Source organism: Rutilus rutilus, assembly GCF_951802725.1.
Source record: "Rutilus rutilus genome assembly, chromosome: 15".
Lineage (NCBI taxonomy): Eukaryota > Metazoa > Chordata > Actinopteri > Cypriniformes > Leuciscidae > Rutilus > Rutilus rutilus.
The window spans coordinates 36,278,902-36,423,080 of record NC_140220.1 but is presented as its reverse complement, the minus strand read 5'-3'; the positions used below and the strand labels follow the sequence as shown (position 1 = coordinate 36,423,080).

The following is a 144,179-nucleotide window of genomic DNA, read 5'->3' as shown; positions in this document are numbered from 1 at the left end:
CTCTACTGTGCATCATTAATCTTGTTAACGCTGCCTGTACAAGCCTGGTTCATTCAGTCATTCATTGCTAAGTCCTGTATGTGTCACAACTGCTTTTCTGAGCGCTCCTTTGAGTATCTGTTCCATGTTTTTGACCCTGTTGCCTGTTTTGCAGTTTTCTCCTGTTCGGCTATCTCTTAGATTAACCCTGTTTGCCTGAGTTCCTGCCCTGTTATCAGTTTGGACCTTTTGCCTGTTATGGATTACTCTTTAATAAACTACTGCGTCTGGATTCTCAGCCTTTGCATCTCAGAGCAGTTCATAACACTTCAGCACAAGTTTGATACTGTAAATGCGGTTTGATGTTGCAGTTGCACAATCACTAAACAGCAAAGTACAGTCTGATTTAGATGATTGTTTGCTCCGTTATGTTGCTGGTTTGAATGGCATTTGAGTAAACATTTGTTCGGTGACGTTCAAAAGAGACTTGCTTATGGTAAAAATGTTGCATTATGAAAATATGCAGCTTGAATTCATTCAGTCATGTTTGATAATCAGTAAACCTGCCATGAAAACACTTCACTTGAATGAATTATTATTATTATTATTATTAAGTATTTAATTTTAGGTTTTAGAAAACTGAATAGAGGCAATAGAAAATACAAATACTTTTCCATACTGTTTTCTCTTTTTTTCCAAGACTGCAAGATCCGAGGGAGAATGTGCAGTGACGAGGCTCCTGGACGGCTTGGAGAAGCACTGCTCCTTCTGTGAAGCTTTTGCATCCTTTTTTAAAGCTTGAAGCTGGTTACCGTTCACTGCCATTATATGGCCAAGCATGAGCAGGATGTTTCTTTTTAACGTTTCCTTTCTGAAAAAGAGCCCAGACAGCAAGATAGTGCCGACCCAGATGTGGGAAAGGTCATACGGCTTTACAACTTCTTTCTTTGGGTTACTGGTCATGAGTTCACAGCGAGAGCGCTGGACACAACATAATGTGTCATGTAAATGACTTGCATCTAAAACAAAACAACAAATGTGATTAAGATTAAGTCTGATTATTAAAGTTATTTTCTTATTCAAGAATACTCTGACATACTTACATGTCTATGCATTTTAAATACACAAAATACAATTTCTCAAAGTACTTGATACAAATTCCATCTGATTATTTTCTGTCCAGCAACATTTCTAAATACTCAAAAGTAATTATGTATTTTAAATACATTAAATGATTGCCCATCTCTGCAATACAGCATGCCATTGGATTGCTCATTGCTTTTATGAAACAAGACATAAAAATAAGTTCAAATTATTAAGTCAAACTGCAAAATATTTAATAAGAGTCCTGAAGGTTTGATTTTAACTTGTTTTACCTATATATTATATTAGAGCTTTCTATAGTTACAAGGTAAAATTTGCAACTGCTTTGTTAAAAAAAAAAACAAGACAAGGGAGAAACAAGACACAATGGCTCAGCATTGCAGTTTAACAGACAGGGAGTGAGTGTACCAGGCTTTTATAGAAAGAGCAAACGAGAAACATCTGTGACAATCAGTGATAATGAAACCGGCAGAGGATGATGGGAAATGAAGGCCAATACTGAGTGGCAATCGTCTGGGGTGGAGTGCCCTCTAGTGGTAATTTATAAAATATTTAAAATATTAAAAAAGGCCTCTTGAAAGCTGCAGGGTGTACTTCCCCATGACAGAATACTCACCCCTAATTCTCTTTGTTTTATTAAATTAAAAAAATAACTTATTATTTATACATTTCCTCTGTAGTGGAATAGCGATTACAGTGAGACACTTGCAGAATGTTCACAGCATCTTAATACATTGAATGCAATTCGAAATAACCGTATGGAAGTTTGTTTCCGCTATGAAATAACACATAAAAATGTAATTGCGAGTTATTTCACAATTTTGACTATTGTGATAAAAAAATGTGCAAATACAAACTAGGCCGAATTGTGAGATATAAACTTGAAACTGCAAGAAAAAAAGTCTGAATTGCAAGATAAAAAGCCTCAATTGCCTTTTATTTTATTTACATTTTTTATTTTATATGTGTCTTCCACACAGCAGAGCACATCTTTGGGAAAACAGCTATGAAATAGCTATAAAACAGCCCTGTTTGTTTGTGGAGCTCTGCTTCTCAGTGTCCGTCTCCGTCAGAAAGCCCCAGCGTCTGAGCAGCTCCCCCCGCTGGCCTGGAGGAGTCGTGAAATACTCTATCTGCTGATCGGAGTACCTCTCCTCCGTGGGCACAATGTCTCTGTAGCTCCCGTCCTGCCAGCGGAAGTTAAACCTCTCCAGCAAGTCGATCCGGTCCTCCTGTGAGCGCACACAGTCTGGAGGATCTTTCTGCTGGAGATCCGCTCCCACTCGCACATCCTTGAAGACCAGCAGGGCTCGTATAGCAAACCAGCCACCCAGCTTGGGGTGTATGCAGACTCCAAACATCTTCTGTGTAGTATAAGGAGAAAGACTCTCAGGAACAGCAGACAATATCTTTACATTCCACATTAGCATAGACGAGACGGGCCACTGAAAGATCTTGTGGCAGGTACAGCTGTTCAACACAAATAAGCTTGCATGATAATTGTTAGGGTTAGGGGGTGACTATAGTCACATATAGACAATGTGCAACACAATGACATACACAAACTGTGATACAGTGTGCACAGATTCTAGATAGATTCAGGAAGACATGGAGATTCTCAGTGCACACTTGTAGTTAGCGTGTTTGAATATTTTTATCATAGTTATTAACTGATCTAATTAGGGCCCAAGCCCTGAAAGGGTGAAGGCCCTATTGATTTCCTTAGGTACATTATTATTGTTATTATTTTACCTTTTGGGTCCCTTAACATGCTCAAAAACTCTTGAAACTTTGCACACACATAGGAATCGTTGGCCATCAGGGCCGGACACAACTTGTCGTGGGGGGGCTCCGCAGCGGACCATTTTATAAGGTTGTATTTGAGGGGCTCTGTAACCCCTTTCAACTACAGTAACCAAACTTCATACACTTATAGATCTCATCAAGCCGGACAACTCTCGCACTCGTACGCATAAGTCATACGCCACTTCAACAGGAAGTTGGCTATTATCGGTTTTTGGAATACTATCTGGAATTTGATATACTTCTCCAAGGGCATTCATCCGATCGCAACAAAACTCAGTATACATAGATGTCGCCTTGGCTACTGCAGTTCATTAGAACGAAACCGTAGCCAAGGCGACATCTATGTATATATCTATACCCGCCCGCGCCGTCAGATCATTTGGACGTGTGCTGTTTTCAAGAGATAACAACGATATAAATACTGTTCGTTTTCTCACACAAACCACTCGTTTCGTGTCTTAGGCCATCAATGTGTACTTATGATGGGGAATTGTTTAATTTGGACGTGGGGAATTGTTTTAATTTGGACTCTGTGCTTGTGTTTTGAGACAGTGACCATCGACATGCATTAAATGACTGACAGACAAGAACGGTTTGACCTAAAAATATCAAAATTGAAACTACTGCGGAAACAAAGACACCTACATCTTGGATGCCCTTGAGGTAAGCTAAAACATATCAAAAATTAATTTCAAAGTGAACTGTCCCTTTAAGGATGCTAAATTGCGAGCGGATTTTTGATATCTCAAAAGGATTGGCAGTGGCGTTGAAACAAATTTAGGACAAAAATTTAACTGCGTGTTTGTTGTAAGAGGCCGATCACATGGATGTGACTATTGTGAGTCAAAGTTATAGCGCCACCAACTGGCAACAGGAAATCTGTTACATTCACAATTCTTTAAAATTGCCCTCTTATTTTTACCCGATTTGCTTCAGTCTTTGTCAGGATAATGTCAAGACACCGCAGATGTACACCTGTGAAAGGATTCTTGATGTCTTGAATATTGTTGTCATGGCAATGCGTCAGACTTTAATATTCTTTTTGGATGCTTTTGAGAGTCTTAGCATGCTTTTAATTTCATGAAACTTGGAGTTGTAATATGTAGTTTTTTTCATAAGCCTGTCACAGCCCTAATAATTTCGTTTTCTGATGAATCAAAGTTAAATATTTCAATCGACTGATATCATAAAGCGTGATAAACATGATGAAAGTGTCTGGCTGACCTGATCAGCCCACGGTGGACTGTGGATGTCTGATTTCTGGTAGTAATACGCTGCTCCTGATATGTGTGCGGCGGTCTGTGCGAGAAACTTGGGTCTTCTGCTGGGCAGCATCTCATAATCATAACTGACATCCACAGCCTGATCGGGAAAACACTGAGAGAGAGAGAAGAATAGAAGAATGAGGCATTTATATAGCGCTTTCATATGTACTAGTGTACACCCAAAGCGCTTTACAATCATATCAATCAATCAGAGAGAGAGAGAGAGAGAGAGAGAGAGAGAGAGAGATTAAAACATGGTCGGATAATGGAAACAGGACTCAATCTTTTAGATGCTACAGACCCCAAAATATGATCATCCTCATGTGAGGGACCCCCACCCTAAAATGTATATATATATTTTCATGTATAAAGACCCAATTAATACTGTGTAAAATGTAAATAATAAATGTGGAAAATATTTAGTTTCTATTACATTACTGCATTTTTCTACTAATTGTAGTACAGTTAAATGTTTAGCAATCAAATATATTAATTCTTTATTTAAATCAAATTTAATTTACTTATTTTAATCTTTTTTATTTTAATCAATGCATTTATTCATTTAGTTACTTAGTTGAATTACTGCTTTCCTTTTTATTATTTATAGTTTATTATATTTATTTAAATCAAAATGTATTTAATCAAATGCATTAATTTATTATTTATTCAAATCAATTTTATTTATTTTAATCAACTAATTATTGATTTACAATAACACTTTACAATAAATCTACATGAACTAAGAATTAACAATACTTCTACAGCATTTATTAATCTTAGTTAATGTTAATTTCAATGCTGTTTGCTAATACATTATTAAAATCAAGTTATATTTGTTAACATTAGGTAATCCACTCTGAACTAACAATGAACGACTGTATTTTTATTAACTAACATTAACAAATATTAATAAATACAGTAACATATGTATTGTTCATTGTTAGTTAATACATTAACTAATGTTAACAAATTAACCTTATTGTAAAGTTCAATTCAATTCAATTCACATTTATTTGTATAGCGCTTTTCACAATACACATCGTTTCAAAGCAGCTTTACAGGAAATTCCACATTACAATTTAGAGTGATCTGTTATCAGAGGTGACTGTCTAAGTTATGCATTTCAGAAATGTACATATACAAATCACAGGTAGCTAAAAATGTATTCATTTAAACAATGTAATAATTTAAGGCAGAAACAATAAGCTCGTTGAGGTAATGAATACTTGTTTGTTAACAAATTATTATGACAGAGCATTGGTGCATGCTGATTCAGAGTGCTACCTGATTTACTTAAAAGTTAATTTATCTCTTTGATTTATTTTTCATTTTAATCAAATTTAATAATTTAATTTAGTTGAATCTTTTATTTATTTATACATTCTTTTACACTGTTTTTATCTAAGTTATTCCACCCTGTGGGTCCCCGGACCCCAGTTAGAAAACTCCTGCTCTAGATAAAAACAGAAAAAAAATCTAACCACAAAAGGAGTCAAGTTATGATGTGATTGTGAACCAGGAGAAAAATCTGATGCAGTGTAAATCATCTTTGTTGTCCTGCCCTGAATCATACCAGTGAGACACAGGCTGAGATGGTGTGTGCGCTGCACTGATCTATGGGGTCCCTGAGGCCCTCACAGCGCCGGCTCTGTAAGAAGGGCAGGAACGAGCGCTCAAACATGGCCGGAGTGCTCAGGACCACCACAGCCAGAGTGTCTGCTGGGTAAGGGAGGTGATGGCCATGAGATAGCACTGCATTGTACCAGCCAACCTGCCAGAAAACACAAATATTAGCCTATGAGTAACCAGTGAAAGCTCAGCTCAATACTTTTAGTGGTCACATTCAGAGCTGTATACATAAGTGACGTCTAAACATGTTTATTCCCCACTTATGTGTACGTGCACAGGTGGTTCTGACTGCTTATGAGCAGAACTAGTTTCACGTGGATAGACGTAACATTATAATACATGCACCACTATGATATACAGACGCCGAATACTTTCATTATCGAGCCTGTTTGTTTTTATTATGTTCGTGGAGCCGGACAAATTACCTTAAAAGGATAAATTTCAAAACCCTGTGCTTTTAAAGACTCGCGGAAAGTCCCTATAAGATCCTCTACGACGCGCTCACTGGAGATCGCCATTTCTCTTCTTCTCATAATATTACGGTGTTTTATGGCGTGCATTTGCGCCGCATAGTGGACAGGAGTCTGAAGCGTCAATTTCTGAGGAACCATATGTGTTTTACAGAAGGGGGTTTTAGGCCACATGAGAGCGCTAAGAGGTCCTGGGAAAAGTTTTAAAATAAAATAAAATAAATAAACAATTAAGATTAAAATAAATTAAAAATGAATTTGATATAAGTGAATAAAATAAATAAATAAATAACAATATTAGACAAAAAAAAATCAATATTAATAAATGAATAAAATACATTTAAATAAATAATTAAAAATAGATCAGTACAGACACAGTACAGAACTACATAAACTTTTTTTTCCCCAAATAATATTTGACACATCTCAGAATAAATTTAGTCTTTTTCCATTTAAATATTATAGCTGCCTTTTAAATTTTAGAATGGGGGTCCCTCGCATGAGAAATATCATATATGGGGTCCGTGGCATGTAAGAGACCCCTGTTTTACTGTACTGAAGATGCAGATTTTGTCTGTGGGGAATTGATTGGATGGTTGTGGTTTGCTATTGGTGGATCTCGTGTGATTGACAGGTTCCCCCGCCCTCATCATCAAAGAAGAGATGTTGCTGCAGGAGGGAGAGGAAGTTATTCTGATTCAAGATTTTGAGGCATATGAATTTTAAAAAAATAATGATGTGCACAGAAATCATTTAGAATGCAGTCAATGCACACTGCAATATTCAATAAAACAAACAAACAAACAGGTAAAACAAGAATGTTTTTAGGAAGCAGTTCAAGTCTCTTCTACTTCTCCACTTCTCCAGAATTCCATATTTTCTTTATTACACATCATGTTATTCCTAATTTTTTTCCATTTCTTCCATCATGTAATTTCTCTCTTTTTCATAATCCGCACTGTTAATTTACTTTCTCGAAAAGACAAATATCACTCAGAATGCATTTTTTTCTACGGTATATTGTTGTTTTAATGGGGAAAACAGCATGTTACTGTCAAAATTTGGTAGTTTTTTTTTACAGTAAGGGTTGTCGTGTTAGTGCACCTGTCGGTCATATCTTTTTTTCTTTTTTTCTTTTTTTTCTTGCAGAACTTTATATCTACATACAAGATCAGTGAAAGATACCATGGTTGTATCTTTAACAATGAAAAATCATAATGACAAAAAAAAAAAAAAAAAAACAGAAAACATAAATATCATGGGTTTGCATAAATCATAGTAAAAGCACAATGACAAGGTTAAATATTTTTGAATAATTCATCATAGGCTAATGCATCAAAAATGATTTTTTTTTTTTTATTTATAAGCCTGAGGGATGAAACAAGAGTTAAATTCAACAAGAAAAAGAAAAACATAAAGCAGATTTAAGGCACTTTTGCTTGTGGATGAAAAATTGTGCATATAAAATAAATCAATTAACAGTATATTCAAGAGATAACGATTTTGAGTTTTCATAATAAAAATATTTTCTTTAAGAATAAAACTGTGGGTCACATAAGAACGGTTAAAAATATAAGAACTTAAATCAACCCAAAATTTATTGATAACAATCACAAAATACATGGGCTGCTGCTTCTTCAACAAGACCACAAATTGAGCAAGTTTCATCAAGATATTTACAGATAGATTAATTAAACCTGTCGTTAATAGATTTTAAGTTGTTGCACTTCTTATTGCGTCATAGCATAGGTCATATGATAACGCCAATATTAGGGTGACCAAATGTCCTGTTTTCCTAGGACATGTTCTGTTTTCACGTCCTGTCCTGGCCGTCCTGTCTGTTTTTTATAAAGTGATGAAAATGTCCTGGTTTTCATTATTTTTCATTGGGCCATTAAGAGTGTACTTTAAATACATGCTTGCCTTTGCACACAAAACATATGAAACCGGCTTCGGCTTCGCCCCCTCTTGTTATAATCAGCGCGTTCCTCAATCCGCAGTGGCAAGCAGAGAGAGCACGTCAGAATACAGAGGCCTATGTGTGTGTGTGTGTGTGTGTGTGTGTGTGTGTGTGTTCATCTCAGCCTCATTAGTCTGTCACTGCTCGTCAATGTCAGAATATTTTAAATGACCAATCAAATCAAAGTAGGCGGACTTTACGTTCACAGAATTTTAGCAGCGTGACTCCGCTTCAGTTTACGGTCAAGTGCGAGATAAGATGTAAGTAGCTAACAGCGTAAAAAAAAAAAACAGCCCAAATGTAAATTCACAGATGATTTACAGAGAAAATTCCTGTGTTTTCGTTTCGGTCGGGATCCATGTAAAGCAGAATAGGCTACTGTTGACCTGCAAAGCTGGCAACGTGTAAGTGTCAAATAAAGGTGCTAGCGACCTAGAAGCCCACATAAAGAAAGTATAGGCTACAAGAGAACATCAGGAGAATTGAAATTGTTTTCTTACTGAAATAGTGTAGTAGATTTTTTATTTTAGTAGTAGATTTTTAACCTGCTATGGCCATGAAAAGAAGTGTCATGTAAAAGGTGTTAAAAGCTAAACTTTTTTTTTAATAGTATTCTATTGTTGCGGGCCAAACATTGAATGGAAAAGATGTATTACTTGTATTAAAGTACAATAACATAGTTGCAAGGTTGTGAATGCATTTGTTAAGTATTTTTTGATGCATTCACCCCCCAACCACGCCCCCACCCCTTAACCACGCCTCTCCAAACCACGCCCTGGCCCATCAACCACGCCCCCGTCCTCTTTTCTGAAAACTAAAATATGGTCACCCTAACTGACCCTTTAACTAGCGCTCGTAAGTATTGGAAATAAAGTAGTCAATTAGTTTGAGGTTTCGGACGCAGCCCGCTAGGTCTAGTGTGCCATTTGTGACAGGGCCCAGGTGTCGATTGCAACTTGCAAGTGACGTCACTTGCAGAGGAAGCGCAGGTAACTGAGCGTGCAAGTCTCATAGGCAAGTCTGAGCGTGCAAGTCCAAGGGTGCAGCAGCCAGACCCTTCTCGAGAGATCAACAGCCCTCACTAGTGCTGGTAACAGCTCCTGCTGAAGCAGTATGGTAAGAGAGGTTCGCGCTTATTTCTGTATTTCTCACACTTCTATATTTCTTTTTTATTTCGTATCCACCTTATTCCTGCGCCCCATGACGCTTTGCGCGAATTATGGGTGTAACTTCCGTTAAGCTCAGCTGTAAACAATCAGTGAAAGGCACGCTCTATGAACGCAATACGTTAAAAAAGTGTCACAATGCATCACATTAATCTACTCACCCTTCAACCATAGAACATTAAAAGGAAATTTAAAAGTGTAAAAGCATCAAGGTATTTCAACAGACCAAAATAACCCCAAAAGCGCGAGTCTTTCCACAGCAATAACGGACGGGTTAAATATCACTAGTAATAATATACCTGTATTATGTAGCTTATGTTGCCTTAATAAAAAATGTTCATTAACTTCAGCATTACGTGATACTATTTCAAAGTGATTTCCGTCATTTTGACAGATTATAAATTGCATTTACCTGTGAACAAACCTGGAAAGACACTAGAGAAAGAATAACGAGAGATTCTTCGTGCATTCAGTGAATTATTCATGGAATATATCGTAAATTAAATTCGGAAGAACAGACCACAAATGTGCAGAATATGTTGTCATTTTTCTTACTTTTACAGCGGATTGCAAAGGGAAAAAAGAAAATAATCATGAGGAAAAGAAAGCAGCGACTGAAAAGAGCTCGTGCCATAGATATTCATGTTATAACATGTCAAGTTAAAATTCCAAGGCTATAACGTTATTCTCATGATGTCTGAAATTAAATCATGAAGGAAAATTGACGGATCAGCTTTATTTGTAGGGCAACCTTATGATTTGAAATGATTCGTTTCAGCCTTTTTTGAATGGAAGTTCCCCAACCTGGAAGTGCCACCCATCCACTTCAGGGTTTTTATGTAAACCGGGTCACGTGAGCTCTGACTGACGCGCAGACTGTCTTAAATCGAAAGCAATAGTTAAAACTTTATGGACGAGAAGACTCCATTTCGGAGACTCTACTTTTACAAATGCCACACTTTACGGTCAGCTATTTGTTTCTCATTTTATGTCATATTATGTATCCATATTATTGTCAGATGATGTCGTTAGATACCTTTTCTCATTTGTTGACTACGGTAGTTATTTGTATGGCATTAATTGTCAGCACAAAATGATCATGATCGTGTCAGGCGAGTGTTAGCATACAATACAGGAAAAATATCAAAAGACAGATTATATTTATAATTTACATTTTTCGAACTCCTGACATAAGCTTCGTTTTGGCCTGGTTTTGTTCCTCAAGTAGACACCAGATATACTTTTTTATATTTTTTACTGGTGGGTTCAGGACACTATTAATTTCTGTAAGTGAGGATAGCAAAATTAAGTAAACTGTGACATATTATATCCAATAATTTTTCATACAGTGACTACCAGTAAAATTTTCTAAATTTGGGACCCAAAATTATTCAGACACTTTGACCTGACCATGTTTTACTGAAGTGTTGTTTTTTCAATTGCTAATGCGACTTTTTTACACCACACACTGAACAAAATAAAGCATTGCTTGGTAATTGGTTATTCTAAACTGGTATTATGTAATTGTGTAGTTAAATTTAACAGCTGACAGATATTCAACCTTATTCATCTGTGAGACAGTCTAACAGAAGGATGGACAAAACCAGTGAAATATCAACTGATTTGATAATGCTGAATTCTTGTCATATTTTATTACCATTTTCTAAACTATAGCAAATAAACTGTGATAATGTGAGAAATGTTGACGGTGTCTGAATGTATTTTTTGTTTGACTGTATGTCCACTGTCTTGCAGGTCGGGTGGGTCAAGTATTAAAAAATTACATTCCAATTAATGTGGTTGGGTCACAGGCGGATGAGATAAATCATTCATGGGTTGATTTTAATAAAGACGGAACTCATTTCATGGTAAAAGGCAACAACATGCGCCACTCTATTAACTTCATTTTCAACAACAGCATCTCTTCAGGGAAAACCAATTAAAGAAAACATATGTCTCGAGCACCTCCTAGTGTTCACAAAACACAAAGGAAAAAACTACATGAGATATTGCTTCATAACTTAACAGCCTTAACTAAAAATATACACAAGCTTGTGTTGCATTGACAGAAACAGTGACAATTTAAGTTTAAAGAGAGTAAAGCCTGTGTTTAGGCTATTAAGAAAATGTAGTTTTGTCAAAGAAGAACTTTTCTTTAAATATATGTTCATTTAAAAGCAGCCTACTTCAGTGTAATATGATACTAATCATCACACTTAACACTGAGAATTAGAATAATTGTAATGAGATGATCGGGTGCGCATATGTAAATCAGAGAAAATCGTAGGTTTAGGTGGGTGGCAGCCTGGCAGGTGGATGTTCTTTTTTTTTGCGGATTTGTGTGACGTTACAGCTGATCCACGCATCTCTAATCCACATTTCTAGCTTTTCCAGTTGCCCTTTTTGAATGCTGAACACAGACTACTGCCACCTGTTGGTGTGGGAGAGTTCTGTCCTCTCATGCAGGCGCAGAACATACATGCTAGTTAGTCGTCGACTGTCTGTGTAGTCTCCAAGCGACACGAGGTGACGCCACAGTTGAAAAAAAGCTTTTTGTTTTCTGCAAATTTTTTTTTAGAGATTTGTATACCGCCCTCATGAGAAACAATCAATGGTGAAACATCCATCTTGCAAATGATGAACCCAACAAATGTTTGTTTTACAATGGAAATGTGGACAAGCACAAGCTACTGCAGTCTGAACTCACATTAAACTATCCTTTCTTTTCATCCTTCTCCCTTAGAGTTTCACAAGCAAAGCAATAGGACCCATGTCTGCCTGACCATCACATACACTGTTTGCCTTAATCAGATGAACTTTTCGCATGGTGGTTGAAGTGAAAAGGTAATTATGTATAATTTATTATTATTTTGCAATTGTCTTTTGTGCATTTTTAAAGATAGATATTAGGGATGCATCGAAGGGGTCACACTGTTAGAAGTGCAGGACTGAATGTAATTCATTTAACAAATGATATAATGCATCATAACTGCTTATGCTGGGTACACACCAAAAGATAATCGGGCTGATTTTGGGCTGATTTTGGGCCGATTTCCCCCTTCCGACAATCCTAGCTATGTCCCGATTATCTTGATGGTTCTACAGATTATCTTATCAGATTTTCTCTTGGTGTGAGGTGTGTTGAGAATGTCCGAACCTGATTGGAAGAACGTCGGAGCCGCCACGATCGCAAATCGTAAATATTCAACATGTGATGAATGATTTAAGCTTATATACACGCCCAGTGGCGTAACTTTGCTAAATCAGATATATGTACAATAACAGAAAGAAAAACCGTTATATCTTTTGCGGCCAGGGCGCCACCATTGTGCAGTATTCTAACATGTGACGTCACTGGGTTGGTTGGCTTCAATGGTCCAGTGGTAGAATTTTCGCCAACCGTGTCAGAGGTTCTGGGTTCTAATCCGTAATCGTATATATTTTTTTCTCGTATATATTTTTTTTCCTCATCAAAACCGATTATGTTCATCAGTGGTTGTATATCAAGCAGGGACACGTTTGTGTGCATTATGTTTTGTGATTTCACCAAAACGAATAGAGAGTCTCCGCAACGGTTTGAAGCGCGCGTCCGAGTGAAGACAGTGCGGCGTGTGCGCGAGCCACACAAGAAAACACAGTATCCGCTAGGGGTGCAACGGATCAAAAAACTCACGGATCGGATAATTTTTCGGATCAGCAAAAAAAAAAAAAAAAAAAAAGACAAGACATATAAACATAAGTTTTGTCTTTTTGTTTATTAACACTTTTAAACTATTAAAGAATAAAAGTATTAAATTAAAATCAACTTAAAGTGCACAAGACATAATATCTTCTTTTTAACATAATTAATGAAAATTCATAATTAATGAAAAACAACTTAAAGTGCAACATAAAAAGGCATATCTCCTTCCTTTAAACATGGACCAATGACCATTAATAAAAAACTTTTTCGCTGAAGTGGGTGCGCGACGGGATGTCCTATGTCGTATCGTGGCTCAAGCACTTTCAGCATGTGTTTTAAACAACCGAATATGGCCTCATGTCTGCACCTATAATTTTTTTTTATTGCATCACAATAAGTGTATTGTGATTGTCAAACCATTTTAGTAACTAAACTGAATTTTATTAGGTTTAGTGACAACAAGTTACAATGTTTACATGGTACAATTTCTGGTAAGCTACGCTTTTTTATTATTTCAATTCAATTATTGTGATTTGATTTAATATTGACTCATTTGGATAAATATTAGGTAGGCTACGCCAAGACAGGCATTCATTTTTCTCAAGAAAAAAACATCTCACCTAATGCTGTAAACATACAGAGAGCCCTATCAGCTGGCAGTAGCCTATTATTTAAGGTTAAAAATAACTCAAATTAAACAGAATGCGTTTTTTATTATAATAACAACAACTTTATTTAATGATATAAGTAAAAAATATAATAAATATGTAATATAGTACACATATTTAGCAAAATACTCTCTATAGCTCTTTTTTTCTAGCCAACTAACGTGCTATAGCCCATATTATGGTCATCAAATGTCTTTCCTGAGGTAAATTTTATGTGACATAATTGTTCTCCAGCTGTTTTATTGACCCCTTTGTTTGATTGATTCGTCGATATTATGTGTGAGGAATATACATTTAGGTAAGTTGTAGCCTACTGTATCTTTCAACATTGTTCAATCGTGTGTATTTACTATTAGCTAGAGATGATCGGTTCACATGCCGCTAGGGATCTGTTGCGTCACATTTACAAGCGCCAAAATGGTATTAATGTTTGAATTTCGTAATAAAAGTGACCGAATCTGAGAGCTGAGAATTTTTTATAGCAAATTTTTTTTATATTATTTACCTGCTCTGTCTAGTCTGTCGGTCTCCGTCCTCTTTGCTCCGCGATTTTTTTTTTTTGTGCGTGAGAAAATGGATGTGTGTGTGAGCATGTGAAAAGTGTCATTCCTCCGCTCGCCATGACTACGCTGTGTGTGGACTGAACATGCGCACAACATTTTTTTTTCATAAATCAATCCGCGGATCACGTGCGTGCCGAACCGAAGATATTAGGCTTGTTTGAGATGAGCAAAATCTGCGCAGAATCGATCACCGGTGATCACCGCGAGATGCATGCCGGTTAAAAATGTGTCCGAGTGCGGTCCGCCTTGCTCTGATGTCATGCTGACGTATGTCAAAAATCTCTCACGAGCGCAAGGCGCACGTGTCGGATTCTGCAGTCGGGCGCAGTTGCTCTCCACCGACTGCGCTGATCAAAAGCATGATGGGAAACGACTTACTGACGACACAGCTTAATGCTCATTGGTTTAAACAACTGTGATGTATTGTTGTCTTTTAAAATGTTTGATTTTAAAACTCTAATATCATGTTTTATGTGTATAGCCTATGTTATGTGTGAATATTCCAAAACTATCTGACAGTGCGATCTCTTTGGGTTATGCAATTCAATTTTTTATAAAAAAACACATGTAAAATGTAAAAACACATATGTCTGTATTAAAGAAAAAAATATTGATAAACATGTATTTGGAATGGAATTAAATAACAAGTACTTTGGGTGTCTTGTTCATTTTATTTATTTTTCATATAGAAGCAACGTAAAGAACTTAAATTCCATCCAGTTTATTGGCAACACTGTGCACGAGCGTGAATCCCGTGAATCCCGCGATATCCATCTTTGATCTCACAGGTGTCAGATCCACTGCGTGAAGAGAGAACTGTCCGGCTTGCCTGCTCTTTTTTCACTCCTCCTCTCACTGCAGCCGCCTACTCTCGACTACATTTCAGGCGAGGCAAGGCGCATCTCAAACAAGCCTATTATTGATCCGAACGGATCACGGATCAATGATGATCCGTTGCACCACTAGTATCCGCGCCACTGATCGCAGCAGCAACGAGCACTTTGATCACTTGATTAAAAAAACACATTTCAGCGCTAGATCGACTCTTATTTAAAAAACGAACGAAATGAAGTCTCTGCCAGTTAACTGGAGATGTTTTATTTATTTGTAGAATTAATACGTTCGTGCCGCGAGATGTTTTAAAAAGTGGTGGGGACAATATCGACCCTGGCAAATTACGCCTATGTAACTTATACGCCTGATAAATATGTCAACTATAGCAGATCAGTGCTTCGGTAGTGAATTTAAATAGGCCTATGCCTTGTACTCATGTCAGTCAACCCCGAAGGTCATCTGTCTGTTATGCGACTCGCATGCTCGCATGTAGACTATCACAACGTTAAAGGGATACTCCACTTTTTTCGGAAATATGCTCATTTTACAACTCCCCAATAATAATCAAGGAACTGTGTGGCCGTACCATGGGTGCAGCAGGCGTAGTGATATGACGCAGCGCCTGCCGCCTGATAATAGGCTACCGAGCTGGGGACTATTATCAGGTGCTGTGTCATATCATTACACCTGCTGTACCCATGGTACGGCCGCACAGTTCCTTGATTATTACGCCGGAATGAGAGTATAGTTCCTAGCCATATAGGCTTAGAAAATCGCAACTTTTCATTTTCCGTCGATCTTAGTACACGGTTTAACAACAGAAGAGTCAAGTTTTAAATAGGAAAAATATTGAAACTCGTTGGTCATTTTGAAAGAAATGCTACTGGACTCATCAGAATCAATGATCTATGCTAAGCTATGCTAAAAGTGGTACTGCCAGACCCGGAGTTCGGCTGAATGGATTCTAAAACGGTAAAACTCAACTGTTTAACTCTGGGGGAGTTGTAAAATGAGCATATTTCCGAAAAAAGTGGAGTATCCCTTTAAGTCAGTGCGCGCACGGAGAGCGGTGTTGCGTGATAGCATCACTGGACTGACACGTGATATGCCGACATAATATTTTTCTTTTGTAGCTATTTTTCGTAGCTACTGTACATAAATGTCCTCAGGAAACTATTCAAATTATTAATATTATTAAAATTATTTTTTTTTATTGTTTTTATTAATCTGATTGGGCCACTCGCACACCCAGGCCCACCCATAAATCCTCGCCTGGTGTGGGGGGAACCCCGAGGACAAACGCGCGCATGCTCTGGAGGCTATCACGTGAAACAAAACAATATCCAATCAGAAAGTGAGATGATGGAAGACGGAAGCATAACAAACGCAGTCATGGCGCTGCACAAAGTGAAATTGATCTGGACAGCAGAGATGGAGGATCAGCTTGTTGATTTGTGGCAACAGCACAAACGTTTATACAACGTGTCGTGTAAAACCTTTCCAAACACTATCATCGCAATTTCTTCCTGCATATCATCTGCCATGCTTATTCTGAAGTCTCGCGAGATTTTGCGAGATTTCCTGTGTTCACAGTCGAGACTCTGGTTGAAAACTTTTACAGTCTATGGTTGAAAATCTGTTCATGTGTGGTGTCTTTGTCACATCATGGCACACCACACACTATAGACCTTATGTAGCCCCGCCCCTTTTTAGCGCTGCGCTCGTTTTCTTTTGACTTCCGGTCTGTATTTTCACAGCGATCTTGTGTATTTATGAATGAACGGCTCGTTTTAAAATCTTCCCGGTCTACTGACAATTGTTGAGACATCTGCTTTAAACATTACAATCCTCATGATAACTTTCGTTAACTTTACATTAAGTAAATCCACTTGAAAAGCTAATTACTCCTGGACAGCAATGCCATAGAGATATACAGATCGACCGCAAAAACAGAAGTTAAAAGACAATATTCTAAAGATGGCGGCGCCCTCGTTTCTCTGGCACATAAGGTCTATAGGAGCAAACAGTTAAATCTAGGATTTTTGTCCTCATGTTTGTGGTCTATCACATTTTGAAAATCTTATAAGATGTAAAAAATCTTTTGGTGTGTACCCAGCATAAGCTAAAATCTAGAAGTTGAAAATTCAACTGTTAAAGCATAAAATACTGTACCACGAATCAGTGAATTTGAGTTTAATTGGGTATATTATCAGTAATAAATTAATTGTTCAAAAACATGTTATCATTCAAAAAAATGATCAACTATTTATATCAATGTGATTCAGAAATGAAGGCCATAATACTAATGTTGTCCACTAGAGGGAGCCAGAGGATAGCAAATCCTTTAAGATCTCAGTTTAAAGACTGTGAAAATTGTTCAATAAGTTGACTTGTCGTAAAAAAAAAATGCATATACCAAATTCATAATAGTTTCATAAAGTTTATTAAAGCCCAATAGCCCCACTGAAGCTAAGCAGGGTTGAGGGTTGGGAGACCTCGTGGGAAAACCAGGTTTGTAATTGAGGTTTAAGTTTACGCTAATACGGGTTGATTCGAAACCCTGCAGACAGTCGGTCAGAACTGTGAAATGACATCAAATGTGGTAAATTCACTCTGCAGACTCCAAATCTCTTTGAAAGAGTTTACTGATGATAATTTCAAATTGAACAGGTGTGGTTCTGGAACAAAATACAGAAATAAACTTAAATGAGTGTGTAGGAGCTAAATCTAATACTTCAAGCTACTGAGTTGTTTGGTCCAGGAGTAATTAGGTTGACTCACTTTCTTGCGTTTTGATGTTACATTGTTTACTTCCTCCTTAAGAAAAGAGAAGTCCATTCTTCCGTTGCATCACCATACACTTTTATTGACTCCACAACACCACTGTGCATAATGTCCAATTTTGCTTTTTCCTTGTATTAGAGAGAAGTTGACATTCGTTCACCGCTTTCGCTATTGCGGTCAAAACCTTTTTGCCTCAACACACCTCTCTACAACATAAGGAAGGCTACCTATATACAATCACATCCGCCTGTCTAGCTGCTAGACGCTAGCTGCCTCTGCAAAGTCACTGCGGCAAAAATAAACCAGTCGCATTTCAAAGTCATTGTCATATACACTCACCTAAAGGATTATTAGGAACACCATACTAATACTGTGTTTGACCCCCTTTCGCCTTCAGAACTGCCTTAATTCTACGTGGCATTGATTCAACAAGGTGCTGAAAGCATTCTTTAGAAATGTTGGCCCATATTGATAGGATAGCATCTTGCAGTTGATGGAGATTTGTGGGATGCACATCCAGGGCACGAAGCTCCCGTTCCACCACATCCCAAAGATGCTCTATTGGGTTGAGATCTGGTGACTGTGCGGGCCATTTTAGTACAGTGAACTCATTGTCATGTTCAAGAAACCAATTTGAAATGATTCGAGCTTTGTGACATGGTGCATTATCCTGCTGGAAGTAGCCATCAGAGGATGGGTACATGGTGGTCATAAAGGGATGGACATGGTCAGAAACAATGCTCAGGTAGGCTGTGGCATTTAAACGATGCCCAATTGGCACTAAGGGGCCTAAAGTGTGCCAAGAAAACATCCCCCACACCATTACACCATCACCACCAGCCTGCACAGTGGTAACAAGGCATGATGGATCCATGTTCTCATTCTGTTTACGCCAAATTCTGACTCTACCATCTGAATGTCTCAACAGAAATCGAGACTCATCAGACCAGGCAACATTTTTCCAGTCTTCAACTGTCCAATTTTGGTGAGCTCATGCAAATTGTAGCCTCTTTTTCCTATTTGTAGTGGAGATGAGTGGTACCCGGTGGGGTCTTCTGCTGTTGTAGCCCATCTGCCTCAAGGTTGTGTGTGTTGTGGCTTCACAAATGCTTTGCTGCATACCTCGGTTGTAACGAGTGGTTATTTAAGTCAAAGTTGCTCTTCTATCAGCTTGAATCAGTCGGCCCATTCTCCTCTGACCTCTAGCATCAACAAGGCATTTTCGCCCACAGGACTGCCGCATACTGGATGTTTTTCCCTTTTCACACCATTCTTTGTAAACCCTAGAAATGGTTGTGCGTGAAAATCCCAGTAATTGAGCAGATTGTGAAATACTCAGACCGGCCCGTCTGGCACCAACAACCATGCCACACTCAAAATTGCTTAAATCACCTTTCTTTCCCATTCTGACATTCAGTTTGGAGTTCAGGAGATTGTCTTGACCAGGACCACACCCCTAAATGCATTTAAGCAACTGCCATGTGATTGGTTGATTAGATAATTGCATTAATGAGAAATTGAACAGGTGTTCCTAATAATCCTTTAGGTGAGTGTATATTGTCATGTTTTTTGTATTTCGATATACAGGCTAGGTGTCAGTTGGTCATTATGGAGAAAAGGGAGAACGTTGCATCTGAAGTGATGCAGGAGACTCAGAGATCTTCATCTTCAGAACCCAGCTGTGTGTCTCTGAAGAGTAACGAGTCATTGCATCATCCTCCTGACCTCAGTGATGAACCAGTTACCTCTGACCCCAGGTGAGAATCTATCCAGTATTAGAGACAACAGACTGACTCATACAAAATTAAATGGCAGGCAGAACTGAAGGAAGAAATATTTCTGTATGTCTAATATCTCCAGGAGGAGGAAGAAACTGAGATCTTCATCTTCAGAACCCAGCTGTGTGTCTCTGAAGAGTAACGAATCATTGCATCATCCGCCTGACCTCAGTGATGAACCAGTGACCTCTGACCCCAGGTGAGAATCTATCCAGAATTAGAGACAACAGACTGACTCACACAAAATTAAATGGCAGGCAGAACTGATGGAAGAAATATTTCTGTATGTCTAAGTATCTCCAGGAGGAGGAAGAAACTGAGAACATCATCTTCAGAACCCAGCTGTGTGTCTCTGAAGAGTAACGAATCATTGCATCATCCGCCTGACCTCAGTGATGAACCAGTGACCTCTGACCCCAGGTGAGAATCTATCCAGAATTAGAGACAACAGACTGACTCACACAAAATTAAATGGCAGGCAGAACTGATGGAAGAAATATTTCTGTATGTCTAAGTATCTCCAGGAGGAGGAAGAAACTGAGAACATCATCTTCAGAACCCAGCTGTGTGTCTCTGAAGAGTAACGAATCATTGCATCATCCTCCTGACCTCAGTGATGGACCAGTGACCTCTGACCCCATGTGAGTATGATTTAACTGATCTAGTGAAACTAATACACAACAATTCATGTGAGACACACAACCTACCACAACACACTGAATGCACACTGAGGCCCTGTTTACACCTGGTATTAAAATGCTGATCACAAGTGGCTGACGCTTAATACAGGTGTAAACAGGGGTCTAAAACCTTTTGAGCTTGTCTACTTTCGACCACTTCCAGAGGTAGTCGAAAACACATTTGACCGGATTGCATTCATGGTAGACGCTCATGTGGTCGAATCCGTTCGAACAGCAACTAAACACCACCTGCCTTCCGCCTATTGACTAAATACACAATCATTGTGAAACTTGTTGGGAAGCGCACTGGTCAGACTGGATTTAAACTAAGAAATATTGCCCCTTAGTAAAAATGTTAATTTCTGTCACTGCTTTGAACTGACCACTGCATAGAATATGAAAAATATGAATATCTTCGTGAGTCTGCTGTCAACAACAGGCCTAAACCAGCCATGGTACCAGTACAAAAATACAATCAGTAAAATATCATCTAATTATTATCAACAAAACTTTGAAAACATGGAGATATATCTTTGTCAATATTGCGCACCCCTAATGTACGGTATCAATTTTGATTTCTTCAGGTCTTAAATTTGACTTTAAAAAGTGTGCAGCAATCCTGTACAGAAGACACCCACTAAAATGTCATTCAGTGTAACAATATTCATGAATCAGAAAATCTTATTAGGCATATTTAAAACAAGATTTATTTGGTGACATATTAAAAATCTATAGTTAAGGATTACAGTGCAGCCCCAAATAATAATTAATTGTAATGTTTAAATCTTTATACTTTGCTAATATCCTTCAAACCACTAGGTTTTGCCAATTTGTCAGCAAGAAGTTTTTGTAAGGAAGTGAAAATCATTTAAAATATAATAAAATTTAGTATGATCACATATTCTTTTATATATTAAAAAAATTACAGGTCAGAATAAGTATAATGTTTCATTATTGCATAAGTAATCTGTTACGCTGAATGACCATGGTTTGTTACTCAATGACCATGGTTTGTTACCTTGAATGACATTTTGACAAAAAGGGAGGTAATATTGCTTATAATTGCAATGTTTTTACTATTAGTCTGTATCATTAATTTTTTTATTTTTCGCTTGTATTTTGGTGTGTATAATAATTCTGCATGGATCTGCATAGTAGCTATATGCAGTCCTTTGGCATCTCCCTGTGGTCTTGTTTGGTATGGCAGGTGTGGCCGCATTGATTTGGAGAGGAGGGGGGCCTTGGAGTAAGAAAGGTTGAGAACCATATGTTAAATACTTTATTTTATCATATTTTTTCCATGTTTCTTTTTTGCTCATCATTGTGAACAGAGAGGATCAGACTGGAGACAAGGATTCTGAATTCAGGATTCAAACAACTGATGATTTCCTACAGAGAGTCAAAGATCAACACAAAACCAGCATGAAGAACAAGTATGAGGGATTATTTGAAGGAATTAAACTTCAAGAGAATCAAACCCTGCTGAACAAGATCTACACACAGCTCTACATCATAGAGGGAGAGAGTGAAGGAGTGAATAACGAACATGAGGTTTCTCAGATGGACAAAACAGCCAGAACTAAACACTCACAAGACATTACAATCTCCTGCAATGACATCTTTAAAGCCTCACCTGAACCAAGATGTGAGAAGAAAGACCAAATCAAGACTGTTCTTACTAAAGGCATTGCTGGAATCGGAAAAACTGTCTCTGTGCAGAAGTTCATTCTGGACTGGGCAGAGGGAAAAGCCAATCAGGATGTAGATTTCATTTTTGTGCTTCCATTTCGAGAGCTGAACTTGATCCGAGATCGTCAGTACAGTCTTCACAGACTTCTGCTGGACTTTCATCCTGAACTTCAAGATCTGGACTCAAAGATTTATGAGGAGTGTAACGTTGTGCTCATCTTTGACGGTCTGGATGAAAGCAGAATGACACTGATGTTTTCAGATGCTCAGAAAGTTTCTGATGTGACTGAGACTTCATCAGTGGGTGTGTTGATGTCAAAGCTCATGAAAGGAGAGCTGCTTCCCTCTGCTCTCATCTGGATCACCTCCAGACCAGCAGCAGCCAGTCAGATCCCCTCCAAATACATCAACCGTCTTACAGAGATTCAGGGATTCAATGAGCCTCAGAAGGAGGAATATTTCAGGAAGAGAATCAGTGATGAGCATCAAGCCAGCAGAATCATCTCACACATCAGAAGAGCAAGAAGTCTCAACATCATGTGCCACATACCTGTCTTCTGCTGGATCTCATCCACTGTGCTTCAGAAGCTCCTGGAAGAAGATCTGAGTGCAGAAATCCCTCAAACTCTGACTGAAATGTACATCCACTTCCTGCTGATTCAGATCAACATGAAGAATCAGAAGTACGAAGAGAGAGGTCCAGAGCAACTCCTGCAATCCAACAGAGAAGTGATGGTGAAACTTGGTGAAGTGGCTTTCAAACAGCTGATGAAGGGCAATGTGATGTTCTATGAGGAGGACCTGAGAGAGAGTGGTATAGACGTCACTGATGCCTCAGTTTATTCTGGGTTTTGCACTGAGATCTTTAAGGAAGAATCTGTGATTCATCAGAGAAAAGTCTACAGCTTCATTCATCTGAGCGTTCAGGAGTTTCTCGCTGCTTTCTATGTCTTTCACTACCATCTTTGTACTACAATGGAAGCACTACATTTTTTTGCAATGCATAATATGTTTGAAGCAGCAATAGATAAAGCCCTTGAAAGTGAGAATGGACAGCTGGATCTGTTCCTGCGGTTCCTGCTGGGCGTCTCACTGGAGTCCAATCAGAGACTCTTACAGGATCTACTGACACACACAGAGAACAGCTCAGAAACCATCAGAGAAACCACACATTACATTAAAGAGAAAATCAAAGATGGACATGGACTCTACACTGGTCAATCCATCAATCTGTTCCTCTGTCTGCTGGAAGTAAAAGATCAGACTCTGTCCAGAGAAATTCAGGAGTTTGTGAAATCAGACAAACACTCAGAGAGACTCTCTGCTGCTCACTGCTCAACAATCTCCTACATGCTTCAGATGTCAGAGGAGGTGCTGGATGAACTGGATGTTCAGAAATACAACACAACAGATGAGGGTAGAAGAAGACTGATACCAGCTGTGATCAACTGCAGAAAAGCTCTGTGAGTGTTTTGTTCTTGTTTGCTTGTTTAAGAGATTTAATGTTTTTACATAAATTGGCAATCAGATGCAATTCTTTTTTTTAAGGTATTGAGACATTTAATATTACAATTGTTCATTAGGTTAACCAGCGGTAACCCACCTTTTTTAAATACAATCTACCCATTTCACGCAGTAAATAAATAACTGTATCTTAACTCTTTCTCTGCTAGCGTTTTCTTGAAAAGTTCAGCAACAGCATTCAAAACATTCATGGCCCCCAGAATATTTTGTTGTATGAATATGTAAACAGTCAGTCAGTAAATTAAAAGAAAGAACAGAGCCTCTGCTTTTAAATAAATAAACATTTTATTCTAACTTCATTTATTTTTTTAACAACACTTGAATGTGGGTAAGTATAATAAAAAACATAATTTCGAACAAAAAGCTGGGAAAATCACATTTTTGTCAAAGACTATGTCCCGATCGGATTCAGAATGATGATCAAAACATAGATTGAGTCCAGCAACACCCCCAAAGCTTGCACAGTTGTGTCATTTTGACATTTCTTTCTGTAGATATTTATGTAGATATTCTTCACTTGTAGTTGTATCTGGAGATGCTTTACTCTTTCAGAAGATGCACTACAGCCCACCCTTCTGTACAATAGTGAAAACATGAAAAGCTGGAAAAACTCAATTGCGGTTAAAGAGTTTATTAAAAATTATCTAAAAATCTAAAACTGTTACAACAGTTTGTGATACAAGAAACTTTTACTAGAAACATTAATGGATCTTATTAAAAATAAATTGTCTCAGTTACGCATATAACCATGGTTCCCTGAGAAGGGGAACGAGACGCTGCGTCCCCTAGAGGGTACTAGTGTTGTCACGATACCAAAATTGTGACTTCGATACGATACCAGACCAAAATACCTCGATACCGATACTGAATCGATACCACGGCAAAAAAACTAAAACAGTAAAAGTAATTGAAAAATATGACAGAACTTACAAATCATTGTTTTTTTTTTTTTTTTTTTTCAATATTAATTTTGATTGGTTTTATAACAACAACAACATAAAAAAAAAAACAACATACACACCAACCCACCCACACAGAAAAAGGGCCAGAGTACATTAAGAATGACATAAGTGCCTAAAATAATTACAAAGGAAAAAGATCAAACACATACAAAAAGGGGATAGAATCAGCATTAAAATCACAGTATTATAAATGTGTCAAAGTCCATTACATGCTACTGTTAATAAGCTGATGGAGGAAGGGACTCCAGATCTTAGAAAACTTATTAAGAGACTTTGCTTCATTAAACCTCATTTTTTAAGATGAATGACCGAGGCCATTTCAGCAAGCCATCTCTGAAAACATGGGGGAACAGTGGATTTCCACTCCCTCAATATAATTCTCTTAGCCACCATCATGCCCAGCATTAATGCCAATTGCACGTAATAAGGAAAAGATGAAACTGTGCCAGAGTAGCAAAAGATGGCCAATTCTACTTCGGGCAAAACAGCCAGGTTATATGCCGCAGAGTACCAAGAAAATATATCCTGCCAATACCTATGGAGTTTTGGGCAGAACCAAAAAGAATGAGATAAAGTTCCCTCTGCGCCCTGACATCGATCACAAACTGGAGACACTTCTGGGTAGATCTTGTGGAGTTTAACTTTAGAATAATGCAGTCTATGTACAATTTTGAAATGAATTAACTGAAGTATTGCATTAATAGAACAGCTGTGTATTCTTTGTAGGATTTCAGACCAGAGGTTGTCAGATATGTTGATTCCAGCATCCTTTTCCCAAGCTACCTTGAGATAATCAGAAGAAATGTTTAATTGTGAAGAGAAGAGAGAAACAAATTGTGAAACCATATGCCTAGAATCAGGTGCTTGTCGCACTAGGTTAAAGAAGCGGTGTTCTTCCTGCTGAATCCTGTAATCACAAAATGCTTGCTGAGCATAATGCCGAATCTGCAAGTATCGATAGAAATGAGAGTGAGAAAGACTATATCTACCAAGTAGGTGTTCAAAAGAGGCAAAGCGACCATCTGTGTATAGATCATTAAATGTAGAGAGACCCTTGTTATTCCACAACTGAAAGATTCTATCGCTCAGACCGGGTGTAAAATTATGATTCTTACAAAAAGAAGAATGAACGGAAGGCCGTGTGATACCAAGAAATTTCTTAATTTGTTTTAATATTCTTAATGAGCTATGTACTACAAATTTTTTAGTAATGCTATTTAAAGGAGTATTTAAATTGGAAAGTAATAAAGCAGGAAGAGAGCTCTTGATTACAGAATGAGATTCCATATGAATCTAGGTAGGAAAATCATCAGTCTCAATATGACATTGTGAATCTTTACTCCAATACATCAAGGCTCTTACATTTGCTGCCCAATAATAATGTTGAAAGACTGGCATTGCCAGCCCCCCCATCTCTTTAGATTTTTCCAAGTGTGCCTTTGAGATACGATGAGTCTTAAAACTCCAAATGAAAGGGAAAATAATAGAGTCTAGATTTTTAAAAAACGATTTAGTAAGATAAATGGGTAGATTCTGAAACAAATATAGAAACCTTGGAAGGACCATCATCTTTATAGCGTTAACACAACCTATTAATGATAAAGGCAAAAGCCTCCATTTTTCAATGTTGGATTTAAGGCTCTTTATTGCAGCGATAAAATTAAGTTTAAATATATCTTTGGGATCTAGGGGAATAACCAATTCTAAATAAGTGAAATGATCACGAACAATTTTAAAAGGGAGGGACTCAAAAAAATTTGTTGAAAAATTATTTCCAAGGGGAACACAAACGAAATGGGACAGATTTTCTAAATAGGATAGCAACACCCCTGGCCTTTGAAGAAAATGAAGACTGATAGACTTGTGAGATCCAGTTAGATCTAAGGCGTCTCTGCTCTGTTGGTCTGATATGAGTCTCTTGCAAAAAAATAATATCGGCAGAGAGGGACTTAAGATGTGCAAATACTTTGCCTCTTTAAATCTGGTGTCCCATACCTCTAACATTCCATGATACAAAAGTGACGTTGGTCCCCCCAAAAGCACTATATGCATCAACCTTCGTCATCGAACTTGAATATCACCAATAAAAGCCTTTTGCACTTAAGCCTTTGCTCCTAACACTTTCGATTTGGCCCATTGTCGCTTAAGTTATTCACTTAATTGCCCAACCGAAACAGCTGTACTCACTCAAGCGGTGAAAGCATTATCTGTATATCTGTGTAATTTGCGCGCTGTCGCGGAAGCGTCAGCGGAAGCGTTCAGCTCTCGTGTTCAGCCTCCTCGTGTGAAGACCGACTCGGGTAAAGACCATCGACTCTACCAGCGCGACTCCACCGAGCAAGGACACCAGAAAGGCACTTAAGTATCTCCTTTTCCCTTTCCACTTCTTATCTTATCTTTCTCCCTAATCAGCATGTGTTTTCAACACATTCCTGTTATCTCTCGACAACGCCCTTTCATCACGCACACAAGGCAGCGCGATACTGCTAATCTGCGTCCCATTCTCTCATTCTCTCATCCTCACACACTCCTCTCTTTCTTTCCGTGGGTCTATGGAATTGTCAGTCAGCAGTCAACAAAGCTGACTTCATTCCAGCCTTTGCATCTCATTCTACTCTCAGTATCCTGGGCCTGACTGAGACCTGGATTCAACCAGAAGACTCAGCAACCCCCGCTGCTCTCTCTAGCAATTTCTCCTTTTCTCACTCCCCTCGCCAGTCTGGGAGGGGTGGCGGGACAGGGCTTCTCGTCTCCAACAATTGGAAATACTCAATGCTCTCTTCTCTATGCAACAACAACTCATTTGAATATCATGCTATCACACTTACAACTCCCAGTAAGATCCACATTGTAGTCATTTATCGCCCCCCAGGTCAGCTGGGTAACTTCGTAGAGGAGCTGGATGTGCTGCTGTCCTCTTTCCCTGAGGACGGCACCCCACTTCTAGTCTTCGGTGACTTCAACATTCATCTCGAAAAACCACATGCAACAGACTTCACCTCTCTCCTAGCCTCCTTCGATCTCAAACGACACATCACCACAGGTACTCACAAATCAGGCAACCAACTGGACCTGGTTTACACACGCAACTGCACCACAGACAACATTTTGGTGAGACCTCTCCATGTTTCAGATCATTTCCTCATTACTTTCAGTCTACAACTCGCTACCGCGGCACCACCAACCCCACCACCAGTCACCATCAGGCGAAACCTGCGCTCACTTTCCCCCTCCCATCTTTCCTCTGCCGTGTCATCTTCTCTTCCCCCACCCTCACAATTCTCATCTCTGAATGTGAATACTGCAACAGATACCTTATGCTCCACTCTAACCTCTTCTCTAGACAATATCTGCCCTCTCTCCTCCAGGCCAGCACGCGCTACTCCTTCTAACCCCTGGTTATCTGAGGTTCTTCGTGAACACCGGACCGAACTCAGGGCAGCAGAGAGGAAATGGCGCAAATCAAAAGACTCATCTGACCTGAGTATGTATAAATCTCTCCTCTCGTCCTTTTCTGTTGATGTTCATGCTGCAAAATCTTCCTACTTCCACAACAAGATCAACAGCTCCCCCAACACACGATTACTCTTCAAGACATTCAACTCTCTCCTCTGTCCACCTCCACCACCACCCACCTCCTCTTTAACTGCCGACGATTTTGCGAACTTCTTCACCAACAAAACAACAACTATCAGCAGTCAATTCTCAGCTCCACACACACAGGAACCCAGACTGACCCCTTCCACAGCCAATAACCCTCTGTCCTCCTTTTCTCCGCTAACCGAGGAAGAAGTATCTACACTTCTCCTCTCCAGTCATCCTACCACCTGCCCTCTAGACCCCATCCCCTCACACCTTCTACAAGCCATCTCTCCCACACTTCTACCAGCACTCACACACATCATCAACTCATCCTTCCATACTGGCACCTTCCCTACAGCATTCAAGCAGGCTCGGGTTACTCCACTGCTTAAAAAACCAACACTAAACACATCATTTGTAGAGAATTACAGACCTATCTCTCTCCTACCATTCATTGCGAAAACACTTGAAAGAGCTGTTTTCAACCAAGTAACATCCTTCTTGTCTCTAAACAACCAGCTGGATGTCAACCAATCTGGCTTCAAGAAAGGTCATTCAACTGAGACTGCATTACTGTCGGTCACAGAAGCCCTACGGATTACAAAAGCTGCTTCCAAATCTTCACTCCTCATTCTTCTGGATCTGTCTGCTGCCTTCGACACTGTAAACCATCAGATCCTTATGTCCAGCCTCTCATCACTGGGCATCACAGGAACTTCACTCGACTGGTTTGAGTCCTATCTCACAGGTAGGTCCTTCAAGGTCGCATGGAGAGGCGAGGTATCCAGAGCACATCAACTGACCACAGGGGTTCCCCAGGGTTCCGTTCTTGGTCCCCTCCTCTTCTCCATCTACACTACATCACTGGGACACATTATACAGGCACACGGTTTTTCCTACCACTGCTATGCTGATGACACACAGCTCTTCCTCTCATTTCAACCAGATGATCCCACAGTAGCTGCACGGGTCTCAAGCTGTCTGGCAGACATCTCCACATGGATGAAGGAACATCACCTGCAGCTCAACCTGGCAAAGACTGAGCTTCTCGTCCTCCCTGCCAATCCATCTCTACAGCACGACTTCACCATCCAGCTTGATTCATCATCGATGCCCCCATCAAGGTCGGTCAGAAATCTGGGAGTAACGGTTGATGACCAGCTGACCTTCACAGATCACATTTCAAAGACAGCTCGATCATGCAGGTTTGCGCTTCACAACATCAGGAAGATCAGGCCTTTCCTAACTGAGCATGCAACACAACTCCTCGTCCAGGCCCTGGTCATTTCTAGGCTTGACTACTGCAATGCTCTTCTGGCCGGACTTCCAGCATGTGCAACCAAACCTCTACAGATGATCCAGAATGCTGCAGCTCGTCTTGTCTTCAACGAGCCCAAGAGGGCCCACGTCACTCCTCTGTTCATCTCTCTGCACTGGCTACCTATCACTGCTCGCATCAAGTTCAAGGCATTGACGCTTGCTTACAGATCTATCACAGGCTCAGCTCCCTCCTACTTTCACTCACTCCTACGAGCCTACATCCCTACCAGACACCTACGATCGATCAACGAGCGACGTCTCGTGGTTCCATCACAGAAAGCCACAAAATCACTCTCCAGAACATTCTCATTCACAGTTCCATGCTGGTGGAACACTCTCCCCACCCTCATCCGGAATGCAGAATCCCTGACAACATTCAAAAAACAGCTGAAAACCCATCTCTTCCGTGAGCACTTACCTTCATAAAAAAAACAATAAAAAAAACAACCTTTCCCTTTAAAACCTCACTTATCGTGCTTATGCTACTCTGAATAATGCCTGAACCTCGTATTTTGAGCACTTCTTGCGTTGTTGTTGTTTTTTGCCTCTTCATGATGACTCGCTTATTTTTAGTCCTAATTTGTAAGTCGCTTTGGATAAAAGCGTCTGCTAAATGACTAAATGTAAATGTAAATGTAAAAGAACAAAGAAGGCAGTAAACACTGTACTATAATTAGCCCAGAACAGCCCATTGTAACTTACCCCCCACCTATAACCGTTTCCCCAACTGAAACAGTGAAACTCACCCATTACCAGGAAGGTAGCAGAGCAAAGGGAGAGAAACAACAACAAAAAACTTACTCGGTAAGCTGTAGAAAAAGTATCACTCGTTCTCCCCTGCCGCTGACAGAATACCAAACATAGACAAAAGTGCCGTCAAAAACAGAAAGAATTGAGGAAGAGCTTAAATGAACAATTTAACAATCCGCCCTAATCAAGCCCAATGCACCAGCACAATAAAACAAAATCAGTAAAGAAAAGTCATTTGTTAAATAGAGAGTCTGCATATTTTCGTGCTTCTTCTGGTGAATCGAAAATCGATATGGAGTCTTTGTACTTAACTCGCAACTTTGCAGGAAAGCGAAGAGAACAGGACACCCCAGCTTCCTTCAAAGCTTTCAGCACCGATCCGAATGCGCGACGTTTGGAGGCCACCTCTGCCGTATAGTCCGGGAAGATATGCACCTGTTTCCCCATGTAATGCAGCGGTGCGTTGTCACGCCTCAGCCGGAGAATCAGGTCCGTGTCGCGGTCATGATGCAGCTTCGCAATAATCGGACGCGGCCTCTCGTCTTCTGTAGGCTTAGGTTGCAGCGATCTATGGGCGCGATCCACTTTGACAGGTTTCGGGAACTTGTCTTGGCCGAACAGAGTAGAGATTAACCCAGAAACAAACTCCGTAGGATGACCTTGCTCCGCTCCTTCTTTTACTCCCACAAATTTCAAGTTTAGGCGACGAGAGCGGCCCTCCAGATCATTTACTTTAGCACGAAGAAATCTGATGTCCGAACGCAGTTCGTCACAGATTTTCTCCACTTCGTCCAGACGTGAATTACAGCCGGTCATGGCTAATTCCAAATCTTCAACTTTTTTCTTAACACCCGACTGTTCGGACTGTAGATTGGCCAGCACGGCATCCAACGCGTCAAGACGAGTATTGATAGACAACGTTGTGTCCTCAATGAGCCGTTTTAAATCGTTGCCTTGCGTCTCAATGGCTGCAAGTATAGTGTTGGCAGTGGCTGAGGAGAGGGAATCGCTCATGGCGTCGCCATCCTTACTCTGTTGCGAGGCCTTCGAAAGCTTCTTGGAAGTCATTACTACGTTAACTGTAGCAAGAATTTAACTTTGGACACACTGCTGCAATCGGCAACAATTAAAATAAAAGCTGTAACATAAAACTTTGGGCGAACTGGTATAATGACGGATATATTAAACAAAAACAGGAGTCAACTTGAGGAGACTTAAAAAGAACGTCTACTCCATTCGCCGCGTGCTAGCGCCCCCCAAATCATTGTTTTATAAATTAATTTAAAAAAGCTAAAAACTCACATGACCAGCATGTTCTTGCCCTGCTTTATGACCATTCCCTCCCCTTTATTAAAAATAATAATAATAATAATAATTACATGTCAGTGTGAACGTCCTTACCGAGATGTTTGCAACAATCACATTATTATCAATCATGCTAATATTTGCAAACCTTTCACAACTCTGAACAGGCTGGGATGACCAAAATCTTATTTCATGATACGAGTCATTTAATATTATTTAAATGTAATTTTATAATTATAATATAGATATTTAATTTAATTATATCTTTGTTATTAAAACAAGCAAAAAAGCTAATTACAAACAATATGACAAATACTATAAGAGACAAATAAAATAAACAGTGCTTAATTTCTTTTTTGAAAGCTAAATAGACCTTCTGTAGCTGAAAAAAAAATAAGGTCTTCACTCTATAAATTAACTATAGACTGATTCTTAATAAATAGATTAAATTTATTCAGTCAAGCATTGGGTGACTGTCTATTTTATTTTGTTGTTGGATTAACATTAATCACACAGAATATTACGCTGCCGGTCCGGCCCTTTAAGACCTGCACGTATCCAATACATTGGAACATATACAATTTATTTTTACAAACGGTTTACGTTCACTAAAGACATACCCGACTGTGTTTACGTGAATACTCGCCAAGACGTGCATTTTTACATATCATTTTGACTATTCAAACCTAATAATCCGCGAAAGAGAACTGAAGTCGCGACCGCATGCTGTCTGAACGGCGTGTGCGCACGCTTCAGGTCTGAGCCCGGCAGCGCGAGCACGTCCCGCGCTTTATTTTCTCATGCATGCAAGTTTCTTTGTCAAGTGCTGCGTGTATATATTTTACTGTTCTGCTTCCGTCGTAAGTGAATATACACATCCTGACTCCTGCTGTCACACAGCTACGCAAATTAAGAAATACTGCTCTTATTATTTAGAGTAGGCTGTCACTCTTAAAGTACCGGTACTAATAAAAGTTAATATCGTATCGTTTTTAATAGCAGGGTATCGCGATACCTTTCTAGTACCGGTATATCGTACAACACTAGAGGGTACTATGGGGAATACCTCCAGCGTGACCGGTATCTGAAGCATGAGTCTAAACATGACAATGAACTTGACATTGGTAGGTGGCAGCCTATGACGTCACAACCTTGAGTATCATGGGCACCTGTGAAATAAGTCATCCACTTCTTGTCTGAAGGAGATGTGTACTTGAATACCAGAAGCATGGTAAATTGATTCAGCGTCTCATTCCCCTTCTCAGGGAACCATGGTTACATACGTAACCTGAGACGTTCCCTTTCAAAAGGGAACTCATGCTTCGGAGCAGAACGGAATACCCATGCTGCCACGCTAAAGGGATGGACGAGAGGAGGCCTAACAATGCTTGCAGAAGCCAAGGAGGCTTACAGAGAGGCTAACAACTTAGCAAACTGCCTGGCCAAGCTCTAGGAGAGGAGGCCTCAGCATGACAACTCCCTAAACCGAGAGGAGACCTCACAACACCCCATGGTGCCCTCAGGATAAAGGGCATAAAGGGTAGAGCTCCAGGGAAGCAAAGGCCTAAATGTACAATTCTCTTAGAAAAGAGAAGGCCTTGTAACACTTTATCAAAAGAGCAGCCGAGGAGGCTTAAGAGAGCCTAACAACTCAGCATTGTTACCCTGTCAAGCTCCCATCAAGGAGGCACATAGTGCACCTAACAACTTGATACTGCCCCAGGCTGAGGAAGATTCTTATAACGAGTAGAAGCCTAACAACAAGGCCTATGCCGCTAGAACCTAACTACCTGACAGCGCTATCAGAGCAGAGCTCTGAGGTAGTGAAAACCTGAGCAAAAACACCACTCATAGTGAGAAAGCATAACATGCTCCATAGAAATCAGTAACTAAGGAGGCTCACTGAAAGCCTACTACTTAGTAAACTACTAAGTTGTCTTTCGTCAGACAACGCATTCACAACCAGCTTCCTTCTGAAAGCAGTGGCCAAGAAGGCTTGTAAAGAGCCTAAACTCAGCACTACTGCCTGCCAAGCTCTGGGGATGGATGCCTGAATATGGTGACTCTCTAAAGTGAAAGGAGGCCTATTGACGCCCTAAGCTCAAAACAGCTTACCAAATAGCCTCACAAAGCCTAACTCGGACCTGCTATTCAGGCTGAGCTCTAGGGAGTGGAGGGCTGAAAAGAGTGACTCTCTATAACGAGAGGAGGCCTAACAACGCTCCACTACTGTAAAGGCAGTTGCCAAGGAGGCTCACAGAGAGCCCAACAACCTAGCGTATTGCCTAGCTGAGCTCTGAGGACACATTGTTTTGTGACTCTCTCAAGCGAGAGACGGATTAACAACGTCCTATGCTCTGGACAGCTTAACAAGGAGGCTTACAGAAAGCCAAAGACACAATCCTGCTATCCAGGCGGAGCTCTGTTATTCACAGGAGCGGGGCAGTTATGTCTAGACAAAAGTTTTTCATAAAGTCTGTCTTATGCCCCCAAACCAGATCTAATCTGTCAGTGGTGCAGGCATAACTTTCCATAGCCCCTTTCACACAGCGCTTTGAACCCGGGAAATTGCCGGCAAATTGCCAGAACGCCTTCTGTGTGAACGCAAACATGACCCGGGATTGATGCCGGGATCGATGCCGGGTTGGGGACCTAGTAACATTGCCGTGTTAAGTTCCGGAATGCGCGCTGTGTGAACAAAAGCCGTAACAATGCCGTGTCGTAGTGATGACGCTGAAGCCGGGATCATTCGCCAGCTGTGAAACGGTACGTAATGCGCAAGTTTATGATCGAATCAGAGAAAAAAAATGCACAAGCATGGTTTCTCGAGAGAGAAATCACAGCTCATAAGCAAACTGAAGACGCTGCTGAGACATTACATGTCACGTCGATGTCACGTGTCTTTACAGGATTTTTACGGGTTGTGTGTGAACGCACTCTCTGATTCCGGCAAATCACTGGCAGTGTGAATGAACCAAAATCAAATGAACCCGGGTCAAATCCCGGGTCACTTTATCCGTGTATTTTCCGGACTCTCTGTGTGAAAGGGGCTCATAACTCCTAATTGTTATAATAATAACAATTACTAAACTCTTCTGTCACTTAATTCATCAGGACTAGAAACATACATAATTAATAATAGTATTTATTTAAACCAACAAGTGGAGCCAAAAAAAGAAACTTCCTGTTTAAATTCGTCCCTGCTCTGCCTACAATGCCCACTCGCAATCTCGCCTCGCCATAATTGCGGCTGCAGGACACGAACCATGGAATGCAGGCGCTCAACTCTCATCTCTCAGGAGAGTCAAGCCCAGTGGAACAATTACTGTGACCGCATTGCAAAAAAAGTGTGCATTTAACTCTCTTGAGAGTCGAGTGCACTAGTATCACTCAGAAGAATCATATGAGAACATACAGTACATGAATGCATTACTATGAATGCCTTATACTCCCCTGAGAGCTTAAATAATTCTGAAATGTTATATTCAGTGGCACCTCTGTTTCTTTTGCCGTTTAATAGTTTGAACAAATTTAATTACATTTAGGATTTTATTTAATAGACAGCTGTATATTACACTCACAAGAAACTTGTATTTGGCTTTCATTCAGATTGTCTAGCTGTAATCTCACTGGTCAGTGTTGTGAGAGTTTGTCATCAGCTCTTCAATCCTCACCATGTGTCCTGAGAGAGCTTGATCTGAGTAACAATGACCTACGTGATGCAGGAGTGAAGATGCTCTCTGATGGACTGAAGAGTCCAAACTGTCAGCTGCAGATACTGAGGTGTGTAACAGTAACATTTTCCATGTCTATTTTTCAATAGTCCTGATACTCTGGATGCTGGTCCTACCTGTTGCTCAAACAACAGAGCATGGTGCTAGAAAAGTAAAAGTTAAGGTTTCCGTTCCCAGGGAATGCATGAACTGATCAATTGTGTAACTTCAATGAAATGCCAGTAACTTTCGACTAGTGTCTTAAAAAGCATAAATGTAAATGTGTAGCTTTGTTGTAAAAGTTGATCATATTTTGATGTAAATTTCATTAAAACAATAATTCTCAAAACAATAAGAAAAGTTGTGTAATTTACTCACCCTCATGTTGTTCTAGACCTGTATGACTTATTTTCTTCTGTGATACTCAAAAGAAGGAATTATGTCCAAGAGGCTTTTTAAAGGTGCAGTATATGATTTTCACCAACTAGATGTCACATGAGAGGACCTGCACAATGTGACCACACCTCTGCTCTCCCTTCGTATTACGCTAAAATTGTGGTTTTCAACTCTCCAAATTTTGTATGTCACATTTTTTATGTCTCCCTTATTTAAGATGATTCTGATTATCAGCTTGTTAGGAAAGAGCTGCATGAACTAAACTGTGTCAGATAAGAGAGACATACAAAATGTGGAGAGCGGTGGGTCCCCAGGACCAGGATTGAAAACCACTGTGCTATAAAAAAGTATAAAGTATAAAAAAGTATAAAACCATGGCCAAGATGTTTTAATTCCAAAAGTATAGTATATTATAGTTTTTGTGACTTCACTCTCTTCTCATTACTTCACTATATCTTTACATAGCAAAATTGTTTGCAGATTGTATGTGTGTGTGTGTGTGTATGTATGTATATATATATATATATATATATATATATATGTGTGTACAAATCATGTATAGCACCTTTAAATATATAAAATATGCAAATGTACAGTGGCTGTTAAGCTACAAAAATGAAAAACATTAATGATATGTCAAACCTACTCTCTCTGTAGGTTATCTGGCTGTATGGTGACCGAGAAAGGCTGTGGTTTTGTGTCTTCAGCTCTGAGTTCAAACCCTTCACACCTGAGAGAGCTGGATCTGAGCTACAATCACCCAGGAGATTCAGGAGCCAAGCTGCTCTCGGACAAACTGAAGGATCCAAACTGCTCACTGCAGATACTCAAGTAGGGTTTTTTTACTCTTATATCTATCTGCTTGTGATCTTTGTTTAAAATTTTCTTATCTGTTTTAGTGCTCCTGCTGTTTTTGTCGATAGCCAAGTTAACATGGTCACTTTTTGTTTCAATCATTTTGAAATCATTTTGATTGATGAATCCAAACATGATGTTTACATGAACGCTTAATAAAGTGATTGGGTTGATGTGCACGTTGATATGTCATATCAACATCGGATGAAATCGGATGAAATCGGATTTAATCTTTTGACATGCCCACACTGCACGAATATACAGATTCCCGCTGTGGTTGTTTAACAAACCCATTTTTTTTTTTTGTTATTTAAAGAGCGCGTTAGTAATGTGCACCTATAGGCGGGTCCACAACGCCCATACATTCTGGTTATTAAACACACAGGGAAGCACAGCAGCACACAAACATGCCAAATATTAAAATTAAAAGGATCACAATGTAAAAGATTATTATAGTGTACATAAAGATATGGTGGGACCCGGCTTGTCCCGTAAATGGTCTGCTTGCGCACTTTAACCTCACACACAAGCAGTTCCGTTTGTGCTCTGGAGACGCGTTCGGTCTTTCCACTATCAAATTCCATCATGTAAATAGCGAATCTGCCATGGCGCGAGCACAACTGGCATTTAAAGGGAATGGGAGATGACTCTGATTAGTTTAATGCATGTAAATCCAAAAACACACCCATTACTTATTAAGAGAATAGGGACAACCCTTTTAGACCATGCGCCTGGCGCGCAGACCATTTTTTCCATCATTAAACTAGCAAAAGTGGATTAGGACACACCCTAAGTGAACTTGCGCTCTGCGCTTTAGACCATATGCTTAGATCGTTAAAATAGGGCCCCTAATGTTGAATACCACAAAAAACGAATTCTCCTTTCTTTAAAAATGCAAAAATCTGGGTTGCAGTGAAGCACTTAGAATAGTTTTGAAATGGGGACATTTACATTCAAATTTGTGCTCAACCGATATAGGTTTTTTGTAGGGCTGTCAACTTGGTCGGTCGACGCCGTCTTGGTCGACTGACATTCTCATTGGTCGACCAGTTAAGAAATTTTCATTGATTTACTCCTTGATATTTATTCCTTTATAAGCAGTTATATATTACTGTATTCTAAATATAATTAGCCTATGTTTTATCCCCAACTTTAAATGCTTTAATTTAGGCTATTTTGTAACAGCGCCACAGTTTAGCGCACCACGTAGAACACTCGTAGGCTGCACTGCTGCTTCGCGCTCCGTAAGGAATATAGTAATCTCTATGTGTCTGTCTGTCCGTTTGCATTTTGATTATTTCGAGAACCGTTCATCCAATCGACTTCACAAGGGAGTGCAGTGTCGCATTTGGTGCAATATAGACAGACACGCGAGACGCGACACGTTCAGAATTAATAGTAAACTACAGAACACCGCGAGTGGGAAGCGGCGCACCTCACGCGAGCACGGCTTATATTCTCCGAGAACGTACACTGCACTAGTGATATAAAATGCACACAGTCTGTTAACTTAAGCAATACTTTTAAGGTAGTCTAATATTTTTCTGACTAACAAATTACTGACACAGTAAAGGGTAGATTTAAATAAAGAAAAACGAAATTTAAATAAAGAAAAACAAAATTTAAATAAAGAAAAACGAAATGAAGTTAGCCTAAATTAAAAACGAGATTAATTTATATTTATAATAACGGGTAAAAAGTCTAATACATTTTGTTTCTATTATTCTATTTTCCACAATGTCAATACAAGCAATACAAGCTCAGACATGCACTTCGGTCCACACAAACTCCGCTGTTCTGCGCTCTAGCCAGAGAACACTCCCGTTGCTGGAACACTCAGTCGGTTCTATTTCTAGCATGCACGTGTTTTCCGCGTGGCTCGAGCTGCGCCTGAGACGCGTGTCTCATGCAGGCAGTGTGCAAACTCCAACCTGTTAACATGGGAGCCGAAATAAAAACAGACACGCCACAGCAGCTGAGACTCCCACGCCAGCAGCCAGTGTGTCGCCGGCCTTATTCAAGCGCAAATGAGAACCGTTTCGCGGGGAACCGTGTCAAAAAAAAAAAAAAAAAAAAAAAATATATATATATATATATATATATATATATATAAATATATATAAACGTTTATTCGTTGTTGTTTTATAAATGCTCTATGACAATTGTTTAATAAATGTTCAATCAAAATGCAAAACATTGCGTTTTTTTTTGTCGACTAATCGTTGAGCAGGACAGGACTTTGGTCGACTAAGCATTTCTTTGGTTGACTACAGCCCTAGTTTTTTGATGGCTGATGCCAATATCTTAGAAAACAGGATGATGATAGAAAGCCAATATAAATGAACTCACATTATTTAATTAAAAGACATATGTATACCAATTTCTGCAATACAATTTATATTAGTTTAACATTATACTAAAATAATTTGACAATAAATAATTTGAAAATGGTTTAATTTGAAAAAATTCATTGAAATTGATCAAAAAAATCTGTAAATTAAACAGAAATTATATTCTAGATACCTAAATTTTTGATTTTGTAATCCTTGTTTATTTCACAAATAAAGAAATTATTCAAAAATAGTGCTGTCAACGTCAACACATTAATGCATGCAATTAATTTAAAATTCTTAATGTGTTTAAATAATTGAAAGCAATTAACGCAAATAAATTACTGAAGTACGTGAAATTGCATTATTAATGTAATTTACGTCACGCAGTTAGATAATCTTGGGAGTCAGGAGTTTTCTCACTGAGCATCTACAATTGCACAAGAACCTGTAACCCTGGTAGGTGTAAATTTCCATTCTTATCATTTAACCCGTTTTCGCTTCTATGTTTGCGGTCATATCATTTTAACTGTGATCCAATGATTCAGTAAGTGTATTCATTCAAACAATCAACCCAAAACAGTGGTAATGTAAAGAAAACCAGGCTGATTACATCAGAGATGGCAGAGAAAACAGTGACTCATGGAGAAGTTTTCAGTGAATTATTCAGTCCAGTGTGTGTTTCGCTGTCATATTCTTTGATTGTTTCTGAGGAGCGTGATTTTGGTGATTCGTACAGTAAGCATGCGTGAGTCCGTTATATTGATGCATAAACAAACCGTGTATCTATGCTGTCGATGCACTGATCGCATATTGTATTCATGCACTGACACATTTCACTACATTCACATTGTTTTCACACATATTCATAACTTGTTATGTGTATGTTGCTGTGTTTAGTAATTCTGAATGGATCAGTGTACTGTAGTAGGCCTATAATACAGTCAGGTCAAGGCGGTTGTTTAAGAGTTTATTTATTTATTTATTTTGGCATGTTCATGTTGTCTAAAATGTCAGCAAGCTCTTTGCTGTTGCACTTTACACATACCATACACTACATTCTGAAAAGTTTTTTTTTCTGTATTGTTTTTGTTTAATGGATGCTTGCAAAAGTTGATGTATTATATGGACTACTTTTATCATTTGGTTATGTTGTGTCATTTTTGAGTCTCCAAGTGCCCTTTTTTTGGAAAGACACCTAAATTTAACAAAGCTTGCAGAAAATAGCTGTATTTTCAGGTTTTAAGTTCCCTTTCGAAACGGTCTGTCACACTGAAGAGATGGTAAGACAAAGTAAGGTGATGGGCTCAGACCCATGCTTACTTTCATATCCAAATAGCCCCTCATCACCAACGGTTCTTGAGATTCGCATTTGAGGAGGTGGATTACCACCCTAAAGTCCTCCCATTTGGGCTGTCTCTGGCTCCACGCTAGAGACCTGCAACTCCCGCAGGACTACCGCAGGACCTGCGGGACTTTAGGCAACAGAGTGCAGCACAGGACAGCACATTTGATGGCCGAGTGTGGGTGCGGGCAGTATGGAACTCGTGTGTGGGTGGGTTGCGGGACTACTGCAAAATAGAAATATCTAAAAATAAAACATCTGAAAACAAATAAATTGTTTTTCATCTATTGCTCAAAAACAACAAGAACAACTAAAACAAAATATAAACGATTTACAGGTACAAGCATAGGCAGAGTTTCTATTTATTAGGGGTGTAATGGTTCACAAAAGTCACGGTTCGGTTCGATACGATACACTGGTGTCACGGTTCGGTACGTTTTCAGTACAGCAAAAAGGAAGAAATGCCAGAGAAATTTCCTTGATTTACATTTTTTTTATTAAAATTAACATCATAAAGTATGATCATTTTTTACTTTGAGCAATGATGGAGCTATACTTGACTCTTCTTAGGAGCATATAAAACAAAAACAGCTCCTTATAAAAAAATTTAATGTAATATTGTAGTAGTAATAAACAAATATTTATTTTATTTCAGATTTACATATGAGGGCAGCAATTTTATTCATAATGTCGAAATAAAACCGACGTAACGTTACTTGAAAACACAATGTTTCTAATTGGTTTCCACGTCAGTGCTGTTTGAGCCGTTAATAACGGAGAAATGTGAATGCTTCTCACTAGATCTCGCAGCGATGTTGTTACTTCAGTGGCGCATTCAAATGCTTTCTTTACTGGATCTCTTAGCACTGTGTAGTAACAGTGTCACTTGATCAAGATCGGCTTGCACTGCATTGGTCCAAACTGATAAACGGTCCGTGAAGCACAAAATAACGAGTAGCGCAGTTTCGTTTTGCTTTCATTAGGTTTGTCATTTGATGTTGGGCAATGTTGTGGTCGCGCCAGCATCTCTTACATTATGAGCGCACTTACCGCGCGCCTACATTTGAAATAATGAAATTTTGGTCGGCAGGAAAAATGGTCCAACGAACCGTTCGGTTTGTAATGCATGCCGCACCGAAAGCCTAACCGAAAACGGTTCAGTACGAATACGTGTATCATTACATCCCTACTATTTATAACATGTTTTTGCAGCGTTGTGCAATGTACCCAGTCACAGACATATGTGTTGATTTCTTGAACAGAATGGCCAATCAGATACATTTAAAGGTCCCGTTCTTCGTGATCCCATGTTTCAAACTTTAGTTAGTGTGTAATGTTGTTGTTAGAGTATAATTAATATCTGTAAAATTATAAAGCTCAAAGTTCAATGCCAAGCGAGATATTTTATTTAACAGAAGTCGCCTACATCGAATGGCCCGTTTGGACTACATCCCTCTACTTCCTTCTTTAATGACGTCAGTAGAACAGTTTTTTGACTAGCCTCCGCCCACAGGAATGCTCCCTCAACTCTACCGAAATTCGTTTATGTACTTGCGCACTTCTTACACCTTACTGTGTTTACTCAGCTCTTACGGTGATTTTCTGAAGTAAAACTGACGCTTCATCTTTTGTGTGATGTACAATAAACTTTTTTAAACTCATCAGTAACTTATATGATCATCATTCGGACCTGGTCCGAAACAGCAGACTTGTAGGCTATTAATAAATAATGGATACATACAAGCAGATGACAAATACGTAATAATAACCGTAATTAAACTACTAAACTATACCTGTTCATCTCTATACAGCACTCTGACTCTGTAGGCATTATTGTCCGACTCGAAATGAACACCGTTACTGAGAGTTTCTGATATTATCATCATTCCGTGAGGTGAAATTGTCCTGAGAGACTGAGCGCGAGCTCATGAAGCTCCGCCCCCTGTGTCGTGCAGCAGCAGCTCATTTGCATTTAAAGGGCACACACTAAAACAGCGTGTTTTTCTGAGCCCCAAAAAATGACAATTTAAACATACTGTAAAAAATGATCTGTTGGGTATTTTGAGCTGAAACTTCACATACACACTCTGGGGACATCAGAGACTTTTTTACATCTTGTGAAAAGGGGCATAATACGGGACCTTTAAGATGGAATACACTCACCGCTCAAAACGTATTTTGAAATATGCTTAAAAAAGTTCCTGCACAAGATAAAGTGTTCAAATGAATCCCAAAGTTAACATTTTATATGTTTATGAACTTTTACTTAACTAAAGCTTCAATACATGCCAAAGTATTAGCAATATGATCTTAATTGGCCCTGTAATTGATAATTATGAGTTGTTACAGTTGCATTTGCAAAGAGGTGAGCAGTCTAGAGTTGCTTTGCCACATTTGCAGGTGGAACAATCCCTCTTACAGCAACATGTGATAAGTTCTCTGCAGGCTGTGGGGACTTCTGGAAGTGTCATCCAAACTGGTCCCAATACATGAAAGTTGGACTCGTCTTCAGCATGTAATTTCTTCAAGTGATAAAGGTATCTTCATCTTTGGGGCCAGCAATCAGCCTAAAAGCTTCCCGCTGTAGACTGTGAAGTGACAGTAGAAATTGTGAACTTTGCCAGAGCGAAAAGGGGCTGGTGAAATGTAGTGACTGGGATTTGTCCAGGATTAAGAAATTCAATATCTTGTCTAAGAACATTCATGCCATGTTTAATCATGGCTGGAGTGGCAGATTTCTTTTAAAACAGAGGAAGGAGTGCACATTTTGCTGGGGGGTCTTCCACCAATGGTTGCATAGAAGCATGATACGTGAAACATGCTGATTCCAGTACCATGAAAGGAGCCTACAGAAGTGATTGAACTTGGGTCATAGTCAAGGTTATCAAGGGCACGAACTGTGAAGAGCCCTTTCCGGAGACAAGCTGGAACCACAACACCATCAACTTCAAAGCGTTCACATGTAGCTTTAGCAAGCCAGTCTTCAGTTTGAATAACTCTGTAATATGAAATGTTAATACCTATTTGGTTTGCATAAAGCACCATCACCTCAAGAATTATATTTGAAACAAGACTTCTGAGTAATATTGAAGATATTACTATTAATTATATTATTATTATTTTACAGTATTATTTTACACTAGTTCCAGGAAGGTGAAATGATATCACAATTTTCAGTATGCTTTTAACACATTTGTTGTGGTCTATCAAGCTCAAATACAGAATTCAATCATTTTTCCTCAAACCGTGGTACTGCTGTTTCTATTTTACACAACAGTGAAACTGTTTCATTCGACATTAGTTATCAGTCCATTGAACATTATTTGTTTGTGTGTACATTTCTGTCTCCGTTCAGTTTGGACCATGGAGGACATTTCAGGAACGTTCTAGGACTGCAAAAATGTAAGTCCTTTAACACATTCAAACACATCTATGCATTTGTAATGGTTACAAAGATGTTCTAACCTCTCGTCTTGTGTTCAGATGCCTGTGATCTCACACTGGATCCAAACACAGCACATGCTCGTCTCACTATCTTTGAAGGAAACAAAAAAACAACATGTGTAAAAGAGGAGCATCCATATCCTGATCATCCAGAGAGATTTGATCACCATGAGCAGGTCTTGTGTGAAGAGAGTCTGACTGGACGCTGTTATTGGGAGGCTGAATGGAGTGGCTGGAGTCATGTAGCAGTGTCATATAAAGGAATCAACAAGAAAGAAGGGAGTGACAGTCGGTTTGGACTCAATGAAAAGTCCTGGAATCTTTACTGTTGTGACACGATTTATTGTGCCTGGCACAATAATAATAACACAAACATTCCTCCCTCTTCACCCCTGTCTAATAGAGTAGGAGTGTATGTGGATGTGTTGGCCGGCACTCTCTCCTTCTACAGCGTCTCTGACGCACACACACTAACACATTTACACACATTCAACACCACATTCACTGAACCCCTCTATGCTGGATTTGGGCTTTATAATAATTCCTCAGTGTCTCTGTGTCAAATTTAACATAATCTTTGTAAGAAGCAACAGAAAAATTACAAACTGTTGTGTAACAGTCACTGGCTGTCACATGGTTTATTTGTTCTTATTGTCAGTGCTATGTTCATCCCATCCATTAGGGGACACCAGTAACACCTATTCCTTATGGATAAAAGAGTAAGTAGAAGAGAAAGAGGTAGCTTCAGTTTGAGTAACCACATGCTGTTCTCACTAATAATCCTGGCTTGAGAAACGTTTTGTTTGCTGCTCAGCAAGGATTTTTGTATTACGCGTGACTTACATTGCCCTTCAGTGCTGGTTGGGAGTTAGCTTGGGTGCAACTGCCCAAGGATTGTATTCAAAGACTTAACCAGAAGGACAAATACTTCCTTTCATCAATTCCTACCATTTGCAGATAAGACTGTTCATTCTAAAGACTGCTTATTTTATCAACCCCATTATTCGTCAACATCTTTATGGGACATTTCACACTCATACCATTACTTTTTGTGTGATTTATTTAATGTTTGAGTTTGTTTATTTGGTGTTTATGGTTAACTGTTTATGTAAAAATTCAATATATGCTGAGAAAAGATTTTTCATTCTTGTCTTTTGTTGATTCATGTATACCCTGAACACAGTATCCGGTAGGGTAGAGTGGTTGATTCCCCCTCATTCTTCTGTAGCAGGCCTGGTTTGAAATAGCTGGGACAGTTATAGTTGAATATTCCAGAAGAAAATTAATTTCTATGAGATTGCTTTTTACTAATAGGCTCAGGCGACTAAGTGGAGATTCATTTTAGTATCAACAAAAGTGTCTCAAATGTTTCTCCTAAAATTCCTTAGGAGAAATTTAAATACACACAAATGAGACATGAGAAAGTTCTGAGAGAAAAGAGTTGAAACTGAGAATGTAGTGTGAGAGAATCATAGGATATCTCTCTTGTCTAGCAGATATCTCTCTTGTCTAGCAGTCATTTCTTTTTAGACTATTATAGGAACATTTTATTGCTCAGAGGATGATCTTTCCTTCTTTTCAGCTTAATTGATTTTTTCACCTTCATAGACAGGACAGTAGGTGGAGAGAAAGGAAACAATGGGATATGCAAGAGGGGAACAGGAGCAGGAAAGGATCTTCAGCTGGGACTCAAACTTACTCTTGCACGGTCTTTTATCTCTAACCATATGGCGCACTGTGTCAAGTACATGCAGGGGCGGATCAAAGTCTGCACATGCCCCTAGGCTCAGGGATTTCTAGAGACCAGGGAGAACAAAAATAATTTTGCTGTATGTAAATAAATTATAAATTACTATAATTAATTAATAAATGATACACCATTTATCATCTGTAATACCATGGTGTAACCACTGTATAGCGCTATATTTAAATATCTGAACATATTGTTGGGAACACTGGTTTCAGACATAATTTACTTGTTTTTTAATTACTTTTAATTAATTTACTAAGTTTTGCATTTGCATATATTTAGACATTATTAAAGACTACTTTTTGTCAAATTTGAGATTGTTTGTATTTATAATTTGTTAAAGGGCATATTGCAGGTTAGAGTACCTAATGAGTCAATGTATAGAAAAATAATGTAGGAACTAAATTCCAGAGGTTGGAGTAAGTCACACATATACAAGTCACAAGTAAGTCTCAAGTCTTAACCTTCAAGTCTCAAGCAAGTCCAAGTCAATTTTGTGAAAAGCAAGTCAAGTCAAGTCACTGCTTTATGTCAAGCAAGTCAAGTCAAGTCGCAGCTTGGGTCACAAGTCACTGGCAAGTCATACAAACGTTTGATGATTTCACTGAATTTATATATTAAAATAAGTTAAAACTACATAAGCTGTGGACTATGGGTTTATTTGCAACTTTTTTTTTTAAATATGCATTTCCACATACAGCTCAGTGGTTACTACAATAAAAATATATTTTTTTTAAAATAAATAAAATTTCAAACTACATAGCCTAAAATGTAAATGTAACTGAAATTAGGCCAACATTAAAGCATGAAAAATAAATATGCCTCAAACATTGCAGAAGACCATTAAAATGTATTAAACAATTCACAATTTAAGTATAATGGTTCCTATACCACCAAATGGCATTCTTCAAACTGGCATCCCCTTTATGGAACATGATCACATCCCAACAAGTTAGATCTTTCCTTTTTAACAAAAGAATAACAAGAAAAAACAGTAATAATTGAATTGACACAAAACTTACACCTGTCAATCAGATGGACACAAAACTTACACCTGTCAATCAGGTGGATTGACTATTGTACATTATTAATCTGTGTGAGTGAGTGATTTATTAATATTTGTGAATGAATGTGTGTGCATGTGTATGTGTGAAAAGTGTATTGTTTGCATGTCCATGGTTGTGTTTGACTGTGTGTGTGTGTGTGAGAGAGAGAGAGAGAGAGAGAGAGGTGATTTGATTGAGTGTGATTGATTCATTAATATTTGTGAATGAATGCGTGTGCGTGTGTATGAGTAAAGAGTGTATTGTTTGTTTACATGTGTGCATGGTTGTGCTTGCAAGTTTGAATTTTTGTTTTGTTTATTTGTGTATGCATGGTTCGGTTAGAAAGTCTATGTTTTTTTTCTTTGTGTGTAGGTGTCTTTTTACAATCTTTTATGTGCATCCCCAAAAACTATCCAATTATTAGTCACTGTACACATGCTATTATGCTATTAAAAGGACAACTCCGGCGCAAAATGAACATGGGAACCGAGTCGACCGTTCTCTGGGATTTGTTTTCATGATAATTGAATGTAAAGAGTTTTATCTCTAAAAACTGTTTAGCTTATAACGCTAGTATATGGGGCATAGAGTAAGTAAAAAGAAATCGCTAGTTAATACTACTAACGTAATCGTAATCGGCACGTGATCGGTGATGACGTTGAAGGGTGCGATTGGTCAATAACAGAGAAGCCTTTTGAACAGCCGCCCCCGAATTCAATGCTTGAATTCGCACATCTTACAAAAGAGTTTGCCCTATAGTAAGTTACTCCTAATCAATAAGGGCTGGAAGTTTGATAAGACGAGATACTGATCGAGTGTACAGTTTTTTCTTAACCTCTACAGTGGCTGACCTCACCCTTGAGTCTACTCCTGGAAACACTTCTGTGATTTTTCCCACTGGCCATAATGCCCGAGGAAGTTGAGGGTCAACAATCATCACCACTTCGTCTACTTGCAGATTCTCTTTATTTAACCTCCATTTCTGGCGAGCTTGGAGACTAGGCAAATAATATTTGATGAAATGTCTCCAAAAATGATCAGCCAGCAGTTGGCTGTGTCTCCAGCGGCGACGGCTCAGCACATCTGATTCCTGATAAACTACCTGTGGCAAGGAGGCATCTCTGTGTCCGATGAGAAAGCAGTTGGGAGTTATTGGGTCAATGCCAGATACATCTGAGGATGTGTAGCCAAGAGGTTTTGAATTCAGGATGCCTTCAATTTCAGTTAAGACTGTTCTCAAGACCTCTTCCGTCACAGTTTGTGTCCCGATGGTAACTTGGAGAGCTGATTTAATCGAACGGATCTCCCTCTCCCAACATCCACCAAAGTGAGGTGCTCCTGGTGGATTGAACACAAATTTGATTTGTTGGGGAGCAAGGTGACGTTGAAGCTCACTGTGCAAGGCAGCAAAGGATTCTTTCAGCTCTCGTTCTCCGCCCTTGAAGTTAGTGCCTTGGTCACTTAACAATTCATATGGTTTTCCCCGTCGAGAGATGAATCTTCTCAGGGCCATCAGGAATGAGTCTGAATCTATACTGGCTAAGTGATCTATGTACACTGCCCTGGTTGTCAGGCTCTTGAATAATATGCCCCATCTCTTCTCATTCCGACGTCCAATCTTGATTGTGTAGGGTCCAAAGCAGTCCATGCCAGTTGAGAAGAAGGCAGGTTTAAAGAGCTGTTGTCTTGCAAGTGGCAAGTCAGCCATACGGGGGACTTCTGGTTGTCCCTTCCATCTTCGACACTCTACACAGTGTCGTTGGTGGCGCCGAACTGCTTCACGTCCTCGCAATACCCAGTAGGTCCTCCTTATCTCTGCGAACACTCATTCTGGCCCAGGGTGGTGCAGTCTTTCATCATAATCTTTGATAATGAGTCTGGTCACAGGATGTTGAGGGGCAAGGAGGATAGGATGAATTAAATCTAGATCTGTCTCACTGCGACGTCTCAAGCGCCCACCCACACGAATGAGTCCAGTGGTATGGTCAAACTCAGGAGAAAGAGAAGCAAGCCTACTCGTACCTGATACCGGTTTCCCTGACTTCAATTGGGCCATCTCAGCAGTGAAAGAGTCTGTCTGAGTTTGACGCAGCACTAATAGCTCTACCTCTCTCCGTGTATCAGCGCATGATAATTTTGCCACCCCGTAAAGCTGCTGACTGCATGCTTCAATGAACTCAGTTAGCGTGTCATATTGCTGTGGATTTGGCATGGGTATCACTGTAGTTGATCCACAGAAAGCAGACTGCCTTAGCTCGTTACTTTGCTCATCAGTTGACAAGGAGGGTTGCTTGGGCCAATTTGCTTGTGGCAGTTTAAGAAAGGAAGGCCCTTGATTCCACTGGCTTCCTTCCACAAGGTCCCAGAGGTGTTTGCCTCGTGTTATGTTGTCCGCAGGATTGTCTTCTGATCGTATGTGCTGCCATGTTGCAGCTGCTGTGAGTTCTTGTATCTCCGCCACCCGTGTCCCCACAAACACTTTGTAACGACAAGAGCTCGACAACAGCCAGGTAAGCACAGTAATGGAATCTGACCAGAGTGTTAAGGAACAGATGGGGATAGTGAGTTCGGTGACAAGGACCTTGGAGAGCTGAGCACCACTGAGAGCTGCACATAACTCTAGGCGTGGGATGGATTGCTGCTTTCGGGGTGCAACACGTGACCTAGCTGCTAGGAATACAATCTCAACTTGGCCTTCTTGGTTCTCAGTACGCAAATAGGCTACAGCCCCATAAGCCTTCTCCGATGCATCACAGAACACGTGTATTTCACGCCTGCTAGAAGGGAGGTCCATTTTTGTGCTGGAATAGCACCTCGGCAGCGAAATCTTCTCCAGATCACTCAACTCTTCCTCCCACAATCTCCATAACCTGAGGAGATCCTCTGGCAGCTGCGGGTCGTCGCAGTCACGCTTTTTATCCCATAAGCGTTGCACCAGTATTTTCGCTCTAGTGGTGTATGGGATAATATATCCAAGAGGATCATATTGGCTAGCTAGAACACGATAGATGCTGCGCATAGTTACTTTAGAGCAGTTCACAATCCGATGTTTGTAGTGCAAGGCGTCAGACTGGCACTGCCAGTGAAGGCCAAGTGTGGATTCAGGGGTACCTTGCTGTCCCTGACAAAGCCAGAGCTCACAGCTGTTAGATCTCGATTCGGGTGGCAGGTGAGCGATCACAGATGGACAATTGCTGGCCCACTGCCGCAATTCAAAGCCTCCTTCAGCTAGTAGGGAACAGAGCTGATCGACAAGTTCTTTGGCAGCATCTTTGTTAGTGAGACTGTACAGGCAATTGTCAACATAAAATGACTTCTCGATAACTTCCCTCACCTGGTCACCTGGTTGACTGTGGTCTAGCACATGTTTCTGCAGGGCAAACGTGGCACAACAGGGCTACATGTAGTGCCGAAAGGAAGCACCTGCCACTGGTAAACATCTGGTGCTTGCTCTAATGCCATGTCTCTCCACAGAAACCGAAGTAATGATTTGTCTTCAGGGAGCAGCCTCACCTGATGAAACATCCCTCGGATGTCGCTGCTTATGGCTGTGGAGTGTTCCCGGAAGCGAAGTAACACCGCTAACAGAGTAGGGCTTAAAGTGGGACCTGGAAGCAGCAGCTCGTTCAAATTCTGGCCCTTGTACTGAAATGAGCAGTTGTAAACAACACGGTTTTTACCATTATGTTGGATCATGTGGTGGGGAATGTACCATGATTCTTGTGTGCCATCTACTTCACATGGTCGCAGTTTCTCTACATAGCCAGCATTCTTAAGCCTTTCAACCTCGCTTTTGTAAGCCTGGGCTTGTTCAGGGTACTTTATTAGCTTTCGCTCAATGTTTCTTAGCTGCGGCAGTACAGCTTCTTTAGGCATGTTCAAAGTTGGCATGTTTTGGACTCGAAGGAGCGGCGTAGCATACCGCATGACCCCATCCACATTAACTCTCACTGTTCTCTCTTGAAGGTGTTTGATGGCCTCCTGATCAAGCTTTGATCGCATCACTAATTTCTCACTCTGATAAGGGATTACATCCATCTACCATAGATTTTCTACTTGAGCAAACAACTCAGAATTGGGTGAGATAGCAGTAAAGAGGCACTGATGAGAGTTGAGCCCGCGTTTGACTTCGTGTGTAGGGCCTTGAAGTGTCCAGCCTAACTGAGTTCTAACGGCAACGGGTCCACCTGGCGGGCCTAGTAGGACAGGCTCAATGGGGGTGACTAGATGTGGGCAGTCTGAGCCAATTAACAGTACAGGCTGTACTCTGTCTATTTGCTGCAGCGGCAATCCCGCTAAATGTCGGTACCTCTTTTGAAGAGCTGCAACAGGGTAAGTTTGCTCAGCAAGACCAGGCCTTTCGGCTGTAAAGGCACCTTGAATAGGGAATTTTTTGTGTCGATTAGTGACTGGAGACACAGTAAATGAGACTGCCGCCCCATGAAGAACCTGTTGGTCTTGTCTCACTGTTTGTAGTATAAGGTCCTCAGGCTGTCCCTTAAGATCTAACTGCTGTGCTGCTGTATGGAGCAGTATGGTCCTCTCAGACCCATCGTCTAACACAGCATACGCCTCAATTGATTTGTCACCATTGGTGATAACCACTTTGCTCACCTTGAGGAGAACCTTGCTGTAGATGGGCCGATCTACATACAAGATGTCGTTGGTGGTGTTAACCAAGCAGGAGCTCTCTTTTGTGTCTTTCTCCATTGTATCCTCCACAGACCATTCATTTACATCATGCAGTATGAACAGATGCTTCCTGTTGCATGTCTTACAGGGGGTTTTCAGGTTGCATTTGGAGGCATGATGTCTACGTCCGCAGCACCAGCATCGATTGTTCTTACGAATCCAGCTTTCCTTTTGTTCCTTGGATAGCTCTTTGAAATTGGCACATCCATTCAGAAAGTGATTGACACTGTCACAGTAGGGGCAATATGCTTGTAATCTTCCTTTAAATCTGGAAAATTTAGATGTTCCCTCTGAGGCAGGTGCCCGAGTTTCACTCTTACTCATAGGTTTCTCTGTGCCCAGCAGTATAGAGGTTCTCTATACTTACTGCTATACCTCTCTTTTCTTACTGCTGAATTCTGGTGGGAGACTAGTCATCCTGGAGCCCTCATCTTGTACTTGGAGCTCATACTCTAACCAGTTAGAGAAATCAATGAGAGTAGGTATGGTTACTCGCAATGGGTGTATGTATCTCTTGAAGCTTGTCCTCAGCTCATGAGGGAGTTTGCATTGAAGTCTTGACACATGCGACCCACAGTCTAATTCAACAGTCCCCTCAGGCCCCAGTTGTTCTAACATGCTCACCAGTGAACGCACACAGAGTGCAAAAAGCTTAAAAGCCTTCACGTCTCCAGTTCTGATGTTTGGGCCGTCCATGACTTGAGCGATGTTCTGCAGAACCAGCTTGTGAGGCTGCCCGTACATCTTGATAAGGGCTTGCAAAGTATCTGTATATGGGTGTGCTGAGTTGCCATAAGAATCCGCCACTAGCAGCGCTTCCTCTAACTGCAAATGATCGGTGAGGATCTGATATTTGAACCGTTCGGTGGCGTCAACAGGGAGGAGGTTTTCTAATGCCATGCGCAACCTTGAAAACTCTCTGGGATCTGATGTTGTCAAAGTGGGTATCGAAGGCTTGGGTCCCCTGTAGGTTTTCTCTTGGAAACATGGTGCTGCAGTTGGTTGTATATGTTCAGATCGCTGTGTAGGATATGACTCCCTGACACCCATGTGAGGATGGTAGTTGTCTCTAGAAGTCTTTTCATCATAGTGGATGGGTTCAGCATACTGATATGGATGAGCATATGAATGCTTACCGAGACTATGAGTAGGCGTACGGTAGATTGACGTTGCTTGAGGCTGGTTAACTTGTACAGGTGAAAGAGTGCAGTCTATCATCTGCTCAGTTATCTGTCTGATCTGTGCAGAAGGATATTCATGGGAATCTCTGACGTGCGTGGTGAGTACTGGCTGGCTGTGGCTTGTTTCTGGCACATGGAAACGGGGAGCTGGCGATGGGGGCACAGTTTTGCATGAGGTGGTCATGTTTGTGGCTAGCTGCTGGATCTCACGTTTCATGATGACATTCTCCGCTTTCAGTCCCTGTAATGCAGATAAAATCTCTGGCAGGTGTTGAACGCAGCTACGAAGCTCATCATTCTCTCTTTGCATCTCCTTCAATGTAGTGTCTGTTCTGCAGCTCTTCATTCTCTCTGTGTGAGTCTCCCATTGTATCTTGCCATTCATCTTGTATCACCAGGTCACTGAAGTGTGAATGTTGACTTATTGGGGTGGAGACACGAGACTCGCGTTCTGCAGACAGTGACGCAAGTTCAGCATCATCTTCCTCTTCATTGGAATATGCAGGTTGCAGAGATCTTCTCTCAGGTCCAGGTCTTTGTACTTGAAAGTCTGCCAAGTATGCAGGTGGCTTTAGGTGTTGTCTGGGACGGACAACAGGAGGCTCTGGACGTAATGTCATTCTTCTGCAGTAATTCGAATCCGGCTCGAAGGACCATTTGTAATTGAGCTTTAAGTTTATGCTAATTCGGGTTATTTCGAACCCCTGCAGACAGTCGGTCAGAACTGTGTAATGACATCAAATGTAGTGAATTCACTCTGCAGACTCCAAATCTCTTTGAAAGTGTTTACTGATGATAATTTCAATTTAACAGGTGTGGTTCTGGAACAGAAATACAGAAATAAACTTAAATGAGTGACTTAAATAAATTTACTTTAACATTCGTAAGTGATATGATTATAAGGCAATGATCTTTACCGGTATGAATAACAATAACTTTGAGCCCTTAATAAAAGTAATAGGAAAACAAATAGAAGAGACATTCTGTATACGTCCGCTAGATGGCGCCCTTAGCGCATTTATGGTGACTGAACACATTTAAATCAATGATTACATGTACTGATAAATCACAAAATAATCCAACACATTATCATCTCTTACTGTAAATTGCGTGTATTACTTGCAGTAGCTATTATGGATACTGAGAAAGGGATAACAGAACGGCAGTATTACTTAGATAACAGATTCCCATGGCGCAATGGCGCTAGATACATCTGAATCGCGGCATGAACGATCGGCATATTCTGAGGAAAAAACGGACAAAATACACTTACTTTCTATTCACGCACACTATATTACATCAGTAATATTCAGATGCTGCCAACAAACGTGCGATAAAGTGGAGTCGTCTTGGAACAGCATGCGTTCATTGCATCTGCTCGGTGCACCTGCTTTTCCTCCTTGGCACGTGATCGGTGATGACGTTGAAGGGTGCGATTGGTCAATAACAGAGAAGCCTTTTGAACACTTCTTACCCATAATCACTGCGCTTTTACCACTAATTTCTCCCGCCACATGACTACAGTAATTATCTCAACCCAAGGGGTGTTTGTTTGTTAAAAAGCACGCAAAACCTTTGCTGTTATTTCTTTAGTTGTAGCTGGATTTAATCATCCCTGGAGTTTTAAGTTGAATTTGTTAGTGTTGCATTATCATTTACACGGCTGCCCGCCGAAGTAGTTACGTTCGCTAGCCAGCCAAATGACAGCTGTCCCGACCCCGGCACAGTAGGAATGTGGCACTTCCACAACAAAAATCAGTTTAAACTCATGTATTTGTCCATGTGTTGTGAGGACAATTAACAACGTGTTGTTGCAGTGGTTAAAGTTTTATTCAAAGTGCAAAGTAAATGTCAGAAGTGTAACTAAGGAAAATTACCGCAATCGGGGATGGACTAGAATAAAAAAGTGGACCGGGAGTCTTTCCAGAGGATTTGACTGCTCAGTGCGACTCAATGTCAATGACCGTTCATACCTGATATAATTAACTTGTAATTAACATAATTATCCTGTAACACTTTGGTGCCATACTTTTGTAAGACTTTGCCATTTTAGAAGACACTGAAATCATCATAATTGTTACTTTAGTTATTTGTGACATTGAGCAGTCAAATCCTCTGGAAAGACTATGATGAACTGTACTGTATGGGATCATGTACAAAATATGACAATATTTAAAGCTCAATAGCTTTTGAAGACAATGACTTACAGTCATACAACACACTGTACACTGTTCACCCAGGTCTCATGTATGATGCACACCTTTTAGATCTTTGATATTTATGACAATAAACGGCTAAATCATATGCAAAAATTGTTATGTATTTCACTACTGTATGGGATCATGTATAAAATATGACAATATTTAAAACTCAATAGCTTTTGAAGACAATGACTTACAGTCATACAACACACTGTACACTGTTCACCCAGGTCTCATGTATGATGCACACCTTTTAGATTTTTGATATTTATGACAATAAACGGCTAAATCATATGCAAATATCACTATGTATTTCACTACTGTATGGGATCATATACAAAATATGACAATATTTAAAGCTCAATAGCTTTTGAAGACAATGACTTACAGTCATACAACACACTGTACACTGTTCACCCAGGTCTCATGTATGATGCACACCTTTTAGATTTTTTGATATTTATGACAATAAACGGCTAAATCATATGCAAATATTGTTAAATACATAGTGATATTTGCATATGATTTAGAAGTTTATTGTCATAAATATCAAAAATCTAAAAGGTGTGCATCATACATGAGACCTGGGTGAACAGTGTACAGTTGGTTTTATGACTGTAAGTCATTGTCTTCAAAAGCTATTGAAGTTAGAAACGTTTATACCGATGTCGCATGTAATTTTGAGACGGTCCCTAAATATGCGAATATCGAACGTCCAACGTCAAACCAACTTCATGCCAGTCACACACTGTACACAGTGTACAGTACACTGCCCCTATCCCTAAACCTACCCATCACAGGAAACATTCTGCATTTTTACATTTTTAAAAAAACACTGCTTAGTATGTTTGTAAAGCCATTTGAAAAATGAGGACCCCCAAAATGTCCTCATAAATCACGTATTTTCCCGAGTGTCCTCATTTGCAGGTGTGTTATCATAAAAATGTCCTCAGTTGTCATGAAAACAAGTACACACACACACACACACACACACACACACACACACACACACACACTAATTAGGCTACTGTAGCTATGTAGCCTACATTTAAGGGTGTGGAGGGAACAAAGAGACTGAAATGGAGATAACTGAACCCAAACGTAGTAGTTTAATGAAAAGTAATAGAAACATAAGAACCAAAGGTGCAAAACAAAGCACGGCAAAATAAGCATATTAATGCAGACAGGATTTACAGATGTGGAAACTACCGTAGATGAACAGTAGGCTAAAGAAAAAGACCGCCGCGTCTTGGTGCAGTGACGTCATGCGCGTGCACGCAAGGAGGAGTCGATTTTTGGCACAACTCCGGTAGAGTCCTTCACTGTGAGATGTTTCTTTTTTTATATACAAGCTTCGAAACCTCGGTGCCGAACGTCTAATCATTTATCAAAAAGGTATGTGTATACAATACTTGCATGTTTTTTTTATGCCTACTCGTTTCTTCTAAGGCGCCTCACGAAACCAGTTTTAGTAAACAATCTGGAAGAAGGGCACAAGTAAAACCGAAAGTAAAAACAGCAATTTAATCGACAAGTTGGCTGAAATAGAGATGAGTTTTTCCTCAATAAATTCTTATTAAAAAGTCAAGTTAACTGTTATCAAATGTTTCCACAGTTAAAGGGTTACTTTTTTAGTTAATAATTTGTAAGACTGGGGCTTTATTAGTGCTGTTCATTGATTCAATTTTGACATTTGGGTATTTACTAAATACCCAAATCGTCCGTATTTAAGGAGTCAATGAAGCGTCCCGTATGAAAGCCATACGGAACGCAGTTTTGTCCCGTAATTTCAGGCGTACGCATTAAATTGAGAATTAACCATTTATTTGAGACACATCTTTGTTTGATTTGCAAACATAGACGTTCGAGGACGGCTTTAAGACCCAGCACCTCCAACGGCTGTCGCTCCCGCTTCACAGCCAGCGGGATTCGGCTAAATACAAATCCATTTTTTCACTGTCCGCGTTTTGATTCCGGCTAATCAATTTGGGCAACTACAAACAACGTGATTATTGTTCATGAGTCCACATGAGAGCAACGCAAGAAAACATGCAATCTACCTGAGGGAGGACGTTACCAAAATTCTTTCACTATTGTAGGCTAACTTAGTAAGATTTTAAATAGAAAAATACATTTTACATTAAAGTAGCCTAATTTGTACCGTAGGCTACTTGGTTGGACCTCGTTATTGAAACACAAAATACAATAAAATCTCAAGCACCAAAAGCAGCTCATACTAATCATCTAAGTTCTCTTTACCTGGAAAGTATGCACTTTTCATTTATTCATACATGGTTGCAAAAATATTATGGGCTATTTCAAAAATGTTAGTGCCATTGTTTAGGCTAAATGCTTTGTGTGTGTGTGTGTGTGTGTAATATCAAAGACGTTCAGTTATTGTGCTTTTAAAATTTATGCCATCTATGTATCTTCCTGACTAAAAAAAGAAAAAGAATATATATATATATATATATATATATATATATATATATATATATATGGTTTCTTAATTTTTAAGGCCAAATATGGTTAATTTTAAGTCCCAATAAATAGAGATGTTAATGTGGTCAATATCAATCAATCAGCTTTATTCAAGACACAGAAGTCCATAGAGACACAGATATGTATAAATATAAAACAATACAAAACATTTAAGAATGATGCAGATGAGGCATCATTAAAACATATACAGGCTTCGGGTCCAATGTTTCCAAAAGCAAAATGTGTACCTTGTGTCACTCTTAGAAACATCAGCTATGGACACAATGATCATATTTTTAGACCCTGTCAGTCTGCACATGAATCTATGCATAAAATTTCTTAAAACAGCGTTAAAAGTGGGCACATTGTTAGACAAACGTTTCACTGGCACTAGGAATTTTAAACGTACAGTATGGAATTTTTCGCCGCTAGGGGTCGCTAACCTCTTTACAATAACAAAGGCGTAGTTTGATGATACAACATTTGCTAAGAATTATGGTTCTTGTTGTCAAGCCGACCGATCTAATAATGTTTATGGATGACTGAATACATCGATGTTTTTATCATGACTGTGATATGAAGCAGGTCGGGATTGCTAAGAGACAGCTATCAGCTCCACACGCGACGCGAGTCCCGCGGATATAAAAGGAATATGGACATTTCATTCTACCGAACTACACGCAAGTGCAGAATTACAACTCACAGGTCAGTTTATTAGACAAATTAAACTTGTGAGGTAACGCAGCGCTGTTTCACTTGGTCTAACATTACACTATCACACTAAACTGCATTTGAATGTGTTGAAATTAATGTGTTAGTTTGTCTGTATGAGACTAGCAGTAAGCTAGATCAACACACAGATCATATTCTAACATTTTATCATTGTTGAACTATATTCCATTGATTAGTTTTATGTAAATGTGCTCACCTGTTTAATAAAGTAGGCTACATGTAGGAGCGGTCGAAGTCTCGGACGTGGAGCTCTCGTTTATATACTGTCTATGGGAGCTCTCGGCATCTCGAAAACACCGCTCTGATATTGATTCTCCTTTTAGTTCTCCTTTTTTATCCAAAGTCTGCTTGCCATGGTGCATAATGTTTGAACGAAACAACAACAGCGTGCAGATAGACATTGCGACCTACACAGTGGTCCACGTCTGTCGCCTTGGTTACTATCAGAGGGCTCTGGTTGCTATGGCAGTACGAGCGGAAACCAGGGACAATGCGGATATGACGCCATTGACGGCGGCAAAACGGAAATAAAGAAACGGGACGTGTCTTCGAATTAAATTACAAATTTCTCCTGGTTTGAAAGTTGTTGGAAACAGTCGGGATAATGTAAGTAGACAACTAAAAAAAATACAGAACATAGATATAGTGATTTTTGCTATTTTTAAAGCAAAAAAGTTACATATTGTGCCTTTAAGCACAATTCTCAGTGCATCATTATAAGCCACTTGAAGTTTTTTCATTTTCGACTCACTAAAATTACACCACAGGTGGGCAGTATACAGTGGAGTGCAATAGGTTTTGAAGAGTGAGATTTTAACATGAGGAGTGCACATGTGGAATTTGCGTGCCAGCATGTTTGCCTGCCCATACATATATATATATATATATATATATATATATATATATATATATATATATATATATGTGTGTGTGTGTGTGTGTGTGTGTGTGTGTGTGTGTCTGTTTAGGCCTATCGTTTTGAATGTTTGAGTTTATTAAGAATGAGAATATAGAAGGATATTAAGATATCTTTATTACTTTTAGAGTTACAGGCACACAAACATTGGAAAAATACTATTTATGGCACTTAGTAATGTTCAATTGTGTTGATAGAAAAACAAAAACAAGATACAGTTCTAGTTTCAACATTATTTGTTCTTCAGATGTGCGACCATTGAAAATGTGTACTAATTTACTCATGGAGCCACATTAACATCACTATTTATTGGGACTTAAAATGAACCATATTTGGCCTTAAAAATTAAGAAACCAAAAGAAAAGTTTGTTTAGAATTAGAATCTAAAAGGATATTAAGACATTTTTAATATGAGTTGCACGCATGCAAACATGCAAAAAAGATGGCCAAACTCAACTGATTTAGCTAATCTCTGTGTAAAAGTAAAATAATGATGCAGTTCTAAGGTCATTTCAACCCCCCTGTAATCTGACTCCAAATCTCAGGTGAAAATTGTCATTTTGATCCATTTTACAAAACTGTAAATTACTCAGTAAATATACATCCATCACATGTAGCCTAATATTTTGGCTTTATTCTTCATTTACGTTAGTCTTTCTTCAGAATATTTTTTCAACAAAATAAAAAATTTGAGCCTGGAAAGTTTTTTTTTAAATTTGGTTGATTTTTCCACGAAATTACCCAAAGGTGTTTGTCTGAGAAGCTTTTATACATCTTTTGTACACATATTTAACTGCAGATGCTAAAATTATATACACTGTGTGGTACAGTACAAATATTTTGAGTGTCCCTTATTCTGTCCCTTATTTTCCTATAAAGAACCACGATTGTCCCTTATTTTCCTTTCCATAAGTTGGCAACCCTAGTATAAAAGTGTTTTAATTCTACAATATATGGTGTAAAAACGAAAAGGTTGAACGATGGCTACTGCAGTTGAATTTTCCTATTGGATGTTGTGGTGCCGTGTGACGTGCTTTTTTATTGCACAGAACTGTTTTAATTTCTCATGTTTTATAATACATTTTTGTACTTTGTTTAATGATTTCAGATTTGTAATTTGTACTGTTAAGTTGTAAAATGTATATATTTGAGTACAGGAAACTTAAAAAAAACAAGGCAATCAGTTGCCACAAAATATTTAAGTAACATTACTACTACAATTTAAGTTACATAAATTATATAATTTAATTTAATAACACTTAAAGTTCTTTAAATTAAGTTTAGATAAATTAAAAGTGTTGATATATATTTGAGGGATATTTTAATTAAGTGAAATAATTAAAGTTGTCAGTACTCAAAACTTTGAGTTGCATTAAAGTAAAGATGAGCAATACACTAAATATATATTTTGATTTAAATTAATGTTTATTTATAATTTACAGGTACTCAAAGTAAGTAGCTATATGCTTACTGATGATATTTAAGTTTGCAAACTTACAAAAATAGCGGCAATCAGTTTCCTCAATTTTTTTGAGTTAGTAGAACTTATCCGGGTTTACAGTGCAGGTACGAGCTCACCACGCCCTTGGCATTGGCTCAGCCCCTGGTATAAAAACATCTTGTTCCGTCAAAACCACTGTAGCGAGTCAGGAGTTGGAATTGCGAGTATTTAAAACGATCAGGATAGCTTATATTAGCATTTTGTATTTGCATCTTGTATAGTTCTCCAAACAGCTCGCGCTGAAAAGTGACCCAGTGCCAAACGCTGCTCCTCCTGCATGGACTCCACCACTGCAGTGCGTCTTGATGTGAGTGAGCATATATTTTTTATCACAATTTTCCTTCCTATTAGGCTAAAGTTAACCTTCTGGGGTCAACAAACGCGCCGGCGTGTTTTGCTGGATTTTTCCTCATAGCAGCAAAATAGACTTAAAATACTCCGTCATTTATGGTCATACAGACTTAAGAAATATGACAAGATAAACTGTAAAATGCCAACTTTTTTATGTGTCCACTTACAATCTAAACAAAACATTGTGCTTTTGTAAAATAAAGAAAATAAACAGGGTATGCTTTCTGCCTCTCCGTCTCCGTGAACGTTTTTTCTGGAGCACGTCTCTAAACTTAAACAAAACTCAGCGAATACAAGTCACACATTTTTATAAACATTTAAGTCTCTGCTATTAAATTATCAAATTCAAAACTAGGGGTGGGCGATATAGCCTCAAAATTATATCACGATATTTCAAGAATATTTGCGATAATGATATTTATGACGATATAGAAAAAAAATGTAGACAAATTTTTTTTTATTACATTTATCTCACCTAAATGTTTGTTCACTCATTGTGTTTTTACAATTGGGTAATTTTGTTTTTAAGAGTTTACACAACACAAGGAAGCTTGATTTCAATCTTTGAATTAAATTGAAAAAAGTAGCAAAAAATATATACAAAATAATAAAGATACAAATAAAGAGAGAAGTTTTTGGGTAGGTCTAACACTAGTATTCAGAAATGCTACAGAAACTGTCACACGCGTTTTATGCTTATTTCAGACATAACCGACTGTTTATGAATATACTAACCATGACCGGAATTTTGCGTGTTTTTTCCCCGTTAAAGCGATATAATCCGCGAAAAATAACTTTTGTTACTCGCGAGCTGTTTGTGAGACGGCTTTACTGTATGTATGCACGCAGAGTAAACAGAGCGCGCGAGAGTACTTAATAGTTTAAAATCGCAAATGTTTAAACTAATAAGACTTAAAAAGAAGTGAAAATGATAAACTTTAGTTACGACGCAAGTGACAAAAGACAATTCCGTCATGTCCTAACTGCTAAACACGAGTGTGGTATCGACGCTTGACTTGTGCAACCCATTTTGAGAGCGAGAGAGAGAAGACGCGGCACTGCTGAACACTCATGCGGTTGGTAAAATTGCGTCTTGGAGAAAGTTTTTAAATTATTGATTTGATCGTCATTGGAGGCTGACTTGCTGCTCTCACGCTCAGACAGGTGTTGTTGTTGTGCGTGCTAGGGAACGTAATGTGCCATACGTCATTGCGTCGCTATATCAGTGATATCGCGATATGACACTTTTTTATCATGTAAAAATGTATACCGGTATTATCGTGGACGGTATGATATGGCACACCCCTATTCAAAATAGGCGTGGGTTGCCTCCGCTGACGTCCATTAATACCTGACAATGGACACCTCGAAGGGCATTAACCCGCTTATACCATTGTCACTTGCCAAATAACATATTTTTAAAACATTAGTTAATATTTTAATTAGTTTTACAATTGAAATCTAAAGTTTTTAAAAACAATACCTTGGTTTCGGGGATATTTATAGTCCGCTCAGCTCGTAGAACCCTTCAGTTTTGTTTTGATACAATAAATTGTAAACAGATACTTTGACTGCCTGTTGCTATGGTTACTCACAGCTGATGTAGCCACCGCATTTATTTATTAATTTTGAACGGTAAACAGTCAGTTTCACCAGAACTCCTTTACTAGGTGTCCTCTATCACTTTTTAATGGACACCCTGCAGCCAATCAGAATCGAGTATTCACCCAGACCATGGTATAAGTGTGAAATAAGATACTAGTAACACTTTCGTGGATATTCCGTACCATAACAAGCAAATGTCTCAACTGAAAAAAACGCAACGCTGGCAAAACGCTCTCAAGCACCAATAGCTAGGCTAAAATAGCTAGGCTAAAAACGCTTTGGTAGACACACGGCCTAAGATCACTATTAGGGCTGTGCGATATAGCTAAATTTCATATCGTTCGGTATCAATAATTATTGACATTTTAAGTCAAATTTTTTTTTTAGACAAGTAGAAAAGTTTGAATTTAAGTGTTAAAGGAACACTCCACCTCTGGAAAGATGAATGTGTATTTAAAAATAGCAATTTTTGGCTTATGTGGATTAAAGACAACAACTCCCAGAATGCACTTGCTTCGCTGCCCTACAAGGCCACTCCCAAGCCACGCCTACCGGTAAGAGAGCGCAGTTGAAAACAACAAGGCTAGGCTACGAGTGAGTCTCCGTGATGAGTTTGCCCAGGATTTCGAGATCGCCCAAATGTCCGGGATTCGGCTTTTGCGTTCTACAGTCGCCATTCATCATGTTTACTGTGGCGAGCAGGACGAGGCTGAGGGACGCGGGAGAACGGCGCGAGGCCAGTGGCGGGATTACTGATGAGCGCCTGTGAGACGCACCGGTCTTGCATCTCACGGAGGTGCAGGAATTTTCTTAGCAATGTTAAAACGCACATCAACCGATCACTTGTTTAGCAAACACTAAATGTAAACACTACATTCAGATTCACCAATCGGAATGAATTCAGTTAGATTGAAACAAAAGGTGAACATGTAAACAATGAATGGCGACTGCAGAAAGCAAACGCCGAATCCCGGACATTTTGGACGATCTCAACGGCCGGACATGTCCGGGAAAAAGTGTATTGTAACCCCTACTACTCCGCTTTCTTCGTCCATGTTTTCTGCAGGTTTCTGCCGGTGAAATCAAACGCACTGGCACTGATCTGTGATAGGTCTGTTAGCGCATTAGGTCCAACCCCCTCTTAAAAACTTCCTCCTACAATGAAAGAAATCCCCCCCTCTTACACTTCCTCCTACAATGACGCAAAATTACGATTTTTGCGCCATTGTAGGTGGAAGTGTAAAGAGGTAAATACAGATTTCTCTCGTCTCAGGGGAAAATGAGAAAATGTTGCACGACCATTCAATAGTATGACTGGGTTTCTAACATTGCAAAGCTTAATGCAAATGGGTGGAGTGTTCCTTTAAAGAAACTCTTGAACTTAAAATGTTACAAAATGTGTGCAATGTAAAAGTGTAAACGTAGAACAATCAAGGCAAACTTTGAGGTAGATCAGCATCTGTAGGAGTGTAACGGTTCACAAAATTCACGGTTCGGTTTGATACGACACAGTGGTGTCACGGTTCGGTAAATTTTTGGTGCAGCAAAAAGAAAGAAATGCCAGAGAAATTTCCTTTATTTAAAAAAAACCCCCTAAAACTAAAACTAAAAGATCAAATATCTTTAAATAAGTGCGAGTTTTCCTACATCTTGAAACTTTTAGTTTTGTAAATGGCGGTAATCTTTGAAGGATGTACAAATAATGTGTTTGTCATCACATTAAAAATAACATTTAAATATGATAATATTTGAGTTTCGAAGTGCTGGAAAAAGATGTGTGAAGTACTTGAGAGGATTTTACTATTCCTGCCAAACTTCCATGGTTACAGTTAGTGTTACTACATTAAATCCATGGCGAATGTTGCTGATTTGTGGACTTAAAGCCTATAACTAGTTCATTCATGGCACAATGTTTCTCCTGGTTTCCACGTCAGCGCTGTTTGATCCCTTAATAACAGAGAAATTTGAATGCTTCTCACTAGATCTCGCAGCGATGTTATTACTTCATTACTTGCTGTGTACTGTATCTTAACTTGAGAAGCCAGAACGCCTTTTACATTGAATAGAAAATATTATGAAACACTTAAATTACGTAAAAACGTATAGAAAATTTGGTTGATTTACAATGCTAATAACCATGGAAATGCGTCATAACAGTCTGTAAATATCTCTTAACAACACAAGAATGCCTTATTTATGTATAATATATATATGAATGCCTTTATTAAGACGTCCTGTTAATAAAGTATCTGGTAAGAATACTTTCAAATGAAACACATTAGAGTTAAACCCCTGTTAATTCTCAATAAAAACTAAGTAGTAATAAATGAAGCTGGTAATGCTGTTTATTGAGTTGTTTAAAGGTGGGGTATGTGATTTTCTTTTTTGTCCATTTTTTCAAAATCCCTTGAAATCCTATTCCTAACCCACTTACAGCCACTGAGTTAGAAGCACTGAAATGAAAATTAAGCAATTTAATCATCTGTGGAACGGGCAGGACTCGAAAAACTCCAGCCAATCATTTCCAAGACCACCTAGAATCATTGGACAGTAAGTGCGTCAATCAAACGGTTGTACCATGCCCCCCTCCCCCATCCCCCTCGCTCGCACACACACATGGGTGGAGTCAGAGCCAGCGTTGGAGGAAAGAAGGTAGGACCATTTGAGTTGTGTATTTTCGAAATCTGCCGAAATCTTTTTGCAGATCACATACCCCACCTTTAATCCTCCTCTGCTGAGATCTTAAGAGATTTAATGTCTTCTCATTGTTTTCTCTTCAGTTGATTTCATCTTAGACTGTGGCTGGAAGTCATTTGTATTTCTTGTGTTTCTGCTCATCTCTTTTTCAGTTCTCTTCTTTCCTTCAGTGATTCTACTTGTTAAGGCTGAAATGACTCTATATTTAATATATACAGATTTTGTGGCTCAGATAAGGTTCAGTTCTGGTTTATTTCTTTGCTTTTGGCTGACATCTGGCATTGCTATGGCCTGCTTGTGGCCCAGATCTGGTAAACAGGAGTGGGCCGTCATTCCTCGCTGCATGTGGGCCAGATCATCTTTCCACGTGTGCCAGATGTGTGCCGGATCTGGGACGTCAAAATGTTGCTATGTGGGATATTATGGCTGTAGCTAAATACACAGAAGATTGATTTATTAAATGTTGTCTTTTGTTGGACAAGAGGTTCATAAATGTTGCTTTTTTAAATGCACGTTATAAGCAACTCAAACTTGCAGTGCTTTCAGATGGAGCAGCATTTACTACTGATGATCACAGAGCCGTACATCACTGACAAGCTGCACATAAAAAATAATCGTAGCCTTAACGATTTTGTAATCGCAGTAAGCCAAATCGGTTTAAGCGCGATTTCATGTTAATTGCGAATATTCATGCAGTCCTACTTCACAGGTACGCAAATCAATTAATGCCAACAAGTTTGTGTGAGAGTTAAATGGTAAATGATAAATGGACTGCATTTATATAGCGCTTTCACAGACCTATGGCCACCAAAGCGCTTTACATATAGCCTCACATTTACCCATTCACTCACTCATTCATACACCGACGTTGTTTTAGATATCTTAGTATGAAAACTAGGGATGGGCATTTTGCAAAAATATTGTATTTGAATTTTTGGGCTAATAAAAAATGTATATTTGAATATTAATTTATTTAAATTAAGTTTTTTTTTTTTTTTCACCATTTTACATTTACATTCATTTAGCAGACGCTTTTATCCAGTGCGACTTACAAATGAGAACAATAGAAGCAGTTAAACTAACAGTAGGACAACAATATGTAAGTGCTATGACCCTTCTCAGTTTAATCTAGCGCAGTACATTTATTTATTTTTTTATTTATTTTTTTAATAAATAGAAAAGAAAAAAGTGTTAGTATTACTGGATCAAGTGCTGCCGAAAAAGATGTGTCTTCAGCCGTTTCTTGAGGGTGGCTATGGACTCAGCAGCTCTGGTTGAGTTAGATCATTCCTCCAGCAGGGAACAGTCCAGGTAAAGGTCCGAGAAAGAGATTTTGTGCCTCTTTGAGATGGCGACAACCACATGACGACGTTCACTTGCAGAGCGCAAGTTTCTGGATGGCACGTAGGTCTGAAGTAATGAGTTTAGGTAAAAGGGAGCAGAGCCAGTGGTTGTTCTGTAGGCAAAAGTCAGTGACTTGAATTTGATGTGAGCGGCAACTGGTAACCAGTGCAATTTTGTGAGGAGAGGAGTGACGTGTGCTCTCTTCAGCTCGTTAAAAACCACTCTAGCTGCAACATTTTGGATCAGTTGCAGAGGTTTGACAGAGCAAGCTGGAAGACCAGCTATGAGAGCATTACAATAGTCCAGTCTGGATAGAACAAGTGCTTGCGGAGTTGTGTAGCATGCTCTGATAGGAAGGGCCTGATCCTCCTAATGTTGTATAAGGCACATCTGTAGGACCGGGCAGTTCTAGCAATGTGGTCTGTGAAGTTCAATTGATCATCAATTACAATTTCTGAACAAATTCAAATACATTTCTGAACAAGCTTAAGATTAGGCAATATATACAACAAGCTTACACTATATCTTAAGGTTTTCTTTTAGTTGAACATTTTTAACAATATGTGTAAACAAAAAAATATAAAGAACAAAAGCATTTAAGCTCAAGCTGCGCGAACAGAAAAAAACACTAATTAAGTATATTGTGCCAATTATCGTAAAGAACGTTCATATACACTCGAGTCCGCATATGGTTATCGTGTTTATATAGTTTAATGTTCATGTTGAGTAAAACAATAGTATCCACATGCTCAAGTGAGAAAACGCAGCAGACGCTGCAGAGACACAAATTTTGGCGCTTTTCCACTACACAGTACCAGCTCGCCTCGGCTCGGCTCGGCTCGACTCGACTCGGCTCTGTTTGGTTTTCCACTGTGTAAAAGTTGTACCTGTACCTGCTTCCAGGTACTTTTTTTCGTACCACCTCCGGCGAGGTTCTAAGCGGGCTGAGGCGAGCTGAGGCGATACTAAAATGTGACGTGAAAACACGGCAGACTGCTGATTGGTCAGAGAGAATCGTCACTATTCACTGCGTCATCATTGCACGCGCCAGACGGTGTATCCTGAATAAAAAACAGCAAAAACAAAAACAAAAACATCCAAAAACAGCATACACTCGATTTCCTCCTTTGCCCTGTGTGTGTGTGTGGGTAGCGGGTGTGTCTCGCGCGTCTCGCGTAAAAGATTAAGTCACGCCAGTTTCCTGCGGCGTCGCTATGACGTCCAGGTACTATTGTGGAGGTACTATCTGCAATGGAAAACGGAGCGAAAAGCGAGCCGAGCCGAGCTGAGTCGAGGCGAGTCGAGCTGGTACTGGTAATGGAAAAGCGCCAAAAGATAATGGTGTGCTAAGCAAAGCTTCTAACAGCACTTTGTGTTTTCTGTTCTTCAACCGGTCTCCCTTGACAAAACATAAGGGAAGCATGACTTGAAATAATTTTGCTATCTTACAAGGTAGCATCTCGTATCACTCGGGGTACAGCTGCGCTTACCTGTCATGAATGCAGTGATGGACAGCTGTCTTTCCTTATTCGACTAGTGTTTGGATTTTATGTGATTTCTCATTGTGGTGGTGATATTATGATAACTCAGTTTCATTCATTAATTTGATTAAAAGTAATTCCATTTTTTATGATCATTTAGTAAGATCATTTTCATCTAGGTAATTCCAAACTTTGCGTGGCAGACCACGACATTATGTGATCAAATACAATCAACTTGTTTACATGCTCCACAGCACCACACAGTGCATTTAACTATAACTGCAAGTTAGTGCTTCGGATTTATCATGGATTCACTGCATTTACGACCAGCATAGCAATGTAGTAAAATTCGAATAGTTTTATTTTTCGAATAATAATTACAGATCGAATATTCAAAAATTTGAATATTCGTGTACAACCTTAATGAAAACCATTGAGTCTGTGAGAGATCTGTATTTTGTGCATCTGAGGTCTGTATATATATTTAAACACACACACACACACACACACACAGTCTAAAAGATGGAAAACAATTTTTTTGCATAACTTGCTAAATGAAACACAGTTATGAATTTTCATTCCATTTAGCAGGCTTTAATCAACCCCTTCTCATTGAACAGGCAGTAAAGTATCTAAAATGAGTCTCAATGAGGGGAGAGAAGAGAAAGATGTCAAGAGAGCAGAATCTCCAGAACCAATCTTGATGTCTAAGAAGAATGACAACTCTGCACAAATTATCCCTCCGACCATCAGCGATAGACCAGCGAGGTTTGACCCAAGGTGAGACACTATCCAGTACTGGAGATGTGAAACTAAATGATCATATAGAGAAAGAGAGAAAGAAATCATATATGTATTAATAAATAATGGTAATTAGTAATTAAAGAATTAGCAATACTATTAATTAAAACAAATGTATTTGTCAGCCCTCAGGACTACTGAAGTGAACTACAGTATAAAAAAAAAATGAGAATGTTTAAAAATTTTCAAGAGATGTTGATCAGTTAAATCTCTTTCCTTAGGGTTGGGGAATGTAAATGTAAAAATTTATTTTTAAAGTTCCCCTGTAGTCAATCATTTTATCCCTTAAAACTCACCTTTGATCACCAAAATGACACACTCTTTGTCCTTAAGCCTTAAAATAGCTTGAATGTAACTACACCCTTGCCTTGTTTAATGTACTCGGTTCTTTGAATATGCATATTAGCCCTGCCTCCACTCACACCAGCTCAGAGATCCACTCGTTGATGATCACATGTTGACGTGATTGGTTATAAGGTAGTTTGTGACGTCAGAAACACCAGCGATTTCAAACCGTGTTTTTTTAGACGTCTTTGGTTCACTGCAGTTTTAAGGAGAAAATACTCAGCAATGGTGTTGACATGAATTTGCACATGGTTTGTCTAAAAGCATATTAAAAACATCACATTGTCATAAATAACATTTAAAGCTTGAATTTCATCACGTGGACTTTAAAATAAAAGATTTGATTATCTTTATTGATTAGAGTTACTGCTCTAATCAATAAAGTAAATCTAACTCAGAGATCAGACTCTGTGTGAGTTCAGTGATTCAGGTCAAAAAATGATTATGTTAAAAACATAACCAACACCACCAGATCACATCTTCTCTTTGTTCATCTGGCAGTTATAACTCAGTTACAACAGCCAAACTAAATCTAAAGTTAAAAATGTAAGGGTCAAGAGCCCAACTAAAGCAAACCGGATTACCATAATGGTGACTTAAAATTTGTGATTTTCTCCTTCAGTGATTCTGCTTGTTAACATTAGGTGTCTTCAATAATGCTCAATCATCACTCAATTAATCACTTAATTATCTCATTAACTTTAACACTACTTCGGTACTTATAACACTCTGAGAGTGTGGATTATATAAACACTGAGCGGTGTTAATTTAACACTGGGGATTTTGCTGTGCAGTTTGCAGTAAAAGCTCCATCTCTGTTAGCATTGTGAGTTTGAGCCGCTTATACTGTGCATTTGAAAAACCAACACGCGCCAAACATCTTCCCAAACTTCTAATAAGAAGCGTCTATAAACCTGTTGTCCAACAAAAGAGAACTTTTAATTATGTTTTTACTCCAAACGCACTTCATAACGTCAATCGAGTGTTAAATAACTTTCTTAAATAACTTCCTTTTATCATTTAACACAGCTATCACAGAATAAGGCAGAAATTAATTATTATTTTATAATATTCTATACAGTGATAAACGCTATATTGATTATAAATTGCATTATAAATATGTTATTATGAAAATACCCAAGATGTTACATCTAGGTTACTAAAGTAACCCCCGTTCCCTGAAGGAGGGAACGGAGATGTTATGTCTGACTGATGTCATGGGGTCTTACCTGGGAGCCCAATCACCTCCAAGTGGTAACAAAATGAGCCAATGAACATTGGTCAGTGAGATTTGAATGTAGTCTCACACCTACCCGGACAAACGGGTATAAATAGGACCAGCATGGAGGGAGGTAACGTGTGGAGGTTACACATAAGGACTGATCGTGCTTCAAATGGAAGATCTCAGCAGTAGGTCCTACCTAGCCAGGGAGAAGCTACTACCGGCGCAGAGACAGGGCAGAGTAGAACTGCCTAGGGAAAGACATAGGTTTACCGTCAGGGTAACCGTATCATGGACAACACACATATGGTATTACCGAGGGGGAATCACATCATATGGGAATCTAGCCCAGTTCAAGGGCTGACTGGCCGGGCATACACACAAGTACTGGGCCCGGCGTCAGGTGCCTCTGTCGCGTCTTACTGACTAAGGATGCTGGAGGAACTTGATTCAAGGTTGAAACCGGTTCCACTCTGAGATTATAGAATCTTTGTGTTAGGTGTCACCCAGTCCGCAGCTCTGCAGATGTCTGCACAGTGCACAGAGAGGCACAGTGCGTCGATGCCCAGGAGGAACTCCGAGGCGATTGCATCCAGTGGGCCAACCTCTGTTTGGAGACAGTCTTTCCCTTTTGCTGACCTTCAAAGCAGACAAATACCTGCTTTGAGCTTCTGAAGCTCTGTGTGCCGTCCACTTAAATGTGAAGTGCTTGAATGGGACACAGCAACATGAGGGCTGGGTCTGCCTCCTCAGGGGGGTAGCGCTTGAGAGTTCTCCACCTGATCCCGAAAGGGAGTGGTGGGAAATTTGGGCACGTATCCGAACTCAAGGCGATCCGGATCGCTTACTGAAAATTCCTGCAGGTCCCCCACCCTCTTGAATGAAGCGAGCACAGTGAGATGAACTGTCTTCAGAGACAGGATTTTAAGTAAACCTAAAAAAAGTATGGTATTTACTTGAAAATGTAGTACCCAACAATATGCAGATATATAAAACCATAATAAATAAAAACTTGATAATTTAAAGCTGTGTACAACTATTTTCCTTGGAACAAATAAATTAATTATACAAACTCATAGCTGTTGGTGAATAATTATTTTATTTACAATTGTTATGATGAAAATGCACATTGGATGCACATCCAGGGCACAAAGCTCCCGTTCCGCCACATCCCAAAGATGCTCTATTGGGTTGAGATCTGGTGACTGCGGGGGCCATTTTAATACAGTGAACTCATTGTCATGTTCAAGAAACCAATTTGAAATGATTCGAGCTTTGTGACATGGTGCATTATCCTGCTGGAAGTAGCCATCAGAGGATGGGTACATGGTGGTCATAAAGGGATGGACATGGTCAGAAACAATGCTCAGGTAGGCCGTGGCATTTAAACGATGTCCAATTGGCACTAAGGGGCCTAAAGTGTGCCAAGAAAACATCCCCCACACCATTACACCACCACCACCAGCCTGCACAGTGGTAACAAGGCATGATGGATCCATGTTCTCATTCTGTTTACGCCAAATTCTGACTCTACCATCTGAATGTCTCAACAGAAATCGAGACTCATCAGACCAGGCAACATTTTTCCAGTCTTCAACTGTCCAATTTTGGTGAGCTCGTGCAAATTGTAGCCTCTTTTTCCTATTTGTAGTGGAGATGAGTGGTACCCGGTGGGGTCTTTTGCTGTTGTAACCCATCCGCCTCAAGGTTGTGCGTGTTATGGCTTCACAAATGCTTTGCTACATACCTTGGTTGTAACGAGTGGTTATTTCAGTCAAAGTTGCTCTTCTATCAGCTTGAATCAGTCGGCCCATTCTCCTCTGACCTCTAGCATCAACAAGGCATTTTCGCCCACAGGACTGCCGCATACTGGATGTTTTTCCCTTTTCACACCATTCTTTGTAAACCCTAGAAATGGTTGTGCGTGAAAATCCCAGTAATTGAGCAGATTGTGAAATACTCAGACCGGCCCGTCTGGCACCAACAACCATGCCATGCTCAAAATTGCTTAAATCACCTTTCTTTCCCATTCTGACATTCAGTTTGGAGTTCAGGAGATTGTCTTGACCAGGACCACACACCTAAATGCATTGAAGCAACTGCCATGTGATTGGTTGATTAGATAATTGCATTAATGAGAAATTGAACAGGTGTTCCTAATAATCCTTTAGGTGAGTGTAAATATTGCACATTTCTGCCCAACCCATGGTAAATTACTACAGTAGCCTACATAATTTATGGACATTTTTTAGAAGGGTGGTGATTAGGGGGATTTAAAATCTTTTAATTTCGTTCATGCCACAATGTTTCTCCTGCTTTCCTCATCAGTCTTGTTGGGAGTGTTGAGGCTGTTTCATCCGATTTAATACTAGTTAAACCATCGAGTGATTTGTGGTTTGTAACAGAGAGGTGTCTGTTGAATTGAAATGCTTCCCACTGGTTGTTGCAACGCTGTTTAATATTAGAGTCCGGGACCGGGAGTAAACTCAACTCCGTGCTGGGCCGTGTTGAAACAATTAATGAAACAACTGAAAACAGCGCTATTTGTTGTTACTATCCTGACCGAGAAACCGCTTCAGATGATTCAGTGACGGAGCAGTCCGAATGAATCGATTAGTTTTAGACCGTTATGCAAGTGCGTTTAAAAAGAATCGAACCAAATGATTAATTCATGAATGATTGGTATCGCTGGTTCAGTCGACATAAATTCGGTACGCATAAAATAACTGCTGAAATTTTCGCACGTAAAACGTTTCTCAGGTCAATCGGAGCGAGTATCAAACTAAATTAGCCGCACCGCCAGGAAAAGAGGAGGAGGGAGGTTGGTACCGTCGGGCCGGATGGAGATGATTGGCGGGCTGCCAGTTGAATAGCCCTGCTTTAGGGGGTTGAAGGGAGCTCTCTGTAGACCCGAATGGGCCACAGAGAGGTCTCAGGAGAGGTTGAGGCATGGCCTGGGATGGTTTAACCTCCTGGCGCTTCTCAGGATCCTGATGACCAGGTCATGCTTTCCCAGTGACCTGCCATCAACTGCATCATGATGCCTTCAAGTGGAGGAGGCCAGCCTTTGCTCCAAACCCTCTTGAAGGAAGGAAAGCACAGAATTTCTGGGGGTGTTCCCATCAGGAAGAACAGCACTCAGTGAACAGACTCCACTTCAAAGCATAGGCACACCTCATAGAGGGGGCTTTAACTGAAGTAATAGTGTCATCACACCAATGAAAGTAGTTTTAGTGAAACCGCTGTCTACCGCCTGTATTCAGGCAGGTCAGCACAGATTGTGCAAACTCATTGGTGAGATGTGCTGTCATACTGACCGATTCCAACTTTCCAACGAAAAAGAGATGCTGTGCACAAGGGAGACCACTTTTCCTAGTTGACCTGAAGCCCCAACTGGCCGAGTTGCCTGAGCACCAGGTCCATGTGTTCACATAACTGATCCTGAGACTGGGCCAGAATGAGCCAGTCGTCGTGATAGTTGAGGATGCGAATTCCCACCTCCCTGAAGGGAAGCCTCTGGGAAGCCTCTGTGACCTTGGTAAAGACACAAGGAGAGAGGGACAGCCCAAAGGGTAGGACCTTGTACTGATATGCTTGACCCTCAAACGCAAAGTGGAGAAACAGTCTGTGTCGATGAAGAATCAAGACATGGAAGTACGCGTCCTTCAGGTCGATCGCTGCTAGCCAATACTGGGAGTCAATGCATGTGAGAATGCATTTCTGCATGAGCATCTTGAACGGGGAGTCTGTGAAAGGGCCCTATTCAAGACATGCAGATCCAAGATTGGCCTCCCGCCTTCCCCTGTCAACTGTTATAGTGCAGACACGATGTGGTGATGCAAAGCCATTTGTGCATTTTGAGAGGAAAAGAGAGAGCAGGCGGTGATTCACTCATGCTGTTTTGAAATTACGTCTCACAGAAAGTTTTCAAATTACTTTGTAAGTTATTTAATAAAGAAAATAATGAATTGTACCTCACTTTCAGCTATATAATTATTATACCTGCATCAGTGCCACTGCATGCATGCCGTATCTCTCACTGAAGAAAGTCAAATTGAGAGATTACCGATCCAATCATTAGAAGCGATTACCGGCTGATAGCGATCGGTAGCCGATCAATCGGAGCAAGCCTACCAAGGACCTCAAGCCAAATATACTATTTATTTCCTATACAATTCAAATAATTTTTTTTTTTTTTTACATAAAAAAACCTAGCTGTTTTAACAGGGGTGTGTAGACTTTTCATATCTGTGAAGAGGAACAGATTGTGTTGTCTAAATGTTAGGTGATGTCTGTGCTTTGTCTCTGCAGTTGTGGGAAGGATTATCTAAACCACAGTCAGTCCAGATGTGGAGTCTGTGAGCAGGGACTACGAGATCCGGTCTCTATCAACTGTGGACACAGTTTCTGCAGACAGTGCATCAGGTTCAACTGGGATCAGTGTAGACCATCAGAAAACTTTGACTGTCCTCAGTGCAGAAAGAGATCTAAAACACATCCTGTTCTACAAACACACAAATTCATGGGAAGATCCAGTTCTGTTGGTTTTGGTCACTGTTACACACAAACAGCCTTGAAGGAGGAAAATAGAGTCCTGCAGAAACCAGTGGATGAAGAACTACAGAGGGTCAAAGACAGACACAAAACCAGCATGAAGAACAAGTATGAGAGATTATTTGAGGGAATAAAACTCCAAGAGAATCAAACCATCCTGAAAAGGATCTACACACAGCTCTATGTCATAGAGGGTGAGAGTGAAATAATGAATGAAGAACATGAGGTTTTACAGATGGAGAAAACAGCCAGAACACAACACTCACAAGACACTCCAATCTCCTGCAATGACATCTTTAAAGCCTCACCTGAACTAGTATGTAAGGAGAAAGACCAAATCAAAACTGTTCTTACTAAAGGCATCGCTGGAATCGGAAAAACCATCTCTGTGTTGAAGTTCATTCTGGACTGGGCAGAGGAAAAAGCCAATCAGGATGTAGATTTCATTTTTGTGCTTCCATTTCGAGAGCTAAACTTGATCCGAGATGGTCAGTACAGTCTTCACAGACTTCTGCTGGACTTTCATCCTGAACTTCAAGATCTGGACCCAAAGATTTATGAGGAGTGTAAAGTTGTGTTCATCTTTGACGGTCTGGATGAAAGCAGAATGACACTGATGTTTTCAGATGCTCAGAAAGTTTCTGATGTGACTGACACTTCATCAATGGGTGTGTTGATGTCAAAGCTCATGAAAGGAGAGCTGCTTCCCTCTGCTCTCATCTGGATCACCTCCAGACCAGCAGCAGCCAGTCAGATCCCCTCCAAATACATCAACCGTCTTACAGAGATTCAGGGATTCAATGAGCCTCAGAAGGAGGAATATTTCAGGAAGAGAATCAGTGATGAGCATCAAGCCAGCAGAATCATCTCACACATCAGAAGAGCAAGAAGTCTCAACATCATGTGCCACATACCCATATTCTGCTGTATCTCATCCACTGTGCTTCAAAAGCTCCTGAAAGAAGATTTGAGTGCAGAAATCCCTCAAACTCTGACTGAAATGTACATCCACTTCCTGCTGATTCAGATCAACATGAGGAAACAGAAGTATAAAGAGAGAGGTCCAGAGCAACTCCTGCAATCCAACAGAGAAGTGATTGTGAAACTTGCTGAAGTGGCTTTCAAACAGCTGATGAAGGGCAATGTGATGTTCTATGAGGAGGACCTGAAAGAAAGTGGCATAGACGTCACTGACGCCTCAGTGTATTCTGGGTTTTGCACTATGATCTTTAAGGAGGAAACTGTGTTTCATCAGAGGAAAGTCTACAGCTTCATTCATCTGAGCATTCAGGAGTTTCTCGCTGCTTTCTATGCTTTTCACTACCATCTTTGCACTGCAATGGAAGCAATACATTTTCTTGCAATGCATAATATGGTAAAAGCAGCAGTAAATGAAGCTCTACAAAGCAAAAATGGACAGCTGGATTTGTTCCTGCGGTTCCTTCTGGGCATCTCACTGGAGTCCAATCAGAGACTTTTACAGGATCTACTGACACACACAGAGAACAGCTCAGAAAGCATCAGGAGAATCACACAGTACATTAAAGAGAAGATCAAAGATGGACATGGACTCTCCACTGAAAAATCTATCAATCTGTTCCTCTGTCTGCTGGAAGTGAAAGATCAGACTCTGTCCAGGGAGATTCAGGAGTTTTTGAAATCAGACAAACACTCAGAGAGACTCTCTGCTGCTCACTGCTCAACAATCACCTACATGCTTCAGATGTCAGAGGAGGTGCTGGATGAGCTGAACTTCAAGAAATACAACACATCAGAAGAGGGTAGAAGAAGACTGATACCAGCTGTGATCAACTTCAGAAAAGCCCTGTGAGTGTTTTATTCTTGTACTTATTGAAGAGACTTCATGTTTTTACATAACTTGGCAATCAAATGCAGGTCTCTTTTAAAGGTATTGAGACATTTAATATTATAATTGTTCATTAGGTTGACCAGAAATGTTGAATTTGATAATTGGTATCTTGAACTTGAGCAAACAGTTCAAGCCTCAAAGATCTAAAAACAGACGCAGTCCCCTATTTTATTTATTTTTTGTGACAGCAGATGTGCCTACTCTTTTCACGGTAGTGGAAACTACACCGTTAAAACAGGGAGGGTAGCGCATTCCTTTTTACTGTCTTTAGGACCCACAGAGAGATACCCGGCAGTAGCTTTCACGCTGTCAAAGTCTCTTTAAAGGGGTACCAATTCCTGCAGAAACTTCAGCACTGAAACAATCTAGCAGTGGACTGGGTCTGCATGATGTGTAGCACACCACCTTTCAAAGACGTGCCACTTAAGGGCGTACATTCTTCTGGTGGAAAGGGTCCTAGCACTCAGAATGGTGTCAATCACATCCGCTGGAAGTCCAGCATCTCTCTGCCGGTCCCCGTCAGGGGCCAGAGATGAAGATTCCATAGTTCAAGCCAGGGATGGAATATCGTCCTCTGTGCCTGAGACAGAAGGTCTCTCCTGTAGTGGCAAACAATTTTACATCACTGAATAAGAGACAAACAGGTATCAATTGTCTTTAAAAATTATTTATTCCCTTGCAAGGAAAGGTCAGCAGTCATACAGTCATTACAAAGTGCCTGCAGAGTGTGACAACGAGTGGGGGGGTATCCTTCATTCTTTATAGTTGTTCCTCCCCCAAGGTTGTTTTCCCGAAGCTACATCAAGATACATCTTAGCCATAACTAACACATTGTTTAGATTTGTCTTTCTTATTTAATCATATTACACCCTTGAATGGAGACTCTCTGTCTCGGTCATACATTCAGTCATATTAACTTTTGTCCAGTCATATACAAGGACATACACATACATATATTCATAAGGGTATGTATCAACACTACATTCATCTGATTATCATCATATTTCTAAGATTCTATGAAATAAGAAAATGCAAACATATAGAACATATAAAATTTCTTCCACACTCCTTTTCAGTATCGGCCACGGCAAGCTGTTGAGGAGAGATATTATTTCTGAGGACCAGACTCTAGTCGGCCAATGAGGCCCTATGGGGTAAATGAGGTCCTCAGGAATCTGAGGTGAAATCCTTGTGGGGAATGAATTCCTCTCGCTAAATTCCCAATTGCACAATTCCTTGTGAGATGATGTGATTTGCCTGCTGAATTTCGCCATTTAATTAGCTCCTGAGAAACACGATAGCTGCTGATAATACTGAAGGAACTTATATATGTATACAGTGATAGGCGTCGTATTCTTATTGGTAGACGTGGATCAGCTGAGAGTTAGCTGATACGAGCTTGACTAACGTGACCTGCCAGAATTGACGCTATGCTTAATATATATACCTCTCAGGTAGGTCCTTCGTGGTGTCGTGGAGGGGTTAGATGACATGACATCACTAGGATCTGTGATTCAGAAACATGGCTTTTCCTATCACTGCTACGCTGATGACACACAACTCTACCTCTCATTCCAGCCTGATGATCCAACGGTTGCTGCTCACATCTCAGCCTGCCTGACAGACATTTCTGTCTTGATGAAGGACCACCACCTTTCATCTAAACCTTGCGAAGACAGAGTTGCTTGTGGTCCCGGCCAACCCAACACTACACCACAACTTCTTCATTCAGCTAGGTTCCTCATCCATGACTCCATCAAGGTCAGCTAGGAACCTTGGAGTTGTGATTCATGATCAATTGAACTTTACAGACCACATTGCTAGAACCTCCCCGTCCTGCAGATTTTCCTTATACAACATTAGGAGGATCAGGCCCTATCAGAGCATGCTACACAACTCATTGTCCAAGCACTTGTTCTATCCAGACTGGACTATTGTAATGCTCTCCTGGCAGGTCTTCCAGCTTGCACTGTCAAACTTCTGCAACTGATCCAAAATGCTGCAGCTAGAGTGGTCTTTAAAGAGCTGAAAAGAGCCCACATCACTCCTCTCCTCACAAAATTGCACTGGTAGCCAGTTGCCGCTCGCATTAAATTCATGTCACTAACTTTTGCCTACAACCACTGGCTCTGCTCCCTTTTACCTAAACTCATCACTTCAGACTTACATGCCATCCAGAAACTTGCACTCTGCAAGTGAACGCCATCTTGTGGTACCATCTCAAAGAGGCACAAAATCTTTCTTTGACGTTTTTCTGGTCTGTTCCATGTGGGTGGAATGACCTGCCCAACCAGAACTGCTGAGTCCTTGACCATTTTCAAGAAACGGCTGAAGACGCATCTTTTTCGGCAACACTTGATCCATTAATGCTAACACTTTATCTTCTTTTCTACATCTATCCATCCATCCATCCATCTTCTACCGCTTATCCGGGGCCGGGTCGCGGGGGCAGCAGTCTAAGCAGGGATGCCCAGACTTCCCTCTCCCTAGACACTTCCTCCAGCTCTTCCGGGGGGACACCGAGGCGTTCCCAGGCCAGCCGGGAGACATAGTCTCTCCAGCGTGTCCTAGGTCTTCCCCGGGGTCTCCTCCCGGTGGGACATGCCCGGAACACCTTCCTGGGAAGGCGTCCAGGAGGCATCCGGAAAAGATGCCCGAGCCACCTCAACTGACCCCTCTCGATGTGGAGGAGCAGCGGCTCTACTCTGAGCTCCTCCCGAGTGACCGAGCTTCTCACCCTATCTCTAAGGGATCGCCCAGCCACCCTGCGGAGAAAGCTCATTTCGGCCACTTGTATCCGGGATCTTGTCCTTTCGGTCATGACCCACAGCTCATGACCATAGGTGAGAGTAGGAACGTAGATTGACTGGTAAATCGAGAGCTTCGCCTTGCGGCTCAGCTCCTTCTTCACCACGACAGACCGGTACAGGGACCGCATTACTGCAGAAGCTGCACCGATCCGCCTGTCAATCTCCCGTTCCATCCTTCCCTCACTCGTGAACAAGACCCCAAGATACTTAAACTCCTCCACTTGAGGCAGGAGCTCTCCACCAACCTGAAGCGGGCAAACCACCCTTTTCCGACTGAGAACCATGGCCTCGGATTTGGAGGTGCTGATTTTCATCCCAGCCGCTTCACACTCGGCTGCAAACCGTCTCAGTGCATGCTGGAGGTCCTGGCTTGATGAGGCCAACACGACAACATCATCCGCAAAGAGCAAAGATGAAATCGTGTGGTCCCCAAACCTGACCCCCTCCGGCCCCTGGCTGCGCCTAGAAATTCTGTCCATAAAAATTATGAACAGAACCGGCGACAAAGGGCAGCCCTGCCGGAGTCCAACACGCACCGGGAACAAGTCTGACTTACTGCTGGCAATACGAACCAAGCTCCTGCTCCGGTCGTACAGGGACCGGATAGCCCTTAGCAAAGGGCCCCGGACCCCATACTCCCGGAGCACCCTCCACAGGCCGCCGCGAGGGACACAGTCGAATGCCTTCTCCAAATCCACAAAGCACATGTGGATTGGTTGGGCAAACTCCCATGAGCCCTCCAGCACCCTGTAGAGGGTATAGAGCTGGTCCAGTGTTCCACGACCGGGACGAAAACCACACTGTTCCTCCTGAATCCGAGGTTCTACTATCGGCCGGATTCTCCTCTCCAGTACCCTGGCATAGACTTTCCCAGGGAGGCTGAGAAGTGTGATCCCCCTATAGTTGGAGCACACCCTCCGATCCCCCTTCTTGAAAAGAGGGACCACCACCCCGGTCTGCCAGTCCAAAGGTACTGTCCCCGACCGCCACGCGATGCTGCAGAGGCGTGTCAGCCAAGACAGCCCCACAACATCCAGAGACTTGAGGTACTCAGGGCGGATCTCATCCACCCCCGGTGCCTTGCCACCGAGGAGTTTCTTCAGCTTCTCTACCTCGGTGACTTCAGCTTGAGTGATGGACGAGTCCGCCTCCGAGCCCTCAGCCTCTGCTTCCTCAATAGAAGACGTGACGGCGGGATTGAGGAGATCCTCGAAGTATTCCTTCCACCGTCCGGTGATATCCCCAGTCGAGGTCAACAGCTGCCCACCTCCACTGTAAACAGCGTTGGTAGGGCACTGCTTCCCCCTCCTGAGGCGCCGGACGGTTTGCCAGAATCTCTTCGAGGCCGACCGATAGTCCTTCTCCATGGCCTCACCGAACTCCTCCCAGGCCCGAGTTTTTGCCTCCACAACCACCCGGGCTGCAGTCCGCTTGGCCCGTCGGTACCCATCAGCTGCCTCAGGAGTCCCACAAGCCAGCCAGGCCCGATAGGACTCCTTCTTCAGCTTGACGGCATCCCTTACTTCCAGTGTCCACCACCGGGTTCGGGGATTGCCGCCTCGACAGGCACCGGAGACCTTACGGCCACAGCTCCGAGTGGCCGCGTTGACAATGGAGGTGGAGTCAAAATGACGTCATCAACGCGACGCGCGTGCTGGTAAAACACTGCTTGGATCATCCAGCAAAACCTAACAAATACTATGATTTTTTGGTGCATTTGACCAGCGGTTTGCCTCTGCTGTGTGCCTAAAGGTGTTTGCAACCCTACGACATTATATTAGACGAAGACTCTTGTAACAAGTTTGTATATTCGGCCTGGCACGGCTTGACTTCCTACGTTCGGCGTGACTCGGAGAGTCACTCGGAGAGACGCCAAAACATCTCAGGATGCCTCGGGGTAAAAGTGGAGCTCCTTCTGCGGGGGAAATGCAACAACCTGCGCAAATTGCTGCCATTGAGGACACAGTAAGCAAACAGATTGATGCACTTTTCCAGGATTATGGCTTTATTCGTAAAATTAGTCAATTATTGGTTGATTCCTTGATTGAACCTATTAAACAAGCCATTACTGCCTCTATCGCCGAATCTGTAAAAGACTCACTGAAATTTGAATTGCAAGACACGGTTGACAAAGTAATCGATCTACAAAACAAATACAATGAAATGGAGGACAACTTGGATGAGCAAGAACAGTACTCCAGGCGAAACTGTCTTGTCCTCTATGGTGTCCCGGAGAATGACCGTGAAAATACAAGTAATGTGATTGTGAACATTATGAAATCCAATCTTAATATTGATGTGAAGCCTGGAGACATCGACAGGTGTCACCGTTTGGGATCCAGATTCGGGAGGGAAAGACCAAGAGGGATTATAGTTAAGTTTTCTAATTACAATATTAGAGACATGGTTTACAGGACGAAAAAACGACTAAAGGGATCAACACCAAAGATGTACATCATGGAGAGCTTAACTGCGAAGCGGGCCAAACTACTGGACGATCTGCGGAAAAAGTATAAGGACAAACTTGCAGCCAACTGGACTCAGGACGGACGCCTGTATTTACTGACCAAGTCGGATCAGAGGCATGTCTTAAATAAGCTGTCTGATGTCAAAAAACTGCGTCTATAATCCTGGACTGTGTAACGACTAGTTGACTATAAACTATGTGAGTAAATATATATCTTTGTACTGACTTGTTGGCTCTGATCCAGCAAAAGTCATAGTTGAGTGAGTCTCTTATATATATAAAAAAATTTTTTTTTTTTTTTTTTTTTTTGGTGGGGTTGGAAGTTTGTGGAAGTTAGTGGGTTTGGGTTAACTGAATATAGACTAAACATTGTAGATTGATAAGTCAATTTTACTCAGTGATAAAAGGGTAAACTTGTTATTTACCATCGAGGGATGGATTTTATAGGTTCTATATGGGGTTTAAAATGTTCTAAAATTTACACTATGGGATTTCAACCATTTTTTAATATAGATATTACATGGGGTTTGATGAATTAATTACCTTTAGGAATCATGAAGTGCTTGACCAACATTGCTTTGAAAAACTTAGATGTAAATGTGTCTTGCCTGAAAATTTAGTAGAGTTTAATAAACTTCCTTTTTCTTTATTACATCTTAACACGAGAAGCCTAATAAAGCATCATAATGACTTACTAGCTCTCTTAGCTAGTATAGATCATAAGTTTAATATTATCGGATGTAGTGAAACCTGGATAAATGAGCGGTCATATCTGAACACACTCAACATGGACGGCTATGTGCTGTATAATAAAAATAGAACAAGCAGACCGGGAGGGGGTGTGTGCTTATATGTCAATATACAGCAGAGTGTAACTGTTCGGGATGACCTGCTTTTGGATGATGGGTTATCAGATTCCTTATTTATTGAAATACATAATGAAAATATGAAAGGTATAATTGTTGGAATAGTCTATCGACCTCCTGACTCTGACTTAAATTGTTTCTTGATCAAACTGGATGAAATATTAAGTAGCATCAATTACATGAATAAACATTGTTTTATTCTTGGCGATTTCAACATCAACTTAGCTAAAGATGACGGTGCGAAAAATGATTTCTTAAATTGTTTGTATTCTTCAAATTTTTTTCCAACTATAAGCTCATATACGAGAGTAACAGAAACAACTAAGTCCACTATTTATAATATTATTACAAATACAAATGTACATTTTGATTCAGGTGTAATTATGTCAGACATCACAGATCATTTTCCAATTGTACTTTTCATAGACCTGGATACTAAGACCAGGCAACAACAAAAGAAGATATTACCTCCTAAAAAAAGCATAAAAGTATTAACAGGAAAATATTTAGATAAATTGCTTGATAATCTTAGGCATAAAACATGGGATTCTGTATTTAGCTGGAATACTCCGGAAGAAGCCTATAATGCTTTCATCAATGAATTAACCAACAGTATTAATATCACTATACCAGAAAAAATTGTTAAAGGAGATACAAGCAATCAAAATAATTGTCTTACAAAGGGAATCCTAAAATCAATTAAAAGGAAAAATAAGCTTTACAAATGCTACATTAAAAATCCAACTAATGATAATAAAGTAAAATATTCTACATTTAGAAATAGACTCACTAAGTTAATACGAATAAGGAAGCGGAATTACTACACTGATTTAATTAAGGCTTCTCGTGGTGATCAAAAGCAATGCTGGAGAGTACTAAATACTGTGCTCAGCCGGAATCAAAAAGCAACTGTCCTTCCAGAAATTAATGTCAAACATAATGATAACCACTATCTCAATGATGACGATCTTGCCAAAGGTTTTAACAACTATTTCATCTCTATAGGTGAAACTATTTCTAAATCCATAAATCCTCCAGGGGGAGCTTCATACCAACAATATTTAAAAGGGAATTATTTAAATTCTTTTTTTTTAACACCTACCGACAAAATGGAAGTTTTGAAAATTATTATGAATATGAAAAGCTCTTATACTGCTGGCGTGGATGATATATGTAGCAAAGTTGTTAAATCTATTGCAATTGAAATTCTAGATCCACTTGTCTATTGTATAAACCTATCTTTATCTCATGGTGTAGTACCAAAAATGACAAAAATTGCAAAAGTTATACCTATTTATAAATCTGGTGATAAAAATCATTTACAAAACTATCGACCTATATCCATTTTGCCTACTTTTTCCAAGGTGCTTGAGAGGGTTGTGTACAATAGACTTAGTGGTTACCTGGATAAAATGAATATACTCATTCCATCTCAATATGGATTTAGGAAAAAGAGCTCTACTTGTTTGGCAATTTTGGATCTCATCGAGAAAATTAATGATGCTATAGATAATGGTGAGACTGGTATTGGTGTATTTTTAGATTTATCAAAAGCCTTCGACACTATTGATTTAGAAATTTTAATTGGGAAATTGCAACATTATGGTGTCAGAGGGAAGGCACTCAGCTGGTTCAAAAGCTACCTAACTGATAGGGAGCAATTTGTCCAAATAAACAGTTGTTATTCAGAATGCACAGTTATTGTTTGTGGAGTCCCCCAGGGCTCCATATTAGGTCCACTTCTTTTTATTTTGTATGTAAATGACATTATAAGTTCATCAAATATTTTTCATCAGGTTATTTTTGCAGATGACACTAATCTTTTTTTGTCTCATAAAAATCTTGATGTTTTACAAAAGCTTGTTAATGAGGAATTAGTTAAAGTAGATAGTTGGTTTAAATACAATAAATTATCTGTAAATGTATCTAAAACTAAATTTATTATATTTCGTTCAAATAGAAGTCGGACAAACATTGAAAGTATACAAGTCAAAATACATAACAAAGTAATTGAAAGAGTAGAGAACATCAAATTCTTAGGAATTTATTTGGATGAGTCCTTAAACTTTAAACAACATATAGAGTTTTTAACAAAGGAATTGTCAAAATATGTTGGTTTGTTCTATAAATTAAGATATGATCTTCCTTTTGATGCTCTTCTAACACTGTACCGGTCACTTTTTGAATCACATCTAAATTATTGTAATATTATATGGTGTAACACATATCCAAGCCATCTTGAAAAATTGCAGATTCTACAGAAGAAAGTTATACGTGTTATATCATGGGCAAATTATGATGCTCCCTCTGGTCCGCTTTTCTAAAGGTATGAGCTTCTGAAGCTCGCTGAGTGCAATAGTTTTCAAAATGCTTGTATTATGTATAATGTAGTTCATAAACTGCATCCAACACTTTGCCGTCTCATTCCAGTAACCTCGTCTATGCATGACCATAACACTAGAAGGAGAACTCTATTACGAGGGAAAAAGCGCAAGATGAAGTGTACTAGTTTTAGTATAGCATGTAAGGGTCCTGGGATCTGGAATGAGATTGACAATTCTATAAAGGAACTACCTTCTCTTGATATATTTAAAAAGCATTTTAAACACAAATTGTTACAACATTATGCTTGATAGACACCATAAGGCTGAAGGTTTCATATTTTATTGACTTATTTGATTTTTTATTTTTTTTTATTTTTTTTGTGATGTTTGAATACCCCTATTATTGGCGTTGTTTGAGGGGTGGATGAGATGTGTGATGTATGCTGACTGGTGGGAGGATATTTTGTGGTGAATGGTGGTGTTATTGGTGTAGATGGGTATTGACTGGGTGAATTAGTATTTGTTGTTATTAGTGCTGATTAGGCTATGTGTCTTTAAGGGCCCTATTTATAAGCCGGTATGGCTTCTGGGTAGTCCTTTTTGCAGGAACTTGTTGTTCTGTGAATAAACAATAAACAAACAAATTCAGAGAACATGGTCCACTCGGACTCAATATCTCCAGACTCCCTCGGGATCTGGTCGAAGCTCTGCCGGAGGTGGGAGTTGAAGATCTCTCTGACAGGAGATTCGGCCAAACGTTCCCAACAGACCCTCACAGTACGTTTGGGTCTGCCGAGTCTGTCCAGCTTCCTCCCCCGCCATCGGATCCAACTCACCACCAGGTGGTGATCAGTTGACAGCTCCGCCCCTCTCTTCACCCGAGTGTCCAAGACATACGGCCGGAGGTCGGATGAAACGACCACAAAGTCGATCATCGACCTCCGGCCTAGGTTGTCCTGGTGCCATGTGCACTGATGGACACCCTTATGCTTGAACATGGTGTTCGTTATGGACAAGCTGTAACTAGCACAGAAGTCCAATAACAGAACACCACTCGGGTTCAGATCAGGGGGGCCGTTCCTCCCAATCACGCCCCTCCAGGTGTCACTGTCGCTGCCCACGTGGGCGTTGAAGTCCCCCAGTAGAACGACGGAGTCCCCAGTCGGAGCACTTTCCAGCACCCTTCCCAGAGACTCCAAGAAGGCCGGGTACTCTGCACTGCCGTTCGGCCCGTAAGCACAAACGACAGTGAGAGACCTATCCCCGACCCGAAGGCGTAGGGAAGCGACCCTCTCGTTCACCGGGGTGAACTCCAACACATGGCGGCTGAGCTGGGGGGCTATAAGCAAACCCACACCAGCCCGCCGCCTCTCACCATGGGCAACTCCAGAGTGGTGAAGAGTCCATCCTCTCTCGAGGAGTGTGGTTCCAGAGCCCAAGCCGTGCGTAGAGGTGATCCCAACTATCTCTAGTCGGAATCTCTGAACCTCACGCACAACCTCAGGCTCCTTCCCCGCCAGAGAGGTGACATTCCATGTCCCTAGAGCTAGATTCCACGTCCAGGGATCGGGTTGTCTAGGCCCCCGCCTTCGACTGCCACCCGATTCACTTAGCACCGGCCCCTTACGGTCCCTCCTGTAGGTGGTGGGTCCATGGGAGGGTGGCCCCACGTCGCTCCTTCGGGCTGAGCCCGGCCGGACCCCATGGGGGGAGGCCCGACCACCAGGCGCTCGCATACGAGCCCCAACCCCGGGCCTGGCTCCAGGGTGGGGCCCCGGCTGCGCCATACCGGGCGACGTCACGGTCCTCATTTTTTTTGTCATCATAAGGGTTTTTGAACCGCTCTTAGTCTGACCCGTCGCCTAGGACCTGTTTGCCTTGGGAGACCCTACCAGGGGCATATAGCCCCAGACAACATAGCTCCTAGGTTCATTCGGGTACTCAAACCCCTCCACCATGGTAAGGTGGCAGTTCAAGGAGGGGTCAGTTCAATTTTCTACATCTATTATCTATTAAAAAAAAGTTCACATACTACATTAGATTCAAACTCGGAAGGGTCATAGCACTTGCATATTGTTGTCCTATTGTTAGTTTAACTGCTTCTATTGTTCTCATTTGCAAGTCGCTTTGGATAAATGCATCTGCTAAATGAATAAATGTAAAATATAAATTTAAATATTGAGTAGACATAGCTGTATATTACACTCAATGAAACTTGTATTTGGCTCTCTTTCAGATTGTCCAGCTGTAATCTCACTGGTCAGTCCTGTGAAATTGTGGCTTCAGCTCTACAATCCTCAAACTGTGTCCTGAGAGAGCTGGATCTGAGTAACAATGACCTGCAGGATTTAGGAGTGAATCTGCTCTCTGATGGACTGAAGAGTCCAAAATGCCAGCTGAAGATACTGAGGTGTGTAACAATAACATTTTCCATGTCTATTTTCCAGTAGAGTCCTGATACTATTAGTGGTGGTGGAAAAACCTATTCATATACGAATCGCAATTATATCTTCTACCGATTTGCATCGATTCACAAATTTTAAACATCAATTTTCTAAAGTCTTTAACTTTGCGGTACTACTTAAGGCTACTTAAAGTTATTGACGTTAATCACAATAAGCCCCAAACAAGGACTCAATGTGGTGCTCGCACTGACAGACACAAAGCCGAAGTACGTGCACAGATCCTGCCGCTTACATGCATGCAATCTCAAATTCAGTTCTCTTTCACAGCTACACGCACAATTATGTCAAAATGCACATCATGTGGACTGTGGAGTATTAAATGTTAACAGAGTATGTTATGTCCTACGTGAACGAAAACAAATTTGATTCATTCTTAAAGGGCAACAGCCTCATAAACTGTTGCCATCCATTTAAATAATGTTAATAAAAAACACTCACTGCTTTTGCCTTAATAACTTTTTATCTTTAATACAAATCAATTCATATTTAATTAATACAGTGAAGACTATACAGTGTTTTACTCGCAACTGTTTTATTATGCTACTGTACCTGAAAAAGTTTTTCTTTTTTCTGTTGTATTTGTCCTATTGTTTGTAATTTGCTTCTTTGTTCCTATTTTCCTATTTTTAATATTAAAATAAGAAAAGTAACACAAAACAGGAAACTAAAATAAAATCTATGCATAATAATAGATTTAAAATAAAATAATATTTTATAAAAAAATCGGGAATCGATTTTTTTATCGAATCGTGACCTCAAGAATATTTAAAAAAAAAATTGAGGTACCAAATTATTCCAACCCCTAATGCTGATCCTTCCTGTAGCTCAAACAGCATAGCATGGTGCTAACAAAGCCAAAGGCAAGGTTTTCAGGGAATGCATGAACTGATCAAATGTGTAACTTCACCAAAGTAACTTTGGACTAGTTTTAATAATCATGACTTTAAATGAGTAGCTTTGTTGAACTGAACTGATTGGTAATACTTTGACATGAATTTAATTAAAGAAATTAAGCAATGTGTAATTTACTCACCCTCATGTTTTTCAAGACCTGAATGACTTAATTTTCTTCTGTGCAACTCAAAATAATTTTGTCCAAGCTGCTTTTTAAAGGTGCTATGCATGACTTTCAACCACTATATGTATTTATTTACATACACTGCTGGGTAGTAACTGATTATTTGTTATCTGTATTAAGTAATCAGATTCCAGAAATTAAGTACTTTTAATTAGATTATATTACATGTTAAAATACTCGTAATCAGACCACAGTTAGTTTTCTATTGATGACTGTAACAAAATTCAAATTCACAGAAGGAAGAGGACAGCGTTGGCTTGCGGAGCTGTGGGCGTATTTATTTATAAATGAAAAAACAACAACAACAAAAAGTCATGCACACAGTCAAGTCCAAAGTCCAATGTAACAGCGATCGTGTCCTTGTGCTTTCCGCACTCTCGCTCTCAGCCCACAGATCTCTGCGTGTCTCTCTCCATGAATGAGGTCTCCCCATCCCTTATATGCGATCTCTCCACGCCAATCACTGAATATATAATATATTATTGCCTATATAAATATCATAGTAAGCAGAAATGTAACTTAGCATATTAGAGGAAGACGCTGATATCTCAACTGAATTGATGCTTGAAGAATGCGCTAGCGGTTAAAGTTTTCAATGCTTAATTTGATTTGACGACAGTCACGAGACCGATTACTCAATCCAATCACGTTGATGGATAAAACATTTTTTTTTTAAACAAGCATGTAATGAGTAACGACCACAAACAGAAGGAAAATAGTGGAGTAAAAGTACCGATACGTCACTTAAAATGTACTCTAAAATTACACAAAATTTAAACTACTCAAAAAAGAACAATTTCTGAAAAAAACTACTTAATTACAGTAACCTGAGTATTTGTAATTCGTTACTGCACACCACTGCCTGCTGCATCGCACTCTTCTTGGATCGTGGCCCCTGAAAGGAGGACTCTAGAGGATGCCATGCCTCTGGTTGAATGAGCCCTTATGGCTAAAGGTGAAGGCAAACTGCGCACCTGATAGGCCATAGATATAGCCTGAACAATCCAGTTGTTGATGGTCTGTTTGGATGCCGGAAGCTCAGATCAGTTGCTGGTGTGTTTCGGGTAGACCAAGAGGGGCTTGGTCTACCCGAAACACACCAGCAACTGATCTGACTTCCGCCATGAAGAAAACCTCTGGACATAAATCTTGAGATTTCTGACAGGGCAGAGCAAATTAACCCTCTGAGGTCGAAAAACGCGCCTCCACGTTTTGCTGGATTTTCTTCACATTGTAGCACTTTAAACTTAAATTACTCCGTCATTTATGGTCATACAGAAAAAAGAAATATAAAAAAAGAATCTGTGATATTTCTACTTTTGTATGTGTCCACTTACAATCAAATCAAAACATTGTGCTTTTGTAAAATAAAGAAAATAAACAGGGTGTGCGTTCTGCCTCTCCGTCGCGGTGAACTTTTTTTTCTTGAGCACGTCTATAAACTGAAACAAAACTCAGCGAATACTTGTCACACATTTATGAGCCATATACCTTTATAAACATTTAAGTGTGTACTTTTAAATGATCGGATTCAAACTGAAAACAAATATTCTCTGTTTAAGTAATTTGTATAAAACCAACAAGATGTCCAGCTTCTCAAATGCTTGCTAATTATTTTTAATTTGACCACGCCTACTCGCGCAAAAGATATTCACATGGAACGCGAACGCGCTCATTACCTCAAAAACAAAACACTTCATCAGTCTCTGCTTTTCGTCGAGTTTGAAAGACGTGCCGTGAGCTTACATTGGCTTTACCCCAGAAGAAGAAGAACGCGATTTGAAGACAAGAAAGATGTAAGGTAAGAAATTCTTACATATTAGTTTGTTATTGTTGCATAAATTTCACATTGCAGTTGAACTGTTGCTAGATATATGGTGAATATTATAATATTTAGACCCGTGTTTACTTACTGTGTTTGTGGATATCTGCTCAAACGTAGATATGTATATGGTAACCATAATGTTTTATATTTGAGCGCGATCGCGTTTGAATGTATCATATTTTGGATCGCGATCACGAAAAGCAAAACGCACCAAACGGCTTCATGTTTTTACTATTATCTCATTTCATATCATCATAACGAATGGAAACATTTGAAGTAACATGATAATCAATATATTTTTCTCTAGCTTAGTTGTTACTGAAATCTTTTGGAAGATTTATAGGCTGTAATAGGTTATTGTTATTATTTTATGCAGCACTGCGCATAGCCTATGCCTACAAGGCACAACAAACCTGGTGTTCATTATATTATATATTGTTGGAAACATTTGTGTGTGTGTGTGTGTGTGTGTATTCTGTGAATTTTAAAAAGCAATTTTAACCAGAAAAATCTAAAAATGTATTCCCAAAATCGTGCAGGCCTTTCTCTTGATATCAGTATGTTCACTTTTTTTTTCTTTCAGGGCCCAGATGCCACTGAGTCCTGCTGACTTCAACATTGACATGAGTCTCTGTACATGAACATGGTAAAGTGAAAATCAAACACCTTGGAAATGAAAGGTATGTACAATGTTTTTAGGAATGGCACAAAGATCTCTTTCTTTGGATCATTGTTTTCAATTAGTGTTTTTTTTGTCATTTGTTGTGTATCTTTGGATTATGTTGTGTTGTAAATAAATCCAAACAATCTAAAAGCCATTCTTTTTTAAATCTCCTCATTCTTTGTGCAAGGTTGGTCAGAATGACAGGGCCTGATAAGCTCCTAATAGGGCCATTTAGGGAGTGTCTTTGTCTTTCTCAGGTGTGAAAATCCTTACATATTAATGAGGTGATCCGCCCCTCCCGCATAAAGCTTTATCACACAAAACACGTCGTAAAAATTTTAAATCAATATATTGTCTTATCTGAATGAGCAGTCAGGGTGATTTTCACATAGTTTTAGAGCAAATATTCTAGGCTACGTCATGCAATTTTCAAAAGTCTTGTGAAGAAATAATCAGTATGGGTTTCATGACCTTATTTCAGTGAGAATTTTTTTTTGTATTTTCACAAACCACGCATAAATGTCATTATCTCAAAACTACAAACTTTTACACACATGCTGCTGATATATTATTGTAGCGGAGTTTGTGCTGAATTACAGTGTAATCAGACTTTAGCCATTAAAATGTCACAAGTAACAGAAATAACCACAAATGTCAGAGCATGTCAGAACACCTCCAGGGCCCAAAAAACAGCTCAGACCCCAGAGGGTTAAGTCTTTCTTCATCCGCAGTCACGTGAGGTGTAGGATGAGAAGCCTGCAGAACCATAGGCCGTGCCACATTAGATGGCACTTTAGGTACATAGCCTGCCTGGGATGTAAGATAGCCTTAATATCGCCTAGAGCAAACTCCAGACACCCATGCGATATACAGTAGAGAGCGCCTGAAGATCTCCTACTCTTCTCAGAGAAGTAATGGCTAATAAAAAAGCTACCTTGAAGGAAAGGATCTTGGCCTCAGCCGACTCTAGAGGTTCGAAGGGGGCCTCGACCAGCCCTTCGAGAACCACTGACAGGTCCGAGCTGCAGGTCTCATCCTCTAAGCCCCATCACCCAGAGGAGCATGGAATGTCACAATGGCAGCCACGTACACCTTGAGTGTGGACGGGGTAAGACCAGCCGAGAAGCGATCTTGGAGGAACTCCAGCACTGAAGCCAACCGGGCAGTTAACTGGATCCACCTCACACTCTACACCAAGTGGAAACACATTCTGATCCCGTCTCAACGGACCCTCTCCAGAACTCCTGGGAGCATAGCGATCGGGGGAAAAGTGTACAGGCGTAGCCTCGGCCACATATGTACCATGACATCCAACCCCAATGTGGCTGGATGGGTGAGAGAAAAACCACAGTGGACAGTGGACAGTGGGACGTCCCTTGAGATACGAACAAATCCACTTCCACTGGGCCAAACCTCTCGCATATCGACTTCACCATCTCGTTGTGAAGTCTCCATTCCTTGTGCCTCAGCCCCTGCCTCGACAGGATGCCTGCTCTCTGATTCTGGTCTCCTGAGATGTGCTCTGAGAGATATCAATTTCCTCTGAGACCACAGGAGGATCTGATGCACCTGTCTGGATAGAGGGTGCAATCTCAAACCCCCCTGATGAATCAAGTAGGAGACCACCGTCACATTATTTGACCGTGTCATAACGTAGTGACCCGTGAGGTCTGGGAGGAAGCTCCTCAGAGCCCTGAAGACCGCCAGCATTTCCAGGCAATTTATATGCCAAGAATGGTGCCGGTCCTGCCACAGACCTCCCGAAAAGCGACCGTCCATGACCACGCCCCAGCCAGTGAGGGATGTGTCCGTTGAAGTAGTTTTCCGGCAACATGGCCCTCCCCACTCTGGGCCTTGGGACAGGAACCAAGGTTTCTTCCATATGGACAGGGAATGAAGGCATCTGCGTGTAACCCTGATCATACGGAACAGATTTCCCCTCGGGAAAATCCCCTTGGTTTTCAGCCACCACTGTAGGGCCTTCATGTGCAGCAGGCCAAAGGTATCATGTTGGACGCAGCTACCATGAGCCCCAACTTTCTCTGAAACTGTTTTACAGTGATGGCGCAGCCTAGCTTTATTCTGGCCACTATGGCCAGGATGGACTAGATACGTGCAGGAGACATTTGTGCCTGCATCGTAGTGGAGTCCCACCCCGCCCCCAGGAACTTAGTCCATTGGGAGGGTGTCAACAAGCTCTTCCTTGTGTTGAGTCTCAACCTCAAGCTTGAATGTGGCCAAGGACGACATCTCGATGCCAAACTGCCAGTTCTAGAGACTGAGTGTGACGGCTGTGCACATCGAGATTAATTTCTCAATGAACACAGCCAGCACCCTCAGGAGCTGACTGCATGCCTCACACTCAAACAGTATCACACTTACACATCGATTCTTTATTGCAGAGTAGACCAGTTGTCTATGCACTGCTTCTGCAAATGCGAGATCCGAGCCACAGAATCTTTATTGCAGAGAAGACCCGTAATCTACGCCCTGCCTTGGCAAACAGGAGAACCGAGCCACAAGATTATATATTGCAATGCGACTTTTGTCTTTCAAACACATTAAATTGTACAAATTCATGTAATTTCATATTTACATCCAATGCAGGGATTCCCCAACTTTTTTGTCAGCTGAACCTCTTTGTCCTAATATATTTACTTATATTTTAAGTTGATAAGTTAGGTCAATAAAAAAAAAGAAAAAGAAATAAAAATAAAATGAAGTTCACGGTTCTCTGATGATTTACTTCTCATATTTACCTTTGCCCTGTCCAACAGGTAGGAAATATACAGAAATTGAATGAAGTTATCAAACAGTCTGCACTGCATAAATTATAAATATATAGGCTATAAATATAAATAAATATAGACTAATCCTTATTAAAGCTACAAAAGTTCTTTAGTCAAGAGCAGTGGGTAATTTTCTCGGTTATCTTTGTTTTTTTATTAACTTTACTGACAGACAGAATTAGTGGCTTTAAGACCAGCAGCTGCTGCACATGACTCAGATCTCACAAGCATCTCATTCTCTCACAACTCTTTACTTTCATTTAAGACTTTATTTAACCCATTTAAGACTGCTCTTATAAGGATACTTGGCAAAACGTTATTGTTCATTCAAGCGTGAAAGAGAACTCGATTCTGGTGTGCTGTCTGTGCGCACGCACGATACTGGTACGTGTCTTTCTGTGTGTCCTGTGTGTGTCACATAAACAGGACATTCACAGGCAGTGTGTTCTCTTTTGTCTTGTCATGCTCAAATGGTTTAAAAGCATTTGCATGAAGAAGAGCGTGATCATACAGTATATATGCAGTATATATATATTACAGTAAATATGCAATTTTCCTGTTACAAGTATGCCTTTTTGTCTGTAGAACACTTCTGTATTGTAATGAACCACACTTGAAACTTGTTTATTAAGAAAGTGGTTTATGAAGAAAAACTCCACAAGAGTCATTGTAACTTTTTTATTAAGAAAACGGTTTATAAAGAAAAACACTTGTTATTGTAAAATGGTTTACTGAGAAAGTAGTTTATAAAGAAAACCATACCACCATGTTTTAAGCATTTATTAAAAAGCATAGTGAGGAACAAAACATGTATTAGAAAGAGCTTTGCTAAAGAAAGAAGAAAAATGCAAGCATTATGTTGCATTGATGTGTTGCGGACGAGGCGCAGAATGCAACAAAGAAGAAAAAGTCTGAAGAAGGATGAAGAGGCGAAAGGCTTTATATAGACAGGTCAAGTCACCTTAATTTATATAGTGCTTTTAACAATATAGATTGTTTCAAAGCAGCTTTACAGTGATAATAGGAAATTAAAGTAACAGAGATTGTTTTGGCTTTACAACAGCTGTAGAATAATGTTATTGTCCAGCTAAAGTTAGCTTTGATTGATTCCCTTCCGTTGCAAAGATCATTAGTTATTAACTTTGGGGCCGCTTACACGACACCGTTCTAACAGAAAACACCTAACGCACTCCGGCCCGCTCATCTGCACAACAACGTTGACTGGTGGCTCGAGAACGCAAACCTTGAAATAGGTTCCAAGATGCAAGCGTTGAAAATGAGGGGATGAGGGGATTTCCAAAGATGACAACCTCAAGAATTCAGATGAAAAGGCTGAAAGGAGAAGATGAATGCAGACGCTGATTCTTAGAAATGGCCTCTCTGGTGTTAGATGCCATGCAATTGAAGCCTCTGACAGACAACATTTATAAACGATTTACTTTTGATGTTGTTTTGTCTTGTTAATTATATATTAGTACTTTATATGTAAACTAGTTAACCTGTAAATAATAAAACTATACTTAAGCACGCCTGCCAAAAGTCTTTGATTTCTAAAAAAGAGAACTGAACAGACCACGAAGAAGTCTTCTGACCCATGGATTGGGAGTATGAATATTCAAATGCTTATGATTTAGAACAGATCTGACTTACTTTACCTAACCTGAAAATAATCAAAATAAGGTTAAAGGTGTCTAGAAATACACACCATAAAACAGTATATATATATATATATATATATATATATATATATATATATATATATATATATATATATATACACATACATATATATATACACAAAGTTGTATATAACACCTTTAAATATATATTAAAAAGTAAATGGACAGTGGCTGTCAAGATGTTTCAAACCTATTCTCTCTGTAGGTTATCTGGCTGTATGGTGACAAGGGAAGGCTGTGGTTTTGTGTCTTCAGCTCTGAGTTCAAATCCCTCACACTTGAGAGAGCTGGATCTGAGCTACAATCACCCAGGAGATTCAGGAGTCAGGCTGCTCTCTGACAAATTGAAGGATCCAAACTGCTCACTGCAGATACTCAAGTATGTGGGGTAGTTAACTCATTATCTATGTCCATACACAGCATATAAAGTCCAATTATCCAGTAAGTGAATTTGCTTATGTAAATACATTGCTAATGTAAAGAAACTAGGCTGATTACATAAGAAATGGCAGAGAAAATAAAGACTCACTTTGTATTTTTATTGAATTACTTATTTCACCATGTGTCTCGCTTTAAAAAAACATGCTCTGTCATATTCTGTGGTTGTTTCTGAAGAGCGCGAGTCCTCACGCATTGAGCAGTGTGAAATCTATGCTGACTTTAAAAAAAATATAGATATAGTCATTAAAACCTAATAAATACAACCGAATTTTATGTTTTCCTTTGATATGCGGTATTATTTTACTCTAGTTCCAGGAAGGTGAAATGATTTCAGAATTTGCTGTATGCTGTAACACCTTTGTTGTTCAAATACAGAATTCAATCATCTTTCCTCAAAACTTGGTCCTGCTGTTTCTATTTTACACAACAGTGAAACTATTTCATAAGACATGCGTTATGAGTTCATTGAACATTATTCGTTTGTGTGTACATTTCTGTCTCTGTTCAGTTTGGACCATGGAGGACATTTCAGGATCGTTACAGGACTGCAAAAATGTAAGTCCTTTCACACATTTAAACATACCTATTAGGGCTGTAACGATATGCAATATGAAACCGAAATCGCGACACTCAGATCCACGAACCTGTCGAGGAGTTATCCTTCCCATCCAGATTCAATGCTACTACATCTTGAAATTACTATTGGGCAATTCCAGCATTATGGACGTGACATTTGGAGTCAAAACTTGAAATATAAATTCTCAGAAAATGCATTTAATACCAATGTATTGAAACATCGGTTTATATATCCATACTCCCTTAGTAAAGGAGTCCAGACATTAGAAAAATATCAGTCTACACATGCGTTTTATATTTAATATGAGGGAAATACACATGCATAACAATGCATATTATGCATGACATAACAAAAAAATATTTAACTTTTAGGTGGCAAAATATTTTTTTGTAATTCTGTGAATTACACTGCGCAAACCAAAAGTAATACTACCCACCGGATGAAATATTAATTTTATTTTATTTTTCGTGTTCGCATTTATGAGGAAAAAACAATGTTACAGACGTGACAGTTCTCCGTTATGGGCGTGACCGCTCTGAAAGCGGCACTAAAAGACTGCTTTAAAACTTTCACAGAGGCCTCAAACAGACATTTAATATAATAATAATAATAATAATAAATTTTATTTAGAAAAGCGCCTTTTAAGGTACCCAAGGACACTGTACAAATTGGTATAGTCAAGGAAATACAAAGAACTACTAAAACACAATGCAGCTACAACCATGATTGAATTCACTGATAGTACGGACAGTACAATCAGATTGGGACATAGATTACATACAAGGTACATAAAATGCCAAGATGCAGAGGAAACATAAACACCCTCAAAGGGCATACAAAACCAAGTGTAGGGAAAAAGACATAAAAACAGGGAAGATAAAATAAAACAAAATAAAATAAAAAAGACAGTGTAAATCAAAATCAGGGGCCTACATATACTTGTGCTTTGGTGCATCTCAAGCGGCAGGGCATTCCACAGTTTAGGACCTGCCACACTGAAGGCCCTATGGAGCGAAGCCAAGATGTGGGGACTGCTTAGAGACATGTATCAGTAGAGCGAAGGGTGCGGGATTTCAGGTATGGGGTGAGGAGATCTGATAGGTAGGATGGGGCCAAATTATGTAGGGCTTTATAAACAAGGAGAAGGATTTTGTAATGAATGCGGTAGTGGACAGGAAGCCAATGCAACTGCTGGAGAATAGGAGTAATATGATCCCAGGGCCTGGTGCGGGTGAGTAGCCTTGCAGCAGAATTTTGGACATACTGCAGCCTATTTAAGTTTTTTTCCGGAATGCCGTGAAGTAGAGCATTGCAGTAGTCAAGCCTTGATGTAATAAATGCATGTGTAAGTGTTTCTGCTGCAGATGAGTTGAAGGAGGGGCGGAGTTTGGAGATGCCTTTGAGATGGAAGAAAGATGTTCTGGTGATATTTTTAATATGTGACTCAAAAGAAAGAGTAGGATCAAAGATTACGCCCAGATTTCTAACTTCAGCAGAAGTTGTAGTGAAATAGCCAGGGATAGATAGCTGCAGATGTTCAAGTTTTTTTAGAATGTTAGGGGTGGAAATAAGAATAGCTTCTGTCTTATCTTGATTGAGTTTGAGAACATTTTGAGTCATCCTGTTTTTAATGGCATTTAAGCAGCTAACCAGATTGGATAATGATAATTTGTGAGCGGGCTTGGTGTGAATGTAAATCTGAGTGTCATCTGCATACCAATGGTAATTGAGACCAAAATGTTATATTATCTGGCCAAGGGGAAGGATGTAGATTATGAACAGCAGGGGGCCTAAGACAGAACCCTGGGGGACACCATGTGAGAGGGGTGAATTTGGAGATCTGAAATTCCCAATTGAAACAAACTGTTGTCTGTCAGTGAGGTATGATTTAAACCAGGACAGTGGAACACCAGTGATACCAAGCAAGGTCTCCAATCGAGAAAGTAGGTGGTTATGGCAAACAGTGTCAAAGGCAGCTGTGAGGTCGAGGAGAATGAGAATACTAACATGGCCCGAGTCAGCAGCTAACAGTAGGTTGTTGACTACCTAAACCAGGGCAGTCTCAGTACTGTGCATGGCCCTGAAACCAGACTGAAACTTTTCCCAAAAGCCATGACATTTGGGGCAGAGGGCAGGTAGGCAGACCTTGACCAGTGGGGTGGGCATAGGGTCAAGGAGGCAGGTGGTAGGCCTAGACTTACTGACAAGGTCAAATACATCCTGTTCATCAGCAGGTGAAAAGGCAGAAAAGGATCTGTTTAGTGTTGCACAGGGGGAGGGGGGGGCATCATCTTGAAGGTCTGGGTTGTCTGAAGCTGTTTGTAGATCAAGCTAATTTTGCTGTGGAAGAATTCAAGGAATTCACAACAGAGTTTAGTGGATGGGGTAAGTGGGAAAGGTTTAGTAGGTTGGGTTAACTTATTAATAGTGGAGAAGAGGGCTCTTGGATTGTTAAAACCTCTGTCAATGATGATGGTGTAGTACATGGTCTTAGCCTGATTGAGAGACTCTTTGTAAGTGGGGACATGATCACTGTATGCCAGGGCATGGACAGTTAGGCCAGTCTTCCGACTAAGTCGCTCTAGCTGACGTCCAGTCGCCTTCATTTTATGAAGCTCAGGTGTGAACCATGGGGCAGAGTGAGTGAAGGAGACTAGGCGTGTCTTCAGGGGTGCAAGAAGATTGAGAGAGTCAACAAGATGTGTGTTGTACAGCAGGACTAAGTCATCAATACAAACATCCAATGACTCTATGATGGATTTCGAATTTAGAGTGTCTAACAGAGCAGCTGTAGTAATGTTCTTTGTGTTCCTATATGTGATGGAGCGAGAGGCACGTTGGCGATGGGCAGGCTCAGGAACAGCAAGATTGAACATAATGGCTCTATGGTCAGACACAGAAAGATCTTTAGGACACACCTTAGTTGGCATGATGCCGGCGGTGCAGACAAGGTCTAATATATGGCTTTTTGAGTGGATAGGAAAATCAACATGCTGAGTGAGGTCAAAACAGTCTAACAGATTCAGAAATTGTTCAGCAAAATTACAGTTTCCAGAATCTACATGTATATTGAAATCGCCAAGCACCAGGATGGATGAGTACATAGGACTAAAAGATGAGAGTAACTCAGAAAATTCCTTAATAAAAACAGAAGACATTTTTGGAGGCCGATAAACAAGTAATAACAGGAGCGGTAACCCACCAGTGAATTTCAAATCTAGACATTCAAATGATGAATAATCCTGCACGGGCACTGATACAACCCTATAGCTGGAGCGGAAGACCACAGCAAGGCCACCTCCCCGGCCAGTTAAACGTGGCTTAGCACTCATAACCAGGAGGAGTAGCTTCATTCAATGTAATAAAATCATTTGGTATCTGCCAAGTTTCAGTTAAACAAAATAAATCAATACCAGCATCAGTAATGACATCATTGATAAAAGGTGCTTTTTTGTTAAGAGACCGCACATTAAGCAAACCAAACTGCACATTTCTAGAGGCAGGATAGTCCAAGGAGGCTTTTATCAGCTTTATGGAGTGTAAGTTCTCAACGTCGGCAGGTCACCCCGCAACAGGCCACGTCTCTCTACGAGACAAACTCCACATTGAATCGATATTGTTAGAGTGGTGGTAGTGAGCAAACTTCCGACCGGAGCTGTGTAAATATTTGGGGTGACGCAGCAGACCAAGATGCTGGTGTGCATGGAGAACATCTGGAATTTTGTAGACTTTGTTCCTGAGGCAGTGGAGATAGGTTGACGAGCATCTTAATGCCATGCCAGAGTCATAGAGGAGCCCGTGCGAATAAATAGGCTCTCCGTAGCGTAAGTATTCTGGCCCATAGACAAGAAACCAGAGGAGCGTCACGATTGTTACATGCATTAGGAAGGGGTATGAGTAAAACACCATCCAGCTCAGTCCAAACAAGTGTACCAAACACAACAGCAAATAGCCATGCACTCAGACTCAGCCTCTGTAAACTTAAAGGGATACTCCACTTAAAAATTAAAATTCTGTCATCATATTCTCACCCTCATGTTGTTTCAAACCTATATGAATTTATTTCTTCTGCTGAACAAAAAGGAAGATATTTAGAATAATATCAGTAACCAGACAGTATCTGGTCTCATTGACTTCCATAGTATATTTTTTTCCTGGTTACTGACATTCTTCTAAATATCTTCCTTTCTGTTCAGCAGAAGAAAGAAACTCATACAGGTTTGAAACAACATGAGGGTGAGTATATGATGACAGAATTTTCATTTTAACCCTCTGAGGTCGACAAACGCGCACCCGCGTTTTGCTGGATTTTCTTCACATTGTAGCACTTTAAACTTAAATTACTCCGTCATTTATGGTCATACAGAAAAAATAAATATAAAAAAAGAATCTGTGATATTTCTACTTTTGTATGTGTCCACTTACAATCAAATCAAAACATTGTGTTTTTGTAAAATAAAGAAAATAAACAGGGTGTGCGTTCTGCCTCTCCATCGCGGTGAACTTTTATTTCTTGAGCACGTCTATAAACTGAAACAAAACTCAGCGAATACTTGTCACACATTTATTAGCCATATACCTTTATAAACATTTAAGTGTGTACTTTTAAATGATCGGATTCAAACTGAAAACAAATATTCTCTGTTTAAGTAATTTGTATAAAACCAACAAGATGTCCAGTTTCTCAAAACGCTTCCTAATTATTTTTAATTTGACCACGCCCACTCGCGCAAAAGATATTCACATGCAAATCTCCACATGGAACGCGAACGCGCTCATTACCTCAAAAACAAAACACTTCATCAGTCTCTGCTTTTCGTCGAGTTTGAAAGACGTGCCGTGAGCTTACATTGGATTTACCCCAGAAGAAGAAGAACGCGATTTGAAGACAAGAAAGATGTAAGGTAAGAAATTCTTACATATTAGTTTGTTATTGTTGCATAAATTTCACATTGCAGTTGAACTGTTGCTAGATATATGGTGAATATTATAATATTTAGACCCGTGTTTACTGTTACTGTGTTTGTGGATATCTGCTCAAACGTAGATATGTATATGGTAACCATAATGTTTTATATTTGAGCGCGATCGCATTTGAATGTATCATATTTTGGATCGCGATCGCGTTTCGCACCAAACGGCTTCATGTTTTTACTATTATCTCATTTCATATCATCATAACGAATGGAAACATTTGAAGTAACATGATAATCAATATATTTTTCTCTAGCTTAGTTGTTACTGAAATCTTTTGGAAGATTTATAGGCTGCTATAGGTTATTGTTATTATTTTATGCAGCACTGCGCATAGCCTATACCTACAAGGCACAACAAACCTGGTGTTCATTATATTATATATTGTTGGAAACATTTGTGTGTGTGTGTGTGTATTCTGTGAATTTTAAAAAGCAATTTTAACCAGAAAAATCTAAAATGTATTCCCAAAATCGTGCAGGCCTTTCTCTTGATATCAGTATGTTCACTTTTTTTTCTTTCAGGGCCCAGATGCCACTGAGTCCTGCTTACTTCAACATTCACATGAGTCTCTGTACATGAACATGGTAAAGTGAAAATCAAACACCTTGGAAATGAAAGGTATGTACAATGTTTTTAGGAATGGCACAAAGGTCTCTTTCTTTGGATCATTGTTTTCAATGAGTGCTTTTTTGTCATTTGTTGTGTATCTTTGGATTATGTTGTGTTGTAAATAAATCCAAACAATCTAAAAGCCATTCTTTTTTAAATCTCCTCATTCTTTGTGTAAGGTTGGTCAGAATGATGGGCCCTGATAAGCTCCTAATAGGGCCATTTAGGGAGTGTCTTTGTCTTTCTCAGGTGTGAAAAGCTTACATATTAATGAGGTGATCCGCCCCTCCCGTATAAAGCTTTATCACACAAAACACGTCGTAAAAAATTTAAATCAATATATTGTCTTATCTGAATGAGCAGTCAGGGTGATTTTCACATAGTTTTAGAGCAAATATTCTAGGCTACGTCATACAATTTTCAAAAGTCTTGTGAAGAAATAATCAGTATGGGTTTCATGACCTTATTTCAGTGAGAATTTTTTTTTCGTATTTTCACAAACCACGCATAAATGTCATTATCTCAAAACTACAAACTTTTACACACATGCTGCTGATATATTATTGTAGCAGAGTTTGTGCTGAATACAGTGTAATTAGACTTTAGCCATGAAAATGTCACAAGTAACAGAAATAACCACAAATGTCAGAGCATGTCAGAACACCTCAAAGGGCCCAGAAAACAGCTCAGACCCCAGAGGGGTGGAGTATCCCTTTAACACGTTAGCCAACAGGGAAACCACTTTGCACTCTAAGGGACAAGCAACTGAGGTGGCCAAATTTTTCGAGTAGCGACAACAGTTCAGATAGGCAAAAACTCTCTTACAAAGCAAGCAGAGACTTACCAACGAACAGTGTTAGTGGATCACTCCTGAGAGGGCTCACATAAAGCAAAACAGGGAAAAGGGGAGGCGCGGCAGCTGCCGTCAGTTTGGCAAAGCAATACAAGCCAAGCAATCCAAGCAGGTGAGTGAAATAATTCCACGTTTAGGTACCAGTCAATATGCGTAGTAGGCCTCCTGGCCGGAATTAGTAATCCAGCATGAAATAAGCCTCCAGGGAAACAGGGCTCAGTCCAGCGCCTGCTACAGTGGAATAAATGCTGTCACAGATCCGGTAAAGTTTGAAGTAGCGCATGAAACATAAAACGAATATACTGGGAACACCCCCAGTATATTCGTCCCTGGGGGTGTCTTCCCTACACCCCCAGGGAAGACATGATTTATGACTTTGCAAACAAAGCAGCAGTCAGAACTCCCCTTTGTAGGAGGAACAATCCTCTTTTTGTTTTAATAAACCTTTAAAAACCAGCGCAGAGCCTTAGTTAATGGTTCGTTCAAAGAGTTCTAAGAGTTCTAAGCGTTCGAAGGGTGGGGCAGGACAAAGACGGAGACGGCAGACGATGGTTATAGTAACCATGTAACGTTAACAGACAAGCAGACCAACCCAAATTAAGATCAGATGGGTTAGATTAATTTCCTGTCATCTAGCTCCTTTCCGCATCTCATTTTCTTTCTTTCTTTGTGTTATTCTTTTCCAATTGAAAGTCTCGGTTTTAAGTTAAGTTTAAGTTTCAACTTCAAAGACTTTTCAACCATCCGCCATCCACACCACAGACATCTACCCAGTCACGAGGAGACCCTAGCCAACGAACAAACCCCTTTGACGCTGACCAAAGGAATTCCCAAAAGGAACGCAAAAGCAAAGACACAAGTACCTCCAGACTCTTAAACTGAACTGGTGCATTGATATAAATTTAATAACCTGCCTAAAACGATAGAAGGGTTGAATTAATGCTTGATAGTTCGTTCAGGTTATGTCTTCTAAGTGCATAGAATCTTGAGATTTCATCATCTCACTCTTAAACTCATTCTTTCCAAACTCTTTCTTTCTCACTCTCTTTCTTGCTGCAACTTGTATGAATGTGTGTGTATGCGTGTGTTTGTGTTAGATATTAGTTTTATGTGTTAGTACAACCCCTGGCAAAAAGTATGGAATCACCCCTCTCAGAAGATGTTCATTCAAATGTTTAATTGTGTAGAAAAAAAAACAAGCACATATATGCCACAAAACAATTTTCACTGAACAATCCAAACTTCTGGCTGTATAAAACACTAAAAAAAAAAAAAAAAAAAAACTATAGTCAATTACAACTGTTTTTACAGATCACACAGAGGAAAAAAATATGGAATCACACAAATCTGAGGAAAATTATATGGAATCACCATGCACTTTGCATTTCTAAAACAAACACCTGTATCTGATTACAACTGCTAATTAGTCTGCAGTTAAAAAAGAGTGCTTGCACACATTAGTGATTTGTTGAACCAAGATGATTGACATAACTCATGGCTCCAACACGAGAGATGTCAGTTGAAACAAAGGAGAGGATTATCAAACTTCTCGAAGAAGGTAAATCTTCACGGAATGTTGCAAAAGATGTTGGTTGTTCCCAGTCAGCTGTGTTTAAAATCTGGACCAAGTACAAATCAAATGGAAAGGTTTTAAAAGGGAAGCGTACTGGTAGACCAAGAAAGACATCAAAGTGTCAAGACAGAAAACTTAAAGCAATATGCCTTGAAAACAGAAAATGCACAACAAAACAAATGAGGAACAAATGGGCAGAAAGTGGAGTCAATGTCTGTGACCGGACTGTAAGAAATCGCCTAAAAGAAATGGGATTTACATACAGAAAAGCCAAACGAAAACCATCATTAACATCTAAACAGAAAAAAACAAGGTTTCAGTGGGCTAAAGAAAGACAATCTTGGACTGTGGATGACTGGATGAGTTATATTCAGTGATGAATCACGAATCTGCATTGGGCAGGGTGATGATGCTGGAACTTTTGTTTGGTGCCGTTCCAATGAAATTTATAAAGACAACTGCCTGAAGAAAACATGCAAATTTCCACAATCATTAATGATATGGGGTTGTATGTCAGGTAAAGGTATGGGAGAGATGACAGTCATTACATCTTCTATAAATGCACAAGTTTATGTTGAGATTTTGGACACTTTTCTTATTCCATCAATTGAAAGGATGTTTGGTGATGGTAGCATCATTTTTCAGGATGATAATGCACCGTGCCATAGGGCAAAATCTGTGAAAACATTCCTACAGGAAAGACATATAATGTCAATGGCATGGCCTGCAAATAGTCCGGACATCAATCCAATTGAAAATCTGTGGTGGAAATTAAAGAAAATGGTCCACGACAAGGCTCCAACCTGCAAAGCTGATCTGGCAACTGCAATAAGACAAAGCTGGAGACAGATTGATGAAGTATACTGTTTGTCATTAGTTAAATCCATGCCTCAGAGAATTCAAGCTGTTATAAAAGCCAGAGGTGGTGCAACAAAGTACTAGTAGTGTTTTTATTAGGTGATTCCATATAATTTTCCTCAGATTTGTGTGATTCCATATTTTTTTCCTCTGTGTGATCTGTAAAAACAGTTGTAATTGACTATAGTTATTTTTTTAATTTATTTTTTTAAAGTGTTTTATACAGCCAGAAGTTTGGATTGTTCAGTGAAAATTGTTTTGTGGCATATGTGCTTGTTTTTTTTTTCTACACAATTAAACATTTGAATGAACATCATCTGAGAGGGGTGATCCCATACTTTTTGCCAGGGGTTGTATATAATCAATAAAGTATTGTTTGTATTTGAAAAGAGATTACTTGTGTTATGTGCTTACGAATTTATTGTCTTGAACTTCGATCTAAGTTACCTATGCTTTTACCCTTGATTTATTTCTTAATTTACTGTTAGCGGGGGATTATTCTTTCTTGGCCAGGAAGATACTATATTTCCTAGAGTTAATAATTGTTTATGCTTTCTGTTCATTGGATGAACTGATAAAATGATCATACTATTGACTCTGCTACAGTAAATTCTGAAAATAATTAAATTATTAATTATTGATCATACTTCGTTATGTATAATAATTAATTATATTTATACAGGCGTATAAACGCTACAGCGCACTCTTCTCAAAATCGTCCATTTAGCTTCAGTTTCACTTCCAAAGATCGGTTTTATCAATGCCATTGATGCTTTTATCTTTCTAGATGCAATTATAGAAATCAAAACAGTTCATAAACTATAATAACACACGCAAACTCGCAGAGACTTCAGTAAACAGAGCTCTCGCGCTCTCACAGTCAGAATCTCCTTTTGTGAAAGGTCTGCCTGATGTGTGACGTGAGCTTAGATCCGGTTAGATCTGTATGACAAATCAGTAGCACAAGTAAGGCTCGCGTCCTGTATAGATGGCTTGGAGATTCAGTAGAAATGCGCTCAGAGCGCGTCTCCTCTCAGTTCATTCGAAAAGGTTTTTAAGAAAGCTCACAGAAACGTGGAAATGGTCTCAATTGAAAGATAACATCCTAAGCTAAAAGGTGATATAGAATTTGTGGCTGAGTGAAGCCGTCATCGGAGCTGGAATGTGATACTTTGATTCTATTTCACTGTGCAATTCTTTTGAAGATATTTCGATCTATGTTTTTCTCACAATGAAATAACATCGCCAAATTCCTTAGAACGTCTCGGTTACGGATGTAACCCTCGTTCCCTGAGTGGGAACGGAGACGTTACGTCGGATGACGACGATTGGGGTTTCGCTTAGAAGCCTATCACCTTCGAGTATATAAAACGAGCCAATGGCAATGAAATGCCATGGGTCTGCGGAATTTGCATAGCGTAACTCCGCCCGCCGCAGGGGGTATATAAGGAAGTACGCTGCACAATGCAGACATGCCTTCGCTGAGGAGCCGAGACTGGCCCCAGGCGTTTTTCAGCGGTACAGCGGAAGTGGCAGGAAGACGTAACGTCTCCGTTCCCACTCAGGGAACGAGGGTTACATCCGTAACCGAGACGTTCCCTTTCGTGGTCACTCCGAGTTACGTCGGATGACGACGATTGGGGTTCCAGTCTAATCACGCCACCTCGGCTGTCTTCCAGTGCCCTGCGTAAGTCTGAGCTCCCTGTTGTGAGCTAGCACGAACGAAGGAGTCCTACTTAACACAGGGATACCAAGGTACACTGGGAAGCATATCTCCAGAGAGAAATATGCAATCATGCCCAGCCATTGAGGGGGGGACTTAGAATACACATATGACCCAGAGGGAAGCATATGGAGAATCACTGGGGTGTCCAGCCGCAGGTGGAATTTTAAACCCCAGGGGTGGCAAGGTGGCTTGCCAAGGGAAAGACACATGCTCACAAGGAGACTTACAGTGGAATACACATGTGGGGGTCGCCCAGAGGGGGAACCATGCACATGGAGGCACCTAGTCAAGCGCAAAAGCTGCGTTATGGCAGATTGGCATAACTCAGGCGTTGACGTCACCAGTGCTGGAGGAAACTCAGATCTTATCAGACTCACCTGAGAAGAAAATCGCACGTATCCCGTCCGTGGAGAGGAATGGCGAGCAAGCGAAGACACCTGAGCAGAATCTAGCACCGGCTGGTTGAAGCGAGTACATGAGAAGAAACTGGCTCTACGCGGAGATTATAGAATCTCGCGAATGTGTTGGGTGTCGCCCAGCCTGCAGCTCTACAAATGTCTGTTAGCGAGGCGCCATGCGCTAGAGCCCAAGAGGAAGCCACACTACGTGTGGAGTGGGCTTTCACACCAAGGGGGCACGGACGACCTTGCTGCTGGTATGCCAAAGCAATGGTATCCACTATCCAGTGAGATAACCTTTGCTTTGAGAGAGCCTTTCCCTTCAGCTTCCCACCATGACAGACAAAGAGCTGGTCTGAGGTCCTGAAACACTGCGTTCTGTCTACGTAAGCACGGAGGGCGCGTACTGGACAGAGCAGTGCCAAGGCTGGGTCTGCCTCCTCCAAGGGCAGCGCTTGCAGGTTCACTACCTGGTCTCGAAAGGGTGTGGTAGGAACCTTGGGCACATATCCAAGCCGGGGTCTCAGGATCACGTGAGAGTCAGCCGGCCCGAATTCCAGGCACGCTTCGTCAACCGAAAATGCCTGCAGGTCCCCTACCCTCTTGATGGAGGCCAATGCAACCAGGAGCGCTGTCTTCATTGACAGGAACTTAAGCTCCACTGATTGCAAAGGCTCAAAGGGAGCACTCTGCAGGGCAGTTAGAACCACTGAGAGGTCCCAAGAGGGAACGAGGGGAGGACGAGGAGGATTTAGTCTCCTCGCTCCCCTCAGGAACCTGACGATCAGGTCGTGCTTTCCCAGAGACTTACCATCAACTGCTTCGTGATGTGCGGCAACGGCGGCAACATACACTTTCAGGGTGGAGGGAGACAGCCTTCGCTCCAACCCTTCTTGCAGGAAGGAAAGCACGACACTGATCGGGCATTTCGTGGGTTCTTGATGTTTAGAAGAACACCAGTTGACGAAGAGGTTCCACTTCAACGCATAGGCATGTCTCGTGGACGATGCTCTAGCGGAAGTGATGGTAGCCACCACCGCAGGTGGTAGGGTACTCAAACCTGCCTCGTCCCGTCCAGGAGCCACACGTGGAGGTTCCAAAGATCGGGACGAGGGTGCCATAAGGTGCCCCGTCCCTGAGAAAGGAGGTCCTTCCTCAGAGGAATTGGCCAGGGAGGTGCTGTCGCGAGGAGTACTAGTTCGGAGAACCAGGTCCGGTTGGGCCAATACGGGGCAACCAAAATGACCTGCTCCTCGTCCTCCCTGATCTTGCGCAAGGTCTGCGCAAGAAGGCTCACTGGGGGAAACGCATACTTGCGTAGGCCCTGCGGCCAGCTGTGCGCCAGTGCATCCGTGCCGAGCGTGCCCTCGGTCAGGGAATAAAACAGGTCGCAATGGGACGAGTCGTGGGAGGCAAACAGGTCCACCTGTGCGTCGCCGAACTGATCCCAAATCAGCTGAACCGTCCGGGGATGGAGTCGCCATTCTCCAGCGAGAGGCCGAACTCGAGACAGCTCGTCGGCCGCCTGGTTCAGGTGTCCCGGGATATAAATGGCTCGAAGCGACCTCAGATGCTTCTGACTCCATATGAGGAGGTGGCGAGCGAGTTGCGACATACGGCGGGAGCGTAGACCACCTTGATGGTTGATGTACGCTACTGTTGCGGTATTGTCTGATCGGACTAGTACGTGCTGACCCCTGAGCAGCGCATGGAAGCGGTGCAGGGCGAGACGTACAGCCAGCAACTCGAGGCAATTGACATGCCAAAGGCGCTGGGGTCCTGTCCAGGAGCCCGCGGCAGCATGACCATTGCACATGGCGCCCCAGCCCGTGTTGGAGGCATCTGTTGATACAACAACATGCCGGGAAACTCGTTCTAAGGGCACTCCGGCCCGTAGAAAACTGAGGTTCGCCCACGGGGTGAAGGTCTGACGGCAGGCTGGAGTCACTGGGACTTGGAGCGTGCCGTGTTGCCATGCCCACCTCGGGACTCGATCGCGAAGCCAAAGCTGAAGCGGTCTCATATGAAGCAATCCCAGCGGCGTTACTGCGGCTGCGGATGCCATATGCCCCAGGAGCCTCTGAAAAAGTTTCAGTGGAACCGCACTCTTGCCCTCGAACTGACGAAGACAAGTCAGCAGTGACTGCGCGCGCTCGCTCGTAAGCTGCGCGCACATGGCGACCGAGTCGATCTCCATACCGAGAAAAGAGATCCTCTGCACGGGGCAGAGTTTGCTCTTCTCCCAGTTGACCCGAAGGCCCAGACGGACTAGGTGCCGGAGCACTAGGTCCCTGTGTTCGCAAACCTGGTCTCGAGAGTGAGCTAGGATCAGCCAGTCGTCGAGATAGTTCAGGATGCGAACCCCGTGTTCCCGGAGGGGAACAAGGGCTGCCTCGACGACCTTCGTAAAGACGCGAGGGGACAGGGCTAGCCCGAAAGGGAGAACCGCGTACTGGTATGCCTGCCCCTCGAAAGCAAACCGTAGAAACGGTCTGTGTCGAGGTAAAATGGAGACATGGAAGTAGGCGTCCTTCAGGTCGATCGCTGCAAACCAATCCTGCGGCCGCACACACTGGAGGATGTGTTTGGCCGTGAGCATCTTGAATGGCAGCCTGTGAAGGGAGCGGTTCAAGACGCGCAGGTCGAGGATTGGCCGTAACCCACCGGACTTCTTGGGTACAATGAAGTAAGGGCTGTAGAAGCCGGACTTCATTTCGGCTGGAGGGACAATCTCGATCGCACCCTTCGCCAGCAGGGTGACGACCTCCGCTCTCATGACAGGGGCATTGCCACCGACCATAGTGAAGCGGACTCCCCTGAAGCGGGGAGGAGATCTCGCGAACTGAATCGCGTAGCCGAGCCTGATGGTTCTCGCGACCCAGCGGGACAGTCTGGGAAGCTCTAGCCAGGCCTCCAGAAAGTGCACCAGCGGGGTCATACGAACCACAGACGTACCGTCGGTGGGGCAGCGAGGCGGAATGACCGGCACCGGCGGGGGTGGCATAGCGGCCCTGTGCGGGGGCACGGTCATTAACCGCGTCCTGCCAGAGGAGGCCAGGGGAGGGCGCGCGTCCCACGGGGGCGTGCTCTGGCAGGGGTCTGGCGACAGAGGGGGATGAGAGGAGCGTGGCCCGTGGGCGGCGCGTGCTGTCATCCCACACCTCTGGGACAGAGGAGGGCGGCAGTGGCGGGACCCGAGGGTGGCGCGCACTGCGGCCCTCTGGCTCTGTAGGCTCAGGATTGGGGATTTCGATTCTTTCTTTAACCACATTAGGGTGCTGCCCGTCATGGGACGAGCAGCGGGGAGTGGAGAACAAAAGATTCTCCCCCGGCCCTCCACCGGGGGAAGGAGTGGCCCTGCTACCACCTCCTGTAGAGAAAAGAAAGCCAATCCTGAGCTGCCCGTCTCAGGAGCGCCGCTTAGCCTGGCGTTTAGCGGGCCGCGGGGCTGGAGAGGGCTGTGGCGCCTTCCTACGGCCTCCTCCGCGACGCAGCGCCGGTGAAGGCTGCTGCTGGGGCCGTGCGGGAGGGGCGGGAGCCGTGGGAGGGCGCCCTCGGCGGCGAGCAGGCTGAGGATTCTGTACCGGCGGCTGAGCAGCAGCAGCGCGTCGGGGCAGAATGTGCTTGATCGCCTCAGTCTGCTTCTGGGCAGTCGAGAACTTTTGGGCAAAATCCTCGACCGCACCGCCGAAAAGGCCGGCCTGGGATATGGGAGCGTCAAGCAGACGAGTCCGCTCGGGCTCACGCATATCAGCCAGGTTCAGCCAGAGATGTCTCTCCTGGACCACAGCTGTGGACATCACCAAACCCAGGGAGCGCGCGGTCACTTTCGTCGCCCGGAGAGCGAGGTCAGTGGCGGCGCGCAGCTCATCAAAGAGCCCTGGGTCTGTCCTACCCTCGTGCATGTCACGGAGCATCTTGGCCTGGTAGACCTGCAAGATGGCCATGGCATGCAGAGAAGCAGCTGCCTGTCCCGCCGCTCTGTAAGACTTCGCCACCATGGATGACGAAAATCTACAGGCTTTGGATGGGTGCTTTGGATCACCACGTGATGAAGGGCTTGCCGGACACAGCTGCATCGCGACAGAACGTTCAACCGTGGGAATCCCAGTGTACCCACAAGCATCAGCTCTATCGAGGGGAGGAAAGGCGGAGAAAGCCGACGAACGATCGCGGGAAGACATGGGAGCCTTCCAGGACCGCGTGACTTCCTCATGCACTTCCGGGAAGAATGGTATTGGGGTTGGGCGGCGACGAGTGTCAGCGGCCGCTCCCAAAAACCAATCATCCAGCCGCGAGCGCACTGGATCAGGTGGCGGGGACCACTCAATACCAATGGCCGCGGCTGCCCGGGAAAGCATGGCGGTCAGCTCGGGATCAGACTCGGGCAATGCTGGCGCGCCCGAGGGCGGCAACACAGCCGAATCCTCACTTCCCGAGGACTCGCCCCCACCTTGTGATGCAGCGATCGACATCGTATCTTCCTCTGGAGCTCCAAACGAGATGCGCTGGGGCTCCGAAGAGGGACCAGCGGTCTCAGTTTGAACACTCGCGGGTGCTGATGCTGGAGAGGGGTGTGTGGACCGTGGACGTGTCGGCGGTATGTCCCACACAGTCACCCTCAGGTCACCCCGGCCACCAGCCGAAGTACTAGCCCTCTCGGGACCAGTAGATCGGGGTGTGGGTAGGGGGACTCTCGCTCTAGGGAGCTCATTGAGTCTCGACCGCAGCATAGAGATGGTCATGTTCCCGCAGTGGGAACATGAGTCATCCACGAACGCTGCTTTAGCGTGATCAACGCCCAAACACGCTAAGCAGAGATCGTGCCCATCAGAGAAAAATATGTCGCGACCGCAACCAGAAGTGCACGGGCGAGGCATCTTTAAAAAGACGTGCCACGTGCAATGCTCTTTTTGTGAGAGGAAAAACTCCGCGGATGCTGAAGCGAACAGGGAGAGACACACTATCTGTCAGATCACTGACCAGATCAGCAGGGTAGTGAACACTCGCTGAAATCGCCGTCACACCAACACCGGAGAGTTCGCTCGTCTCGAAGGTAAGAGAAGACTAACTCAGAATCTTTGGCTTGCAGGAGTGGAGAAGTTCTCGGCTCCGAAGCGAAAGCATGTCTGCATTGTGCAGCGTACTTCCTTATATACCCCCTGCGGCGGGCGGAGTTACGCTATGCAAATTCCGCAGACCCATGGCATTTCATTGCCATTGGCTCGTTTTATATACTCGAAGGTGATAGGCTTCTAAGCGAAACCCCAATCGTCGTCATCCGACGTAACTCGGAGTGACCACGAAAGGGAATGAGAGCTTTCTTGTGATATATGACTTGACTGTTTTGTGAAATATATAATAAAATAAATATTTGTAGAAATGTTTCTTCGCAATCAAAGCGGAAATTTTTGTCTGGGACCAATGCATATTTAAGCTAATATTTAATTTGATATGTATCATAAAAAGTAAAGCAATGGTATTCTTTGTAAAGTTTAGATTCTAAGCTTTCAAATGATACCATGAATTGGGTGATACCTTATAGGGAAGCCTATAAAAAGAATGTACGAACATTATAACGAAGATTTTCGGACCCGGTTTGTCATATCAAGGAAAATACTATTCGATAATTGATTTTTCGAAAATCATACCTCTCCCCCCACATGCTCCGGTAAGACGGTGTTCGCTCAAATCCCGCTCCGACATAAAATTTCTCTGTACTGTAGGCTAAAAGCCCTATGTGTTGTAGCCTAGTCATAGAAAACTATTTAGTTTCATATTTATGTTTAAAACATTTTTTTTTTTTTTTCATCTATGTTGATTATATGAAAAGTGAAAAGCATGAGTAAGATTGTAAGATGCGCAATATATCGGGAGACAAATGGAGTGCGCAGACATGATTTTGACCACTTCATTAAGTTTGTTTTTGTATAAAACCTTTCTTTAACCCTCTGGGGTCTGAGAGGTTTTTGGGGTCCTTGAGATGTTCTGACATGCCCTGACATTTGTGCTTTTTTCAGTTGCTTATAAACATATTAATGGCAAAGGTGTAAATTCACTCTATTTAGAACAAACAGGGCTACCATAATATGTGAACAACTTGCATGTACATGTTTGTATTTTTGAGAGAATAATGTTTATGCATGGTTTTTTTAAAAACAAAAAACTAAAGTTTCTGAAATAAGGCCATAAAACACATTCTAAATATATGTAAATAAGACTTTTGACTAATGGATGTCATTGCCTACTGTTTTTTCTTCAGAATTATGTGAAAATCATCCTGCCTAATCATTCACATAACACAATACATTGATTTAAATCTTGTAAAACACTTTTTGTTTGGAAAGGCCATATGCGGGTGGGCGTGATTCACACCTGCAGAGTCAATGGAGCCCGCATAATGAGGCTGCATACGTAATGAGCCTTTCATTCAGGTGTGTGACTGAGCCACAAGAATGCAAGGACAATATATAACTGGTTTGTTGTTTTTTCCACAAATTTTGCTTGCAAATTGTACAATATCCAAGGTAAACATTTCTAGTAATTGTGCAGTTAATTGTTCTCATACTGTCAGATTTGGAATATATTCTCTTCCCAAATGTGTCACTAATAAAGCATAATAAAATTATTTAAAGAGAAGGCTTATAATGACCTTTTAAGATTTTGTTTACATCTATCCTTATATAGGCCTATATATACGTATATATATATATATTAAGGTTATACAATTACAACAACATTTAAAATTGTAACAGTATTTCCAGTGTAATCTTTCTTTGTATTCGCGATTCATATTTAAACAGTATTTTTGCCAGCTGTAGTAGCTCCACAACAGCGCGCATCTGTGCGTTCATTCATTCCGATTAGAACAAAGCAAACAGAACTGACCTATTCCTCAGCGGGATCCGTTTGCTCCTCGAAATGATACTTCCAGAACTTCTGAGGTACATTTTTGCAGGATTATTATCAAGATAGTATTATTCCTCACAGCATCGTAAAGTACATACGTCTGAAAGTGAACTCGCGGTGTGTGTTATCCAGCTGATGTGGGCGTTTCACAGGTTTGTGTGGATCGGCTTACATTTGCGTTTGAATAGCGCGCGCTCTCCGTGGGCGGAGCACATTATAACGTAATTAGCTGAGATGAGAACGACTGACATCTCTCTCTTTGCATACATATTACATAAACTGTGAATATTTGTTTTTTATAAAAATTACTTCATTTAAAAGGAGAGAATTCAAGCTTCATGTCTGTATGCCTGTATGCCTGTTTGACTGAGTATTCGCTGAGTTATGGTTAATTTTCGGACGCGTTTCAGAATGGACTACACTGAAAGAGAGGAGGCAGAACTCGCTTCGTTTTTATTTTTCTTTATTTGGCAAAAAGCACAACACTTTGTTTTTATTGTGAGTATACACAAAAATAATACACATTTAACAGAATCTATTGATGTATGAAACTCCAATGAAAAATCTAAGTCAACAGAGTATTCATGAGTTTCTTTTACACTGCTAAAAAAAAAGCGAGCTGGTATCGCCGGCGATACCGCCGACCTCAGGGGGTTAAAGTGAATTTCGTTTTGTATTAATTGTCTTAATTTTAATCAATGTTTCATCCACCAATTGCCTGGATTTAATAAATAAGAAGTTAACGTAGCAGGCAATATAATCATGACACGGAGGCGCCAGCGCCTGAACTGGAGTTTGTCTCATAATTGAACCAAAACTCAGCGTATAAGCTACTTGCCTCACAGACCTGAGAAATGTGTATTTTAAAACAAAACAATTCAAAACGAAAGAAAACCGACTGCTCACTGCATGTAATCCATATGAAATGTGCATTTCTCTCTGGCGCGTTCACTACTGAGAAGATTGCGAGTCACCCTCATCAACTTCATCTTTGCAGCCAACACTGACAGAAAACACTTGTTTATTAAAGAAGTCATAACCTAGTATTACATTGGATACCTACTGCTGTATTATAGTCTTTCAGGCCCTTCTAAAAAAGAAAAGTGGAAAAAAAATAAACACAGACCTACTTTTACCCTTATTTCTGAAGGCATTATTGTCTCGCGAGATCAATGCGATGTTTTGGCTGTTGTGGACGCTCATTTTAATAATGCAAATGAGGGGTGCGTTGATTGGTTGAAGGAAGGAGGGGGGTTGACACGCAGGTAACTTCAGCATCATTACAAACTGACATCATGGCGCAAGGATTCAACCCTACATGTTTGAGCCGGACTCTGAACCAGAGCTGGAAAGGGAAGATGTAGAGTTGTTGGATGGACGTCTACATCAAGATGTCTCTGAATGGTAAAGACAATAATTTTGACTGAGACATACATTAACATCGGTAACGAGCTAAAACGTTTGTTGCTATTTTCTCCCACATAGGTTTACCTTTTATTTAATGTCGATTACATTAACGGAGATGTAGTCTACTTATTTTATCAGCTTACATACAATAGCCACATTAGCAGTTAACTGTTTGTTACACACAGTAGAGCAATAAAAAACAGTCTTACCGTATCAATTTCAGGCAAGTTCCTGATGGTTGGGATGGCACCTTTTCCCAAACGGAGCTTCGAGGCCAACTTCGCCTGATATTGCCCCAAATTTGTAAATGATTCAGGTGTAAAATGTTTAGCGCACACACATAACGATACGCCAGTTGAAAGGGTTGTTGGGACAGCGTCATTAAAAATGAATTTCATCCACTGGTCCCTGATAGTTTCATCCGATTTTGGGAGATAAAACACATTTACATGTTTTTTTATGGCAATCAACCACAGAGCAAGTCCGGTGTGCACTCGGTTTCTCCATCTTTCTCGACTGAACTGAATATGAGGGGAGAGGGGAAGGGCGGGCTTCCTGCTGCGGTGTCCATATATGGTATATCCTACTACCTCATGACGTCAAGAGGGAGCTGAAATCAAAATCTCGTATTTGAGTGCGCGTGCACGCGCGCTGGTTTATTTACCCTGAGGTAAACAAACGCTTCACTTTTAAATATCGGCTTCCCGGCCAGTGTATAATCGTTAGTCGATCATAACATACATTGATTCTCGTGGAAAAGTGAAAATTGCAGGTTATGACTCCTTTAATAAACAATTAAAATGTCTCCTTGCTATATTTGACATATTCATAATCATTATTTTTGCTGGTTCTTTGTGACAGCTTTTAGGTTGTATTGAATCGTGGGTCAGAAATCGTGATACAAACCAAATCGTGGGTTTGGTGTATCGTTACAGTCCTAATATCTATGCATTTAATGATGACAAAGATGTTCTAACTTCTCGTCTTGTGTCTAGATGCCTGTAATCTCACACTGGATCCAAACACAGCACATGCTCGTCTCACTGTCTTTGAAGGGAACAAAAAAACAACATGTGTAAAACAGGAGCATCTCTATCCTGATCATCCAGAAAGATTTGAGCACTTTGAGCAGGTCTTGTGTGAAGAGAGTCTGACTGGACGCTGTTATTGGGAGGCTGAATGGAGTGGCTGGAGTCATGTAGCAGTGTCGTATAAAGGAATCAGCAGAAAAGGTGGAAGTGACAGTCGGTTTGGACTCAATGAAAAGTCCTGGAATCTTTACTGTTGCGATAATATTTACTCTGCCTGGCACAAAAATAAGAGCACAAACATTCCTCCCCCTTCACCTCTGTCTAATAGAGTAGGTGTCTATCTGGACTGGTCGGCCGGCACTCTGTCCTTCTACAGCGTCTCTGACACACACACACTCACACACTTACACACATTCAACAACAAATTCACTGAACCCCTCTATGCTGGATTTGGTCTTTATAATAATTCCTCATTGTCTCTGTGTCCGATTTAACATCAACCTGTTAGAAGCAACAGAGAAATCCCACATAGTGGTATATATAGTAAGATAGAGTGTGTGTGTATCCAAACACAGCACATGCTCGTCTCACTGTCTTTGAAGGGAACAAAAAAAACAACGTGTAAAACAGGAGCATCTCTATCCTGATCATCCAGAAAGATTTGAGCGCTTTGAGCAGGTCTTGTGTGAAGAGAGTCTGACTGGTTATTGGGAGGCTGAATATATATATATATATATATATATATATATATATATATATGTGTGTGTGTGTGTGTGTGTGTGCAAATTGTAAAATATACACATTTCAAGTAATTGTGCAGTTAATTATCATATTGTATTTTCAGAAAGGTATGGAATATTTTCCTCTCCCCAAATTTTTCACTACCGAAACACAATAATAAATAATTTCATAATAAGAAGGCTTATATTGACCTATTGATATTTTGTTTACATCTACCTTGTAAATATATTTGTTGCTATTTAAAAAAAAAGTTTTCACAAGTAAATCAATAACTATTACAATTTTAACAATATTTCAAGTGTAATTTGTTGTATTTTGCATCCAATCTTTCTTTGTAAAAGGCATTAAGTTAATCATGCGGATTTCAAAGTTAAGGATTCATTAGCTGGAATATACATTGAACCAAACACTTTAATAACATCTTAGTTGATAATTCAATATACTTTATTTTAGACAAAACATCCATGTTTTGGTCGTGGCAGCAAATTCTTTGGTAGTGAGGGTAATGCTTTGGTAGCAACCACATCACATTACAGAATTTTAACTCGCATACTAAAACACTACTTAAACATACTAAAATACTAATGATTTGCATAACTGAACTAAAAATGTGTTTATTTCCCCCAAAATAAATGATTTTGTGTTCCCTTTGTCACTACCAAAACAATGATGACATGCTTCGGTTATGACTGTTTCGGTAGTTTTGAGCCTAGTTCAAAGATGATAGCCAGCACATGGTTACCTAGCACAGTTCTGAACAGTTGTACACACATAAAAACAAAATTTTATGGAATACCACCCAAAAACGTTTGCTTAATTGCAGAAATAAGGTTTTTGGTAGTGACATTCCTTAAAGTTACACACAGATTTTCAGACTTTTGAACACATTTCCCTCAAAATGATGGTACCTTTCTACAATGAAAGAGAGGCTATGAGAGAGAGGGACAACAGGAATATGTCCTGGTCAAAAATGTAGGTGTGGTTAAAATCAGTCTCAGCCAATGGACTAAAACACACACTGTTTTGGTAGTGACATGAAAATGCGGGACACATTTTTTTACGTTTCATGGTTTAAAAATAAAAAATAAAAAAAATGTTGTTGGTTTTTTTTAACTTCACTTTTTAAAATAAATCGATGAAAAAAAAACTTTTTTAGAAACATTTCTATATAATTTTTACAAGTTGAAATTTAGGGGTTAGGGTTTGGGACAGCCACCTTCCAATTGAAAGTACCCAATAAATGATGATTTTATATATATATTAAGCTTACTGATATTTTAAATATTATTGTGGGATTTAATAGATGATAGAATGATCTTTGTAACCATCTAAAATTTGAATACTTAAATGCTTTTTAAATGTGTTTTTAGGTTGTGGGACAGCAGTTTACACCAATTCTGTAGAATGGCCCATATACACTCACCTAAAGGATTATTAGGAACACCATACTAATACTGTGTTTGACCCCCTTTCGCCTTCAGAAATGCCTTAATTCTACGTGGCATTGATTCAACAAGGTGCTGAAAGCATTCTTTAGAAATGTTGGCCCATATTGATAGGATAGCATCTTGCAGTTGATGGAGATTTGTGGGATGCACATCCAGGGCACGAAGCTCCCGTTCCACCACATCCCAAAGATGCTCTATTGGGTTGAGATCTGGTGACTGTGGGGGCCATTTTAGTACAGTGAACTCATTGTCATGTTCAAGAAACCAATTTGAAATGATTCGACCTTTGTGACATGGTGCATTATCCTGCTGGAAGTAGCCATCAGAGGATGGGTACATGGTGGTCATAAAGGGATGGACATGGTCAGAAACAATGCTCAGGTAGGCCGTGGCATTTAAACGATTCCCAATTGGCACTAAGGGGCCTAAAGTGTGCCAAGAAAACATCCCCCACACCATTGCACCACCACCACCAGCCTGCACAGTGGTAACAAGGCATGATGGATCCATGTTCTCATTCTGTTTACGCCAAATTCTGACTCTACCATCTCAACAGAAATCGAGACTCATCAGACCAGGCAACATTTTTCCAGTCTTCAACTGTCCAATTTTGGTGAGCTCGTGCAAATTGTAGCCTCTTTTTCCTATTTGTAGTGGAGATGAGTGGTACCCGGTGGGGTCTTCTGCTGTTGTAGCCCATCCGCCTCAAGGTTGTGCGTGTTGTGGCTTCACAAATGCTTTGCTGCATACCTCGGTTGTAACGAGTGGTTATTTCAGTCAACGTTGCTCTTCTATCAGCTTGAATCAGTCGGCCCATTCTCCTCTGACCTCTAGCATCAACAAGGCATTTTCGCCCACAGGACTGCCGCATACTGGATGTTTTTCCCTTTTCACACCATTCTTTGTAAACCCTAGAAATGGTTGTGCGTGAAAATCCCAGTAATTGAGAAGATTGTGAAATACTCAGACCGGCCCGTCTGGCACCAACAACCATGCCACGCTCAAAATTGCTTAAATCACCTTTCTTTCCCATTCTGACATTCAGTTTGGAGTTCAGGAGATTGTCTTGACCAGGACCACACCCCTAAATGCATTTAAGCAACTACCATGTGATTGGTTAATTAGATAATTGCATTAATGAGAAATTGAACAGGTGTTCCTAATAATCCTTTAGGTGAGTGTATATATATATATGAGTGAGGGTGAACACGGTGATAGGGCGTCTATAATAGGCACTACGTAAACTTTAGCGGCTGCATAATTCATTTTATAACTGTATCATTTATCTATTTTAATTCCTTTAATAACTGTTTTAATTTCCCCTGCTTTTATTTTGTGTCTATTTTCTATGCAAAGCTCAATGAATTGCTATAGTGTGATTATTATAATCCCTTTCTATGTAAAGCTTTTGAATAACTGTTTGAATTGTCCTTGCTTTTATTTTGCGATTATTTTATTCCTCTCTGTGTAAAACACTTTGAATTATCATAGTGTATGAAATGTGCTGTATAAATAAACTTGCCTTGCCTATAAGGCTATGGTTGAAGTCAGTTGTAGTTCTTGTGTTTCTCTTTCCTTCAGTGATTCTGCTAGTTAACAGCAGGTGTTATTCACTAATTCTCAATCATCACTTAATTAATCACTTAATTATCTCATTAACTTTAACACTGCTTCAGTGTTACTTTAACACTCTGTAGACTGGGACCATACAGTATGTGCTCTGAGCAATGTTGATTTAACACTGGGGATTTTGCTGTGCAAAGAAGTTAAACAACTGAATTGATAAAAAAAGACAGCCACAATATTTTTTTTAACCCTCCTACTACCCCCACAAAAAAAGTACAGTACACATCTATGTGTAGGGTTGCCAGCTTATGGAAAGGAAAATAAGGGACAATCGTGGTTCTTTATAGGAAAATAAGGAACAGAATAAGGGTGAGGGTGAACTTCCTGCTCAGCTACTGTTCGGACGCTCTTGCTTACTGCTCCGCGCTTTGCTCTATCGCTTTTACATTTTATCTCCTATTTTTTCTATTTTTGATTTCCTTTATTTTATTTCCTTTTATCACCTAATTTTAACTTCAGCAAATCAGCACAGTGCTCATACGACAAAGTTTGGATTACTACAAAAACTGAGAATTCTTTTACCCGACCAGCTTACATACCGGGAAAGGAAAACACAACTGCCTACAAGGATAAGAGAAAATGCCTCTTCTGGAATCTACTTGCTGCACTAACTGCCACAGACTTTTACAAAGGATTGCAGTTCTAGAAACAAAGTTACTTACGGGACCACCAAACCAGACGGAGCACACAACAGAGCTTCGTCATGGACACCCTCAGCATACCGGTGAGTCCCATGAAACTAGTACTCCTCGACAGGTAGAGAAACAAGCCGATCGACTTACTAATCGATGGCACAAACAGGGAGCGAGACCCAAAGGCACTCGAGACATCAGATTGTCACGAGCATCACATATTACCGCAGTAGCATCCTCTACCCCAGATACAGCTCTGACAAGGATTGCAAACACTGGCCTCCTACCACCGCCTATACATCTTGAGAACAGATTTGAAGTACTAATGAATGTAAATGAGGAATCCACAAATGTGATGAATGTGATCGAACACAGACTGAATAGGCCAGTAGCTAACACTGATGCTAACTGGCGCTCAAGGTCGAGCAGACAGCGGCACTCAGCTCAGAGCGCAGCCGAGCCCAGGACTCTGATAGTGGGGGACTCCATAATCAGAAACATTAGCAACAGGGATACAACTACGTGCTGCCTTCCACAAGCAACAACTTCTGATATAAACAGGGAACTTCAGAACATTCTGATGAAACATAAGACTGCAAATCGACTCATCATACATGTGGGGAAGAATGATATTCATAAAGAGCAGTCAGAACTCCTTAAGAAGGATTTCAATGAACTTTTTGAAACACTTAAAAGACTGAAAGTTGAAACATTCATCAGTGGACCACTACCAGCAAGAGGAACAAACAGGTTTTCACGGTTGCTTGGGCTAAATACATGGCTGCAAAAAACCTGCAATATAAAAGCAGTGAACTTCATTGACAATTTCAATCTTTTCTGGAGTCAACGACAACTGTTTCATCGGGACGGCCATCACCCAAACAAACTTGGTTCAAGAGTGTTAAAGGACAATATCTACTTCTCCCTAAATCATCCTTCTGCGGTTTGTGCCAATCCACTCAATCTGAATGGCACACACACACCTGGACACAGTATGAATGACCACGGGACTTCACTTCAGCAGCAAAATGGACATGATAACACCACTCCGCCACAACAACCTCTGCTCACGGACACAATCTCAGCTGAGCCCTGCACACAGAGCTCACCACAGACAGCCATATCAGAACTGCTTGAAGATTCAGCACCCAAGGACGACTTCCTGGAAAACAGCCAGGGAAGCCAGGACAGCATATTACAGCCTCCTATAACACCGGAGCAACAGCCCCTTTCACCAGACACTTTCTCCCTCTCGCCTGCAACGCCACTACTGTGCTTCTCACAGAAAATGGAAGAACTGGTGCATGCTGGAACCAGACTATCCCACTCTTTTGCTGCAAGCCCCCAGATACCAACTAAAAAAAGACAGGCACCACTACCACCAAAGCCTGCGGGCCCAGCTCGCCCTCCCCCTCCTGTGAGAGCTCTTCGGCCTCTGCCACAACGCCAGGGCCCACACCCTCCTCCTTCTGCTCGAGGTGAACCAAAAACAACTGATACCAGCTCTCAGTGATATGTGTCGGGTCCCCGTTTTGATAACAGTAACTTTCTCAAATGTTTACAAAACAAGCGGGAACCCAGTGTGCCTGTATCTTTCTCTATTGCTGTTCTATTACATGATAGAAAGTCTAAGGCCTTCAATAGCCGTGCAGCAAACCCAACTAATCTGGTGCCTATTACACGTCAAACTAATATTGCTGTGGGGAAAAGTAAGTCTGTTAAGTTAGCTCTTTTAAACATTCGCTCACTTAAAAATAAATCACTTCTAGTCAACGACTTAATAACCACAAACAACCTGGATTTTATGCTTCTAAATGAAACCTGGCTAGAAGACAGCTGCAGTGCAACAATCCTCAATGAAGCAGCCCCTCCTAACTTTACTTTTATGAGTGTCTGCAGAGCTGTTAAGAGAGGTGGGGGTCTAGCTGCTCTTTTTAAAGATATCTATCAATGTAAGCAAATATCATTTGGGAATTACCCGTCTTTCGAATATCTGGGTATTGTGTTAAAAGGTGCTCCACGCATTTTACTTATCATTATTTACAGGCCGCCAAAATACTCTCCAGCCTTCACTGAGGACTTTACAGAACTGTTATCAACAATTACCTCAGAGTTTGACTGTTTTGCCATTGCTGGAGATTTTAACATTCACATAGATAATGCAGAAAACAATATGGCAAAAGAAATCAAAACTGTTTTAAAAACTTTTGATCTGACTCAGCATGTACATGGACCCACACACAATCGTGGACACACTCTAGATTTACTTATCAGTAAGGGTCTAAACATTTCATCGATTGTTATTAAGGATGTAGCACTGTCTGATCATTTCTGTATTTTCTTTGATATATTGATCTCTCCTGCCACTGAAGCTAGATCTGTGTCTGTCAAGAAGAGATGCTTAAATGAGAACACTAGTGTCCTATTTATGAAGGCTATATCCTTAACACCAAGCATATCTGCTGACTCTGTTGATTTTCTCCTTGATTCTTTTAACTCAAAAGTTAAAGGTGTAATTGATGATATTGCTCCTGTTAAAGTCAGGAAGAAGAGTGGCAGACAAAAGGCACCTTGGAGAAACTCAACAGCAGTGCAAAATATGAAAAGACAATGCAGAAAAGCAGAGCGCATGTGGCGGAAGACAAAACTTGTAGTCCATTATAACATCTACAAAGACAGCCTTCATGCTTTCAATATGGAACTAGGCAAAGCTAGACAGACTTTCTTCTCAAATATTATAAACAGCAATTTAAACAACACACGCACTCTTTTTGCTACTGTAGAGAGACTGACAAACCCCCCAAGCCAGATTCCCAGTGAAATGCTCTCAGACAGCAAGTGCAGTGAGTTTGCTTCTTTCTTCTCTGAGAAAATCAATAATATCAGAAAGGTGATCAGCACATCCTTGACTTGCGCTGGGGTCAGACAGATCAAACCACCTGAGAAAGTAGTTACTATGTCTGATTTCAAAGAAATTGATGGCAAAATTTTGGAAGACACCGTACAGCACCTTAAAACATCAACCTGCGCTCTTGACACACTTCCCACATCGTTTTTCAAAAGTGTGTTAAACAGTTTAGAAGCAGATCTTCTAGTAGTGGTAAATGCTTCACTTCTCTCTGGGAGTTTTCCAAACTCCCTAAAAACTGCAGTTGTCAAGCCCCTCCTGAAAAAGAGCAATCTGGATAAGACCATATTAAGCAACTATAGACCGATCTCAAATCTTCCTTTCATAGGCAAGATCATTGAAAAAGTTGTCTTCAATCAGCTGAACAAATTCTTATGCTCGAATGGATACTTTGACAATTTTCAATCTGGTTTCCGACCGCACCACAGCACAGAGACAGCGCTCATAAAGATAATAAACGATATTCGCTTAAATACTGACTCAGGCAAATTATCAGTGCTGGTACTACTCGACCTCAGTGCTGCATTTGACACTGTCGATCACAACATACTTCTGGACAGGCTGGAAAACTGGGTGGGGCTTTCTGGGATAGTCCTAAAATGGTTCAGGTCATACTTAGATGGGAGAGGTTATTATGTGAGTATAGGAGACCATAAGTCTGAGTGGACATCCATGACATGCGGAGTCCCTCAAGGCTCAATTCTTGCACCACTCCTGTTCAACCTGTATATGCTCCCAATGAGCCAAATAATGAGAAAGAACCAAATTGCTTACCACAGCTATGCAGACGACACACAGCTCTACTTAGCCCTATCGCCTAACGATTACAGCCCCATTGACTCCCTGTGCCAATGCATTGATGAAGTCAACAGTTGGATGTGTCAAAACTTTCTTCAGTTAAACAAAGACAAAACTGAAGTCATTGCGTTTGGAAACAAAGATGAAGTTCTCAAGGTGAACGCATACCTTCACTCTAGGGGTCAAACAACTAAACATCAAGTCAGGAATCTTGGTGTGACACTAGAGTCAGACCTTAGTTTCAGTAGTCATGTCAAAGCAATAACTAAATCAGCATACTATCATCTGAAAAATATTGCAAGAATAAGATGCTTTGTTTCCAGACAAGACTTAGAGAAACTTGTGCATGCTTTCATCACCAGCAGGGTGGATTATTGTAATGGACTCCTCACTGGACTTCCCAAAAAGACCATAAGACAGTTGCAGCTCATACAGAACGCTGCCGCCAGGATTCTGAGCAGAACCAGAAAATATGAACATATCACACCAGTCCTCAGGTCTTTACACTGGCTCCCAGTTAAATTTAGGATTGATTTTAAAGTATTATTACTGGTATATAAATCATTCAATGGCCTAGGACCTCAATACATTGCAGATATGCTCACTGAATATAAACCCAACAGATCACTCAGATCATTAGGATCATATCAGCTAGAAATACCAAGGGTTCACTCTAAACATGGCGAGTCCGCTTTTAGCTATTATGCCAGCCGCAGCTGGAACCAGCTTCCAGAGGAGATCAGACGTGCTCCTACAGCACGTCCGGAAGCTGCGTTTATTGTTGCGGGTGATTTTAATCATTCAAACTTAAAGTCAGTGCTACCGAAATTTCACCAGCATGTTTCCTGTCACACCAGAGGAAACAAAACCTTAGACCATGTTTACACAAACATGGCTGAAGCTTACGTCGCGACACCCCTCCCCCACTTGGGACAGTCAGATCACCTTTCTTTGTTCCTCACCCCCAAATATGCACCTCTGATCAATCGCGTGAAGCCATCAGTGAAGACCATCAAGGTGTGGCCTGCGGGGGCAGATTTCTCACTCCAGGAAAGGTTTCTACACACAGACTGGAGTATGTTTGCTTCTCAAGCCACCAGTGGCTCTCACACGGACATTGACTGCTACACCTCCTCTGTACTGGATTATATTAATACCACCATTGACAGTGTCACAACCCAGAAGCAGATCACCACATACCCAAATCAGAAGCCATGGATGAACAGGGAAGTGCGACTCCTATTGAAGACACGCAATACTGCCTTCAGATCAGGAGATGCACAAGCCTATAGCACATCCAGAGCAAATCTGAAAAGGGGCATCAAAGAGGCCAAGCACTGCTACAAGCTTAAGATAGAGGGACACTTTTCCAACGCTGACCCTCGGCGCATGTGGCAGGGCATTCAGGCCATCAGTGACTACAAACCCTCTCACTCCACCCCCGCAGCCACTGATGTCAACTTCCTGAACGAGCTAAATGACTTTTATGCTCGCTTTGAAAGAGACAACAGAGAAACTGCCACCAAGCTCAAATCCTCAGCTGACCACCCACCGATCACACTCTCCTCCACAGATGTCTGCAATGCACTGAGCAGGATCAGCGCGCACAAGGCTGCTGGACCAGACAACATCCCTGGACGCGTACTCAGGGCATGTGCGGAGCAGCTCGCTGGGGTTTTTACAGACATTTTCAACCTGTCTCTTGCCCAAGCAACTGTACCAACATGCTTTAAATGCACTTCCATTGTGCCAGTGCCAAAACACTCCAGCCCGAAGTGCCTTAATGACTACCGCCCTGTAGCACTCACACCCATCGTAATGAAGTGCTTTGAGCGGCTGGTCCTGGCACACCTAAAAGACTCTCTACCATCCACATTGGACTCACACCAGTTTGCCTACCGTAGCAATAGGAGCACAGAGGATGCAGTCTCCATGGCACTGCACTCTGTGCTCACACATCTGGACAATAAGAACACTTATGCACGCATGCTGTTTGTTGACTTCAGCTCAGCATTCAACACTGTCATCCCAACTAAGTTAATAGCCAAACTTGGAGACCTGGGCTTCAACACCTCCATGTGCAACTGGATTTTGGACTTCTTGACCAACAGACCCCAGAATGTTCGATCAGGCTCCAACTGCTCCACATCCATCACACTCAACACTGGTGTACCACAGGGCTGTGTGCTAAGCCCGTTCCTCTACTCCCTCTTCACCTCCGACTGCAAGCCTGTGTACGGATCTAATTCCATCGTCAAGTTTGCGGACGACACTACGGTGATTGGTCTCATCAGCAACAACGATGAGACTGCCTATAGGGAGGAGATCAAGCACCTGGCCACATGGTGCACCGAAAATAACCAGCTCCTCAACACCACCAAAACGAAGGAGCTCATCGTGGACTTCAGGAAAGTGTCAAGAGGCACACACGACACCATCTACATCAATGGAATGGCTGTTGAGCGTGTCTCCAGTTTCAAGTTCCTGGGGACCCACATCTCGGCGGACATGACCTGGAAAACCAACACCTCCAGCCTGGTCAAGAAGGCTCACCAGCGCCTCTTCTTCCTGAGGACACTGAGGAAGAATCAGCTTTCCTCCACTATCCTGGTGAACTTCTATCGCTGTGCAATAGAAAGCATCCTGACCAACTGTGCTACAGTGTGGTATGGGAGCTGTTCTGTTGCAGAGCGCAAGGCACTGCAGCGGGTGGTGAAAACCGCCCAGCGCATCACTGGGACTCCACTACCTGCCATCGAGCACATCCAGAGGAAACGCTGTCTGCATCGAGCTCGCAGCATCCTTAAGGACTCCTCTCACCCAGCCCACAGACTGTTTTCTCTCCTGCCTTCCGGCAGGCGTTTCAGGTGCCTCCGGACCAGGACCAGCAGACTAAAGAACAGTTTTTTCCCCAGAGCTGTCTCTTTATTAAACTCTAACCCTCATTGATCCCACTCCCCTTATATACTGATTGACTCTCCTCTCCCTCCTCACACCTGCCTCCATTTTGTTATTTGCAATACTATAATGTTAATTTGCACTGCTGACTGTTATTACAGTAACAACTGTTTACATATGCATCTTGCACTACTACCTTGACTGGAATATGCTCATTTGCACTGCCGACTGTTTATTTACAGTACCGACTGTTATATATACATTGCAATATCGTACCTTAACTGTAATATGCAATTACTTTCCACTGCACTCACTCGGATAGCTTCTGTCCAAACTTTATTTGCACTACTTTAAATCCATTGTTATACTGCTCATTAGCCTAACTTATACATATATCTATTTGTAAAATTCTGTTTATAGTAATATCCATCTGTATATTATGCTCACATTCTGTTTATAGTAACAGCCATCTGTATATATATTCATAGTACATATCTATCTGTAAAATTATGTTTATAGTAACAGCCATCTGTATATTATATTCAGTACATATCTATCTGTAAACATTCTGTTTATAGTAATAGCCATCTGTATATTATTATATTCAGTACATATCTAGCTGTAAATTCTGTTCACAGTAAGAGTTATCTGTATATTATATTCATAGGACAATCTATCTGTAAATTTTTGTTTATAATAGTATTCAACTCTATATTTATTCAGTACATATCCATGTTCTGCACTTATGAACCACTGTATATCCTGCACTTGCTGCTATTGCACTTCTGGTTAGACCTAAACTGCATTTCGTTGCCTTGTACCTGTACTTGTGTAATGACAATAAAGTTGAATCTAATCTAATCTAATCTAATCTAATCTACAGTAGTCACATTCAAATCCAGACTCAAAACACATCTGTTTAACTATGCATTTACTGAATGAGCACTGTGCCAATGTTCGTCCGACTGTTTGTACTGTATTTTATTTTGTATTCTTCTAAACTGTTTTAATTATTCTTATTTCTTTTTATTATTTTAATTTCTTCTATGTAAAGCACTTTGAATTGCCATTGTGTATGAAATGTGCTATATAAATAAACTTGCCTTGCCTTGCCTTGCCTTGCCTTGCCTAAGGGACACTCAAAAAATGTGTACTGTACCACACAGTGAATATAATTTTAGCATCTGCAGTTAAATATGTGTACAAAAGATGTATAAAAGCTTCTCAGACAAACACCTTTGGGTCATTTCGTGGAAAAATCAACCAAATTTAAAAATACTTTCCATGCTCAAATTTTTGATTTTGTTGAAAAAATATTCTGAAGAAAGACAAATATAAATGAAGAACAAAGCCAAAATATTAGGCTACATGTGATGGATGTATATTTACGGAGTAATTTACAGTTTTGTAAAATGGGTCAAAATGACAATTTTCACCTGAGATTTGGAGTCAGATTACAGGGGGGTTGAAATGACCTTAGAACTGCATCATTATTTTACTCTTACACAGAGATTAGCTAAATCGGTTGACTTTGGCCATCTTTTTTGCATGCTTGTATGCCTGCAACTCGTTTTAAAAATATCTTAATATCCTTTTATATTCTAATTCTTAATTCTTTTGGTTTCTTAATTTTTAAGGCCAAATATAGTTAATTTGAAGTCCTAATATATAAGGATGTTAATGTGGCTCCATGAGTAAATTAGTACACATTTTCAATGGTCGCACATTTTCTGAAGAACAAATAATGTTGAAACTAGAACTGTATTTTCTTTTTATCTTTTTTTCTTCTATCGACACAATTGAACATTACTGAGTGACATAAATAGTATTTTTCCAAAGTTTTTGTGCCTGTAACTCTAAAAGTAATAAAGAGACCAACGGATATTACTGTATCATCAACCTCTACTCAAATAGTATTTTTCCAAAGAGTGTCTAGCTTCAAATTCCTGGGTGTACATATCTCTGAGGATTTTACCTGGACCATCAACACTGCTAGTCTCATCAAAAAGGCACAACAGCGCCTCTACTTCCTTAGGAAACTAAAGAAAGCCCGCCTGTCCCCCCTTATACTGCTGAACTTCTATCTATGCGTTATTCAAAGCATCCTAACAAACTGTATCACAGTGTGGTATGGCAACTGCACTGTTTCAGACCAGAATGCCCTCCAACGGGTGGTAAAAACGGCCCAAAACATCATTGGTACTAAACTGCCCTCGATCAAAGACATTTACCACGAGCGATGCCTACAAAGGGTAAGATGCATTATTAAAGACACTTCTCATCCCACCCATGGATTATTTACTCTTCTTCCATCTGGGAGACGATATAGGAGCTTTCGCTGTCGCACGAGCAGATTCAGGAACAGTTTCTGCCCATCTGCGGTTAATATACTAAACGCTAAACTAAAATGAGGAACACTACATCCAACCCGGCTGTGGTCACTGGCCAGTTATACATACTCCAACCCCCAATTTTGTTAATGTTTTTTTTTTTTTTATTGTCATTTTATTATTATTATTCCTGTTTGCACTCCTGGTCAGATACTAACTATGTTTCATTGGCTCTGTACTTGTATTTTGTCAATGACAATAAAGTGAATCTGAATCTGAATCAAAACGATAGGCCTAAACAAAAGTTTTTTTTTTTTTTTTTTGTCAGGAAGATACAATGATGGCATAAAATTTAAAAGCACAATAACTGAATGTCTTTGAAATTACACACACACACACACACACACACACACACACACACACACACACACAAAAAAAGCATTTAAACAATGGCACCTAAAATTTTGAAATAGCCCTAAATGTTTTTGCAACCATGTATGAATAAATGAAAAGTGTATACTTTCCAGATAAAGAGAACTTAGATGATTAGTATGAGCTGCTTTTGGTGCTTGAGATTTTATTAGTTATTTTTTTTTTTGTTTCAATATCGAGGTCCAACCAAGTAGCCTACGGTACAAATTACTTTAATGTAAAATGTTTTTCTCTATTTAAAAACGTAACTTGTTAAGTTACAATAGTGAAAGATTTTTGATAACGTCCTCCCTCAGGTAGATTGCATGTTTTCTTGCGTTGCTCATGTGGACTCAAGAAAAATAATCACGTTCCCACATAGCAACATTGTGTCAGCCCATATCCGGCCCACATCTGACACATGTGGAAAAATGATCTGGCCTACATGCAGCGTGGAATGACGGCCCTTGCTGTTTTCCAGATCTAGGCCACAAGCAGGCCATAGCAATGCCACATGTCAGCCAAGAGCAAAGAAAAAAAACAGAACTGGACCTTATCTGAGCCACAAAATCTGTGTATTTTAAATATGAAGTTATCTCAGCCTTAATAAGCCTGTTAATAAAAAGAATCACTGAAGGAAAGAAGAGAACAGAAAAAAGGAGACGAGTAGAAACACAAGAACTACAACTGACTTCAGCCACAGTCTAAGATGAAATCAACTGAAGAGAAAAGAAGACATTAAATCTCAAAAGATCTCAGCAGAGGAGGATTAAACAACTCCACAAACAGCATTACCACCTTCACTTATTACTAACCAGACTGACTTTATTTCTGTCAAACGTCTACAAAAGTTTTTATTGAGAATTAACAGGGGTTTAACTCTTATGTGTTTCATTTGAAGTCACCATAACAGTGATTAGTGTTTCCATTAGTTGGGCTCTTAACTCTTATTATATCTTTTGTCTTTTTTGGCTGCTGTGACAGTGTGTTTGTCAAGCACATTTGCAGCAGCAAAGAAAGCTAAAGTGAAATGAGATCAGATGATGATGGTTACCTATTGATGGTTTTATAGTCATCATGAAATAACTTGATGCACTGATGTCATTTGAATCTAATAACTGTGTTGTATCATTAATATATTCACATCACAAACCATGTGGGCCAGATCATCTTTCCACATGTGCCAGATGTGGGCCGGATCTGGGCCGACACAATGTTGCTATGTGGGAAGAATCTTCCCCATCACCAGATGACCGCAAACCCTGTCTAAGAGAATGTCACTGAAGCCGATAGTACATTGAAGACCAGTGGTAGTATTCGCATGAGATTTTTATGAACTTCCTGGAAACTAAATGAACAAACCCTTCATCTCCTTGGATTGCAAGTGGATTCCTCCATAGGACAGGGTGAGCTCCTCTTCCTGCCCCCCTTGGCCAAAATAAAAAGGCTTAAATAATAATAACTCCCATAATGGAAAGCATATCCAGTATTAAGTGACTTCTCAACGGTTGAGTATACAGTGCTGAATCTCCGGCTTTACCGTGGAAGCTGCTGATAAAGCCAACCCGCCGTTCAAGACTCTAGCTAATTGCATTTGAAAGATTTTATTTTCAAGAAAGCATAAAAGGTTGTTTTATGCATGTTTGGTCTGAGTTTTTGTTGCATTTCCACTGTTGCATTTCCAATCTCACCAGCAGGGGTCACCAGCGTGTGGAGTTCTGAGCACTTCGAAATAGTGAATCATTTTGCGAAGCAATCGGTTCAAAGCTTTAAAAAGCTTTGTTTCTCCCATCACTACCCTTTTTTGCTTGGTAAACCTTACAATCACGCTGCTGACCCAACAGTTGAAGTTGTGAACTGGAAAAGTGGCGATGGTTTGACGACCACCAATTTCCAGACATGGATAAAATGGCCAATTATTTCGGCCACGCTCGAACGCTGGCCCGACCTGCTGCAGTTCTTCGGACGAAGAAATCTTTAGTAAAAGGCAAAATATTTATGCGTGAATGAAGAGAAACTCGAGCTGTACCTATGAGACGTTGGGACAATGTGCTCCCACGCACATGCCACCATGCTCGAAACCGAGCAGAAACAGCGGTCGGATTGTGTTAGAAACTTTAAACTGTTTGCCACACCAGGAGGGTTTAGCTCTCTTTACGCTTTTTAACAAGAGTGCGCCAGAAGATTTATTTCTGCAGCCTGAAGACAGGTTTCCGTAGTGTAGTGGTTATCATGTTTGCTTTACACGTGAAAGGGCCCCAGTTCAAAACTGGGTGGAAACAAGTGGAGGTGTTTTTAATATACATGCTGAAATTTGCTACAAAGTCCTTACTTTTGAGACCGTTGAAGTCCATCGTACCAAGGAGCTGTAGGCAGACTGCCATGCCGAATGAGGTTTGTTCTGTTGTTTGTGGAATGTACAGACTGTCACACTGCTTGCAACTGTGGGCTGCTGTTTGCCAAAATATCTTATGTGGTTTTCTGTTGAGCAGGTCAGTGCACTTGCAGGGCGATTTGCGGTGTAAACTCTTTAGAAAAGGACACAAATAAAATAAATGACCATTGAGGTTTCCTGTAGAGTAATAAAAAATGTTTGGTCTGCCACCAAAAAGAGCAGCTTTTTGCCATTTTAAGAACACTGGGCAGTCTATCGTTTCAGTTGCTTTTGAACAAGTGTACAACTGTACAAAGTCCTTACCTGCTGGCCCAACCTGCTGCGGTTCTTCGGAGCAAGCCGCCAAAAGTCCTCTGTTTTTTAACAAACGCATGTAGCTCTGCTGTGAGCAGGGCATCCAAAAATACCAGAAACTCACAAATGTTCCCCTCCACGGAAATCTTTAGTAAAAGGCGAAAGATTTATGCGTGAATGAAGAGAAACTCGAGCTGTACCTATGAGACGTTGGGACAATGTGCTCCCACGCACATGCCACCATGCTCAGCAAGGGTAATGTCTGGTGCAGGCTCCTCCCACCCAGCTCTTTTTCTTTTCTTTTCTTTTTTTTTTTTAAAAAGCAAAGGACCGTGAGGTTTCTGTAGTGTAGTGGTCATCACGTTCGCCTAACATGCGAAAGGTCCTCGGTTCGAAACCGAGCAGAAACAGCGGTCGGATTGTGATCGAACCTTTAAACTGTTTGCCACGCCAGGAGGGTTTAGCTCTCTTTACCTTTATACGCTTTTTAACAAGAGTGCACCAGAAGATTTATGTCTGCGCCCTGAAGACAGGTTTCCGTAGTGTAGTGGTTATCACGTTCGCTTTACACGTGAAAGGTCCCCAGTTCAAAACTGGGCGGAAACAAGTGGAGGTGTTTTTAATATACATGCTGAAATTCGCTACAAAGTCCTTACTTTTGAGACCGGTGAAGGCCATCGTACCAAGGAGCTGTAGGCAGACTGCCATGCCGAATGAGGTTTGTTCTGTTGTTTGTGGAATGTACAGACTGTCACACTGCTTGCAGGGCAGGTTAAGGGACGGAGCCATCTTCGAAAAAGCACACGCAATGGACCGTTAGGTTTCTGTAGTGTAGCGGTCATCACGTTCGCCTAACACGCGAAAGGTCCTCGGTCCGAAACCGAGCAGAAACAGTGGCTGTGTTTTGACAGAAACTTTCAACTTTTGGCCATGCTAGGAGGGTTCAGCTCTCTTTTCCTTTATACACTTTTTAACAAGCGTGCACCAGAGGATTTCTGTCCACAACCTGAAGACAGGTTTCCGTAGTGTAGTGGTTATCACGTTCGCCTCACACGCGAAAGGTCCCCAGTTCGAAACTGGGCGGAAACTGTGGGCTGGTGTTTGCCAAAATATCTTATGTGGTTTTCTGTTGAGCAGGTCAGTGCACTTGCAGGGCGATTTGCGGTGTAAACTCTTTAGAAAAGGACACAAATAAAACAAATGACCATTGAGGTTTCCTGTAGAGTAATAAAAAATGTTTGGTCTGCCACCAAAAAGAGCAGCTTTTTGCCATTTTAAGAACACTGGGCAGTCTATCGTTTCAGTTGCTTTTGAACAAGTGTACAACTGTACAAAGTCCTTACCTGCTGGCCCAACCTGCTGCGGTTCTTCGGAGCAAGCCGCAAAAAGTCCTCTGTTTTTTAACAAACGCATGTAGCTCTGCTGTGAGCAGGGCATCCAAAAATACCAGAAACTCGCAAATGTTCCCCTCCACGGAAATCTTTAGTAAAAGGCGAAAGATTTATGCGTGAATGAAGAGAAACTCGAGCTGTACCTATGAGACGTTGGGACAATGTGCTCCCACGCACATGCCACCATGCTCAGCAAGGGTAATGTCTGGTGCAGGCTCCTCCCACCCAGCTCTTTTTCTTTTCTTTTCTTTTTTTTTTAAAAAGCAAAGGACCGTGAGGTTTCTGTAGTGTAGTGGTCATCACGTTCGCCTAACACGCGAAAGGTTCTCGGTTCGAAACCGAGCAGAAACAGCGGTCGGATTGTGATAGAACCTTTAAACTGTTTGCCACGCCAGGAGGGTTTAGCTCTCTTTACCTTTATACGCTTTTTAACAAGAGTGCACCAGAAGATTTATGTCTGCGCCCTGAAGACAGGTTTCCGTAGTGTAGTGGTTATCACGTTCGCTTTACACGCGAAAGGTCCCCAGTTCAAAACTGGGCGGAAACAAGTGGAGGTGTTTTTAATATTGAAGATTCAAATTTCATCGTTTAATGTTGTTTTTAGTATTATTATTACTATACTTTTTATATACATTCATAATCACTTGTACTCATTGTATTTTGTGAATATGTGGGAGAGACTTTGGGAGACTTTGGACTTGAGTGTGCTGCTGGACTGAAATGTATATGCAGTTTTTCATCAAGCATAGTATAAGGGGAATACATTCCAACGTTAATGGAAACCATATGTTCTTCTGCTGAATGTATGTGTTCCTATGGTGATGTAGTTTTTTCCTTGGTCAGGGATATAAAAACCAAGCCCTGTTTGTCCGAAAATCAGGAAGAGATGGAAATGTAGAGAAGGTGACTGAGAAGCTTAATTAGACCTTAGCTTGGTCCATTGTCTCTTCCTCCTATGTTTTATAACCAAATAAATAAGAGATCTCTTTGCAAAATCACTGGTGTCTGTTTCCATGAAATTAAACAACAGGGGAAAGCAAGATTTTTAAATCAACAATTTGGCGTCACGAACAGGATAGTATATCCAGAAATAATGTCTCAAGGTAAGACTTTTTCCTTTATATAAAAGTTCTAAGTCTGCCTGATGATTAGAGACAATGACTGTAACTGCTAAAAAGAACTGTGTTGTTTAAGGAACCTGTGATTTTGCCAAAGAATATAAAACATAGTATAATAAAAAATAAATAATTAATTCAATATAATTTGGCTTATTTAAGTTCTCTGAAAAGTAAACCTCTAAAGTTATTTGATATGCTGGGATTGAGAAGGATCTTTTTTAGAAAAAAGACCATCTAGTCAAAAATTTGAGAGAATTAGCTGTAAGACGGTAAAACTATTATTTGCTGGTTGTCACTGATTGGTGGTTGGATAATATGGCGAGACTGTTTAAAACGATGGCAGAGTAATCTCTAAAATATATCCAACACATCGGAAGATTCGTACTCGAGGCGAGGAGGTGAAACACAAGCAAAGCTCGATTGACATGAGCGGTTAAGTGTGGCGAGTCTGTTTAAAACGATGGCAGGGAAAAACTCTAAAACATTAACACGCTGGAGTAATACGAGTTAAAATAGTTAGGATCGCGTGCATTCCAACTTTGACCGTAAAGCTGTTCAAATATTTTGAGGATACTGATCAGAGTAAGCTTAAAGAAAGAAAAAAAAGGAAAAAGAAAACAAGAAATTAATCTGAGAGAAAATCCACAAATATTTAAAGAAATAATAAAAAACTGTTTCGAGTTAACTGGTAACTAAACAAAAATACTGAAAAACAGTGAAGTTAACTTTTCTCTAAAATTTTATTTTGTTCTGTGAAGGGACAGAGAGTGAGGCAGCCCCTCCCTTCAGAATTTGCTCCATACCTTCACACACACACATACTGTAGTTTGGAGAAGGGAGAGAGAGAGAGAAGAAGGGTAGCCTCTGACACACACACACACACACACACATACATACATGCACATATGCATACACACACATACATAGGCTTGCAGTTCTGAGCGCACACACATAATATACAGAGAGAGCGAGAGAGAAGCAGAGTACCATAGCCCCACCCTTAGAGAAACACACTCACAGACACACACATCCCTGCTGTTCTGAGCAGCACGAAGTAACTTTGCAAGATGGCAGAAAGTGACTGTAACAGCAGAACAATTTCAGCTTGGTACCTTGAAAGAAAGAACAAGAAACAAGCTAAGCTTTTGAAAAAAGGACTTGACATAAATGCAAATATGGATACACAGTTACACTGGTTCGAGTCTCAAAAAGACAAGATAAAATCACAAGCATTTCCAATACTAGCAGCTCATAGGATTGTAAAGCAAGGTGGAATTTGTTGTGATATAAATGGCGGTCCAGTTCCACTTGCTGAAGAAATGAAGCCTCAAATTGAAGCATTTAATAAGTTGAACAAAATCATGTCAATTAAATATTCAGATGGAGAAAATACAACCAATGATGATTCGTTTGATCCAGATTGGACAAATATAATAACTGAAGCGGAAAGAAAATATTCACAACCACCAGTGAAATCCGCAACCACAGTAACGCCTCCTCCTTACAACCCAATTTATTCAACTTTGCCTGAACAATATACAAGTTCATCTAAACCTTTGAAACAATCTCAAGCTTCGCGATCAAATGGAGGTCCAGTTGACAAGATGTACATTGCATCTGCACAAGCAGCTCCAATAATAACAAGATCTAAATTAGCCCAGCCAGACAGAGACATGTTGCGATGTACACCAGCTCGCAATTATGGATCTGACTGGGGTGATGAGACAAGAGATGATGACATGATCACAGTTGACAAGATCGGTCCTGAATTTTCTTCACCTGTTATTAAAAGGGAAGACTTACAATCTGAAATGATGACAGAAGAGAGACCATTCACACCAGGAGAGCGTCAAGCCATTCTCACAGCCTTGCCTCCTCTGAAGAGACAAGATCCAAACACGGAGTTTTGGCGAGAATTAGACTCTCTGGTTGAAGCACATCAAATGACATTAAAAGACATACACACCATTGTGAAAGCTAAAATCCCAAGAGACAGATGGGAACGCTTGCCAGCTTCGATAACAACAGCCCAATGGATAAATTTGTGGGTTGATGACCAGGGGCGACCCCTGGGTCTTTGGCAAACATTAGATCTGTTTCGAAAAGAAATCCAAGAAATCTTGGGAAGTGGAAAAATTCCTTTCACATTAGTGACATTGATTAAGCAAAAGGATGATGAATCTCCAGATGAATATGCTCTGCGTAAGTGGAATGCTTACGAGAGATGGGCTCTCTGTGCTAAGAAACAACCGGACAGAGATGATGTACAGTTCACTGACACACTTGTGGATAGACTTAGTACAAAATACCAACAAGCCTTATCACTTGGAGTCAATCCAGGTGAGACATATGATAACATTTTGCAATGGGCTGGGCGCTTAGAGATGGCTACGAGATCAAACAATGAAGAAGGAAACAAGCCAAATCGAAGAGGAGTGGCGACAGTTCAATACAACATAGACACAGAGAAGTGGTTGAAGATTTGCAGCAACTGTGGAAAGCATGGTCACTCAATAAAAGACTGTTGGGCTAAAGGAGGTGGAGCAGAAGGTCAAGGTCCATCATTTAAACAAGTCAGTTTGCAAAACCATGATGAAACCTCTCAAGGGAAGATGTTGGACTGAAGCACAAGTTTGTCAGCTCATTGAGGGAATTATGTGTAACTGATGACTGGAGGAGCAATGATTCTACCTCTTGATGCACCGCTACCTGCGGGAACATGAGGAGATTTTACTTTGTTCCAAGAGAAGTTACGACACTATTTCACAATGCTGGACAAAGCTACCAAAGACAATAATAAGAAAGTGCAAGAAGCTCAACAGCAATGGGATGAAAAACACACCACTGCTGATATTCCACACATTCCTGAGTTAGGCAGTTTTGTTATGGTTAAAATTATTGCTAGGAAAGGTTTAGAGTCTAGATAGTAGAGATCATATGAGATACTCTTAACAACTGATGCAAGTGGTATCATTAGTCACAAGTTAAACCTTGCTTAGTGAATGAACAAAATAATGATGGCTTATGGTCTGATATTGAGAACTGTTCATGCGTTAGTTTTAAGATTGGGAATAAAGAAGTGATGTTTAATTATTTCTCTGCTTCCATTTCAGGAATCAAGTTCATTGACATTGATTAGAGATGGTTGTAAGTTATTCTCGATACAAGACATATTGATAGAACCAAGAATGGGAAATTCTGTGTGAAATAGGAGATTTTACACATGCTACACTACATACAAAACACAACCTCACAAACAATGAACATCCGCTTACTGATTTTCTACCCCAAGGGATAGGATCCTTTAACATCAACGTTTATTTTAGTTTGTTGTTTTGGCCAGGAACTTGAGGAGTTAAGTAATTAACGAGTCAAGGCACTGGCAGAAGACTTATTAGCTTTTCTTTTCTTAGATGATTGGGGTTCATTTTTAAATGCATACACATAGATGTTAAATGAACACATAGTATACGGGGACATGACATGGGTTGGGGTTCTTTGTTGTTTTGTTCTTTGTTCTTTTGTTTTCTTTTCTGTTTCTATTCTTCTGTCACTATGTTTGTCTTGGTCTGTTTGTACTTCCTTCACTATCACTTCATTAGGTGGCCACTGATGGAGTATTGGTGTGGAACTGTCTGACGTAGTTCCAGAGGAGGGACTGAAGATTCAAATTTCATCGTTTAATGTTGTTTTTAGTATTATTATTACTATACTTTTTATATACATTCATAATCACTTGTACTCATTGTATTTTGTGAATATGTGGGAGAGACTTTGGGAGACTTTGGACTTGAGTGTGCAGCTGGACTGAAATGTATATGCAGTTTTTCATCAAGCATAGTATAAGGGGAATACATTCCAACGTTAATGGAAACCATATGTTCTTCTGCTGAATGTATGTGTTCCTATGGTGATGTAGTTTTTTCCTTGGTCAGGGATATAAAAACCAAGCCCTGTTTGTCCGAAAATCAGGAAGAGATGGAAATGTAGAGAAGGTGACTGAGAAGCTGAATTAGACCTTAGCTTGGTCCATTGTCTCTTCCTCCTATGTTTTATAACCAAATAAATAAGAGATCTCTTTGCAAAATCACTGGTGTCTGTTTCCATGAAATTAAACAACAGGGGAAAGCAAGATTTTTAAATCAACAATATACATGCTGAAATTCGCTACAAAGTCCTTACTTTTGAGACCGGTGAAGGCCATCGTACCAAGGAGCTGTAGGCAGACTGCCATGTCGAATGAGGTTTGTTCTGTTGTTTGTGGAATGTACAGACTGTCACACTGCTTGCAGGGCAGGTTAAGGGACGGAGCCATCTTCGAAAAAGCACACGCAATGGACCGTTAGGTTTCTGTAGTGTAGCGGTCATCACGTTCGCCTAACACGCGAAAGGTCCTCGGTTCGAAACCGAGCAGAAACAGTGGCTGTGTTTTGACAGAAACTTTCAACTTTTGGCCATGCTAGGAGGGTTCAGCTCTCTTTTCCTTTATACGCTTTTTAACAAGCGCGCACCAGAGGATTTCTGTCCGCAACCTGAAGACAGGTTTCCGTAGTGTAGTGGTTATCACGTTCGCCTCACACGCGAAAGGTCCCCAGTTTGAAACTGGGCGGAAACTGTGGGCTGGTGTTTGCCAAAATATCTTATGTGGTTTTCTGTTGAGCAGGTCAGTGCACTTGCAGGGCGATTTGCGGTGTAAACTCTTTAGAAAAGGACACAAATAAAACAAATGACCATTGAGGTTTCCTGTAGAGTAATAAAAAATGTTTGGTCTGCCACCAAAAAAGAGCAGCTTTTTGCCATTTTAAGAACACTGGGCAGTCTATCGTTTCAGTTGCTTTTGAACAAGTGTACAACTGTACAAAGTCCTTACCTGCTGGCCCAACCTGCTGCGGTTCTTCGGAGCAAGCCGCAAAAAGTCCTCTGTTTTTTAACAAACGCATGTAGCTCTGCTGTGAGCAGGGCATCCAAAAATACCAGAAACTCGCAAATGTTCCCCTCCACGGAAATCTTTAGTAAAAGGCGAAAGATTTATGCGTGAATGAAGAGAAACTCGAGCTATACCTATGAGACGTTGGGACAATGTGCTCCCACGCACATGCCACCATGCTCAGCAAGGGTAATGTCTGGTGCAGGCTCCTCCCACCCAGCTCTTTTTCTTTTCTTTTCTTTTTTTTTTAAAAAGCAAAGGACCGTGAGGTTTCTGTAGTGTAGTGGTCATCACGTTCGCCTAACACGCGAAAGGTCCTCGGTTCGAAACCGAGCAGAAACAGCGGTCGGATTGTGATAGAACCTTTAAACTGTTTGCCACGCCAGGAGGGTTTAGCTCTCTTTACCTTTATACGCTTTTTAACAAGAGTGCACCAGAAGATTTATGTCTGCACCCTGAAGACAGGTTTCCGTAGTGTAGTGGTTATCACGTTTGCTTTACACGCGAAAGGTCCCCAGTTCAAAACTGGGCGGAAACAAGTGGAGGTGTTTTTAATATACATGCTGAAATTCGCTACAAAGTCCTTACTTTTGAGACCGGTGAAGGCCATCGTACCAAGGAGCTGTAGGCAGACTGCCATGCCGAATGAGGTTTGTTCTGTTGTTTGTGGAATGTACAGACTGTCACACTGCTTGCAGGGCAGGTTAAGGGACGGAGCCATCTTCGAAAAAGCACACGCAATGGACCGTTAGGTTTCTGTAGTGTAGCGGTCATCACGTTCGCCTAACACGCGAAAGGTCCTCGGTTCGAAACCGAGCAGAAACAGTGGCTGTGTTTTGACAGAAACTTTCAACTTTTGGCCATGCTAGGAGGGTTCAGCTCTCTTTTCCTTTATACGCTTTTTAACAAGCGCACCAGAGGATTTCTGTCCGCAACCTGAAGACAGGTTTCCGTAGTGTAGTGGTTATCACGTTCGCCTCACACGCGAAAGGTCCCCAGTTTGAAACTGGGCGGAAACTGTGGGCTGGTGTTTGCCAAAATATCTTATGTGGTTTTCTGTTGAGCAGGTCAGTGCACTTGCAGGGCGATTTGCGGTGTAAACTCTTTAGAAAAGGACACAAATAAAACAAATGACCATTGAGGTTTCCTGTAGAGTAATAAAAAATGTTTGGTCTGCCACCAAAAAGAGCAGCTTTTTGCCATTTTAAGAACACTGGGCAGTCTATCGTTTCAGTTGCTTTTGAACAAGTGTACAACTGTACAAAGTCCTTACCTGCTGGCCCAACCTGCTGCGGTTCTTCGGAGCAAGCCGCAAAAAGTCCTCTGTTTTTTAACAAACACATGTAGCTCTGCTGTGAGCAGGGCATCCAAAAATACCAGAAACTCGCAAATGTTCCCCTCCACGGAAATCTTTAGTAAAAGGCGAAAGATTTATGCGTGAATGAAGAGAAACTCGAGCTATACCTATGAGACGTTGGGACAATGTGCTCCCACGCACATGCCACCATGCTCAGCAAGGGTAATGTCTGGTGCAGGCTCCTCCCACCCAGCTCTTTTTCTTTTCTTTTCTTTTTTTTTTAAAAAGCAAAGGACCGTGAGGTTTCTGTAGTGTAGTGGTCATCACGTTCGCCTAACACGCGAAAGGTCCTCGGTTCGAAACCGAGCAGAAACAGCGGTCGGATTGTGATAGAACCTTTAAACTGTTTGCCACGCCAGGAGGGTTTAGCTCTCTTTACCTTTATATGCTTTTTAACAAGAGTGCACCAGAAGATTTATGTCTGCGTCCTGAAGACAGGTTTCCGTAGTGTAGTGGTTATCACGTTTGCTTTACACGCGAAAGGTCCCCAGTTCAAAACTGGGCGGAAACAAGTGGAGGTGTTTTTAATATACATGCTGAAATTCGCTACAAAGTCCTTACTTTTGAGACCGGTGAAGGCCATCGTACCAAGGAGCTGTAGGCAGACTGCCATGCCGAATGAGGTTTGTTCTGTTGTTTGTGGAATGTACAGACTGTCACACTGCTTGCAGGGCAGGTTAAGGGACGGAGCCATCTTCGAAAAAGCACACGCAATGGACCGTTAGGTTTCTGTAGTGTAGCGGTCATCACGTTCGCCTAACACGCGAAAGGTCCTCGGTTCGAAACCGAGCAGAAACAGTGGCTGTGTTTTGACAGAAACTTTCAACTTTTGGCCATGCTAGGAGGGTTCAGCTCTCTTTTCCTTTATACGCTTTTTAACAAGCGCACCAGAGGATTTCTGTCCGCAACCTGAAGACAGGTTTCCGTAGTGTAGTGGTTATCACGTTCGCCTCACACGCGAAAGGTCCCCAGTTTGAAACTGGGCGGAAACTGTGGGCTGGTGTTTGCCAAAATATCTTATGTGGTTTTCTGTTGAGCAGGTCAGTGCACTTGCAGGGCGATTTGCTGTGTAAACTCTTTAGAAAAGGACACAAATAAAACAAAGGACCATTGAGGTTTCCTGTAGAGTAATAAAAAATGTTTGGTCTGCCACCAAAAAGAGCAGCTTTTTGCCATTTTAAGAACACTGGGCAGTCTATCGTTTCAGTTGCTTTTGAACAAGTGTACAACTGTACAAAGTCCTTACCTGCTGGCCCAACCTGCTGCGGTTCTTCGGAGCAAGCCGCAAAAAGTCCTCTGTTTTTTAACAAACACATGTAGCTCTGCTGTGAGCAGGGCATCCAAAAATACCAGAAACTCGCAAATGTTCCCCTCCACGGAAATCTTTAGTAAAAGGCGAAAGATTTATGCGTGAATGAAGAGAAACTCGAGCTATACCTATGAGACGTTGGGACAATGTGCTCCCACGCACATGCCACCATGCTCAGCAAGGGTAATGTCTGGTGCAGGCTCCTCCCACCCAGCTCTTTTTCTTTTCTTTTCTTTTTTTTTTAAAAAGCAAAGGACCGTGAGGTTTCTGTAGTGTAGTGGTCATCACGTTCGCCTAACACGCGAAAGGTCCTCGGTTCGAAACCGAGCAGAAACAGCGGTCGGATTGTGATAGAACCTTTAAACTGTTTGCCACGCCAGGAGGGTTTAGCTCTCTTTACCTTTATACGCTTTTTAACAAGAGTGCACCAGAAGATTTATGTCTGCGCCCTGAAGACAGGTTTCCGTAGTGTAGTGGTTATCACGTTTGCTTTACACGCGAAAGGTCCCCAGTTCAAAACTGGGCGGAAACAAGTGGAGGTGTTTTTAATATACATGCTGAAATTCGCTACAAAGTCCTTACTTTTGAGACCGGTGAAGGCCATCGTACCAAGGAGCTGTAGGCAGACTGCCATGCCGAATGAGGTTTGTTCTGTTGTTTGTGGAATGTACAGACTGTCACACTGCTTGCAGGGCAGGTTAAGGGACGGAGCCATCTTCGAAAAAGCACACGCAATGGACCGTTAGGTTTCTGTAGTGTAGCGGTCATCACGTTCGCCTAACACGCGAAAGGTCCTCGGTTCGAAACCGAGCAGAAACAGTGGCTGTGTTTTGACAGAAACTTTCAACTTTTGGCCATGCTAGGAGGGTTCAGCTCTCTTTTCCTTTATACGCTTTTTAACAAGCGCACCAGAGGAT

At 40.9% G+C, this 144,179-nt stretch overlaps 3 protein-coding genes across 17 annotated transcripts; 2 read left to right on the top strand and 1 right to left on the bottom strand.

Moving 5' to 3' along the window:
• Window positions 1-1,702: 1,702 nt before the first annotated feature.
• On the bottom strand, window positions 1,703-6,427 carry mmachc (metabolism of cobalamin associated C; the record flags this gene model as incomplete). The annotated part of the gene is made up of 4 exons (XM_084432100.1): window positions 1,703-2,447; window positions 4,114-4,266; window positions 5,728-5,925; window positions 6,209-6,427. The coding sequence occupies 4 exons, from the start codon at window positions 6,425-6,427 to the stop codon at window positions 2,088-2,090; spliced, it is 930 nt and encodes a 309-aa protein (XP_084288226.1). The 3' UTR covers window positions 1,703-2,087.
• A 2,762-nt stretch (window positions 6,428-9,189) lies between these two features.
• LOC311304818 (protein NLRC3-like) lies at window positions 9,190-45,621 on the top strand. 10 transcript variants are annotated; one of them, XM_084432090.1, is made up of 12 exons: window positions 10,258-10,344; window positions 12,123-12,223; window positions 18,839-18,895; window positions 19,498-19,667; window positions 19,771-19,887; window positions 19,983-20,108; window positions 20,204-20,329; window positions 21,700-23,520; window positions 35,110-35,283; window positions 36,267-36,440; window positions 43,495-43,541; window positions 43,623-45,621. In XM_084432090.1, the coding sequence occupies exons 4-12, from the start codon at window positions 19,519-19,521 to the stop codon at window positions 44,150-44,152; spliced, it is 3,264 nt and encodes a 1,087-aa protein (XP_084288216.1). In that variant the 5' UTR covers window positions 10,258-10,344; window positions 12,123-12,223; window positions 18,839-18,895; window positions 19,498-19,518; the 3' UTR covers window positions 44,153-45,621. The 10 variants fall into 10 exon arrangements, with proteins under 10 accessions (XP_084288215.1, XP_084288217.1, XP_084288216.1 ...); XM_084432093.1 differs by having other exon boundaries at window positions 10,274-10,344; window positions 19,992-20,108; XM_084432089.1 differs by lacking the exons at window positions 10,258-10,344; window positions 18,839-18,895 and adding an exon at window positions 9,190-9,329.
• Window positions 45,622-55,712: 10,091 nt separating this feature from the next.
• LOC311304819 (protein NLRC3-like) lies at window positions 55,713-120,413 on the top strand. Of its 6 annotated transcripts, XM_084432096.1 has the most exons (8): window positions 55,721-55,848; window positions 57,520-57,639; window positions 68,182-68,341; window positions 74,241-76,310; window positions 87,057-87,230; window positions 95,526-95,699; window positions 96,270-96,316; window positions 116,644-120,413. In XM_084432096.1, exons 3-8 carry the CDS (start codon window positions 68,199-68,201, stop codon window positions 117,171-117,173), a joined length of 3,138 nt encoding a protein of 1,045 aa, XP_084288222.1. In that variant the 5' UTR covers window positions 55,721-55,848; window positions 57,520-57,639; window positions 68,182-68,198; the 3' UTR covers window positions 117,174-120,413. The 6 variants fall into 6 exon arrangements, with proteins under 6 accessions (XP_084288220.1, XP_084288222.1, XP_084288225.1 ...); XM_084432094.1 differs by lacking the exon at window positions 57,520-57,639 and having other exon boundaries at window positions 55,713-55,848; XM_084432095.1 differs by lacking the exon at window positions 55,721-55,848 and having other exon boundaries at window positions 57,461-57,639.
• The last annotated feature ends 23,766 nt before the right edge of the window (window positions 120,414-144,179 follow it).

Coding starts and splice junctions, on each gene's coding strand:
- LOC311304819 (XM_084432094.1), top strand. CDS start 68,199: ATGAGTCTCAATGAGGGGAGAGAAGAGAAAGATGTCAAGAGAGCAGAA. Junction 76,311..87,056: donor ATCAACTTCAGAAAAGCCCT/GTGAGTGTTTTA, acceptor GCTCTCTTTCAG/ATTGTCCAGCTGTAATCTCA. Junction 96,317..116,643: donor CGTTACAGGACTGCAAAAAT/GTAAGTCCTTTC, acceptor TCTTGTGTCTAG/ATGCCTGTAATCTCACACTG.
- LOC311304818 (XM_084432084.1), top strand. CDS start 18,827: ATGTCTCAACAGAAATCGAGACTCATCAGACCAGGCAACATTTTTCCA. Junction 19,668..19,770: donor CCAGTTACCTCTGACCCCAG/GTGAGAATCTAT, acceptor TAATATCTCCAG/GAGGAGGAAGAAACTGAGAT. Junction 19,888..19,982: donor CCAGTGACCTCTGACCCCAG/GTGAGAATCTAT, acceptor TGTATGTCTAAG/TATCTCCAGGAGGAGGAAGA.